General features: G+C 41.1%; 10 protein-coding genes across 14 annotated transcripts; 8 read left to right on the forward strand and 2 right to left on the reverse strand.

The window, feature by feature from the left end:
• Nucleotides 1-8,326: 8,326 nt before the first annotated feature.
• LOC125881895 (beta-1,4-galactosyltransferase 2-like) lies at nt 8,327-16,300 on the forward strand. Its single transcript, XM_049565323.1, has 2 exons — nt 8,327-8,814; nt 13,345-16,300. Exons 1-2 carry the CDS (start codon nt 8,401-8,403, stop codon nt 14,011-14,013), a joined length of 1,083 nt encoding a protein of 360 aa, XP_049421280.1. The 5' UTR covers nt 8,327-8,400; the 3' UTR covers nt 14,014-16,300.
• Nucleotides 16,292-20,706, forward strand: LOC125881893 (beta-1,4-galactosyltransferase 2-like). The gene is made up of 2 exons (XM_049565322.1): nt 16,292-17,599; nt 18,374-20,706. The coding sequence occupies exons 1-2, from the start codon at nt 17,174-17,176 to the stop codon at nt 19,040-19,042; spliced, it is 1,095 nt and encodes a 364-aa protein (XP_049421279.1). The 5' UTR covers nt 16,292-17,173; the 3' UTR covers nt 19,043-20,706.
• Nucleotides 20,707-23,183: 2,477 nt separating this feature from the next.
• LOC125881896 (beta-1,4-galactosyltransferase 1-like) lies at nt 23,184-26,452 on the forward strand. The gene is made up of 2 exons (XM_049565324.1): nt 23,184-23,608; nt 24,166-26,452. The coding sequence occupies exons 1-2, from the start codon at nt 23,228-23,230 to the stop codon at nt 24,832-24,834; spliced, it is 1,050 nt and encodes a 349-aa protein (XP_049421281.1). The 5' UTR covers nt 23,184-23,227; the 3' UTR covers nt 24,835-26,452.
• A 1,499-nt stretch (nt 26,453-27,951) lies between these two features.
• On the forward strand, nt 27,952-35,045 carry LOC125881898 (beta-1,4-galactosyltransferase 2-like). The gene is made up of 3 exons (XM_049565328.1): nt 27,952-27,960; nt 31,991-32,303; nt 33,665-35,045. Exons 2-3 carry the CDS (start codon nt 32,031-32,033, stop codon nt 34,331-34,333), a joined length of 942 nt encoding a protein of 313 aa, XP_049421285.1. The 5' UTR covers nt 27,952-27,960; nt 31,991-32,030; the 3' UTR covers nt 34,334-35,045.
• Nucleotides 34,341-37,552, forward strand: LOC125881897 (beta-1,4-galactosyltransferase 2-like). Of its 2 annotated transcripts, XM_049565327.1 has the most exons (3): nt 34,341-34,376; nt 35,723-35,978; nt 36,452-37,552. In XM_049565327.1, the coding sequence occupies exons 2-3, from the start codon at nt 35,763-35,765 to the stop codon at nt 37,118-37,120; spliced, it is 885 nt and encodes a 294-aa protein (XP_049421284.1). In that variant the 5' UTR covers nt 34,341-34,376; nt 35,723-35,762; the 3' UTR covers nt 37,121-37,552. The 2 variants fall into 2 exon arrangements, with proteins under 2 accessions (XP_049421284.1, XP_049421282.1); XM_049565325.1 differs by lacking the exon at nt 34,341-34,376 and having other exon boundaries at nt 35,272-35,978.
• A 6,708-nt stretch (nt 37,553-44,260) lies between these two features.
• LOC125882295 (beta-1,4-galactosyltransferase 1-like) lies at nt 44,261-48,681 on the forward strand. Its single transcript, XM_049566084.1, has 3 exons — nt 44,261-44,440; nt 48,010-48,324; nt 48,448-48,681. Exons 1-3 carry the CDS (start codon nt 44,261-44,263, stop codon nt 48,679-48,681), a joined length of 729 nt encoding a protein of 242 aa, XP_049422041.1.
• A 6,566-nt stretch (nt 48,682-55,247) lies between these two features.
• Nucleotides 55,248-60,491, reverse strand: amer2 (APC membrane recruitment protein 2). Its single transcript, XM_049565869.1, has one exon. It carries the CDS (start codon nt 60,308-60,310, stop codon nt 58,220-58,222), a length of 2,091 nt encoding a protein of 696 aa, XP_049421826.1. The 5' UTR covers nt 60,311-60,491; the 3' UTR covers nt 55,248-58,219.
• An 11,525-nt stretch (nt 60,492-72,016) lies between these two features.
• On the reverse strand, nt 72,017-85,983 carry mtmr6 (myotubularin related protein 6). The gene is made up of 15 exons (XM_049565337.1): nt 85,757-85,983; nt 83,501-83,632; nt 81,480-81,642; nt 81,224-81,381; nt 80,479-80,607; nt 77,922-78,056; nt 77,660-77,792; nt 76,477-76,586; nt 76,105-76,230; nt 75,904-75,953; nt 75,691-75,784; nt 75,285-75,391; nt 74,440-74,574; nt 72,945-73,071; nt 72,017-72,679 (listed from the first exon to the last, which is right to left on the reverse strand). The coding sequence occupies exons 1-15, from the start codon at nt 85,778-85,780 to the stop codon at nt 72,326-72,328; spliced, it is 1,977 nt and encodes a 658-aa protein (XP_049421294.1). The 5' UTR covers nt 85,781-85,983; the 3' UTR covers nt 72,017-72,325.
• Nucleotides 85,984-88,024: 2,041 nt separating this feature from the next.
• nup58 (nucleoporin 58) lies at nt 88,025-103,589 on the forward strand. 4 transcript variants are annotated; one of them, XM_049564954.1, is made up of 14 exons: nt 88,025-88,443; nt 88,958-89,127; nt 89,225-89,257; nt 89,347-89,619; nt 89,960-90,128; nt 90,259-90,324; nt 90,721-90,895; nt 91,328-91,407; nt 91,609-91,727; nt 91,833-91,915; nt 92,255-92,456; nt 98,780-98,863; nt 101,439-101,537; nt 101,913-103,589. In XM_049564954.1, exons 1-14 carry the CDS (start codon nt 88,364-88,366, stop codon nt 102,077-102,079), a joined length of 1,800 nt encoding a protein of 599 aa, XP_049420911.1. In that variant the 5' UTR covers nt 88,025-88,363; the 3' UTR covers nt 102,080-103,589. The 4 variants fall into 4 exon arrangements, with proteins under 4 accessions (XP_049420911.1, XP_049420912.1, XP_049420913.1 ...); XM_049564955.1 differs by having other exon boundaries at nt 88,958-89,082; XM_049564956.1 differs by lacking the exon at nt 98,780-98,863.
• A 1,690-nt stretch (nt 103,590-105,279) lies between these two features.
• ropn1l (rhophilin associated tail protein 1-like) lies at nt 105,280-121,333 on the forward strand. Its single transcript, XM_049565015.1, has 6 exons — nt 105,280-105,401; nt 107,603-107,735; nt 108,554-108,677; nt 109,486-109,647; nt 110,346-110,521; nt 120,557-121,333. Exons 2-6 carry the CDS (start codon nt 107,605-107,607, stop codon nt 120,666-120,668), a joined length of 705 nt encoding a protein of 234 aa, XP_049420972.1. The 5' UTR covers nt 105,280-105,401; nt 107,603-107,604; the 3' UTR covers nt 120,669-121,333.
• The last annotated feature ends 563 nt before the right edge of the window (nt 121,334-121,896 follow it).

A 121,896-nucleotide genomic window follows, 5' to 3' on the forward strand; every position in this document is an offset into this window, starting at 1 on the left:
ACCCAACAGTAGTATGAAAAATAACTGTATTCTAAACACTGCAGGTGTGGTGGCCTTTGAATAGAACTACATGCTGTGATACCAACTTTCCTTGTTTTCAGAACAGTGAAGAAAAATGATGGGAGGAGGAAATTTGGAGTCGGAGGTGTCTCATCTCTTTCATTCAGTCAAGAATTAGTCTGCACATGGCAGGGAGAAACAGCATTAAAGGTAGCTGATCACCAAGGGGGAAAATGTCACATTTAAACTGATACTGGGAAACTATGTGTTGTATACACGAGATGGAGGCTTAACAAGCAGCAAGTGTTCTCTAGAAAGAGACAAAAAAGCATTTAAATTAATGTATTTGATTATTTTCAATTCAAATAACTTTCATACATTTCCATCGTTTTGCGGCTGGGGAATAAAAGCTTCGGAGCACAACTGCTGAATATATCATAAAACAGATTTTGTCAGACCATTTGAGCAATGAGAAGCAGGTGGAGTGCAGAGTAAGGTTGAGAGGTGTGTGCACATACACACACTCACACACTCACACACACACACACACACACACACACACACACACAAACTGCTTTGTTCCCCCGGGTAGACCATGGAGCCGTCAAAACCACTCTGATTCTGAATTAGCTCTGATTGGCTGTCATTGCAGTGTGTCCCACACAGCTGAGACCACTCAAAACTACACACACACACTCACACACACACACACACATGCACACACACAAACACACTTTTATGGTCTGGGCATCATGTTTCACTAAACTGCTGAGTTCTCTAGGCTGTAACTAGGGCTGTTTTAAGAGCTGTGGTTGAGTATAAATGCGTGTGTGTGTGTGTGTGTGTGTGTGTGTGTGTGTGTGTGTGTGTGTGTGTGTGTGTGAGTGTGTGTGTGTCTGTGTGTGTTCACATCATATGACTGCAGTAAATGCATCTATGCAGTGTATTCAAATTTTCAAATGGTGGGGGTTTGTTGTCCAGCTCTTTGCAAGCTATGGGTATTTTCTGAAGATCTATACTAAGCCAGAAAGGACTTTGACATTTTACACAACAAAAACATGTTACACACACATTGTTAAATAATGCCTTGTGTCTTTTCCACCACAGATCTGCTATTGTTGTTCTATTCTTGGCACTCTTGTGGAAAGACCAGAGCTATTTCCAATAATTTCAGTATCAAATAGATTGAGTGTGACCCATGTGAAAGTCCACTGAGTGTGAGAAAGTCCATGTATCTGCAGAAAGGAGCAGTATCTGCATGCATGTGGTGTGCTGTGCTATTAAGGTAATTATCACACGATTCCATACCAATTCACTAAATCCCACTCATGAGGCACTAAAGAACTACTGTTTGACAAAAGCCTGGGAAAATAACTCTGTTTCACCACCGCAGAGCTCATACAAATCTTGGATCCGTCGTCTGAACTTCTCAACAGAGCGTAAAGAAAAGCACTTGTTTCAACATCCTGCTCATCTATTTAATTAAGAAATTATACAGGTCTTCCATAAATGTCGCTCTGACACCACAAGCATGCATGCTAAGTAAAATGTGGGTCCAAAAAAAGCAGTCCCGCCCACCTCCAAAGGGATGCCACAGTGCCAGCAGAGGCTTGTGTGGCTAAATCAGCAGGGGTTTACCGGTCTTGTTAGCTCAGTTTGGGTTGGATGTCCATCCAACACGCTCACTGCTCTGGTCACAAATGTGTCTCGGTAAGCATCGCTTTTTTTTTGTTCTGAAACTCGAGTTGGTGGGAGCAGCAAAAATAAGCAAAAGGGAAAGCGGGAGGGGGTGTGTGTGTGTAAAAAAAAAAAAAAAAAAGAAAAGAAAGAAAAAAAGAATTCTATTAAAATTTTGAAACCAATGCTGGATTCCATCTATAGAGGCCTCAGGATCAGATTTCTCTACAAACAGCAGCACAGTTATCCAAATGTGTGCGGTTAAGAACAGAAAGCAGAAAGAGACACACATGTACAGTAACATGCATAAACACACTCATTAATGCACACAGGCAGACATGTAATATGTGCGTGTGTGTGTGTTTGTGTGTGCGTTGGGGGATGTACAGGATCCTACACAGTCATGCCGAGTCTGTAATCTCAGAAAAAAACTTTCCCCCTGATACAGTATGGCTTTTCTTTATTGGTGATACGCTTGTACCCTCTAGTGGTGATAAAGAAGATTGCACTCATCATACGTACAAGTACACTTGCTGTACAACTGCACATGGTCCTCTCAACAACTAACCTGTGGAGTCGTTCAATAAAAACCCTCACATTTAAAGTCTCTGAGGGGTGAACAGGGAGAACTTTTTGGACTTTGTTCTGGGCAACAACAATAAACCACCAATTCATCCGGTTTCTCTGAGTGTGGGGGCCCATCTCACGGTTTCCATAGTTTCTGAGTCAACTACAGGTTTGTGTCCATTCCATAGTTCAGTGTCCAAGTCTCCATTGATCAATTCCAGTTTCCATGCTCCAAAGTCCTCATGCTGTGAATCTTAACACGGTCAAAAGACTGTTTGCTTACGCTGTCACACACCTGCTGCTCATCACCTGCGCCTTACCTATATTACCTGTGTTTCCTGTTCTAGTGCGCCACCTTGTGTACAAACAACAAAACTACATCTGTTCTCACAAACATGAATCTAAACAAACACAAAGAATGTTACCGTGGCTCCAACATAGCCCAATGTGTGCCCACTGGTGGTTTGGTCACTGAAGTTCTCAATACATCTCTGTTTGCACCAACGTCTTACACCAATTTTTTTAAAGTCATTGCCTGTTTAATGTCTTGCTATTGTAAAACAGTTCCTCTTCACTATCCTGTCTTTCAAACATCGACCACAAACATGTCTCAAGCTGAAAAAGTACACATATATTATTCTCGTTTTTGTGGAGTTTAAAAGTTCAGCTTTTCTGGTTGCTATCAGAACACTTTTAGACAGACAATATGATTTAAGCAAACATTTAACATCTTGGTTGGCACTTCAGGCTATTTTTCACCCCTGAGAACTCAACCACAGCTGAGCGCCAACATCAACATATTAACCGTGTGTATCGCATAAGTGAAGCAATGAAAACAAAAAGGAGTCCCTGTGGAAACCAAGACGAACAGTACTAAATGGTTTGCACAGGCAAATAGGGGACAAAGGAACATCTCCATCAAAGTCCTGGGAAAACGTTTGGGAATGTGGGGTCATTTGCTTATTTTTTAACCCCGTCCTCCCACAACAGTGTCAGCAACACTGCTTAAAGCCACAGCTTATATAAATACAATAGCTGCTGGGTGTAATCTGTAGAGCATGGGAATACTAGCTGAGGAAAATACGAATTGGGAACGCATAATTTTTGTACAGTAGATACCTTCAATTAAGGGACTATTACAAAATGGAAATTGAATCAGATTCTTCCAAATCATAATTAAAGCATATCAGGAAAACATAAGAATAATTTCGGCATTATATCAAGGACTGAACACAAATGACAAACATTCAACCAAATATATCAGGGTGAAATGGGAGAAAGAACTCATTGTAGAAATTTCAGACGAAGGTTGGGATAATATGTAAAAAATCTCAACTGCTAATTTGAAAACCTGGGGGGAAATTCTCATGGAAGAATCTGATTTGTTCGATTTGAGAGTAAATAAATAAATAAATAAATAAAATAGGATAAAAATGTACAGGAGGAATGAAAGAAGGTAAAAACCAGTGGTTAAAACTTAAAAATCAAGACTGTAATGTTACTCATCATGTGCAAAGTCCGGGGCTGAGCCACCAAGAATTGTAAAAGATGTTATAGATGACACTGATGAACTGAGAGCACCACAGTGCAATCAAGCTCATTTGGGTATAATTAAAAAAATCTTCTATGGCTTCACAAAATTAGTCTCCCATTCATTCTCTATGAAGCAGCTCCAGACTTTATACCCTATGACATCACAAATTTGAGACTTACTTCTCTGGTTTGTGGCTTTGACAGAGAGTAGCTCATGTTCACAAATATCTATTGAACTTCCTTGGGTGATGGAAATAACATACTGGAGTTCTTAATTTAATTGGTCTTACCCTGTAAACCCAACTGTTGTGTATTGCTAAAATGACACAACTGCCACAAGGTGTCGCTTTTTGTCAGGTATAAAATTAACCTGCTGCACATTTGGTTGTATTGACTTCATAAGTGTAGTGTATGATAATTGCAGGATGAATCATGCAGTCCTTGGCATTCCTGAGTGAATCTTAAGTTGTAATGAACTGCAGCTTAATTGTATTCATTACATCTGTGGGTTATGTGGAACTGTACTTGTAACAGAACAATGAACTCAGCAAACGGCTGTGGATGTTTAACCCTTTCAAGCAACATGCCAAAATGACAAAGATAGACTATAACTAGATGAAAAACACATTTATGTATCACTTAAAGTACGTGGTCCAAAAATCTGCTGTTTGATTTTATGCCAAAGCTGTTGTTAAGATACTGATTTGTTTTCTGCTGCATAGCTTTCTAAAGATCCACTCTGCGAATCAAAAGCTAAAGCCCCTTTATCACTGCCTGCTCAAGGCACGAATATGGCGCTGCATGCTGCCTCAACATTCTATTACCTTTAAGCCGCCAAGGGAGGTGAAACGGTGTCTGTACAAACAGGACAGGTGGCGGGACAAGACCATGGACAGGATGGGTGTGATGTTTTGTGTGCATGTGAGATTAAAAAAAGCAGCTGTTAGCAGTTAGCGGCTAACTCAAAGAGGTAGTACTGAGGGTGAAAATGTCTGCAAACTGGGAAAACAATGAGGTCCGGGAGCTCTTTACCCGCAGAGCAAAGGTCAAGATCAGCTGCCGCACAACAGAGAAAGTGAATGACTATTAGTGTCATGTTATGCCTTTGTTGTTGCTTATAAAAAAAACGTTGCCTATATATATATGCTATATTATACACCGATCAGCCAAAACATTAAAACCAGTGACAGGTGAAGTGAATAACTTTGATTATTTTGTTCCAATGCATTGTTCTGCTGGGAAACCTTTGGTCCTGGCATTCATGTGGATACCACCTGACATGTTTCACCCACTCAAACACCATTGCAGACCAAGTACCCCCCCTCACGGCAACAGTACTCCACACTGCAAACATGGCTCAGGAATGGCCCAAGGAATGTGACAAAGACCTCAAAGTGTCAACCTGGCCTCCAAACTCCCCAGATCCCAATCTGAATGAGCATCTGTGGCACGTGCCATTAACCCACCTCACAACCCACTGGACTAAATGCATCTGCCCATGCCTCGACAGGTCAGAGCCAAGTCCGATCCAAGGAAGCCCCACCTTGGATTAGGGGTACATCTGGGGTACTGGCACATCACAAAAATCCTTGAGCAGATTGGGACCTGGTGTTTGAGTGGGTGGAACATGTCAGGTGGTATCCACATGAATGCCAGAACCAAAGGTTTCCCAGCAGAACAATTGGAACAAAATAATCAAAGTTATTCACTTCACCTGTCAGTGGTTTTAATGTTTTGGCTGATCAGTGTATGTCACACTAGAGGCAACTGCTATTCAGTATCACACACTGGAGCAGGATTATGCTGCCGTTGTTTGGTTCTGTGTGAAAATAGCAATTCATAGCGGCCTGATCTCTATGTAAAAAGGGCTTTAGAGGGTTCTACTGGAATGAAGCATACAATGGGGGATTGTGAGGCCCCCTTTCTCCGGGTCCTCCGGCTTCCAGTCCGGAGACATGCAGATCGGGTAAATTAGTGACTTTAAATTGCCCCAAGGTGTGAATGTGAGTGTGACTGGTTGTCTGTCTCTATGTGTCAACCCTATGATAGTCTGGAAACCTTTCTAGGGTGTACCCCGCCTCTCGCCTAATATCAGCTGAGATAGGCTCCTATCATCCCCATGAACTTTACCTAACATGCCTATTTAAGGCATACCCAAAGTAAATTTAAGTATACGCACAGACATGGCCACGTTGTGCCTTTGTTATTGTTTAAAAGCACTACTGACATGAATATTATAGGTCACATAGTGCAATAATATGTCAGACTTATTTGCTCCAAGTTGTTGCATACTTTTTTAACCAGTCAGTTATTTAAGGAATAAGACAACCATTTCCTCTCACTCATATGTCCTGTTCTGGACACACACATCCAGCCAGTTCCAGCAGCAGCACTGTATCTGATAATGTTTGATTTTCAGTTGAAATAGTTCTGCTTTCAGATGAATGTTATCTCTGTTTATCAGTTATGGGTGACATGGTCACATGACTTTTACACTGGCTGCTTTGTTTTCAGTGGGAAGTTTGCATAGTGACGTCACATGAACGCTATGTATTTCCATACTGCATGCTCTGTTTATTTCCTGACACTAAAACAGAGCAGCCTTTGTCTATTAGTCAGCTGAGTGCTTATAAAATGTAGACACCCAAACCAAATCCAAACTCAAACACATTAGGGATTCTTGGTCCTGGCATATTATTTTGTTGGTTTATAGAGTGTCTGGATGCCTCCTACAATTCAAGGTGTTGCACCGCCTTCATCTATCCAAAGAAAAGTCCACCAAGATTTATCCTGGGATAAAGAAGATAAGAACAGTAACAGGATGCCTCATTCATACATCCTGGACTTGTCCAAATCTTAATAATTATTGGACTATTGGATATTTAATACATTTTCTGAGGTTTTCAGAGTCAAATTTACCCCTTCCCCAGTAACTGCAATTTTCAGAGTAGTTCCAGAGAACATACCTCTTCCTAGACACTATTCTTCCTAGACACTATTCCAATGCTGTTACCTTTGCCTCTTTAATTGCTAGACAACTCATACTTATGAAGTGGAAGCATAAGGTGCCTCCCACACATGTCCAGTGGGCTGGTGATCTTATAATAATAAACTTTATTTATGAAGCGCTTTTCAAAGCAAAGTTACAAAGTGTTTTACACGGTTGATCCTGGATAAAAACAAGCAAGAATTCAAGCAAATAAAATGAGGCAATTTAAAGAAAATACAAAGAACAAAAAAATAGATTAAAGATAAAATGCTGTCACTGACTGGTAACTAATTGACCCATAAATTGTGCTGGGGTACAACAAATCAAACAATTTGAGTAATACAGAATCAAAGAGTACAATAACTGATGACAACCCAAGATAAAAACAATAGAAATAATCAAATGAGACATATATAAAATAAGCAGTGTGCTAAAACAGATACATTTTAAGAAGTGATTTGAAAGACGTCTCAGATCCTCTGGCAGGGAGTTCCAGAGCTGAGGGGCCTTGACTGCAAAAGCCTGGTCACCTTTAGTTTTGAGTTTTCTAGCTGCATTTTGCACAAGCAAAAGTCGTGAGATGGCTTTTTGGCTCAACCCTGAATACAGTGAGTTGCAGTCGTTTCACAGTGAGGAAATGAAAGCATGGATTACCTTCTCAAGATCTTCTGAGTTTACTAAAACTGGAGAAAATAAGGTGTATGCTGGGTGGTAAATTTTACAGGACATGGGAACCATTTCAAACATATATGAAAGCATTAAATTATACTTACTTACTTACAAATGGACAACATGCAAGTGTCTGTATTTTGGTATTCCACTGTGGATGTATTGCAGCTGTTATGTTGTTGTAGACACATTATCAGTACGCTCTCAGGAGCTAAATGTGGGAAACCTGTAAAAATGCATGTAAAAATGTAATTAATACATTGTGGTTTTCTATCAGTCTGTATAGTGGCTGCGACTTTCGTTTACCCATGTGAGCTTTGAAACATGTTAAAACTACCCGCTGTTATTTTACAGTGATATAGTGCAGCACTGGAATCATCTGTAAAGGCGTCGTGCCTGCTGCAAAAAAAGTAAAGATGGGTGTGATGATTATAATGAAAACACTGAACATCACCCTTCTGCATTTGATGCGTGGCACATGAATAGAAAATACGGTCTTATCTATACTGTAGTAATTATGCTGTATTTTTCAAAGACCTTTTAGCCAATATTTAAGTGATTCTCTCTGAGTGCATTACTGTGGTTTTTTTGTTTTGTTTCATGTAAATTAACATCGGTCTAAAAGTACTTAATAGATAATACACACATTAAAGGAACTATTATAATACATACATACACAGACACACACCAATGCACTTTCAACTGAATCAGTCATTAGATTCTGGGAAACATAAGAATAACTTTATTCATCCCCAAGGGGAAATTCAATAAGTAACAAACAAACAAACCACATAATAATTAATTATCAGTGGGTGTGACGCTCAACCTGTACAAGGAAGCTGCAACCAGTCAAATAAACCCTTTCTGGCTGCTCTTTTGTCTGGAGCACATTTGATTCAAATGCAGGTAGCAGAGCTACACGCAAGCCATTGAGTGGACAGTGCTTAGTGTCAGAGGCAGCAAACATGGTGAAAAATCTTTTTAAAATCCTGGCGCTTTTTGTTTTCCTCAGAGTGGCGTACGTTGTTTTGCTTCTTTTCCACAGCAAAGGCAGCACTGTAATTTATTCTACAGAGCCACAACTGATGAAAAATGAAAATGACACACTTTTCCAGTGGATAAATGATCTCATCCAGCTGAAGACAGAAGGTCCAAATGAAGTCCAAGAAGGGACACAGATGCCACCTACTACAAATACTACGAATACTACGACCACTACGACTTTGGGACCCTGCCCCGACACCCCTCCAAATCTTGTGGGTCCAATCCATGTGGAGTTTGATTCTACACGAACTTTGGATGAGGTGAGAAAGGAGGTCGGATCTCCTCTTCAGTTAGGAGGACGGCACAAACCAACAGACTGTATTGCCCAACAGAAGGTAGGTGAATAAATGGAGAAACAAATGAATAAATGAACATGACAATAATTGGAACCGTTTGGGAAAAACTTGTGTGAGGCAGGTGGGGACCTTCTGTGTAGAGGGTACATTCTGCGGCTTCCTCCCACAATCCAAAGACATACAGATTGGGTTAATTAGTGACCTTAAATTGCCCCAAGGTATGAATGTGAGTGTGAATGGTTGTCTGTCTCTATGTGTCAGCCCTGTGATAGTCTGGTGACATGTCCAGGGTGTACCCTGCCTCTTGCCCAGTGTCAGCTGGGATAGGCTCCTATCATTCCTAGGTACACGTATGGCTAAAGTAAATTTAAGGATTCTCTTGGAGTATATGTACATACATGGTCTTTTTTGAAAGGTAATACTCAGATTTTTTCCCGTTCAACAGTCAGAATCACTGTAAAAAAAAAAAAAAAAAAAACATGTCAGAGAAAAAGCCACTCAGTGAGTTTATTGCAAGAAGTCTCCACCTCTCCATACATAAGCCAGAAACTAAAATACCCAGCTATTCACTGGAAAGTGAAGAGGGAATGTCAGCTTTGGTTTTGCAGATATGTATCAACAATTCAGTTTTTATTTAATGCTATTTTGATGCTGTACTTTAGTTTTTTTCTTAGCCTCAGTAAGATTTTAAACGCAGCATTTTTACGTCCATCAGCAGCCCTGCCTTCTAGAAAGTAAATGCTAGGTGGGGGTATTGCACCAAGCAGGATCCCTCAGCCAGGGAACATCTTAAAAAGCAACTCCTCTGAACATGTGTAAACAAATAGTGACATTCAATACTCAGCGAAGTGACACCTGATATATTTAAGTTTAGCTTTTATAATTTCAGATCCAAAACATTTAAAACTATAACCAAATATTTTTCACAGGTGAGCTGACAGCTTCCTGGAGCAGCACTGAGAGGGCAAAAGGGGTTCAGTTACAGCAGAGAAACAATTGTAAAAATAAAGAAATAAAATAAAATAAAATAAAAATAGAAATAAAATAAAAAAAATACAATTTTAAATTAAAATAAAATAAAATAACACAAAATAATAAATTTCCTTTCATGGCCATTGATTGTAGTTTCAGTCATTACCTACAGAATTTTTTTTTTAAAGGAGCGTGTTTACTACTTGAATCACTATGCAAACGTGAGATGAACTGTCAGCAAGTTACTGTTAAATGTAGTTAAACTAGTTTATCTACATGTATCAAAACAAATAAAACAAAACCACACTGTACGTGCTGCAGTTGTCTACAAAATAAATAACCACTCAAACCAACAGATCTTTACACTGATCTCTGAATAAATAAAATATAAAACTACAAAGTAGGCCATGTTTACTTCCAACAATTGGGCTAAGTGCGCTCTCCTCTCCTCTCCTCTCCTCTTATTTCTCAGATCCACCCACAGCTGCTATGCAGTGGTGGAATGTCACCAAGTACATTAACTCAAGTACTGTACTTATGTGCTAATTACACACTTGAACTTCACCTGTTTCCATTTCCTGCTACTCCATGCATCTACTTCGCTGCATCTCAGAGGGAAATATTGAAGTTTTTACTCCAATACGTTCATTTAATCATTTATAGTTACTCAACAGATTGAGATAAAAAAAAAAGAATATTCAACAAATAAATCAAGGTGTAATATAGCTTAAAATACAACTGTACTGATCCCCAGGGGAAATTACAAGCTACCTAGCAGTATATAAAGTAAATAAAATTAGCCCGACGTGATGAACATATTAATGCATCATTTTAATCCAGTAATATAATCTATATTATTTTGAAACGGGCAATTCTGCATGGATACTTTTACATTACTTACTTTAAGTGTAGTGTGATGGTCATACTTTCATGCTTTCACTTTAAATGCAGGGTGCTCTTGCCACTTTTACGTCACCACATAGGATACTTCGTCCACCTCTGCTGCTATGGTGTCTCTCCTATTTGCCATACAAATAAAAACCCTCCTCAAATATACACAGAGTTAATAGTATGTATATTACATGCAGGACATGCACATACACACACACACACACACACACACACACACACACACACACACTACAAAAGCCCTTTCTCCAGGGTCCTGCCCTACAGGAGTATCCGCCTCACTGCCAGTAGGAGTTCACTCTTTTCTATTTATGATGCTACACCCGACAAACTTGTTCGTTGTTACTGTAAGCTATTCGGCTTAATGATGGGATGTTGCTGAAGTCAGGCTGGCTGTACTGAGATGATTTATTAGTGTACGTATCTGTGACTTAATCAAAACATGACACAACTTTTACCGTTGACCTCTATTTAAACTCAGTCACAGATATTCTAATTTTGATGAGGTTTTTTTTTTTTTTTTAGTTTATTTAAGAAGAGACAGTGCAGATTAATAAATACACATTGGAATAAAAATGCCAGTATAAACCAAAAGGCTATTTTTCATCTGTAGTCCCTTGGCCAAGATGGCTAGCTAAAATAAAACAAACAAACAAAAAATAAATCTGACACAAAAAATAAAAAGAAAACAGGACATACACTTTAAAAGACTTATTTGAACACATCAACAAGAAATGATTTTAACATGATTTTTTAGTCACAAGAATCTAATGATCATCAAAAGTGTGTTTCAGTGCTAAAACTTGACGCAAAGTTGGTGCAGTATAAAAGGACATACAATTTTTAAAAGCACTAGAGGCAGTAATGACATATTCATATGATAGTCGACATATCCATAATGTAATTTCGACAGGTTGCAAATTTCTCACTTGCTAAAAATTAATTATTAGTATCAACACTAAACCTTTACAAGTGTCAATGCTCATTTATTTAACATTACAGGTATCATAAATATAATTCTACATACCTAAAATTCAAGTCTGACTGGTCAAAGTTAAATTTTTGTTGCGTCAGCTTGGGATGAAACTACTAAGAATGTAATTTTGGACATCTAAAATTGCATTTAAGATATCTAGAATCACATTTCAAATATCTGAAATACAATTGTAACCATCCATCCTGTCACAGCTTGTCCTCTTGAGGGTCGCCGGGGGGCTGGAGCCTATCCCAGCTGACACTGGGCGAGAGGCGGGTTGCACCCTGGACAGGTCACCAGACTATCACAGGGCTGACACATAAAGACAGACAACCATTCACGCTCACATTCACACCTACGGACAATTTAGAGTTACCAATTAACCTGCATGTCTTTGGACTGTGGGAGGAAGCCGGAGTACTCAGAGAAAACCCACGCTGACACATGGAGAACATGCAAACTCCCTCCTGGGATTGAACCAGAAACCCTCTTGCTGTGAGGCGACAGTGCTAATTGAACTTTAGATATCAAAAAGGGAATGTCAAAATGTCATTATGGATTATACTTTAATTATATATGCACATATCCAACATGAATATGCTTGTTTGGGCTTGATATCTGCAATGATAATTCTAATTTAGGCTACACATCCAAACTCAATATGCTCATTTAAAAGCTGACCAATGTCTTTGTAGTGGGCTACTTCAATGATATGATGCCTGCATATCCAAAAATGTTTGTTGCAACAGATTCTCACGCCGACCTTGTCACGTATCGACGTTTGTTGCTATGTCAGACATATTGTAAATGCAATTTTTCATATCTGAAAAGGGTTCAAAATTACATTTCCACTTGTCCCAATACTTTTTCAACATGTGGTAATTCAATTGTAGATATCTGTAATCATTATTCTTACTACTAAAAAAGGAATTACTAAATTTCTATAATTAAAATATAGAAAAATGTAACTTTCAAGTGTAAAAATACATTTGTAACATATCTTAAATATCTTAAATTAACCTTTAAACTAGTCAAATGATAATTTGACCTGTCATTTCCACCAGCAGAAACTAAATAGCAATTAGTCAGCCCTAAATGTTTAAACAGCCTGACATAACTGCCATTTTGGTAGATGCCTTAGGAAAGACATTTACATGTAATGGGAGTTATTATCAGGATTAAGCGGAGCGATTCGAACATTTGAAAGTATGTAACGGTAGTCTGCGGCTACTATATTTAGAATATTGTCACCACTTTACCTTGCCACCAAAGTCACATAATAACTCCCATGTTCTGCCAGGTAAAATTACTGTTGTTGTCATATGAGTGTGGTGGCTGTAAAGAGAGCATAGATGGAGATAATGGCTTGAGTTCCCTGTTGGAAAGGGCTGTCTGACAGAAAGGTAAAGTGGTGAAAATATTCTAATGATACTGTACAATTAAACTGATATAGATTTTTTGGTGTGGGCTTTTCTTAAAGGTGGATAAAAACTGTTTTGCTGTCAGTCCCATTCACAGCAGTACATTGCCTTGCCTCCATGACAGTACTCCTGTCTGCTTCTCTAAAGTGGGGGTGTGCCAACCGACATCCACTGTAGATAATACACTGTCTATGGATAAGCACCTCATACAAACCCACATCAAAAAATCTGTCCTTTGAATGACATTCTACGTTTTATGTGAAAGTAAACTTTCTAATTTCACTCGTTCAGGTGGTGATCATCATCCCATTCAGAAATCGGCATGAGCACCTTAAGCACTGGCTGTATTACCTCCATCCTATTTTGATTCGACAGCAGTTGGACTACAGAGTGTATGTCATCAACCAGGATGGAGAGGAAATATTCAACAAGGCTAAACTGATGAACGCAGGCTTTGTCGAAGCACTGAAGGAATATGATTTTGAGTGCTTTGTCTTCTCTGACGTAGATCTGGTTCCTATGGATGACCGTAACCTCTACAGATGTTTTGACAGCCCCCGACACTTGGCTGTGGCTGTAGATAAATTCAACTTTGAGTTACCCTATTCAACCATCTTTGGTGGGGTTATTACATTGTCCAAGGAGCAGTTCTTGAAGGTTAACGGCTTCTCGAACTCTTACTGGGGCTGGGGTGGTGAGGACGACGATATGTATAAGCGAATTTACCACCATAGAATGTCCATTTCTCGACCTGACTTGGTGACAGGAAAGTACAGGATGATCAAACATGAGAGAGACCTGCACAACAAACCTAATCCAAGGAATCCTGACAAACTAAGCAGAACTCATGTGACCATGAATGAAGATGGGATTAATTCCTTAAAGTACACAGTCAAGGAGATTGTGAAGGATAAACTGTACACGTATATTACTGTGGATGTTGGGGTTCCACCAAGCTGAATGAGGACAGAACCTGTGGATCTGCTGGATTGATTCACTGGTGTCACAGTGTCAGACTGAAACAAAAGACGGTGGAACTGGTGTGATTTTATGTTTTTAAAATCTCTGAAAATCTACTTTGTTAAGACTAATGCAAACCTTTGTGTGTGTAAATGTCAACTAAAGTAAATGTAAACTATATGAATATGAAGTACAGAGTTTCTTTCAGTCCTTGAATGACAATTGTTACTTCCAAAATCGAGCATGAAATACTCTATACAGTGATCTCTCATTGCTTCACACATGATTCAATAAGCACAATTACCTTTAAATGAACACGTGATGCATCAAGCTACACTGATGGATTCAGACGTAACAACAGCTCATGAAGATGGAAAGATGTGGTTTGGACAGGAGGATATAAGAGACATCCTCAGGATTGTTAAATCCAGCTGATTTGCATGTATTGGAAGGACATTGATCACATGTGGAGTGGATGACACCAGACGACAGCGTTTGGCTGGCCAGTGAGGTGAAAAGGGGGTTTTATATTTTGTCTCTCATTTATACATGCCTCTATTGTCATCAAGACATTGTATTGACTGTATTGGTGTTTACTTTTCCTTTTTGAGGAAGGGTTTACTGCTTTAAGTTATTTATGGTAATTTTGAAGTTAGACAGTGTTCTGCAGAACTGATGTGATGATTGTACCTTTGCTTTGTGAGCTGTAACAGTGGGCTGCAAAAATCAGTTTAATTCTTTTGAGTTATTGATTTGATTTCTGCACTGAGTACTTTTACTTTCAATGCTTAAATGCATCTCCTGACTGTACTTACATTTACAGTGCAGTCTTGGTTCTGAATACTTCCTCCACGTCTGCTGCTGATATGGCAAACGTACCATTGCTGGGTTTTATTTTCTTGTACCACCTGTACTGACGTTTTGGAAACTCACATGTTCACTTTGTTTAACAGAATGTAGATATCACGACTGCAGAACTTCATCTTCTTCTTCCTTTTTTTGGTGGCACCTCTCCAATTCTTTGGCAGGTGCCAGAGTCTCTGCACACAGCACAACAACTGCCCTCATAAAATGTTTAGGGGGAGATACTGATGCTAATAGGTGACTTATGATAAGTAATCATCATTCAGTACACCTGAGTAAGAGCAATAAGGTCTGGTGCATCTGGAGTTGACAGTCTCTCTTTCTCTTTTCAGAGAAAATATAAGAGACACCTTAGAGAAAGTGTTTTAGAAAACTGAGAGGACCTGTAGTAGAATGTACAGCCTCTATGGTTCAGCCCATGACCAACAAAAATAAATTAGATTTATGGTGTAAACCCTGTGAATGAGTTAGGAATTACTTTAATTTGTGCATTTGCTCGTGAAATCACGATTGCAAATTGGAACATCACTAACAAACATTATTTACCATACCACCTCTTTATAGTTAGCAGATCTAGTTGCCTTCTTTACTGGTACAAAAACATTGGCAAACCAGAACTCCCAGAACTGTCGCCATCCTCCTGCCCTATTGTCGTGTTGCCGGCTCCATGCTCAACCCTCCATGTGTCCGACCTACAGCCAGGTAGTTTTTCACTGGCTGCCTTTCCTGACCTTCAGTCCCCAAACTGTCTTCATGGCTGTGTTTGAGAGGGCCCTTGTCTCTGGCCATGCTCCAGATTGGTCATTTCTCTGTTCCCATCCTCTTAAGGGGTCCTGATTACTTCGCCAACCTCTGGGCCATCTTCCAGAGGGGTCCGGTTGCCATTTTCCCTATCGTCCTCCAGAGAGGTCCTCCAAGGGGTTCACATCTCTGACTTCCAGAGCAGTCCTGCATATGTCGCAGACCTCCAGGTTGTCCTCCATAGTGGCTCTTGGTCACCCTCCAAATCTGCTCTGCCCTTCAGTCCTGTATCCTGCTCATACTCAAGTACTGCTCCACCTATCGACTCTGATCCAGTCACCCCCAGTCTTGTTCTCGTGGGGCAGCTGGGTGCATCCCTTCTGCAAGCTATATTCAGTGACAAGAAATCCTGTCTGACCAAAGATGGCGCCACACTCAGTTCTGGAGCCAGTACATCAATACTTCCTTCCTACCCTTCAGCCAAGGCAGACATGGTTCACAGCACCCCGAACTTTGCGATTTCCACCATCGTCATGGTAATTGACTCTCCGCTGCCAGGGTCCTTTGTGTCCTAGGAATGGTCATTTGTCTCCAACCGGGTCCAAATGATAAAGTTCTTGAAGCAGAGGTCAACATTACAGAGAGGCCCTATGACTGCCCTGTTTACAAACAGACTGCATTATCTGTCATGCCAGAGGAGAACTCTATGCCGCTGTCTGACACTCCTAACAGGAGTAAAATATGAAAATCATATTTGAAGGTCTGGAGGAGGAGTTCTCTGAGGAGGAGCAGGAAGGGAGATGAGCCTGGCTTAATGACAGCCTCTATAAATGGGACTGAGTTCAGGTGTGGGCCGATTTTGCACTACCTGCTGCAGAACCCTGGGCTCCAATGACAACAGTTAATAATAGTGATAATAATAATAAACTTTATTTATATAGCACCTTTCATACAGGGAGGTGTAGCTCAAAGTGCTTTACAACAAAATAAAAACAGACAAATACAATTAAAACAACAACAACAACAAGCGCAAATCCTGCACAATGAAACCAAGAACAATATAATATGTAAAAGATAAAAGTGAAACAGCGGAATGCATGGAAGCAGATAAAAAATGTGAAGGATGGGGATAAAAACCAGGGAATAGTGAAGCAGTGTTGAATAAATAAGTTTTCAACTGCCGTTTGAAAATGTTCACAGAGCTTGTATCTCTTATATCCTTGGGTCGTGACACTATTCCCGTGACTCCACCAGCTCCACACCACCGGCTTCTCCCCCTACCTCACCTGTGCACAACTGCCAATCCCAAAGGCCTTCCCCTTCTGTTCCTCTTTCTTCACCTGCTCCTCCTCCACCATGCTGATGTCACTTTGTATCCTGGAGAGGAACATTTGCAGACATTTTAAGAGACAGACCCACACACAACAGGCATTAGGCCCACCTAATACGTAAACAAGGAAGGTGCAGGCGAGTAAATAAAAACCTGTCCGCTCGCTCTTTAACTTGGAGCACAACTGCAGAGAGAGGTGCAGGTAGCAGAGGTGTAAGAGAGAAGATGAGTGGACAGTGTTCAATGTCAGGGGCAACAAAAATGGTGACGAAGCTCTTCAACATCCTGGTGCTTTTTACTTTTCTCAGTGTGGCATGTTTTGTTGTGCTTTCACTCTACAGCAAAGACAGCACTTTGTGTGTTTTTCAAAAGCCACAACGTATGGCAAATGGAAACGACACACTTTCCCAGTGGATAAATAAACTTGCTCAGCTGAAGAATAAAGCTCCAAATGCTGGCCAAGAAGAGACACAGATGCCACCCACTACAAATAAGACTCTGGGACCCTGCCCCGACACACCTCCAAATCTTGTGGGTGTAATCCATGTGGAGTTCAATTTTGCACGGACTTTTGATGAGGTCAGGAAGGAGGTCACTTCTCTTCAGGAAGGAGGACGGTACAAACCACCAGACTGTATTGCCCAGCAGAAGGTAGGTGAATGAATGGACAGACAAATGAATAAATGAACAGAATGATTGATCTTTGATTGCGGGAATCTGTTTTTAAAAAGAGGTGTAAAAACTGGTAAAGGTGCAAGGTCCCCTTAAAGGGATCGTTTGGAGTTGTACAAAGTACTTATCCATAGTCAGTGTATTACCTACAGCACATGGTGGTCGGCACACCACCAGTTTTGAGAAGCAAGCAGGAAGCTAAGCAATGTACTGCTGTGGACGGGGCCGGGCAGCAAAAACGTATTTTAGCTACCTAGGGAAAAAAATTACATAAAAAAACTTCACCTTGCCACCCAGGCAACCTTTTCCAATGGGGAACTGAAGCCACCAGACTTCTTTGACAAAAGCAGTAATTTTACTTCTTAGAACAAGGAACTGCTGCTCTACTGCTACCCCAATAAGTTAGTTAGTTTGTTTTTGTGTGCCAGCAACTTTCTTGTTCTCTGAGGTAAAACTGTGTTTTTGTTTGGTGTTGAAGAGAGCAAAAATAACACGTTATTTCCCAAAAAGGGCTGTCTGGTGGTGAAAATATTCCTTATGTCTTAACATGTTCTCAGGTGGCCCTTTTTTAAGGTGGCTAAATGTTGTTTTTGCTTAGCTGCCCATGGCATTACTTGACCAAACTGGGGTTGTGCCTACTGCTATGTGCTGTCAATAAGTACCTTGTACAATCCCACTTCACAGATTTGTACTATCTCTTTAATGGTGATCTACATTTATGTGAAAGTAAACTTTCTAATTTCACTCGTTCAGGTGGCGATCATCATCCCATTCAGAAATCGGCATGAGCACCTTAAGCACTGGCTGTATTACCTCCATCCTATTTTGATTCGACAGCAGTCGGACTACAGAGTGTATGTCATCAACCAGGATGGAGAGGGAGTGTTCAACAAGGCTAAACTGATGAATGCAGGCTTTGTCGAAGCGCTGAAGGAATATGATTTTGAGTGCTTTGTCTTCTCTGACGTAGATCTGATTCCTATGGATGACCGCAACCTCTACAGATGTTTTGACAAGCCCCGACACTTGTCTGTGGCTGTAGATAAATTTAACTTCGAGTTACCCTATAAAACCATCTTTGGTGGGGTTATTGCATTGTCCAAGGAGCACTTCTTTAAGATTAACGGCTTCTCGAACACTTACTGGGGCTGGGGTGGTGAGGACGACGATATGTATAAGCGAATTATCCACCGTGGAATGTCCATTTCCCGACCTGACATGGTGACAGGAAAGTACAGGATGGTCAAACATGACAGAGACTTGCACAATGAACTCAACCCACAGAATCTTGTCAAACTGAAGCAAACCCACTGGAGCATGAATACAGATGGAATTAATTCATTAAAGTACACAGTCAAGGAGATCGTGAAGGATAAACTGTTCACTTACATCAATGTGGATATTAATGCTCCACCGAGCTGAATGAGGATGGAACCTCTGGATCTGCTTTTGACTATTGATTCACCGGTGTCACAGTGTCAGACTGAAACAAAAGGAGGTGGAACTGGTGTGATTTTGTGTCCTTAAAATCTCTGGGAATCCAGTTTGTCTTGGTGTTGACCTGTGTGTGTCTGTCCAGGTGAACTAAAGTAAATGTGAACTTTATGTCAACCATTACTCTGTGTCTAAATAGTATTCCGTCATACCTTCACATGTGATGCATTGAGCTACTCTTGGTGATAGATTCAGACACAACAACAATCTGAAAATGACAAAGGGAAGATGTGGTTTGGACAGATGGACTCAAAAGACATTTTACATCCCACCTTAACTGTTATGTATTGTAAGGGCAAATACCACATATGGAATGGATGGCACTGAGGACAAACAACAGTGTTTGGTTGGCCAATGAGGTTGTGAAGGGGGGGTTGTATTTTGTTTTCCTTCTCTCAGTTATTCTGAATGTATTTACAGTACAATGCAATAACAACTGTCAGCGTCCACTGTAAATATGCAACATACTGGGATGTGTGATGAAATGAATCAGGGAAAATTAATTTAGGTATCACTCCACTGGTTGATGTTGAAGTCTTTTCTGAAGATGGGTTTACTACTTGAAGTTATTTATGGTTATCTTGGAATGAAATAGTGTTCAGCAAAACTGATGTAAAAACTGTTCCTTTGCTTTGTAAGTTGTAACGATGTTTTAGAAAATTGAGAAGAACTGAAATTAAAATGTATGGCCACTATGATCCAGCACCGAGCTTGCCTGTGAACATCAAAACAGAATGAAATTTAGGATGAGTGCACTATGAATGAGTGACAAACTACTTTAAGTTGTACGTTTGCTCAATGAAATTGTGGAGAAGCATCCACAGAAGAGATTCGTGTCAGATTTTAGAGCAGCACTGTCACTGTAACATAAAAAGTACTCTCAGAAATGCTAAGAAAATGTTATTTTTTATTTTCTCAGACTTTTATCTGACTTGTAAATTTAGTTTCTGTTGGTTTTCAGTGATACAGAGAGTTAAGCTGCTGAGCTGCAGCAGTCTCCTATGGTTGTGGTCAGAGCTGGACCCAGACATCTGGAGGCCCAAAAGCCCCGTTTCCACCAAAGACTTTGGTAAGGTACCCTTGGAACCAAAAGTAACCCTTCAGACAGGGTACCTAGACCCCCAACAGTACTCTTAAATGTGGGCGGGGTTGTTGTCACTCACTGCTCCGTCCAGCACTCACTGTATTTCCTCATTATCAGTGACACAGAGGGAAGTCTGCACCTAGTTTATCGTCCACAGAACGAGGCTGCACGCTGACATTTTCAGAACAAAATGGAACAGGCTGCAGTGAGAGTCTCTCTCCATGGGATATTTAAAGATAGCGGGTTTGTGCATTTAGTCCTTCTCAGGCAAGCTCAGGGGTTTAGTGTTGCCGGAGCCCACAGGAACGACGGTACTCAACGCTTTTTTTTTCTCCAAATAAGGATTGGGATATATGCTGTCCTGGTCGAAACTGATATATATAAATGCTTGAAGATCCACTCATTACTAAAAGTGTATGCTATAAAAAAAAAATAAAGTGATGGTCAGAGATGTCACAGTAAAATTTAAGGTGTGCTGACTGATTTGTGTCGTCAACTCATGCATTGAGTAACATAACAGGTTAACGTTCCACCTTAAAAGTCGCCGGCAGTGGGCCCAGCAAATTAAGAGCAGAGTGACCGTCCTCTATTGGCCAATCAACAGACGGCAGTGTTCACAGCTCCACCTTTTAGTGCCAGATCTGTGTGCTAGGTACCCCAGCAGAAGGGAGACCAAAAATGAGGACAGTACGGAACGGTTTCATTGGTACCTAACCGAACTGAACCGTACTGCTCGGTAGCAACGGGGCCATGGTTTAAGCACACAGAAAGTACAAGTAACGACTAGAGTGGGACCTAGTGGCAGCAACAATTTCTATAAACAGACTCTAGTATTTGTCTATTACCCACTAACAGCATAAAATGGTCCTTCTTGTCCGTTGCTTGATATGGATGGATGTTGTTGATATATGGCTTTTACTTTACATGGATATAGTCTTATCTTGCATTTGTAGATACAGCAACATACTGGGTTTACCAACAAAAGTTGTCCAAAGTGTTCCAATGCCTGCGAGGTGACATCCTTAATACAATCATGTTGGTTTTTAATGCAGTGCTGCCTGAGGGCTCAAAGGTCATAGACTTTCAATGTAGGTTTTCAGCCTTGCCCCTTATGTGTGCAGAGATTTCTCTGGATTCTCTGAATCATTTGATGATAATATGGATTGTAGATGGTGAATTCCACGCAGTTGTGCTTTGAGAAATGTTTGTCTTACACTGTAGGCCTATTTGCCTACAAGGCTATTCACTGAGTGAGGAAACTCATGCCTGAGCAGTTACGAGGCTCGTGGAGTACAGGTGTGTGAGCCTCATTCTCGATCTGTGCAACACATTCTCACTCCGGCCTCATCACATGTTGACATATCATGGACCTTCCACATCCAGATATGACATAAAAAGTACTCTGGGGGCATTGGTTGTTGACGTTCTGGGGCGTCGTGTCAAGGTCTGCCTGTTACATGCATTGTCTTCTTTCAAAATACCCTTCCATTCTAACAGGACGTTTCCTCCAACAACTAACACACACAGTTGGTTTAAGTAGGAAAAAAACAGCAGGATTTGGCTTTATAATCTTACGAGACGCGAACACAGCTCTCCTGGGTGATAGCTGTTGGTTGTTGGACCCATCCCTCAATCCCTCAGTCTGCCTAAGCGCCAGATTTCAATGACTTCGGAGGGCGCCCTGCCCTTCACAAAGAAAAGAGAACTCTCCCCTGGGCTCCCGCCAGCTTCTCCAAGATTGAGTCAGGCCGTCGGTGAACGTCTGTTGGCCTAGTTTTTGCGGTGTGTCCCACACCGTCAGCTCTTCGGCGTTGGCGTCGGCAGCTTTTCGGCCGATTGAGCATGTTGAATTGGCAGTGGAGCTTATCGGTGAAAGAGATCACTCTGATTGGCTGTTTAGGTTTTATACCCTCGCCCCTGTAGCGAGTGAATCTGCCTGTAGTGAAACCGGGGCTAACCGGTGCTTCCTCCTCAGGCTCCACTTCACTCAGCTGCCTGACAGATCCGCTGCTTCTTCCCACTTTAACCTGAATAACAAACCGGAGCTAGCTGGGAGTGGCTAGTGGAACGTTAGCCGCAGCATGACGGACGGACGCACAGCCAGTTATTAGCCTCAGCTAGTCTCTGAGCTAGCCCCGGCTCTCCGTTTGGATCCAACCGGAGCACCGAGCCCTGGTTTGTTATTCAGGTTAAAGTGGGAAGAAGCAGCGGGTTTATCGGGCAGCTGAGTGAAGTGGAGCCTGCGGAGGAAACACCGGCTCCGTCTGAATGTAATAGTCCATGGAGGTGCTGCGGTGCTTGGCTGCACAGATAGGTAACACCTCGGCTGTCAGGATGCACCACTCTGTTACTGTGATATAATTTAAGGCTTGGTGTCACTGGCTGTAGTTTGGGTGTTTTTCTGTTGGAAAAGGGGTTTATTTTGTGTGTAGTCTTGGTTACCCACAGAGAGCATACGTCCAGTACACTGGCCTATAGATTGGTGTGCCACACCCTCTGCAGCAAGACACTCTGATTTTTAATTGTTTTTTATAATATTGCTGTTAGGAACCCTGAATTTAATAAAAGCCTGTGATGGCATTTCGACCCACACTGACTGTTGGCTTTATTATTGAAGTTCACCTGTAGTTACACAATAGTGAACTTGGATGTTACATTTTGAACAGCTAAGCCTTTCAAGGATGCCCCTACCCAATCATGATACTTTCATCTCTTACCAGTTACCCAATTATACAATTAAGAAAATCAGCTTGAACTTTTAAAATCTGTATTGTACACTTTTAATTCAATCAATGATTAGAGTCTGGGAAACCTATGAGGAAGCAAATCTTAAACATTGTGATTAACACAACAGGTATGAGGCCCAACCTGAACAGCTTACAATACCAAGGAAGCTGCACCCAAAGAAAATAAAACTTGCCTGGTTGCTCTCTTGCTTGGGACATATTTAATTTGCCAAGAGAGGTTCAGGAAGAGGAGCTGTATGAGAGCGGCTGAGTGAGCAGTACTCAACGTCAAAGGAGGCAAAAATGCTGAAAAAACTCTTTAACATCCTGGCTTTTATTACTATTGTCAGTTTGCTATATTTTGTTGTGTTTCTATTCTTCAGCAAAAAAAACACTGTAATTTTTTTTGCAAAGCCACATCGTATACCAAATGGGGACGACACACTTTCCCAGTGGATAAATGAACACGTTAAACTGACGACTCAAGCTCCAAATGCAGGCCAAGAAGAGACACAGGTGCCACCGACTTTGGGAACCTGCCCTGACACCCCTCCAAATCTTGTAGGTCCACTCCGTGTGGACTTCAATTCAACTTGGACTTTGGATGAGGTGAGAAAGGAGGTCAGTGCCCCTCTTCAGGAAGGAGGACATAACAAACCACCAGACTGTATCGCCCAACAGAAGGTAGGTGAATGAATGGAGAGACAAATGAATAAATGTATATCATGACATTACATTAAACCACAGAAACCTTAAAGGGATAGTCTGGATTTTTTTGTAGTCGGGTTGTGCGAGGTACTTATCAATACTCAGTGTATTACTTAAAGTAGATGGTGGTCAGCATGCCCTTAGTTTGGAGAAGACAAGAGTACTGCCATGAACACTGAGAATGTACTGCTGTGAACAGGGCTGGCAGCAAAACATTTTTAGCCACCTAAAAAAGGCCAACCTGAATTAAACTCAATATCCGTTTAACTATATGCTACATTTAGAGTATTTTCAGTGGTGAAAATACTGTAAATATAACGTACACTTAAACTGATATAGATTTTTTTTTAGGTGGGTCTTTTTTAAGATGGCCAAAATTGGTGTTGCTGCTGCCCCTGCCAACAGCAGTGCATTGTTTAGCATCTGTGGTGGTACTCCTGCCTGCTTATGTCTACTGAAATCTACTGTAAATATGTACCTGATATAACCCCACTTAGAGAGTTACAAAATATCTCTTTAATGCATTTGTTCAGGTGGCGATCATCATCCCATTCAGAAATCGGCATGAGCACCTTAAGCACTGGCTGTATTACCTCCATCCTATTTTGATTCGCCAGCAGTCGGACTACAGAGTGTATGTCATCAACCAGGATGGAGAGGGAGTGTTTAACCGGGCCAAACTGATGAACGCAGGCTACGCTGAAGCACTGAAGGAATATGATTTTGACTGCTTTGTCTTCTCTGATGTAGATCTGGTTCCTATGGATGACCGTAACCTCTACAGATGTTTTGACAGTCCTCGACACTTGGCTGTGGCTATGGACAAATTCAACTTTCACTTACCCTATGACCACTACTTTGGTGGGGTTATTGCATTGTCCAAGGAGCAGTTCTTGAAGATTAATGGCTTCTCGAACACTTACTGGGGCTGGGGTGGTGAGGACGACGATATGTATAAGCGAATTATCTACAGTGGAATGTCCATTTCTCGACCTGACTTGGTGACAGGAAAGTACAGGATGGTCAAACATAAGAGAGACGTGCACAATGAAGCTAACCCAAAGAATCCTGGCAAACTGCTCATAACCCATTGGAAAATGAAAAAAGATGGGATTAATACATTAAAGTATACAGTCAAGGAGATTGTGAAGGATATACTGTACACTTATATCACTGTGGATATTAATGCTCCGCTAAGATAAGTGAGGATCGAACATGTGAGTTCACTGGTGTCACAGTGTCAGACTGAAACAAAAGGAGGTGGAACTGGTGTGATTTTATGTCCTTAAAATCTCTGGGAATCCAGTTTGTCAAGTCTGTCTTATTTAACCAAGGGCAGGTGTGTGTCTTTGTGTTGAGTTATGCAAAACCTTTGAACGTGTGTGTGTGTGTGTGTCTGTGTGTGTGTATGTATCTATGTGTCAATGTGAACTAAAGTAAATGTAAACTTTATGAATATGAAGTGCAGAGTTTCTTTCGATCCTTGAATGGCGAAGATTACTTTCAAAATAGAGCATGAAATAATCTATACAGTAATCTCTCACTGCTTTGCATGTAATTCATTCTACGCCCTAGCCTACGCACATGGCCCACGCCACTGTGAGCATTTTCACCTAGTCTGGGGCCATTTAGTGGCCGTTTTGGTAAGGAACCGGAACCAGGGTGAGAGAGACAGGATCTGGAATTCGATGGATGCGCCTTTCCGTCAAAATAAAAGCACCAAGCTAATAAAAATGCAGTGAAACTTTTTAATTTAAAGAATATAATTTACAAGAAAAGCCCCAAGCCATTAAGTTAACCTTTTTGTTTTATTGTAAATCAATGGTGCGCCAGAATTTAAAGTTTTACTTTGGTGAATTTGATGAATTCCGGATCCGCTCTTTAGACCGGAACCAGAATCCAGACAAAATTTAGAGTGAATGGAAACCAGGCTCTTCCCTGTACGTGAAGAGCCTGGTGAGGCGAGGCTAATTTTCACCTGTGCAGTGGTGTTTCTGTGTCACTCTGCAGTTACACCTCCAAAACAGCGGTCGGCAGCAGGGTTTCTGTGAAGTGCTGTAAAGTTTAGCTGATTCAAAACACACCCAAAACACACATTAAACACACATTAAACATGGCTTAATAGAGACAATCTCAAACACAAGTACACAAATCAGCTTCACTATAACTCACAGCATTCACAGACAAACACTTGACTTTATCTAGACACATTTTCCCAACATGCTAGCGTTATTAGCACAAGCCTATGGCATTTTACATTGTATAAATTAGCCTAGCAGCTGGCAAACTTTTCCTCTTCTCATATAAAACCAGGGACAACAGCAACATTTAACAAAGGTAGCATTATAAAATTTGGCCCCATTACAACTCACAAGGTTCACTGACAAAACAACTGTCTAATACTAAACATGTTTTCCAAACAAATATAACATGCTAACGTTATTTTACACTGTATAAATTAGCCTAGCCTAGTTTGTTTGGCCAATGAGATGAAAGCTGGTTTTATATTTTGTTCTCCTTTACACAGTATTTTCTAATTTCCATGTAGTCATTGTATTGATTTTGCATCAAGGCATTTGTTGTTACTGTACAGTGCAATAACAATGTATATTTATTTTGTACTTGACATTACAGTTACTGTTAATCCACACTGTAAATATGGGACATACTGGAAAGTGTGATGAAATCAATCAGGGAAAATTAATTTTGGTGGCAGTGATGCAGTGACTGATGTTTACTTTTCCTTTTTTGAAGATGAATTTCCTGCTTTAAGTTATTTATCATGTCATTTTGCAATTAAATAATGTTCTGCAAAACTGATGTGATGATTGTACCTTTGCTTTGTGAGCTGTAACAGTGGGCCTCATACGTATCCACCATGTGTTCTTATTTTGTTAATGCCCACTGATTTCTTCTCTTAGGTGAGAGAACATTTTTAAAGTGGCTGAGAGCAGCTCTGTGGGGGCGTGAACCCTTACAGAGTCGCTGAGGTCACATGTGAATCGTTGACCAACCCAGCCGTCATGTGTGTCATTTGAGGTTGGATGTGTCCAGGTGTGAATGGGTGCTCAGCTTGAAACTCAGAAGCTCACATGTGACCGAGAAGACAGAAGGGACTAACCACATAACAGGCAAATGACCAGTCACTTAGTTTAAGTGATTTACACACATTAAGGGTACAGTCCTTTCACACTGACTGCCTGAGAGACAGAGTGACAGTGTCTGCTGCAGGGCATGTGGTGCCTGGGCTGGGGTTGCTATGGTGATTAATTGGCTTGTTAACTAGCAGGCTGCCAGAGCCTTTTCTACATAAACAATGTTCAAAGTATTTCGGAATTTTTCAGTGTTATTTATTTTCCCGGAGTTTAAACGGCCTTATAAATGTAGTTCCAGGTAGTTTTCAGAGTCCCTGACTGCATGTTATTGTTTGGAATTAACATGAACTCCATCTAACCCCACCTGTTTCTCAACAGGAGATTGAAAATGCTCATTATCTCTGACAAACATATGGTTTCACTCACTTTAAGAAGTCAGGTGAGATTAGAGGAATATTTCACTCTCCTTTATTCTAATGTGGTGAGGGGCAAGAAGTGGAAAAAGTAGGAAGAGGAGCAACAACGCCATCTGGGGGAATTACACAGGAAATACTTTTTCAATTTTGAGTTGTAAATTAGGAATAGGGAACACAGACTCGTTACTGAAACAAGGACAAAGACATGAAGTCAAAATACACCAAATGTTTTATGGAATTTAAAGAAAAAAAGAGGATCTAAGAAGGGACTGGAGCTGCTGGGAGAAAAGAAGAAAAAGCATTCATAGTCAAATCAACACACATACCAACAAACAAAACTAGGGGCAGTGAGCAGAGGCCACTCGTGGAGAGGCAGACTACACCGAGGAGTGCCCAGGGGTGTCACCACCTATTCACCTCAAGTGCAACACAGCAATACTCACGGCTAAATAAAAAGACCAAAGAAAACTATCCAGCACCTCTGATATAGGGCATTAACACAGGATCACAACAACAACAGGGTTTCCACATGCACTGCGCTCAGACAATGAATCAGAGCAAAGCTACAAACAAAATGCAACTGAGTACACAGGGTTAAAAGCACTGACTTGTCAAAGGGAAATCTACAACATAAGGGAGACTGGGGATGGTTGTAACAAAGGGATAGTTGTAACACTCTCAGTTTGGCCAATTAGAAACGAGCTGTGGTGACATCATCAACATAGTCCATGCTCATTTACAATTGGAGCTCACTGGTGAAGCCGCATGTCTCTGAGTCCAAATTTGTCTGTTCTAGAGCCAAAAAACAGTTTTTCAGGTGAGAAACCAAACATTTTCATCACAGTTGTTTTTGTATAGCGTCCATTGTGTTGTATGTACAATTGTTTCACTTACATTGGTTCAAGTAGTAGTTTCTCTAGTTTAGTTTGATGTGTTTCATTAGTGCTAGCTTTGAAGCTAAATGCTAAAAACGGTTAGCTCTTTCATGGCTGCTAGGCATGGGGAGGGTTGTAACTCTTCGAAAGTGTTTATTGTTCAACTGTTAAAATGCTGTTCAAACGTCAACCTCATTCAGACTACAACGCGCGCGCGCGCACACACACAGACACACACACACACACACACACAGGTTAATACTTTATTATTCTTTATTTTATTTATTTTATGTTATATATTTTTATTTATTTTATTAGGGCCCGAGCACCTAGCGGTGCGAGGACCCTATTGAAATGCAAGGATTTTTTTATTATTATTATTATTATTATTATTATTATTCCTCCAAATGAATTGCCTTTTTGGGAGGCTTAACATACCCGAAAACTCATGAAACTTTTCACACATCTCAGAACTGGTGAAAAATTTGATATGTCAAGGATCTCGTGCGTGGGTTCCAAAAAATGGCTCAGTAGCGCCCCCTACAAAAGTTTGAGGAAACAGCCCCTGAAGCCAGTTTAACCTACGTGTATGAAACTCGGCAGGCTCATGTAACACTCCAGGACCTACAAAAAAGCCTCTTGGAGGCATGCTCTAAACCCAACAGGAAGTCGGCCATTTTGAATTTACTGTGCAATTTTGATGCATTTTTGGCCATTTCCAGGGGTCATAAATGAACGAACTAGTCCTAGAGATTTCATCCGATCGACTTCAAACCTTGGTCTGTCCCATCTCAAGACCTTGAAGATGAAAAGTTATCAAAAGCTTGAGTTTTTGTCAATACGTGTGACCGTGGAATGGCGTCAAAGTTAGGGGTCTCGCCACTAAACAGGAAGTAGTTTATAACTCCAGCATACATGGTCCAATCTTGCCCAAACTTCACAGAATTGATGACAGTCCCGCCCTGAACACATCTACATGTCAATAATTAGAGATAAACATAGCGCCCCCTACTGGCAACGGGAAATGTCATGTTTTAGACTTTAATGTACATCTCCTACAGACTTGACCAGATCCACTTCAAACTTGGTGAAAAAAGTCATAAGATGTTGATGACGCTTTATTGTGGAAACTGTGAGTTTTCGTTGAAGGGCGTGGCCACGGCCTGGCGGCGAACTTTGATGTTTCGCCATGATGATAAACGTTGCTGTAACTTGACTCCACCTGGGAATATCTTGCCAGAACTTCACACATATGATGACAGTCCAGCCCTGAACACATCTACAGAGGAATTTTGAATCACTGCCATAGCGCCACCTTCTGGCAACAGAAAGCTACTTTATACATTCTTTGATGTCCCGCTTCTAGCAGGTTAATCAGACCCATCTCAAACTTGCTGGTCTAAGTCCTTAGACCTTGATGATGCTTAAAAATGAAGCTTTTGAGTTTTCATCAAACGCTGTCACCGTGGCGTCACCTTGTTCGCCATCAAACACAATGTTGTTTTGAAGGGACAAAGGATGCTTGAAAACTCACCAAACGTGGCATACACATCACAGGTCACAAGTCCTGTTGTCTGATGTGATTTTTGTACTTTGATGCACCAAGCTCAACAGCGCCCCCTAGAATATTTAAATTAAGCAGCCCCCAAAGCTGGTTTGACCTGCATGTATGAAACTTGGTAGGCACCTGTAACATTCTATCATGTACAAAAAAGCCTCTTGGAGCCATGCTCCAAACCCAACAGGAAGTCCGCCATTTTGAATTTACTTGTGCAATTTTTGTGCATTTTTGCCCATTTCCAGGGCTTATAAATTAACGAACTTGTCCTACAGATTTAATCAGATTGGCTCCAAACTTGGTGTATGTAAGCACGACTATGTTGTGACCAAAAGTTATGACAGGATTTGCCCAATGTTGAATGGTGCGCCCGCTGCCGAGCGTTGAATCTTGAGGTCTCACCATAAAAAACGAAATTGCTGTAGCTTTGGCATAACTGGTCCTGTCTCCACCAAACTTCACATGATTCATATTAGTCCTGCCCTGAACACATTTTCATTACCATATTTCCTGATACTCATAGATCCACCTAGTGGCGACAGGAAGTAGGTCTCATCACATCATCATCAACACTTATCTGTTGATTTATCTGAAAGTTACATGCTGTGGTGTATATTTGATGTACAAAAACATGATGTATAATTAGTGCGCTCTCCAACTCCCTCTAGTGGAAAGAGGAAGTGATACAAAATGTGAAATGTGTAATTCCAGCACTGTATCAAGGATATGCAGAGTCACTCCTGCATGCGATATCTAACTTTGACAGAAATGACGCGTCAGAAGGCGTCCTGCCAGCCCCCCCGAGTCACGTGAAGGTGCGAGGGCCCGTTCATCGCTGCTTGCAGCTTTAATTGTACTTATTTTTTGTATGTTATACATTTCTATTTATTTTAATATTATAATTATTGTATTCTTACAAGTTTATTGTTCCTTCTTTATTATTCATTAAATTGCTTGAATACATTTAGCCTATTGTGAATCTTTTTTAAGCACAATAATTTAATTGTTACATCCACTCACCCCGGTACTGGGGTACGTTGTAACAATATAACTCTTTGTATTTGACATTAATTTCCATAATCTGTGATGGTGTAGTAGAGGTCAAAGTGTGTGTTATTTATAGCAGACAATTATGGGTAACGCGTATCAAAATTTAAGAGCTCTAACAAAAAAACCCCACTGAGTTACACTTGCTCAAACAAAAAGTGTTAAAATCATCCCCAGTCTCCCCTACCTGTTAACAACCAGCCAGGGAAGAGTAACTGCTGGATATAATCTGCAGAGCATGGGAATACATGCCTAGTGTCAGTGAAACTTAATTTGGACACAATGTGTGCTGATAAGAACAGCTAGGAATGAGGGCAAGCTAGTTTTGTCTTCATGGCAGTGAAGAAGAAAAATTCTCAGTGTTTCCTCTTTGTCTTATGATCTATATTGTATAGAAAGGCATATAAACTAAAACCTAACTGTATTTATTTTATTGCATTGCAGTTACTAAAGCAGAAAAAATCACAGTCTGAAAAGAAACACAGTCAGTAGGCACAGTGGTAGTAAGCTTGCACTGACGACACCAGACCGTCCTACACAGCAAGCTGACTAGCCACCAGCAGAGATTTATTATATATTTCTGATTTAATAAGACACATTTTGTATTGGTTCTGACAAATTCAACAGGCTCTTAAACCAGATTATTCTGTTCTCAGAAGCCATGGTTTACACTGAGGTGAGGTGAGGTGAGGTGAGGTTGCGTGAAGTACTTATCCATAGTTGGTGTATTATCTACATGAGATGTCAGGGGGCAAGCTCCTTGTTTGAAGTGGCAACCACCACAGAAGCTAAGCAATGCACTGTGATGGGGGTTACAAAAGGCCTACCTTAAAAACCATTAATATCAGTCTAAGTGGACGCTATACAGAAAATATTTTCACCGCTCGGATAACCCTTAGTAGAACTTCCGTATTCCTACACATCAGCTGATTAGGTCAAAAACAAAACCTCACTTTTCTAAAGATTTAAAAAAAAAATAAATCATACGTGCTTTTGTTTTTCTCGGAGAAGAAATGAAAACAGCTGCAAAAAAAGCGTTTGCAGTGAATATTCCTCTCACAAAGAAATGAGGCGGAGAGACAACTGGTGAAGGGCACTGCTGTACCTTATCAGCGTGAGCATCTCACCCAACCTGAACAGGTTACGTCAAAAAGGAAGCTGCCCACAAGTAGATAAAACGTGTCTGGTTGCTGTCTTGGTTGGCACAACTTTGTCAAGAAAAATGCAGGCAGCTGAGCTGTACAAGAGTCGCTGAGAGGACAGTACTTAACGTCAAAGGAGGCAAAAATGCTGAGCAAACTCTTTCACATCCTGGTCTTTTTTTCTCTTCTCAGTGTGGCATATTTTGTTGTGTTTCTATTCCACAGCAGAAACAGCACTTTATTTTTTTTTACAAAACCACAAAGTATGGAAAACGGAAACGACACACTTTCTCAGTGGATTAAGGAACTTTTTAACCTAACGACTAAAGCTCCAAATGAAGGCCAAGAAAAGACACATGTGCCACGCACTATGAGCAAGACTTTGGGACCCTGCCCTGACACCCCTCCAAATCTTGTGGGTCCACTCTATGTGGAGTTTGATTCCACACGGACTTTGGACAATGTGAGAAAGGAGGTCGGATCTCGTCTTCAGGAAGGCGGACAGCACAAACCACCAGACTGTATTGCTCAACAGAAGGTAGGTGAATAAAAGGAGAGATGAATAAATAAATGTGTAATTGGAGCAGTTTATCATGGTTGTGGATTCCTAACAACGGGATTCCTTAAAGGGATGGTTTGGATTTTTTAAAGTGGGGTTGTATGAAGTACCTACCCAAAGTCAGCGTATCGCCTGCAGTAGATGGCGGTCGGCGCACCACTAGTTTGGAGAAGCAGGCAGGAGTAGTGCCATGGAAGCTAAGCAATGTATTGCTGTGGATGGGGCCGGCAGCAAAAACGTATTTTAGCTACCAAGTAATTCAAAAAAAGCTGTGAAAAATGATTAATATGAGCTCAAGTGTACACTATATTTAGAATATTTTCACCACTTCACCTTGCCGCCACACAGCCCTTTCCAATAGGGAACTGAAGCTGTTATCTATCCTCTCCTCAGATCCACCAGGCTCCTTTGACAAAACCAGTAACCTCACAGAACACGGGAACCACTGATCTGCTGCTTCAATAGATTAATTTGTTTGTCTTAACGATTTAAACCAGCAAAGTCGAGGCAGTGGACCAGCAACTCACTTGTCCTGCAAGATTAAATTATGGTTTTGTCAAAGGAGTCTGGTGGCTTTGAAGAGAGCATACATGACAATCCCCAGTCAGAAAGGACCTTTGATAACAAAGTAAAGTGGTGAAAATATTCCAAACATACTGGAAACCTAATATGAGATTCATTTTTTTAAGTGGGCTTTTACTGAGGTGGCTAAATTTTATGTTGCTGCTGCCCCCGTCCAAAGCAGTGCATTGCTTAATGTCTGTGGTGCTACTCCTGCCCAACACATTCTCACTCTGACCTCGATAAATATTGGCGTTTTTGTCACAGACTTTCTACGACCACATACGACGTGCAAGGTACCCCGGGTGCGTTGGTTGTTGACGTTTTGGGACACTGTGCCAAATTCTGCCTGTTACATGCATTGTCTTCTTTCAAAATACCCTTCCATTTCAACACCCCGAATTGAGTTTTTTTTGGGGGGCATGAACCCCGCTCTCTTGGGTGAAATTCGATCAATCAATCAGACTTTCGCCATTTTAACTTTCGACCTTGTCCTGCTCGTTTCCCCCTGATGCTGATGGGCAGTGTTAAACTTTAACGGCAACCGGCGGCATATCATGCCGACATTAAGGGACAGCTTTTTTCTGATGTTGGAAGTCAGTGCCTAAGCGGAGGATTTCCATGACTTCGGAGTGAGACCTGGCTCTCGTGCCACCTCCTCTAATTACACGTACTGTAGATAAGTACTTCACACAGTCCCACTTCAAAAATCTTAATTATGTCTTTAATGATGATCTACATTCATGTAAAAGTAAACTTACTTTTTTAATTTATTTAAGGTGGTGATCATCATCCCATTCAGAAATCGGCATGAGCACCTTAAGCACTGGCTGTATTACCTCCATCCTATTTTGATTCGACAGCAGTCGGACTACAGAGTGTATGTCATCAACCAGGATGGAGAGGGAGTGTTCAACCGGGCCAAACTGATGAACGCAGGCTACGCTGAAGCACTGAAGGAATATGATTTTGACTGCTTTGTCTTCTCTGACGTAGATCTGGTTCCTATGGATGACCGTAACCTCTACAGATGTTTTGACAGTCCTCGACACTTGGCTGTGGCTATGGACAAATTCAACTTCCACTTACCCTATGACCACTACTTTGGTGGGGTTATTGCATTGTCCAAGGAGCAGTTCTTGAAGATTAATGGCTTCCCGAACACTTACTGGGGCTGGGGTGGTGAGGACGACGATATGTATAAGCGAATTATCTACAGTGGAATGTCCATTTCTCGACCTGACTTGGTGACAGGAAAGTACAGGATGGTCAAACATAAGAAAGACTTGCACAATGAAGCTAACCCAAAGAATCCTGAAAAACTGCACCAAACCCATTTGACCATGAATGAAGATGGGATTAATTCCTTAAAGTACACAGTCAAGGAGATTGTGAGGGATAAACTGTACACTTATATCACTGTGGATATTCATGCTCCACCAAGCTGAATGAGGATCGAACCTGTGGATCTGCTGTCTCAAACAAATGGAGGTGAAACTGACGTGCTTTTATGTCTTAACATCTCTGGGGATCAAGTTCCTTTGTCTATTATCGTTGATTTTTTTTTTTTTTTTAGAACACTGAATATCATATGACAAAAAACACTACTGTACACCCTAGTTTTTGTATATTGTTTCTCATTTACACAATTATTCTAAATGTCATGATTCTGTGTGAAGACATTGGTCCCAACTGTATAATGCAGTAACAACTTATTTGTTTTGTTCAGTGATGCAGTGGCTGATGTTTCCTTTTCTTATTTTAAGATATTTACTGCTTTAAGTTATTTGTGTTTTTTTTGTTTTGTTTTCTAACTGTGTTTCAGAAAATCAAGAAGGGCTGAAATAAAATGCATGGCCACTATGGTCCAACACTGAGGTTGAGGTAGATTTATGGTGAGCACACTGGGAATGAGTTACAAACTACCAACACATTCTCACTCCGACCTCGTCACATATTGCCGTTTTGGCCATGAACTTTCCACATCCAGATACGACGTGCAAAGTACCCTGGGTGTGTTGGTTGTTGACATTCTGCCTGTTACATGCATTGTCTACTTTCAAAATACACTTCCACTTTCACAGGAAGTTAACTATTTACATACAGTCTCTTTCAAAATAAATGTCCTACGTCAGTACAACACATGGATTGACCTTTCCCCCCCCCCCCCCTCTAACAACTAAGGCACGTGGTTAGGTTTAGAATTAAAGAATAGGATTTGGCTTTATAATCTTACAAGAGGCGTTCCCATCCCAACTTTTTTGGATCGTGTTGCAGGCATCTAATTGAGAATGAGTGAAAATGTACAAAAACAAAAAGTATATCAGTTTGAACTTTTAAATCTTGTCTTTCTACTGTAGTCAATTGAAAACAGGTAGAAAGGATCTGGAAAATCATTAAATTCTGTTTGTACTGTCTTACACAGTGTTTCAGCATTTTAGAATTTGGGTTTATACTATTACTATACTATACTCTTAAAAGAACTATAATGACAGTATTGTACACTTTTAATTCAATTTATTGATTAGATTCTGGCAAACCTACGAGGAAACAAATCTTAAACATCATGATAAACACAACAGGTATGAGGCCCAACCTGAACAGCTTACAATAACAAGGAGGCTGCACCCAAAGAAAGTAAAACTTGCCTGGTTGCTCTTTTGCTTGGAACATACTTGATTTGCCAAGAGAGGTTCAGGTAGAGGAGCTGTATGAGAGCGGCTGAGTGAGCAGTACTCAACATCAAAGGAGGCAAAAATGCTGAAAAAACTCTTTAACATCCTGGCCTTTTTTACTATCGTCAGTTTGGCATGTTTTATTGTGCTTCTATTCCACAGCCAAAACAACACTTTAATTTGTTTTACAAAGCCACAACATATGGCAAATGGAGACGACACACCTGAACATGTTCAACTGATGACTACTACAATCAAGACCCTGGGACCCTGCCCTGACACCCCTCCAAATCTTGTGGGTTCACTCCATGTAAAGCTTTATCCTAAACTGACTTTGGACGATGTGAGAAAGGAGGTCGGACCTCGTCTTCAAGAAGGAGGACAGCACAAACCACCAGACTGTATTGCCCAACAGAAGGTAGGTGAATGAATGGAGAGAAAATGAAATGAATAAATGAACAGAATAAAAACTAGAACAGTTTACCATGATTTTAGATACCTGAAATCAGTTTTCTGGCACACCTGTCTCGTTAGGTCTTGCCTGTTCCCTGAGTCTTCCTTTCACACCTGTTCTGTATTGGTCTTGTCTGCTCCATTCTTCTTGTCAGCCAATCCCTGTTTCATTCCTTTTGCCCATGTCTTCCTTCTCCAGCTGTGTCTCGTTCTTGTGTTTATATACCTGTGTGTTTCCCTTCGTCCTGGGTCAGTCCGTCTGCGTACCTCTGCTTATCTTCTGCATCCATCTGCGTACCTTCTGTGTTCATCAGTCCTGCCATCATGCATCCATCCCTGGTCTTCATGTCTTTTCCTGGTTGGTTTTAGTTTGGATTTTTGTTCTGCTCCCAGATGTTTTTTTGAGTTGCCTGTAACTTACTTATTTCATTTGTTTAGGTGGCGATCATCATCCCATTCAGAAATCGGCATGAGCACCTTAAGCACTGGCTGTATTACCTCCATCCTATTTTGATGCGACAGCAGTCGGACTACAGAGTGTATGTCATCAACCAGGATGGAGAGGGAGTGTTCAACAAGGCTAAACTGATGAATGCAGGCTACACTGAAACACTGAAGGATTACGATTTTGACTGCTTTGTCTTCTCTGACGTAGATATGATTCCTATGGACGACCGCAACCTCTACAGATGTTTTGATAATCCTCGACACTTGGCTGTGGCTATAGATAAATTTAGGTTCAAGTTACCCTATCAAAACATCTTTGGTGGGGTGTGGTCATTGTCCAAGGAGCAGTTCTTGAAGATAAATGGCTACCCAAACACTTACTGGGGCTGGGGTGGTGAGGACGATGATATTTATAGGCGGATAATCTACAGTGGAATGTCCATTTCTCGACCTGACCCGGAGGTGGGAAGGTACAAGATGCTCAGACATAAGAGAGACTTGCACAACGAACCTAACCCAAGGAATCCTAACAAGCTGCGCCACACCTATTTGACCATGAATGAAGATGGGATTAATTCCTTAAACTACACAGTCAAGGAGATTGTGAAGGATAAACTGTACACTTATATCACTGTGGATGTTGGGGTTCCACCAAGCTAAATGAGGACAGAACCTGTGGATCTGCTGGATTGATTCACTGGTGTCACAGTGTAAGGTGTGATTTTATGTTTTTAAAATCTTTGGGAATCCAGTTCATCCAGTCTGTCTCATTTAACCGAGGGCAGGTGTGTATCTTTGCATTGATTTACACAAACCTGTTCGCATGTATTGTATGTTTCTCTAATTCATTCTAATCAGATGTAAAAGCACAATTACCCTTTAAATGAACCTGTGATGCATAGAGCCGACACAGTCTTATACCAACATCGTCACTTTGTCAGTAGACTTTTATGTATATACATGATGTGCTATTTATTTTGTTATTTAGCCTGGGGCAGGTGTGTGTCTTGGGCCTCTAGTTTCGCAGACCGGGCGATGTGGAGGCGCAGCGCACCTGCTCTTCGCCAACTGGGTGTGGCCAGGCGGATTTTGCAAGTTACAGTACAGGCCAAAAGTTTGGACACACCTTCTCATTCAATGCGTTTTCTTTATTTTCATGACTATTTACATTGTAGATTCTCACTGAAGGCATCAAAACTATGAATGAACACATGTGGAGTTATGTACTTAACAAAAAAGGTGAAATAACTGAAAACATGTTTTATATTCTAGTTTCTTCAAAATAGCCACCCTTTGCTCTGATTACTGCTTTGCACACTCTTGGCATTCTCTCCATGAGCTTCAAGAGGTAGTCACCTGAAATGGTTTCCACTTCACAGGTGTGCCTTATCAGGGTTAATTAGTGGAATTTCTTGCTTTATCAATGGGGTTGGGACCATCAGTTGTGTTGTGCAGAAGTCAGGTTAATACACAGCCGACAGCCCTATTGGACAACTGTTAAAATTCATATTATGGCAAGAACCAATCAGCTAACTAAAGAAAAACGAGTGGCCATCATTACTTTAAGAAATGAAGGTCAGTCAGTCCGGACAATTGCAAAAACTTTAAATGTGTCCCCAAGTGGAGTCGCAAAAACCATCAAGCGCTACAACGAAACTGGCACACATGAGGACCGACCCAGGAAAGGAAGACCAAGAGTCACCTCTGCTTCTGAGGATAAGTTCATCCGAGTCACCAGCCTCAGAAATCGCAAGTTAACAGCAGCTCAGATCAGAGAGCAGATGAATGCCACACAGAGTTCTAGCAGCAGACCCATCTCTAGAACAACTGTTAAGAGGAGACTGCGCGAATCAGGCCTTCATGGTCAAATAGCTGCTAGGAAACCACTGCTAAGGAGAGGCAACAAGCAGAAGAGATTTGTTTGGGCCAAGAAACACAAGGAATGGACATCAGACCAGTGGAAATCTGTGCTTTGGTCTGATGAGTCCAAATTTGAGATCTTTGGTTCCAACCGCCGTGTCTTTGTGAGACGCAGAAAAGGTGAACGGATGGATTCCACATGCCTGGTTCCCACTGTGAAGCATGGAGGAGGTGTGATGGTGTGGGGGTGTTTTGCTGGTGACACTGTTGGGGATTTATTCAAAATTGAAGGCACACTGAACCAGCATGGCTACCACAGCATCCTGCAGCGACATGCCATCCCATCCGGTTTGCGTTTAGTTGGACGATCATTTATTTTTCAACAGGACAATGACCCCAAACACACCTCCAGGCTGTGTAAGGGCTATTTGACCAAGAAGGAGAGTGATGGAGTGCTGCGGCAGATGACCTGGCCTCCACAGTCACCGGACCTGAACCCAGTCGAGATGGTTTGGGGTGAGCTGGACCGCAGAGTGAAGGCAAAGGGGCCAACAAGTGCTAAACACCTCTGGGAACTCCTTCAAGACTGTTGGAAAACCATTTCAGGTGACTACCTCTTGAAGCTCATGGAGAGAATGCCAAGAGTGTGCAAAGCAGTAATCAGAGCAAAGGGTGGCTATTTTGAAGAAACTAGAATATAAAACATGTTTTCAGTTATTTCATCTTTTTTTGTTAAGTACATAACTCCACATGTGTTCATTCATAGTTTTGATGCCTTCAGTGAGAATCTACAATGTAAATAGTCATGAAAATAAAGAAAACGCATTGAATGAGAAGGTGTGTCCAAACTTTTGGCCTGTACTGTAGGTACACCATGCGCCTGGCGCAGCTACTCCTCTTTCCCACCTCCGTCCCTCCTACCGGCGCAAGTCAGAAAGAGGGAGGAGAGAAGGCATGGAGTGGGTTTTACACACAACACACCAATCAAATGAGCCCCTCTCCTCTCCCTTAAATGCGCCACGCAAAGGCGTAATGAGAGTTTACTCAATTCGCCATGGCAGAAGAGAGCAGCAGCGTCAGACAGCCAAACATCTCCCAGGAGGAAACTGATGTTTTGGTCCGGGAGGTCTAAGCTCGCAGTGTCCGAATATACGGAACTGTGAGCAGACCTCCACGGGCTGATGATGCAAAGGTAGCCTGGGAGGAGGTCACCACAATTGTAAATCAATGTTGCGTTTCTCTCGTGTGAGTGCGCTCTCTCTTACTCTCTCGCAGTCTGATGACAGATGCCGAATATATACTCCCTATCTGATGCTGTGGCTGTTTGTGGTTGGCTGACAGGGATGTGAACTCATTAGTTTGCAGCTGTGTTAATCAAATCAGGTTGGGTTTCCATTACGCGTGCCAAACGGTGCTAATCCCTTTTGATCTGACATCAGATGTGACGGGACAGTCGATATAGAGATACATTTATGTGCTGATTGCAGATAGTTGCATTGAATAGTGGTTTTTGTGGCTATTTATTGCATTGTTAATGTGCCTGACATTCTGGAAACCTGCCTGTGAGGTTTTGGTGACGTGTGCGCACTGTCCGCCGGTCAGCCAAACTTCCACTTACACCGGCTGCGCTCCGCCTGCGCTGACAGTAGACCTGGTTTCAGCTGGCAAGCTTTTAGCACAACTTCGGCGAAGCCTTTTGCCACGAAACTGTCACTGCGCCAAGCTGGATCTGTCGACACCTCCCCCTGCTACGCCACCACACCCATCTCAGCGCACCTCGGTCTGCCAAACTACCAAACTGAGCGCGCCTCGGGTTGCGCTGCTCGAAACTAGCTCTGCGCGGGGTTCGCCACCCTGCGTCACCCTGCGCCGCGCTGGGAAACTAGAGGCCTTGGTGTTGAGTTATGTTTGCAAACCTGTGTGAATTTGTTTGTGTGTCCATGTTAACTAAAGTGAATGTTTACTTCATTAATATAAAGTGCAGAATTTCTTTCAGTCCTTTATAGACTATCATTACTCTCAATATACAGCATGAAATGTTTTACATCAGTAATCTCTCATTGCCTTTACACATAATTCAGATGTAGAAACACAACTACCTTTTCCAGGCAGACTCAAGATACATCTTGGGGAATGTTACTTCCAGCGCTGATTATTATGTATGAAATGAAATATGTAAGGATGAAATGGATGACACAGAAGCCAGACAACAGTATTAAATTTGCTCTGTAAATATGGGACATATAGGAAAGTAATGAAAGATGAAATAAATTGTGGAAAATTCATTTTGATGGTTGATGTTTACTTTTCTTTTTTGAAGATAGGTGATGTAAATTTCTCACTCCTGTTAATCGTCATTTTGATGAACAACAGATTAAACTCATGAGCACTAATCGCAAGATATTCAAATAGAGATGCATGATATATATCAGACCGATAAATTATCGACGATAATGGGATATTTTTTATAATTATGCATTAATCTGATAATTGAAATCATAGCCGATGAATAGCTGCGAAAATACAAAGCTCAGAGGCCTTCACTGACTTAACAAGGGCAGCATCTACACAAACGACACAGTGGGTGGCAGCACATGTACCTTTAAACTTGGTTTGTGAGCTGCCAATGAACACAGAAGAAGAACAACAACAACTGCAGCACGCTGTCTAGAGGGCAAAACATGTCGCAGTGAGGACGTCAGATCCAGAGGAATGGTGTGTTCGTTTTGTACTCGGAGGTCGGAAATTCCCAGTTCGCAGTCAGACGTTTAAACTCAAACGCACCCTGAGATTGGATTTCCAACTCGGAAACTCAGAGCAACCGCATCAACCTTACGAATTCAAGATGGCTGCCGGTCACATACATAGTGAGTAAACATTTTGCTAAAGTACTGTTTATAACAATTTTATCTTATTTGTTTTACATTAGGTCAGCCATAGCCATAGTACTGTTCAATTTTTTTCTGTGGGCATGTTGCCACGCTGTCTGTATGTGCAAAATACCACAGAGAGCATTGTTATCAACTGATATTGCTAACAGTGGCTACGGCTAGCCCAACGGTAGAACGGTAACGTCCATGTTTTTATCCGACTTGTCCACCGTTGTCAACTAGAATGCAAAAACTGTTGTCAACTCAGAGGTGACGTCATTCCCACTTCCGACTTCCGACCTCTGAGTACAAAACGAACGCACCAGAAGACAACAGGATTGCGCCAAGGGGCTGATCCCCGACCACCTGTGCCTGTTTAGACACAGCACTAAAGGACCGTCTCCACAGTGTTAGCATGAGCTAATTAGCAAAAGCAGCTTACATCTGTTAACTATAAATTTGATACTGATTAGAAGTCATTTTACTCTCATATTTATTATGTTCATCTATAGTGTAGGGTTATATGGGGATGGGGTGTTGAGGGTATTTGACAACACCCCAGAAAACCTCCCTCTTTTCACAGCCAAATGTTGGCAGGTATGAAGAGTCAGAACTAGGGATGCACTGATCTGATATCTGGATTGAATATCGGCCCCGATATCATCAAAATAGATGCATCGGGTATCAGAAAATACAACCTATACCTGAGGCGATCCTTTCCCTTTAAATCTATTGCGACGCGAGCTACATCATACATCATGGAGCGAAGGAGAGAATCTGCTGTGTGGAGGTATTTCACACTATTTCAACTGCTGTTGCACAATTGTTTATTTTGGTTAAAAATAAATAGCTCGTCATAGCATTAATCTGTTTCATCTTGTTTCATTTTATCTTAGGAAAGAACTGTGTAGTCAGTCATCAATGCCTGATGCCTCTAGTCTTTTCTCTTCTACATGTAAAGGTATATAGGTTTTTAGGTCAACCATGATATCGGATCGGTATCGGGTATCGGCTCATACTCAAAGCCACGGCATCAGGATCGGTATCGAAACTGATAAAGCTGGATCGGTGCGTCTCTAGTCAGAACTGCTTTTCTTGTTTGTTGTGTTAACAATAGTTATGTCGGTTTGATTTGGTTAGGTCAGGGCTATGGAGTATTAAATCATCCATATTTTCTCACTACACCTTAGCCTTTCTTACCCTCAGGTGTACATAAACTACAGGTTACACACTTCTTTTTAAAATACGAAAATGTGAAATTATCGGTTATCATTTCGGTTATCGGCCATGAGGAGCAGGTAATTATCGGTTCTTGTTATCGGTTGAAAAAAAATCCACATTGTTAATGATTTTAATTCACCCAGGTCAATGTCATTACACACAAACTGTGCAGAGAAGATGGCTGCAAGCTGTCCTCCTTTCCTGTTTTGGGTGACTGGCTGATTAAGAATAGTTTGTAGTGCAAGCTTCTACACCAGTAGTGTTGCTCAGCTAGGTTTCAGCTGAAAACAATAAATGCAAAGTCTTTGCACTTATCAGATCTTTAATAGGTCTTAAGTAGGATTTGTTCATCAATGACCTGACATAAAGAAGAGCTCATTTCAGCTGTAGGGATTCTGTGACGCGAAATGAGATTGGTTGTGGTTACCTGCTGTTTAAAATCACTGGTATTCTCAAAGATGGGGCATGGGGTCTGTCTAGTTTCTGATGGACACCTTAGTGTTTATGTCTGCAGTATTTGCTGTATAACAGTTCATCAATTTGATTCGGCTTTAGTCTGGAAGCTTTAACTAAATCCTCCCTGGTGAGTGTGGTGGAGGAGACGCATCAACCACATGCTTTTGTTGCCTAAACCCAATCAGATGCTTTAGTTGTTGGAGGAAAAGAAACATCAATTCATGTTTGAAAGAGACTGTACATAAACGATAAATTTCCTGTAAAAACGGAAGTGAATTTTGAAAGAGTGCAATGCATGTAACTGGCAGAACTTGATACATCAACAACCAATACATCCAGGATACCTTTCACGTGGTATCTGACATGGAAAGTCCATGACCGAACGTCAGCATGTGACAAGTTGTGAGAATGTGCTGTTATTTCTTACCCTTCAGGGTGAAGATAAGAGGTTATCCAAGTCATCAGAGGAAGATCCAGGGTCCTGCAACAGTTGAGCATCTGTTGTCCAGTTGTACATTTGGTTGTTGCTGGGAGGGTCTGTTGCCAGTTCTTCCTTTTGCAGCTGTCCATGGCTGTTTGCTACCGAGTACAGGGGGTGAAGAGATGCTCTGCTCAGCACCAAGCCCATTCAGTACAACCTTTTTATTTTGCAAAGCAGTGTGCCTTGGTATGTTTCGGTTATGACTTTCTAATCCCAAAGCAAAGTACAAGTCTAACCTCTCCCCCTGTTTTAGTGTTCATCTTTGTTGTATGGTCTTGTATATGTGTGACAAGAGTAACATCAATTTTTCAGTGATTTCAAAAGTGTGCTTGTGTTTTTCTCCAAGTGTTTCAAACAAAGTAACTGAAATAGCCGTGGTTAGTTGCTGAACATAGACAACATTCCACAGGTGATACTAAGATGGCTCGACATTTCCACTGAGCATTTCTCTCAAGACAGTTATGTCAAACCACCTCCAAATAAGCAAGTGAGACATTTGCTGAAGAGCACTGCTTTACCCAACCAGGGGGAGCGACTGGCTTAACAGGTTATGTAAAAAAAGAAGCTACCCCCACGTCAATAAAACTTGTCTAGTTACTATTTTGGTTGAAACATACTTGACTTGCAAAGAGACACGCAGGTAGCAGAGCTGTAAGAGAGCTGTTGAGTGGACAGTAGTTATAATCAGAGGAAGCAAAAATGCTGAAAAAACTCTTTAACGTCCTGGTCTTTTTTTGTTTCCTCAGTATGGCATGTTTTGCTGTGCTTCTATTCCACAGCAGAAATGGTGCTTTTTTTCTTTTTACAAAACCACAAAGTATAGAAAATGGAAACGACACACTTTCCCAATGGATAAAAACACTTTTTAACCTGACAACTCAAGATCCAAATGCAGGCCGAGAAGGGACACAGATGTCACCGGTCACGATCAAGACTTTGGTACCCTGCCCTGACACCCCTCCAAATCTTCTGGGTCCAGTCCATGTGGAGTTTAATTCTACACGGACTCTGGATGAGGTGAGAGAGGAGGTTGGTTCTCCTCTTCGGTTAGGAGGATGGCACAAACCACCAGACTGTATCGCCCAACAGAAGGTAGGTGAATAAATGGAGAAACAAATGAATAAATGAACAGAATAATTGGATCCGTTTACCATGATTTCAGATTCCTGGAACAGGTGTCAAAACTTGAGTAAAAGAATTTCATATACAGTACGTGCTATTTGTATAATGTTTGGATCAAAATTAACAAAAAAATTATTTTAAAACTTTTTGAAAGAAATCGCACTTCAAAGCAAAAAAAGCCAGTAAAAATTAATTATGTGTTGCTTTTTTCCCCACCCATTCCAGTGGATGTCGAATCTTAACGCAGAAATCATCTAAATGGAAAAATGAGCATAAATGGTCTTTACAGATCTTTTTTCGATAAAAAACACGAGATGATTCATTTTTCATGGATGCTTAACTCATATCAATACATAAAATGATGCTTTAAAAGCCACTGTATGTATTTGATTTGTCATCACAACTCAAAATATCATTAATTGCTGAAGTATCTCCTATTCATTTCCTGCTGTCCATTTCAACTTTCAACATGTCAATTTTTAAAAGACTCCTGAATACATGCTATAAATCTCTGAAGCTGCTCTGCTGCTTTCTACTTTAGATGAAGTGGAACACTGTGATTGGCTAACAGATGTCCCATGAAATAAGTCTGTGCACTTGGGTAGAGTCAGATGACGGCAATCAAAGACCTAGACATCTTAGAAAATTTACGCCTATTGGAGTGGACGGGGGATCTAAAAGGGTTAAAACAAAGACCATATATCATAAGTACTATATGAACTCATTTAAAAAAGAAATTATCTTCACCAAATTCTACTTTCTACTGCTAATATACTTGCTATTATTAAAAGAGTTCTACAGATTTTACCACCAAAGCCTTAAAAGGATTGTTTGGATGTACGAGGTACTATCCATAGTTCAGACAGGCAGGGAGGAGTACCGCTATGGAAATCAAGCAATGTACTACTGTGGCCAGGGCCGACAGCAAAACTTATTTGAGCACCCTTGAAAAAGGCTGACCTGAATTAAAATCAATAATATTTTAAGTGTACACTATATTTAGAGTATTTTACAGTGATTTCTGATGGGAAACTGAATCCATCTATGCTCTCTTCAAAGAGCATCGCACTCCACACAACATGATTTTGCCAAGTAGGACATGCTCCTGGATCAACATCCCACATTGTGTTCCACCATAGACATATGTGGACGCCACATCGAGTGGGTTTGCCCGCTGCTGCGATACGTCAACGTCGCCGCCATATTGGATGTGGCAAGGCTGCTTTGTAAACCAATAGAAGTGAATGGACTTAATTTCATAAAGCACCTTTCTACAAAGAAATTTACGTTAATGCCTCCCGTTTATTCATTCACACACACACTAATATACTTGGGAAACAGTTAGGCACCAAAAACATATTTGATCTTCTCAGATGGCTAAGATAAGAACTTTATTGATCCCACACAGGAGTAATTCACGTTACATCAGCTATAAAAAACAAGGTAGTGCCGAAAAACAATACACAGTATATATATATATACTCTGTGTATTTTTTTCGGCACAACATATATCTATATCTATGTCTATATATATATATATATATATATATATATATGTACAGTAACCTGTACTAAAATAATAAAATAAACAGTGGCCGAATAACTGCGTCATCCTTTCCACATGTCCTGGCGGACGCTACAATAGGCCTTTATATATATATATATATATATATATATATATATACACATATATTTACAATAGGCCTTTATATATTGTAGCGTGTGGAAAGGATGACGCAGTTATTCGGCAAACCACCGTTTATTTTATTATTTTAGTACAGGTTACTGTTGGCCATAACTACGCCAAAACAACCAGCAAACAAGAACTTAGTTCTAACTGTGCACTCCTGCTCTCTCCTCCAACTCGTTCCTACACACACCAGCACCCTCACACATTGCCCTCATTCCCGTCACACTCGCACCCCGCCCCCCTGTCTATACTCATTCAATCCCAAACATGCCATTAACTCACAGAACACTGACATTATAACAGAACATTTAATGCAGGGTCGCTACAATATATATATATGTATATATACATATATGATGTGTATAGGCTACTGTGTATTGTTTTTGCCTAACTGTTTCCCATGTATATTAGTGTGTGTGTAAATGAATAAACGAGAGGCATTAACATAAATTTCCTTCTTTCTTTCTTCTAAATGAAATTAAGTCCATTCACTTGTATTAGTCTACAGCGCAGCCTTGCCACATCCAATATGGCGGCGACATTGACGTATGGCTCAGCGCTCGATGCGGCGTCTACGTATATGTCTATGGCGTTCCACGACCAATATTGCAGTCTACCAATCACAGCCCTCAGACATCATCAGTCTGCTGCGTCTGTGCTTCTTTCAAAATTGCTCTTCAGAGCTAAGCTACTTTTCCAAATTGAAGGTTGTCCAATTTAACAAAATCCTAAATAACATTAAACCTCATAAATGTGTTAATTGCAGGAATTCACAACTCAAAACATTTATTATCCTCACTCTTTGTTAATGAATGGCTTACTTGTTAGCTTAGCCTACCTACCCAGCAAGCTAACTTGCTTATATTCTAGCCTTATCTTGAAATGGTTCTTATTACAGGCTTGAGTTTTGTTTTGTCATACCTTGACTGTTTCAACGACTGCGTCTGTCGTCATCATCAGAAGCGTCATGTAGGCTAGCCTATATGAATTTGTTTGGACTATATTCCAGCCTATTGGCAAGTAGCTACCTTGCTATCTAGTTAGCAAGCTAACTCGCTAACCCTGCAGTAGCTGAAAAGGTTTTTGTTCAGTGTTACTGATGATTTTGTTTTAATTGTACTAACTTCAATTTGGACAACAAGGATTTTTGAAAGAAGCACAGGAGCAGCACAGTGATGATGTCAGAGGGCTGTGATTCATTGATTGCAATGTTGGCCCAGGCAGCAATGTGGGATGCTGATTCAGGAACATGTTCTACTTGGCAAAATCTCCTTTGTCTAATACAGTCATTTTACTTTGTAGAAGACAGGAACTGCTGATCTACTGCTGCCTCAGTTGGTTAGTTTGTTTTATTGTGTGACTTTGGTTAATCTTAACTAACCATTTAAAACACCAAGGTCACACATGACACAATCTGATAGATCGAGGCAGTGGAAGACCAGAAACTCACTTGTTTTGTGAAGAAAAATTATTGTTTTGTCAAAGGAGACCAGTGGCTTTGAAGAGAGCATGATAATGGATTCAGTTCCCAGTCAGAAAGGGCCATTTGACAGAAAAATAAAACGGTGAAAATATTCCAGACATAGCGTACACTTGAATCAATATTTACTTTTTCAGGTTGGCCTTTTTTTTTAGATGGATAAAGTTTGTGTTGCTGCTGCTCGCCCCGACAGCAGTGCATTGCTTAACATCCATGGTGGCACTCCTGCCTGGTTCTCCAAACTGGGGTCGTGCCTACTGACATGTACTGTAGATAAGTATTTTATACAATCCCACTTAAAAAAATCAGATTTCTACAATGATAATCTGCATTTATGTGAAAGCAAACTTACGTATTTCATTTGTTTAGGTGGCGATCATCATCCCATTCAGAAATCGGCATGAGCACCTTAAGCACTGGCTGTATTACCTCCATCCTATTTTGATACGACAGCAGTCGGACTACAGAGTGTATGTCATCAACCAGGATGGAGAGGGAGTGTTTAACCGGGCCAAATTGATGAACATAGGCCACGCTGAAGCACTGAAGGAATATGATTTTGACTGCTTTGTCTTCTCTGACATAGATCTGATTCCTATGGATGACCGCAACCTCTACAGATGTTTTGACAGTCCTCGACACTTGTCTGTGGCTGTAGATAAATTCAACTTCAGGTTACCCTATAAAACCATCTTTGGTGGAGTTAGTGCATTGTCCAAGAAACAATTCTCAAAGGTTAACGGGTTCTCGAACACTTACTGGGGCTGGGGTGGTGAGGATGATGATCTTTATACGCGAATTACCCAACGTGGAATGTCCATTTCCCGACCTGACATGGTGACAGGAAAGTACAGGATGATCAAACATAAGAGAGACCCGCACAATGAGAGTAACCCAAAGACTTACAGCAAACTGAGGCAAACCAGGCAGACCATGGATAAAGATGGGATTAATACCTTAAAGTACACAGTCAAGGAGATTGTGAAGGATAAACTGTACACGTATATTACTGTGGATATTGGAGCTCCGGCAAAGGTGTAGACTCAAACAAAAGTAGGTGCAACTGATGTGAATTATGTTTGCACACTTGTATGCATGTGTAGTATGCAAGTATATGTGTGTGTGTGAATAAAGAGAATGCAATCTTTATGAATATTAAGTACAGAGATACTTTAAATCCTTGAATGACAATCACTTCTCTCAGAGTAGAGCATGAAATATTCTACATCTATACTTTAATCTGTCATTGCCTTTACACATAATTCAAATGTAGAAGATGTGGCTGATTTGAGTGTATTATAAGGACAAACAATACACATGAAGTGGACAACACAGAGGACAGACCATAGTGTTTGGTTGGCCAATAATGTGGTGAAGAGGCCTTTATATTTCATTTCTCATTTACACAATATTTTCTAAATTTCAGCATTTTTATTGAGACATATGTCTCTGCTCATTGTAAATACAAGACAGCCTGGAGAATGTGATGAACTGAATAGGGACAATCCATTTTGGTGGCACTGGCTGATGTTTCCCTTTTCTTTTCCGAAGATGGGTTCACTGCAAGTTATTTATTGTCATTTGCAAAACTGATGTGATGGTTGTACCTTTGCTTTGAAAACTGTAAGAATGTTTTTAAAAACTAAGAACTGCAATAAAATGTATGGCCACAGCTAAATTAAATTTATGGTGAGCACACTGTGAATGAGTCACAAACTACTTAAAGTTGTCATTTTTTGAAAATTTGCTTGCAACTGTGAATATCATCAATACACATAATTTACCATACAATCTCTCTATACTCAGCAGATCTCATCTTATTGGTATCGTAAATAAACATTTCATTATCCCTCTAACAGTGGGACATTTTTGTGTCAATTACAGTTTTGATCTTTACTGGGGTTTATTCATTTTTGTACAGTTCATGTCAGGATTCTGTTTTAATTTTCCTGGATGATATCAGGTATCATTTGGTAGAACCAGTTGCTATAACCAAAGTGAACGCAGGAGCAGCAGTAAAAAATAATCCAAAAACGTCATATGTAATCGTAAAACAATGACAGAGAACATTTTAAAGCATGATAAGAACCTTGCTTTGTCTTACTTTAAGTGCATTTTGAAGATAACATACTATTACTCAATTAAGTTTTAAATGCAGAAATTTGATTTGTAATGGAGTATTTTCACAGTACGGTATTAATACTTTTACGTAAGTATAAAGGATCTGAATACTTCTTCCACCACTGAGCAAATAAATTATTTTTTTTTACCATTATTACACAGCTTTGCAGGAGGTGATGGGAGGCTCATCATGTCTCACTGTGAAAAAAATATACAAAACTTGTGTTGGCAGGACACAAGTTAATAAAAAAAAAAGAGAGACATGTTTTAGTTTGGTGAGATTAACCTTCATGCCACCAACATCCAAGGCACATCCAGTTACAGTTGAACAGAAGAGGCCCGAGACTGGAGCCTTGGGGAACTCCACGTCATTCTTGTCCACTCAGATGTATAAATACCCATTGACAGAAAGTGGTCCCTGTCCTGCAGATAGAACCAGTTTGGGGCTGTGTCAGAAAGTCTCAGACATTTTTCCAGACTGTCTGGTCTGTCAGGAGTGTCAGGTCTGTCAACATGTTGACAGACCTGTAATTCTCTTTCTATTGGTGTATAGAAGCAGTATGAACATATTTAAACAAAATCCGGAACCAGGTGAACACGAAGACCAGAAATACACTTCCGTTTTCACAGGAATATTACTGTTTACATACTGTGTCTTTCAAAATAAATGCACTACTTCAATACAACACTGCAAATCAACGTTTTTTTTCCTTCAACAACAAATGCATGTGGTTAGGTTTTGCCAACACACGCATGGTTGGGTTTCGAAAATAAGAAGTGTTTGGCTTTACAATCTTATGGGAAACGAACACTGCCCTCCCGGCAGAAGGTTGGTGGTTGTCGCCTCTGTAACTTTCGCTTTTGTCCTGTCAAGTTTCCCCCTGATATTAACTATAATGCCAATCAGCCATGTATCATGCAGACATGAAAGGACAGCCTATTTTTGTTGGTGTCTGACCCTGGAAGTCACCGCCCAAGTGCCAGATTTTGATTACTTTGGAGTGAGACTGGGTAGCAGGTATAGTTGGAGGCCTCAGGGGTTTAAGAAATATGACCTCACACACCAGTTGTGTCAAACGGAATAACTCCTCCCCCTTCTGCTGGAAGGACAGTTGAAACATTGGACACTGAGATAAATAATATTAACATCTTAATATCTCAATATCATGTGCAGTTACTTTCCAAATCACATGTAATATCACATTTTACTTTTTTAAAATTACTTAAACCACTGTCATACTGATACTAGGCACTTGTGTTAGTTTTTCTCCTTGTACACTTTACATTTATTACACTGCTGTTTTTGTTCTCATGGTGATGTAATTGTTGAGCAGTCTCTGGCACAATAATTTCTTTTGGGATTAATAAAGATTTGTCTTTGTATGACAGCATTAAAATATACTTTTCAAAAGTATCAAAAGTAAAATAAGTCATTTTGCAGTAATTCCCTGTCAGTGGTTTACTATCAAATGTAATGTTTTTGGATTAATATTACTGCTGCATTAAGTGTATGTTGCATTTTACTGCTGCAGATGCTTAAAGAATAACTTTGGTATTTCTCAGCTTTGTTCCCTGGTTTCCCCACATGTTTGTGTCTACATGATTTATGGGAACAACAACTTCTGAAACTAGTCCATTATTGAGCGAGAGAGCAGCAGTCCGCAACAGCGTAACAGGGTGCAATGTAATCACTTGGGGCAACTGCCCACCCTCAATGTATGTCTGGTAAAAGTGCTTGTTTTGCCACAGACAGGGTATTATTTATTATTGGAAGTGTCTAACAACATGATGGAATGGATTCTTACATAGACAGACATTTGTGTTAAAGAGAAGGATCCTTTTTGTGGAACCTGAAACATCCCCGAAATTGCTATCGCCAAAACCACCAGATTCTGGACTTTGAATGAAGTGTGTTTTACAATGATAAAATTATTGTTTATTAGTGGTGACTTCGAGGCTGTTTCTGGTTGAACAAAAAGGATCTTACTCTTTAACAAAAAGGTCCATCTCTGTGGTGATCCTTTTTATTTTGTCAGACACTCTGAATAACAATCTGAGCCTGTCAGTGGCAAAAGAAGCACTTTTGGAAGATGTGCACTGACGATGCACAATTGCCCCAAGTGCTTACATTGCAGCCTGTTTCACTGCTGCCAGCTGCAGTGGTCTCACTCAATACTGGACTGATATATACTGTTGGGTGGTTTAATCTACAAAGTGCATCATATTCTCTAAGATCTATATATATTTGTATCTATATGTTAGTAGCGTTGCTGTCCTGAGAGAACCATGCAACCATCAAATGTGTTACGCAACCACATTGACTTTTCATGAGCTCAAAAAACAGCCCTGTTTTCAGCTTTCTGGTGATGCGTTTTCCAGCTTTTCCAAGACGTTTTTTAAAAACAGTTTGTTCATCTTAGGGTGGCACGGTGTTTCAGTGGCTGGCACTGTCACCTTGGGTTTGCATCTTCTCCCCGTGTTGGTGTGTGTGTTCTCCAGGTTCTCCAGCTTTGTCCCACTTCTCCACACGACCAGTGCCTTATGGATAATAAATGAATGAATGAATGAATGAATGAATGAGTGGTTTATCTTAAAAGGAAGGAGAATTTTCTCAACAAATATCACCAATTTTGGAGATACATAGTTTTTACTAGAAAAGACAGGCATAAAAAATTGTAATCTGAAAAGTAGCTGTAAGATGAATATTTGCTCCTGAGGTGCAGTGAAGTAAAAGTATAAAGTTGCATAAAAATGTGTTGTACTTAGTTACATTCCAACACTGCTGGTATTTACATACAAGTGTTACATGGAAATAATTTAGGCAATCAGGACAAATACCTTGTGCATGTCACAAAAGTTTCAGCACAAATTTAGTTTAGTGAAAATTTAATTCATTATTGAAGGCTAAATTCAAGCCACTGTGCTGTGTATCAGGCCATTATCTCACTTCCCTGACCTTGTATCCGCAAAAGGGAACATCAGTTGCATTCATCTCATGATTCATAATTCAACTGATATTCTATTTTGCTGCTCACAATATCCAATTCAGTTTGGAACTTAATTAAACATCTTGTTTCCTGGTGTTTTGTTGTTTCAAAGTCAGAATTCTCCACTGTAGAGAAACACATGCCTGTTCATCCTTTATGGTTGTACCCCAGATTCACACTGTGCCGTCTTCACGGTGTGCCGAACAGATCCGCCCATTCACAGAGTCAAAAGCTTGTCCGTTGAATTATTGACAAGTGAAACGATTACACAACATTGCCCTGAGAGGAACTCTGGCATCCTACGGGAGAGAGCGAGAGAAGTGAGGGAAGATGACGAGGACAAAGAGAAAAGGTGGAGGTAGTGGAGGAGGTGGCGGGGGCAGGGGGGGGGGGGGGGGCGTCCCATGAGGTTGCAGAAGTGAAACATGGTGGTGCAGAATGACCCTTTATATGAGGAATTGATGTGTTTAGAGGATGTGTGTTAAAGGTCAGAGCACTTTTGTTGATGCTCCTGTTGTTGTTGTTTTTTTGGGGTTGAGTGTGTGTGTTCACAGGCAATTACAACACTGACAAAAATGTGTCTATGACAAAAATATATTTGCATTTCAACTTGTAGGTTAGTGTGTGTGTGTGTGTGTGTGTGTGTGTTTGTGTCTGTCAAACTGTTTTACTGCACCAGTTCAACTCCAATCACGTCTCTCACACACTGTGTAACACACCACCACCACCCCCCCAAACACTTGCCCATCCTCCTTCCTGCCCAGCCCCCTCTTTTCATTGGTTGACCTACTGGAGTTACTATGGGAACGGCTGTCGAGAGGCTGCCATGAGAAATGTGGGGTTTAGCTTTTGAATGGTGCTCAGGGCTCCATCACACACACACACACACACACACACACACACACACACACACACACACACACACACACACACACACACATTTATTGGGGCATGCAAACCCTACCTACCATCATGATATCATTTTTTAGAAGCAACAGTATGACCTTCACTCTACTCTCTCTGTGCTGGAGCTTTTCTCCACCAGCATCTGTTATTACACAGCTTCTTGAATTGGTCTTTGAGAGTGGCTGTAGCCTGTATGGGTTTGATCGTGGGTGGGAATCAGGTCACAGGACTTTTATTAACGGGTGTGGGTGGGTGCGGCTTTGACTTCGACATAATGACAGGTAACAGGTCGGTTCTGGTACTCAGTTTTACAGGTATGGGCGGGTTCAGGTTTTAAAAACGGACCCGTGCAGGACTCTGGCTGACGGCTAATGTTAGCAAACATTAAACAGGAATTGCTTTAATGAGTCTTCTCTTCTTGTGTTACTATGACGCTATATTTTAGCACACCATTACTGTTATTGCAACTTGTGGCTGCTGTTTATCAAAAGTTATTATCGGCTAGCTAAAAGCTTTTTTAAAGAGCACCAAAGCCAAACAAACCTTCATTCACATTTATAATAAATGCTGTTCTCCCACTTTTCTTCTGCATTTCTTCCTTCCCCCCGTCCTCTCCTCTCTCCTCAGTGGCTTGTATAAGAACTTTGTTGTTCAGCTCAAACTAAATCCTCCCTGTCATGCCCTTATACCAGATTTATGCACCAAAACAAACATGCACACAAACATGGCTCACAATGAGGTTGAGTGTCCACATCCAGCACCCAAACAGCAGCAGCAACAGCAGATTAATGATGAGATCAGCCGACACACGCGCGCAAGCACGGACCATTCTCACTGTCAGCATCACTAGCTTTGATCTGGTGGGCTGGGACAAGTGAGTGTTATGGTCTTACGTAAGGCTTTTACATAAACCTCAGCGTGCAGAAACGGAGAGAGGGAGCTGGATGGAGAGGGAGGGGGGTTTGCTGCACCATTACAAAGGGGATTCGCACTGCACCAAATCCTCCTCCCACTACACATGCATGCGCAACCACACCACAACAACATACAAGCTTTCTCTAGCAACATGTGTCCTCCTCGAAACAATGAGACCCTCCCTTTCATCTATATTCAGGACACACACATACACACACACACACAGGTTCCAAATCCACATGCATCAGCTGCCTGTCTTTGTCACCATATCGGCTGTCTGTCCCTGTCTCTATGTGTCTTTTCCCACGAGGGACCCACAGCAGACAATGACACATCCATCAGGCTTTCATCTCAGGGATCAATAAAATGTATTGATAACCTCTTACTCCCAAGCCAAGCAGCTCTCTCTCCAAGTGCGACACCACAACACAAACGCCACACGCTGCACATCAACAAAAGCATCTCTGTTTCTCACCCTCTCTCCCACCCAGCCTACTCCTTGGGGATTAAAGTCACCAGGATGTGTGGGGGGGGAGGAAAAACGGAGGAGGGTGAGCTGATGAGAGAGGGGCTCTATCTGGTGTTGCTCCAATTATACAAGCGCACAAAGCCTCTGACATTTCAGTGTATGGATTTTTGTCTGAATGTAGTTACAAAGAGTCGGGACTATCAGCGCAAACAGTTTTATTCATTAAATATGAAAAGTGGAAAGATTTCACACCGTGAGCAGACAAACGATAACAAAAAGAAAGGAAAACATGATGTGCTTTTCGTCACAGCGAATGACCACATGAAGGCCCAGATTTGTAAACAGAAAGAAAGGAGAGAAGTATCTGGGGAAAAAAGAAATACAAGGAACTGAGCCAGATGGCAATATGGTGGCCTCTGTGGTTGATGTCGTTACTGTTTGAAGGCCAATGCAGGAGATCAAGTTACCCAAAGGATTAACTTTAGTTTTCACTGTCATACTTGGAGGAAGTGGAGGGAAAAGCTCTATATACACACCAAACTGCAGCATGTGGGACATCAACCGAGGAGGACGCCATATTTAAACAAAACCCTTTTAAACATAAGATGCATAATCATCACTCCTGGTTGAGTTCATGGCTTCCTGCTCTCTCTTAATCTTAATATCAATACTATTTGATTACTGGCAGTGTCATAAAGTAAAACTATGATTTTGGGAGTCTTCAGGCAACTGTTTTGGTCAAATATCCACAAGCGTAACCTCTGCTGTCTTATTATTTTTCACCAGGAAATTTCAAGGCTTAGGTTGATGCGCATTTCAATCACCCTTAATTCAGCATCCCTTTCCTTGAATCACTCCTGGAGAATGACAGTGATTGCATACTTAATCAAAAGAGATAAAAAGCACAGTGTAGGCAGAGAAAACATTTCTCTGCTCCCCAAATGACCTTTAGCCTGTCCTTTTTATCGGGTGAGAAACACACTTACTGCAGACCTGGGATCAGGTTACCCCACGGCCTGTCCTTCACTACACCGTCAGGAGCCTGGAAAGATATCTGAACCTGGAGCAGCGTTGTGGATCAATCATCACATTCTAAATGAGATGGAAAGCTATCATGAACTACAGTGACCCTCACGTGTCATTTGGTACCCTTGCGGTTAGAGAAAACTCGCATCGTCTCAAATGTCTCTCCCTATGAAAACCCCTCTCTTTGACTAAAGGGTAGGGAACACTCCGCTCCCTGTAACTTGTCTCACTGAATCACTGACAAAGGCCTTTTAGGACTGCAATACACCCCCTCATTCTTTAAACAAGTGGTGCTTTGCAAGGCTCAACGCACTGTGTAGCAGTTTGTCTTCATTTTTCAGAGCATGGGGGACTTAGAAAACAGTAAGCTCCGCCATTTGTCTTGCCCCCACAAAAAAGGGACAAAGAGGAAATATATATGCTGACCAATAATCTACAATGATGTCAAGCTACATTCAGATTCACACACAGCTGCGGTGGTTCCCAGAATAAAGTTGTACAGTGTTTATTTGTACAACAGCCAGGAAGGGTGAAGGACTGATTTAGCATTAGTCCCCATGTTTTGCTTTGTATTTTCAGCTGTGATCCAGATAGGTATGACTCAAACCCTGACAGATTTTCCTTGTCTTTCTTTTTTTGGGTCACAGCCTATTAAAAAAAACCTGCAGGCATATTCTGGCTCTTTAAAACTGACAGCAAGGATGCCTCCCTGTCATCCACTCACATCAGCCCGTACAGTATGTTAGTAGAGAAGAACAGAAAGAACAGAGCGTTAAGAAGCTGGTGCGATCACAGTTTAAGATCCGAGCAGTATGACTTAGGAAGGAGGAGCCTATAAAAACAGTATGAAATCCAGTGAAGAAGAAAGTACTGACTAGAAAAAATCGGTTGTGCACGTGTCTTTAGAGAAGAGAGTCATCCAGTGTAGCTACAAAGACGAAGGTTGAACAGTGGAACTAAGGTCGTTCAGTATCAGATGATGTTCCCTGACCTTTGTGCCTGTATGTGTGGCACTGCATGCGGAGAGGGAGAGAACATGTGTGAGTGCATGTCTGGTTTTGTATGTGTGTGCGTATATGTGTGTGTTGATGCATCAGTGCAAGGGATCCCTCCAGGTCGAGTATTGCGATAGCTTTGCAGGGTTCCATTGGTAATTCAACAGTTGTAAATCCCAGAGATCGACATCCTATGATGCAGTCAGGTATAAGTGAGATCCAGATGCAACAGGCTGAAACTTAGTCCATCCACAATAATAATAATAATAATAATTATAATTATAATAATAACAACCAATTAAAACAGAGGAGATCTCCACCTCCAAAAAACACAATGTACCGTAATGTGTGGGCAGCTCTGCCACATTTGTAGCTGCAAAGTAGGTGAGTTATAAAACCAGATCTCAGTTTTAATTCGTACTCTTGCACATACAGTTTATTAATCAGTGTGCGGTCGGGAGAAGACCATCTTCAAAAAGCAAAAAACACATACGACAGCCAAACAAAAAAAAACATTGGGTTATTCCAGGCTGTGGATATCAGAGAGTCTGTTCAAGACTATCAGAGGCTGTGAAGTGAAGACTGTTTTCTTGTTTCACTTTGGCTCTAAATCAAAGGATTAGGAGGTAATTTGTTACAGATTAGACAAGAAGACAAACTCAAAATGATTAGATTAGGTCCGTATGAGCAAATTAAGTTATGCCATGTGGAGTTCCATAAGAAAAATGTCAAAGATAAAAGGTGCTCTGCTGTTTTTTCTTCTTCTTCTTCTTCTTCTTTTTGCAGTGTGCAGTCATGAGCTGTTGAACTCTCAGCAGGTCAGGAGCTTTTTCCAGAAAGTTACAAGGCAAATGTGTCTATTGCGAGTCCGTGGATTGTCAAGAGTCAACCTCCAAAGTTCCAGTGAGGGCGGTGAAGTGTTAACCCAGCTTTTTGGAGTCTCCTCGTGACTTTCTCAAGTGAACAAAAGCACTTATTCTATTCTAGCCTGCCGTAAGCCAAAACACCTAAAGAATGAGAGCTTTTAAGATTTGAGAGGAATTTATAGGCTGTTAACTCTGCAGCTCAACATTTTTCTTGGTCTGGGAAAACTTTTGGCTCTGCGTAAACAGCACTGAAGTCCGCATGTTAGTAGGCGAGAATGACCTGTTTGACGGGAGCTACTTCTTGTGGGCAGTTCCTCTGGTTGTGCTGCCAGGTTTGTTTCCAGAACGACGGACGGGCACCTTGGATACAGGGATTCTGGTGCGGGCCGGGGGAGGTGCCTGGGTCTTTGGCGGAGGGGATTCAGCCTCCAGAACAGACGAAAGGGCTGACTGGCTTACTGAGTGGGGAGGTGGGGTTTGTCTGCTGCTCACTGGGATCTTGGATTCCCGAGGAAGGCTGGTGCTGCCTTTCATAGATTGGAAGGAGGAAGAGGAGGAGGAGGACAGAGGAGTTGTATGGGAAGTGGGGCTCAGTTTGTATTCAGTGGATGGAGAGGGAGTGCTCTTTAAATCTTCATCATCCTCCTGCTGTTCATTCCCTCCTTCCTCCTCAGGGTCGTTGTAAAGGTCGTACAGGTGGTCTCCAGAGCAACTGTCGCGTGATAGGGCCATCTTCTGGTTACGCTGTAGCCCGGTCTCATCAGGTGTTGCAGTGGGTGTTGCTGAGGGTGTGTCCCAGTAACCCTCATCGCTAAGTGGCTCTTTTTCACCAGGTGACGTGGGATGACGGCCATGTGTGTGAGGGAGGGGGGGTTTAGCTGCCCGGCCTCCCGCTGCACCAACTACTGGAATCTTGCTAAGCCCCAGAGCCTTCACCTGGGGAACCTTTCGGTCTGCGCTCCTGCTGTGGGCCGAGGGCAGGTGGCTGCTGGCAGGGTTGGAGGTGGCACGAGGGGGATAAGTGGAAGTTGGTGTAGTGGAGGAAGGTTGGTGTGATCGCGGCAAAGCAGGGGAGTTGTCACCTGTGGAGGGCAGCATGTGCCAGAGCCCCTGCATGTCTGCATCGTCTACTCCTTCTGGACTTGCCATTTCTTCCCCTCCACCCATGTAGGCCACCACACCGCTACCGGGTGGGTGCTGCTGTGGTGGAGGCGGCGCCCGGGCCCGGGCTGGAAGGGAAGAAGGCACTGAGCTTGCGGAAACAGAGAACATGGGCTGGGTCAGCTGCGAAGGTAGAGAGGGTTTGGTTGGGGAGCCACGAGACGTGACACTGGTAATGCCAACAGCTCTCCCAACGCTTGCTCCCACACTCCCCCCTCCTCCCCCACTGCTGCTGCTGCTGGTGCCACTGCCCCCGTTACCCGCCGGCCCCTCCTCGTCTGCGTCAGCAATAATGTCCCCACAGCCTGTCAGTGAATCAAAGCTCTTGAGGGACGTGACGTCGGTGAAGAGGAGAGAGCAGAGGCGGTCCACTGAGGGTTCTGAGGGTGGGTCGCCCGTGCTGCAGCGATCCAAAGGGGGTGTAGCGAGGGAGGGGGTGAGGCTGGAAATTGAGGCTTTGGCTTTTTGGATTGGAGGGCGCAGTGGCGAGTCAGTGGGTGTGTAAGGAAAGGGGGAGTCTGACTCGCCAGATGGCCCTGGCATGGTAACACAGTGTGGGGGTGTCATGGTAACACTAGTGGTGGGAGTCTCTACGTTAGGTTCTGCTTCTGCATTCCCACAATCCACTTGGTGATGATGTGGAGGCGGTTCAAGGGTGAGAGTAATATCCTTTACCTTTTCAGAGTCGGCAGTATTCCCATCCTTCTCTGTCTTCCGCTCCACCTCTTCCCCATCTGCTTCGTTTGTTTTTTCCTTGCGTCTCCATCGCATGCTGCTAAAAAAGCCCTTTAGACCCCTCCCTCTTCTGACAAGCCCTGCCCCTCCATTTTCACTCGACCGAAAACTCCCACGTCGGAGTAAAGAAAAAAAACTCAACGATTTGCTGAGGGACCTGACCGGCCCCGCCTCCAGGCTAGCAAGCCCCTCCCCTCTCTGTCCATCAGCATCGTTGTTAGAGCTCGTTAGTCCATCGTGGGTTTTGCTCCTAACCAGCTCCACTGATGCCGCCGAGCTGTTTCCATTCAAAGAATTCCCATTGTCAGAATTCCCGTTGTTCCCGCTGTTTGTAGCCCCTTTGTTCCTGAAGGAGAAGAAGCTGGCCATCCCGGAGCCGGTGCGCCGCTTTCCGAAGAGTTTGAAGGCAGCTTTGTTGATCTTCCCCGTGGGCTGGGGGTCACACTGAGGGGCCACAGGAGGCTCCACGCACTCCGACTGCACCTCCATTATCTAGCACTCTATCGCTCCCACTCTATCGTCTCCCTCAAGCTCTCGAGCTGCCTCTCTGTCCGCTCTCTGGCCACACATACACTCACCCTCTCTATCTCTCACTCTCCACCCTGCAGTCTGATGCTCTTTCACTCCCACTCTGAGTTGCTCTAACGCCTGCCTGCTGGTTTTCTCTCTCTGCCTCCTCTCCCCTCCCCTCCTTGTCTCTCTCTCTCTCTCTCAGAGGCACACACACACACATGCTGGGAGCTGCTCCTTACTGTATCCATGGCAACTGGGTGGGCTAAGCAGCTTTCGTCAATGTTGGCGGGGCGCCAGTGTCTGTCCTCCACACCCTCCCCCATCCTCTTCCTCCTCTCTTCCTCTACCTTCCCTGTCACCAGTGCACTGTTTGCTCTTTTCTTTTAACTACTCATCAATTTATAAGCCCCACATTCACCGCTGCCATCCCCCTGTGTGTGTGTGCGTCTGTGTGTGTTTGTGCTGTGCGTGTTGGTAAGCAAAGTAAAGATACACACCAACTGATGAATTATAACGGATTAGACATGAGCTTAATATGTGTGAGCTTTCTCAGTGGATCATGAGACAGAGTGGAATGGCTAATTATAAAGACTGCTCGCATACTTGCTTGGATTTGATGTTGTTTGTACATGTCTGTGGAACATGGGCCATGAAGGTGGGAAACATCTAACAAGTGGAAGCAGACTACTTAATAGCACAAGTTTTACATGTGAATATTTTGAATTATTTCCTTGCAGATGTGTCTTGTATCATCCTGTGAGGTGAGTCATGTCAAAGCGTCTTGTAAACAGTGGTAATTACAAATGTCTTAGTACGACTTACCTCGCCCAACCCCGCCTGTGTGGCTGTGTGTGTTTGGGTTTGCATGAGCATGGAAAAGCTCAAAGGAAACAAAAATAAGTGTGTGAGAAGCCTGAATTAAAGGACTCAAATACAAAACCTGCTGATCAACGGCTTAAGCCAGGATATGGATTTAGAAAATAATATTCCAGTGCTGCTGCGTGCACACACTCACACACTCACACACACACACACACACACACACACACACACACACACACACACACAAACAGCTCAGACATGCCTCCAATGCCGTCTAGGCGGGACATGCAGTATAGGCCATATGGCCTCGAGCCCTCTTCCATATGGACACACAAGACCAGGTGTCTGAGAGCTATGACAACACATCTAACTGTCATCCTATCATCCTAAGTGTGTGTGTGTGTGTGTGTTTGTGTGTGTGTGTGTAAAACCACTCATGCGGTCAACATTACAATCTTCCTTTTTACAAAAGCTATACTGTTGGCACCTTCCTTGGCAACCAGAAGAGTTTCTGTGGGCATTTGGAGCAATTAACTGTTCACTAACTGGAGGGAAAAGCAGTGTTAACTTGTTGCCTTGCTGTTATTGTCCTTTCCTATTCTCTTGATACAAATTATTCTGCAAATGTGCAAATATAAACTCTCACTGAGGACAGGATAGGATAGGATACTGAAAACAATGAAGAGATGTATAATGTGCGCTCCCCATCTCTCCTGTTGAGCCACTGTTTTTGGAGGTATCTCCCCCAAAATATGTGTCATCCTCGCCTGCAGTGGATTCACCCAGTGTTCCCCCATTTTTCGTGCTGTGGGTGCTCTTTTTACTGCCTATTCTATCCTCCCAACCCCCCATGAATCTCCCTGATACCCCGACCCACTTACAAACCTCCTCTCCCCTCCTTCCTTCCCTCCCCTGCTCCTTTTCTCTCCCTTTTCTCTCCTCCTCCTCCTCCTCAGTTGCTCTGGGCACCGGTTCTCCTCTTCCAGCCCACTGCTATCAAACAATGTCTGCATTCATCCGCCCAAGGCAACACACACACACACCCCCACAGATCCACAGACATGCTCACACCCACAAACACATTTCGAGGGCTTCCCCAGAGTGAAGCGCTGAAGCACATCTTCCCCATGCTCTCCCCGACAAAGAAAGATAATCTGTCCGCTCAGCCCACAAGTCAGTCACCCAGCCTGTCTGCTCTGCCAGTCAGTCAGTCGCCCGGTGTGCAGGTTTTCAGGTACATCAGTTACTCGAGCAGAATGCCCTACAGCCATGCTAGCAGGTCAGCTGGCTATTGGGTGGACTTGAAGCTGACTCCGAGCAGCAGATGGCTGGCAAAGAGTGGAGACCGATGAGTGGGCTCAGTTATCATATGATGAGACAAAGGATTTTGAGTTCTTAGAAATGCATGTTGTCATGCTGCTTAAAGGTACAGTGTGCAGGATTTAGGGGGATATATTGACAGAAATGGATTATAATATAATATGTATGTTTTCCTTAGTGTATAATCACCTGCAATTAAGAATCATTGTGTTTTGGTTACTGTCGAATGAGCTGTTTCTACATAGAGAGCGGGTCCTCCTCCATAGAGTCCGCCATGTTGCACCACCATGTTTCTACAGCAGACCAGACTGGACAAACTAAACACTGGTTCTAGACAGGACCATTTGCATTTTTGCGTCAACCAGTATAGTTTACAGCCCCTCTGTGACGAGCAGCGTAAAGAAAAACACTGACTTTTCGAAGTTAAGCTGCTTTATTCAGTGTTTTTAACTGTTTAAATCACCAGGTTTGTTAGTTCAGAAGAGGAAGAGACCTCTACAGATAATTTGGCTCTCGATAAAAACCTCTTGAACATCTGGATCTTAAGTTATCAGAGACAAAAGGTTAGCACACATTTGCAAGTGCTTTGCTAGTGGCCTGTCTGTGAAGAGCCGAACAACATCAAAGAAACATTGATTTAACATGTGAAACTGCTTTATTCTGTGTTTTCAGAGGTTTAAATCACCGGGTTTGTTAGTTTTAGAGAGGAAGAGACCTCTGTGGATAATTCGGCTCCTGGTAAAAACTTCCTGAACAATGAGCACTGAAGGAATCCTAACCAGGGCTGCATCCCAAGTCTCTTAAAATTACTGCTAACCACCTTACCTAACTGTTTAGTCCCTCCCACTTAGAAAAACATGCAAGGAGTCAGGAGTTAGAGGAGCGAGGATTGCTGATTAAGAGACATGAGACGGCCTTACTCTGAAGCGTCACGTAAAGCGACGTCCTATTCTGGTGACGGCGCGACAGCTGGATCTGCTGCATAACGGAACCAGCGTTTGGCGTACATCCCAAGTCCCATTATATTCGCTGATCAAAGCCGTAACCGCCCCCCACCGTCATGACTTTGGTCACACACTTTAGCATGTATTACCATTGTTATTGAGTCATTTGCTGAAGTTTATCGCAATTAAAGAACGATCTGTAGCCCTGCCACTGTCACTGTGATGAGCATTATTATCATCATCATCATTATCACTATTATTAAATCCACTCGCCATCATTCAACAAGTCAGCTGCTGAGTGAATAAGACATATCAGACCTGTCAGTCTGCCTCAATCAATCAGTTTTATTTATAAAGCCCAATATCACAAATCACAATTTGCCTCACAGGGCTTTACAGCATACAACATCCCTCTGTCCTTTGGACCCTCACAGCGGATAAGGAAAAGCTCCCCCAAAAAAAATCTTTAACGGGGGAAAAACGGTAGAAACCTCAGGAAGAGCAACTGAGGAGGGATCCCTCTTCCAGGACGGACAGACGTGCAATAGATGTCGTACAGAACAGATCAGCATAATAAATTAACAGTAATCCGTATGACACAATGAGACAGAAAGAGAGACAGACACAGAGACAGCAATGACAGTAGCTTGCAACAACATTAATGACAGTAATAATATTAATTAATATTAATATTAATAATTAATATTACCTACAGGCAATTAAACATTATTCCACTCACGTGACATGCAGGACAATTAATGATGGGCAAATGTGTTTGTGTGTGTGTGCGTGTGTGTGTGTGTGTGTGTGTGTGTGCACACGTGGTGTTATATCAGCACGTGTGGTTCTAGACATGAGCAGCTGCACATTTAACAGCCACACATTACCGACAGTCCGCTGAACAACGCAACGGGTTGTGAATGAAATAAACTTAATTACAACATGACAGTCTTGCACGAAATATCATTAACGTTACTCTTTGTAGTCACGTAGGCATGTGAATTACAGCGTTTCATTGCAAAGAATGCATGTAACGGGTACACTTGCGCTGTTTCTCCGACATCTCGTTCAAATGAGCCAGATGTAGGGGGCGGGTATTTATATGTCAGGGCCTCAAGCTGAAAAAGACTTCCTGTTAGGAACCTCTCGTGTCAGCGCACCTAACAGATCCCTCCTAACTCCTAACGCTAACTCCTTACTGGCAGGAATAAGAGACGGCCTTAAAGATGGCGGACCTTGAACGACTTCCGGTTCAAGTCAGGAGTTAGGAGTTAGCAGTATACAATTAAGAGACTTGGGATGCAGCCCAGGAGTTCACGCTTGGCACATGGGAGAAGTTTCAGCTGGTTGCAATATGCAATCCTCACCACCAGATGCCACGAAATCGTACACACTGCTCCTTTAAATCATTCTAACGTCACTATGAGTATGCAATATTTATATTTTCGTAATTAAGGCCATCAGTCTGGCAGCCTGTGCAACCTTCACTTTGTATTTTAAGCCACTGAACCAGGTCGGATTTGATTAGAAGGCAACAGGGTTTAGTTCATAATACCTATTTACAACAAACAGTTAATGAAGACAGCATGCTCTGACATTAATCTTCACGCTTTGAGTTAGATAAATGAAGCTGGAACAAAAACTGTGGTCCACAAGCTCTTTATGGTCATTTCTAAAAAAAAAATGCAACATGTGCTTTCTTCACAACCTAACGATTAATGTCTCAGCTGTGAACAAGAAGACAGGCACATGCACACCAGCAACAGACGAAGTACACACTCTATTATCTTTACACACACACACACACACACACCATCTGTCTAAATAGGGTTCCCATTTCAGCCCCTCGAGTGAAGCTCAGCGCTAAATGGGACAGTTAGAGGACATTTTCTCTCTTTGCCTCTCTTTCTCTCCAACTGTGTTTTCCAACAATATGGTTTGTCAGAGCTTGTGTGCACAGTGTGCGTATCCTCTGCATGCGGCTGCTGAAAGTGCTTTTAAACTCTCCATGCTCTGTTAGCAAAGAGCCTCAGGATGTAAATATCGATGTGATTTTAAAAGCGTGTGGGCGTGTATGTGTGCATGGCAGAGGGAATGCACGACAGGATGGACTGATGGATGGATGAATACGTTATGATGAGTGTACAAAATCTGAATATCGGAGTTCTTCCTGATGTGGGGATTGAGTGGACGTACGTTGCCTTACAGTTGAAACATACCTTTGTTTGTGATTATATGACGGCCTTTGTGTGTAGACTAAAGTTTACAGCCTAGGAAAGAATGTTCCAGTGATGCAAATCTCGGTTAAAGAAATGGGTTTGTCTATTTTTCTTCACCGCAGCTAGTGGCCGTATCGTAGCTGCTTATCTTTTAAAGTCTATATGTAATCTACCTAAGCTTGTGTCCTTATCATCCTACTTTATCTCACTATCACAAGATCATGCCATTGTTGAATGTGATATCGTCTCAACAGTCATGATCTCTTTGTTCAGTCCACTTTGCAGTGGCCGTTTCAATGTACCAAAGTTCCTCAGCCACTTAGTTTGTAAGAGACAAAACAGCAGGCCAAGTCCTTCCAAAATAACATCTCACGTGGTCCACTACCAATTCAATGTCCTATGTCTATATATTCTCACATAGTACCCGTTCTTATACGTCAACACTGCATAACACGGTCAAAAACCTACTACGGCCCAGGTTGAATTACTGTCTGAAGCGAAGGAGTTCAAGTATCTTGGGGTCTTGTTCACAAGTGAGGGTAGAATGGAGTGTGAGATGGATCGGCGGTTTGGTGCAGCGTCTGCAGTGATGTGAGTACTGCCTCGAACCATCGTGGTGAAGAGGGAGCTGAGCCAGAAGGTGAAGCTTTTGATTTACTGGTCCATCTTCATCCCAACCCTCACCTATGGTCATGAACCCTGGGTAGCGACCGCAAGAATGAGATCGCAGATGCAAGTAGCAGAAACGAGTTTCCTCCGTGGGGTGGCTGGGCTCTCCTTAGAGATGGGGTAAGGAGCTCGGACATTCAGAGGGAGCTCAGAGTAGAGCCACTGCTTCATCCCGTCGAAAGGGGTCAGTTGAGGTTGTTCGGGCATCTGATCAGGATCCTCCTGGGCGCCTCCTGTTAGAGGTGCTCCGGGCACGTCCCACTGGTAGGAGGCCCGGGGCAGACCCAGAACACGCTAGAGGGATTATATATGTCATCTGGCCTGGGAACGCCTTGGGGTCCCCCAGGAGGAGCTGGAAAATGTTGCTGCAGAGAGGGACACCTGGGGTGCTTTGCTTGGCAACACACCCCAACAACAACACAAAACTTTATGTCATTTTTTTTACACACAACGTTGTCCCCAATCTCGCAGAACTAGCAGTCATATCAACACACACATTTCTACCAAATATTAGTATGTGCTCAAGTGGCTCTTACACAACCTTTCCAACCCTGGCAAAACCATAACATCATTATTTTGACATAAGTGCAACCTCAACACATCAAGATAAAAACTGAAACCAGCCACTACAAACACGATCCAGACTCCAGCTCCCCACCACCTTGTTTACTCTGTAATTACAACCAACAGGTTACTGCGTCACCAACACTCACAGGGTTAAAACACGTCAAATAAAATTACAGTGTTGTATATGCACAGTTAAAACAATTGAGCAATGGTCTACTGTGTGGTGTTCCACTGATTGTGCCCTCGCTCTTACAAAGGTGATAAGACGATAGTGTACGTTCAATATCCCGAGGGCTAAATCACATACCCTAATCAGTCGTGTCAGCGGCTGGTTTAGCCTTGGCAAATGATGTAAAACACCTAATATTTTAGTACATATATAACAGATCTGTAAAAGATTACTAATGCAAACAGGGCACAGGCGTAGCTGCCTGTCCAGTATTGGTCAGTTATACTGAGCAAACAAGGCCCACCTGTTCAAATCAAACACAAAGTCCTTATCATCATCATCCTCACTGGGGGTCCTGTTTGTCAGGTTGTTTCAGGACTGAGAGTCTTCCAGCTCTGGATTAAACTAAGCTACAGTGTGTGTGTGTGTGTGTGTGTGTGTGTTGGCCAATGTTTGTGTATGAGTGTGTGAAGTATTAAACCCCCCAGGATTACCCCGCTGTGCTCTTTTGTTACTTTAGCAGTCAACAGGGAGTGGTGCGAACTGTTATTAGGCTGCGTAAGCACAGACTCCCCAAACACTTTTACATTTCAAAGGTTGTAAACAGTGTCTCTGTGAGCATGTTTAACCTTTTTCCTACTGGCCAAAGGCCCCCACCCAATCAAATACACCCATATTTGGGTGCAGGGCGTGGCTGTGAGAAAATAAAATATGGGCTGCTGTTTAAAGGACAAAAACTCAAACTGTTAAATGTGAGTCTGCGGTAAGTATACTGTTGCTGATGTGTGTTCTGTGCTGTTTACATATGATTGACGCATATTGATATTCCTTGTCTCCTAACGTCACATTGCGAGACAAGAAACTTGATGTTAAACAATTCTGCCAAAGCCTTAAACACGGTGAATTACATTTTTTAGCCACATTAGCTGCTTGGCTCTGTAGCAATGTCAGTAGGTCTAACTACTTTTTAGATTATCATGGTCATCAACCAATCGGAAGATCTGGGAATCGATACCCGGCTCCTCCAGTTCTCATGTCAAAGAATCCTTGGGAAAGATACGGGACCCCAAATTGCTCCTGATGGCTGCATGAATGGTTACTGAGCAGCAGGTGGCACCATGTACAGTAGCCTCGGCCCACAGTGTGTGAATGGGTGAATGTGACATGTAATGTAAACAGCACTTTGAGTGGTTGGCAGACTAAAAAAGCTCCATACAAGTACAGTCCATTTAAAACAAAGTAAAATAAGTGTCATGATCCTGGGTTTCCTGGGTTCGTTATCTTATGGACTTTGTTTTGGAGTTTTCTGTTTGTGTTCCTTGTTTCATGTTATTCATTCATGTTTAATCTGCTTCCTGTTTTATTTTGTAGATTCTCTCCTCACGTGTCGTGTCTGGTTTTACTTCCTGTCTTTGCGTGTTTTCCCGCCTGTTTTCTGGCACACCTGTCTCGTTAGTCCTTCCCTGTTCCCAGAGTCTTCCCTTCACACCTGTTCTGTATTAGGGCCTGTTTATACGCTTCCGTATATATTTCTGAAAACGGGTATTTATCTTTGCGTTTGCACCTATCATTTATGCATGGTTTTTTTTGGACGAAAACGGAGATTTTCAAAAACGGTTTCCAAAGTGAAAGTTTTTAAAAATATCCGTTTCTGTCGAGACGTGCAAACAGGATAGATGGAGATTTTGGAAAACGATGACATTGCAACCCAGTTCACGCATGCCCATTAGGTGCCTGGGAACCACAACAACAATGGCGGATATTGTTTCCGTTTTGTTAGCACTTCTGGGACTACTTACTTGCATCAACATCACCGCTACATCGGCGAACAAAGACGTCTGCTGTGCCCGATATTAGCTAGTGCATAGCAGCTAACTATGCTACACAAATGTATTTTATCATTGTTTTTATCACTAGCGCCAAGAGGAAAACAAATCACTGTGCATGCGCAGAATGTTCTTCTATGGTGTTTGACATATGACGTGTCGCCAGCTACTGGCCCGGCATGCTAATTGCAGCAAAAAGCTGCCGTTTTTGCATTTTTGTGTAAACAGCATATTGTTTTCACAACTGATCCTGTAAACCTGGAATTGTTTTTATACAGGATGAATAAAAAAATCCATTTTTATTTGTATCGGTATCTGTGTAAACAAGGCCTTAGTCTTGTGTGCTCCACCCTCGTCCTTAGCCAGTGTCCATTTCCCTCCTTTGCCCATGTCTTCCTACTCCAGCTGTGTCTCATTCTTGTGTTTTGTTTTCTGTGTACCTGTGGGTTTCTTTTTGTCCTTCGTAAGTTTGTCTGTGTTGATCCTGTGTTCCTCCTTGGTGCATTCTGTGGTCGTTCCTGTGCTCATCCCTGTTCATGGTATTTTTCCCGGTTGATTTTCAGTTTGGTTTTTAGCTCTGCTTTCGTTTGGACTTTGAGTTGCCTCCCCGTACTGGTTATTTTCCATCGGCCTCATTAAAGCTTGCTTTTTGTTAGAAACTCAAACTGTCTGATGGTCTGCATTTGGGTCCTCGTGACAATAAGAATAAAAATATTATCTAGTCCTGCATTATTCATTCAATTATCTTTTTTCAGAGTCAACTTTTTCTACACATTACTGACTTTTTTGCAGCGGAAAATGTGGCTCATCATCGCATGAAAAGCACATGTGAAATTCATAATATTAACGATTGCTCTGTACCAGTTCAGTTCCATAGTCCTGGTTTTATATATGCTGGCTCATCAGCATGGCACACTTAGACACATAACTGGAGCACAACCATCATTAATGTTATTGGAAACGCCTGCGCTTTTCCGGCTGTAACAAGTCAACAAATGTAAAAGGTCAATACTTTCCTCACACAATCCTGTGTGTATAAGAGAAGCAAACCCAAACCCATTTTACACTACAGACACAACCTGCATGTGCACCATCTACGTACAGTGTGTGCATGTATACGGTATGCATATCCATGTGTGTGTACAGTATATAGACATTTTGCGTGAGTACTGCAGCGCTTATGCTGAGTGAAAGTACATTATTCCCTCCTTGTCGTCAGGAGTGTTCTCCCAGCATGGCGTGCTGTGCTCCTCTGAATGATTCAGAGCCCTGGGAGAGCCCCCAGCAGCTTGTCTCTGGAAGAGACTCCTCAATGTTTAATGCGAGGTAACATGCACAAGTAGGCTACAGGAAGGCCTCTCGGACAGAGAGTGGTGACACAGTGTTGGAGGTGCATTAACCTGACATTGTCAACATTGAAAATACAGAGCATGTGCCATATACTGTATAAGCTGCAATGCCTCAAAGAATAAGACTGCTGCTCTTATTTATGTTGCAACTTAGATTAACTCTTTAATATTAGGCTATACAGATGAACAAATGAGTGATCACCTTCACCCTAAACACCCTAGTCTCCATTCGTCTTCATGTGTACCCCCTTTTCTCTGACTGTAAAGAGAATAGAGCTTTGTAGACAGCTGACACTGGGATATACACATCACTCTGCACTGCCAGTCGATCTTTATTGCGAGTTGCTGTAGCTGCCCAAAGACATCTATTTGTCTGAGGCCAATGGTCACTTTGTCTGATTGCTGTGTTGAATGTGCGTATATGTGTGTGTGTGTAAGCACAAACCTCCATTTATTTCTGCAGTGTGTGAGGACAGTGGAGAGAGTGGTGTTGCAGGAGGAGCTAGTTCACGGCCAGCGCTGCTCGCACAAATTCCATAAAGTATTTAGAAGCTGGAGTCTCTGCTGATGTGAAGTTATGCTTTGTTTCCCTGAGTGCCCACGCAAAGCACTGCACAAATAAAATATATGTCGATTGTGTGTAGAATTTGCAGAGAGACACACACACAGCACACATTCGCTCTGCATATGCTGACATTCTCCAGGGTTTACATGTCGTCTCTCTGCAGCAGTCTGATTGAGGATGTTTGCTTGTACAGTAAATCCAGTGACCATCAAATCCTTTCTGAGCTCCAATAAAAAGCAGAGTTACAACCTCGGTTTTATGATCCAAAACACACAATCTGGCTTGAAAATAAATGTGAACTTTGAGCCTACATTAACATGCAACATCCTCAGGGCAGTCAACCTAACCTAGTTACAGTAAGGGTGTATAAAAATGCCCTGTCCTATTACCATAATCCTATATATCCTGTTTTACTGTTTTCAATTTTCTTTATAAAGCCCAATATCATGGATCACAATTTGCCTCAGAGGGCTTTGCAGCATAAGTAAAACTCCCCCAAAAAACCCTTTAACAGGGAAAAAATGGTAGAAACCTCAGGATGTTACCCAAGGGAAGCATATATTTTCTACAATAACATTTTTACAGATAGGAATATTACAATAATAATTTCAAAATAAAGTATCAGCACCTACAAGGACTTCTTTTCAGTAGCTGTAAGTGTTTGGACTCACTGACCTTACACCTTGTCCGGTGTATCTGTGACAGTGACCCGTGATCGGGGTCAGCTGTCATAAATAATCAGTCATTGGCATGGCAGCCTGAGACGACCAATAGGATTTTGGGATCAATGCACATCAGTAAGTCAGATTATCTAATCAATGCGAGATGTAAAATAGGATTAAATAATCAATGAGGGTGACAGTTAACAGCTGAACCTTCTCAGGGTCTGAACATTAGTCCGTTTGTCACAGCAATAGTTAAATAAGTTAAATGACCAGAGACTACTTTAGTCAGATAGGTAGTGGTGCAGCCAAATTTAGGTACCGCGTAATGTCCAGATTATCTTTACTGATGCAGGATTTTTCAGTCACATTGGAGCAAAATCAGGTCATGAACAACATTCAGATTAGGCTGGACTCGAGCCTTTGGATGAGATGAAATATTTCTGGTGCCAAACGAGTGAATTTCTGTGGATTTGCGTGTGAGAAATACGACTATTTGTTGAGAATATCAAGGCCATGTGTTTTAAAAAAAGTGGATTATATAAAAAGCTGAACAAACTAGAAGAGACACTCATTTCTGGATGAATTTATTCTCGTATTCTATTCATTAATTCTCCATAGTGCTTTTCAACATTCATAAAAAAAAAACAAGCTTTTCTCTATAGGTGCAGTATATGACATAATAATGACGCTTTCCATTGAGATTTAGACTATACAGACATACACTTTCATTCACTCGGCCCATTCAGGACCATTGCGTAATCAGCACGTTATCACATACAGAATGACGGCCTCCCCTTGACACGCACACGCTCTCAGTAAGCCCTCTTCACTCGCTCGCGCCTGTCCCTCAGTATCCCACAATCCCCCTGTTTGGTCTCAGCAGGTCATGCGTGCCACTCCAAACTCCAGGCTGACAACAGCTGGCTCCTCTTTTGCCAGCTCGGTGTTGTATGTCCCTTCCAGCTCTCCGTAGCTCTGCTTCCTGCTCTCGGTGCCGCTGCTGCCCTCTACTGTCCGCTCCATGTCGGTGCTCTCTGTGGCCTCCTCGCCCACCTCCTCCTGCTCGTCGTCCTCCTCCTGTCGCTGCACTTCTTTGTGGTTGATGGGAGCCCCCAGGATGAGGGAAGCGGGACGTGGCGGGAGGGCGTTGGAGTTGATCTGATCTCTGGTGGGAGGAGGTGCAGGGGGGTCAGAGGTCACGACGGGGGTCACACCGAGCTGGTGGAGCCGCTGGACAGAGAAAGAGGATTGAGACAAGACAGAGAAATGTGAATTACGTAGAGCAGATTGTTTATGAATCACAGGGCTGGTGGTTCAATCCCAAGCTCCTCCTGTCCACGTGATAGCTCGCTGCTATGTGTCAGTGTGTGTGTGTGTATGAATGGGTGAATGAGAAGCAAATTGTAAAGTGCATTGGATAATGACAAAAGCACATAACCACCCTTCAGTGCCCCAACTTTAACTCTACAGAGAGCATCTGTGTGTGTCGACTCACGTTCTCCAGTGCTTGCAATGTGCTCTCTGCCTTGCGGCTGTTCTCTCTCAGAGTCAGAATGGTTTTGAGGATGGACTGACGTGGGTGCATAGACCGATCAAACTGGTGGTACATGTTCCTCCAGAACCTTGGAAACATAAACACAAGATTCCTTAAACAGATTCCTGAGAAAAACAGACGTAATCTTATTTGGCAGCAAAGATGAGAGGCTCAGAGTCGCAGCTCACGTCAAGGACAAGGCATTGAAAACAAAGGAGCAGCTGCTGGTCCAACCTAAGTTATAACACTCACATAGAAGTAATAACAAAACACATGACTGACACGCTCGAGCATTTTAACCCTGCAAGACCTGCTGGATCACTGGGGAGTGGATTGCAAATGATGCCCGGGGCAAAATGTAAACAAGGGGAACCGGCCATTATGCAACACAGTGATGGAAACAACTGCCTAATGGTCCAACCACTGCAGTTTTAAATCCAGACTGAGAACCTTATTGATCTCAAGCACTTAGATGTTTTAAACCCCACTTATTCTCATTATACTGTATTATTGTTACAATTTTAAATGTTAAATCTTGACCTCCAGCATGCACTGGGGCGGTTTGCAGCCGAGTGTGAAGCGGGCAGGATGAGAGTCAGCACCTCCAAGTCTGAGGCCGTGGTTCTCTGCCAGAAACCGGTAGAGTTCCTACCCCAAGTGCGGGAGTCTCGGGGTCTTGTTCACGAGTGAGCGTGAGATGGATCTGAGGTTTGATGCACCTTCTGCAGCGATGCGGGTGTTGCGCCACACCATCGTGGTGAAGAGGGAGCTGAGCCAGAGGGCTAAGCTTTCGATTTACTGGTCCATCTACGTCCCAACCCTCACCTATGGTCATGAGCTCTGGGTAGTGACCGAAAGAATGAGATCACAGATACACGTGGACATAATAAGTTTCCTCCGTGGGGTGGCTGGGCTCAGCCTTAGAGATAGGGTAAGGAGCTCGGACACTCAGAGGGAGCTCGGAGTAGAGCTGCTGCTCCTTCACGTCGAAAGGGCTCAGTTGAGGTGGTTCGGGCATGGATGTCACCTGGGCGCCTCCCGCTGGAGGTGTTTCGGGCACGTCCCACTAGTAGGAGGCCCGCAGACCCAGAACACGCTGGAGGGTTTACATATCTGATCTGGCCTGGGAACACCTCGGGGTCCCCCAGGGGGAGCTGGAAAGAGTTGCTGAGGAGAAGGACGTCTAGGGTGCATTGCTTGGCCTGCTGCACCCGTGACCCGACCCCGGATAAGCAGATGAAAACAGATGGATGGAATCTTTTTACTCCATTATCTTTTTTTTGCTCTTTTATCTTGTATTGAATTGGGTTGTTTTAACTTCTCTGTACAACACATCAAACCTACATCTGTGTATGAAAAGTGCTTTATAAATAAAACCACCTTGCCTTGCCTTACAGGACAACTGCACTTAAAGTATGTAACAACAGCAAGGAGGTCAGGAGGGCTGTATACTGACTTGAAATGGTAGGGCAGAGTGGAAGGCTCCAGCACAGGGTGCGCTTCGGAGTACGCAGGGCTGTAGAACGGATTCAAGTAGTTCTGTTTTTCGCTCATTAGATATGCCCACAGTGAGTGGGTCCGCTCTCTCAGCCTGGAAGACACGACAGCAGTTAGAGACACATGAAACATACATTTAAGCACAGTCTGATGGGGTGATTGTTTATGTCCTTAAAAACCAAGGCCGATCTTGCTTTGACACACAAAAGTGAGTGTAAGGCTGCAACACATTCTTAATTGATAGAATATAAAAACATATATCTGACTGAACTTCGATTTTTGCAATCAAAACTGCCGTATATGGATGTGAAACTATCAATCATTAACCTTCTCACGTACTATAAACACAGCCTGGTAGGTGATGTGGTTAGATAGTGTGGCGTGGAAAAAAGGTGTGCTTTCCCACACTGGACAATGAGTGTTTACACATGTGTAATGTGGACGTGTAGCAAAAGAAAATTATATGTATCTGCAATCATTATCAACGTAGGTTTCGTGTCAAATCATAACTACAAGGTTTATTTTAGAGGTGGTACTTCTTGGCTGACGGTTACAGGTGCAACCACAGAGCTTTATTTAATTATGTCTTGCTACATATGTTTGTTCACAGCTGTTGACCTGTTTGCACAATGAGGAGGTCACCTTTTAAATAAAGATTTTATGATGAAACAGAGTCAATGGATGTGTGTTCACTTTTACGTGACAGTGTGCAATAGAAGCAAGGAGGCACAGAAAACAATACTCTACACAAATGTTTGCGAACGTGTGTGTGTGTGTGTGTGTGTGTGTGTGTGTTGTACTCACTGCAATTCCTCTCTCTGTCTCTGATTGTTGCCAAGGAAGTTCCCATACTGACAGGAGTGGACGTGTTCATGGATCTGCAGCAGGAACCACTCGCTGAACTCAAAAGCCTACAGAGAGGGTTATCATTAAATAAATACAATAACCACACCACTGATTGGAAGATCGGCATTTCGATCCCAGGCCCCTGCAGTCTGCGTGTCGAGGTATCCTTGGGCAAGATACTGAACCCAAAATTTAAATGGCTGTTCCGTCGGTGTGTGAGTGCGTGTGAATGGTTATTGAGCAGCAGATGGCAGAATGAGTGAATGTGACATGTAGTGTAAAAGTGCAGTCAATTCCTTCACCCATAAGTCTGTGTAGTGTAGGTACAATACACATGTCATGCAGCTCACACACTCCTATGTACCTGTGGGAACTGCTCTGTCAGCTGCCAGACACACTCCAGGAACTGAGTGAAGATAGGAGACACTTCCTTTGGATCCCCGTCCAGCTGGTCACACCTGAGGGTACACAATTCAATCACACAACGACAGTCATATAATGATATTACTAGAAAATAAAAGGCACAACCTAACACAGACTAAATCTCTCTGCTTATTTGATCCGGTTGAAACTTCACCTGTCTGCAAACTTGTGGCCAAACGAGATCCAGTCTTTCTCTATCAGTACCTAGAAGACAAGTGTGAGGAAAGAACAAGTTTAAAGCAAAGACACTAACTTGCAGAGGAGCAAGTTCATGTTGTTATCGGCTCTTTTGTTTGTCTTTTTCACTTGTGCCAAACTGTGCATGTGTACATGTGTGTGTCTTTGTGGTTTATACCATGAAGCCCTTGATGGTGCGGTAGTACGGATCCATAAGCAGCGAACCCAGTGAGCACACCTGGGCTGTTCTGTCCCATCCGTCTGAACAATGAACCAACACACTGGCTCCTTCGACTGTCACAGCCTGGGGCGATGAGTGAAGACAGACAGCGGAGGATTGTGGCATTAAACAGAAAGAAGGAATTTAAGCAGTGACGTGACAGTCACAGTCTGCGATGGACTAGTGGGAATGAGCCAGTGTTGAGCAGTGAGGTTTAGATTCATGTTGGACAGCCAAGATTTAGAGAAGGAGAGGATATTTCTCTCGTGCATTTAAATGCTTCTTAGGAAAAACCAAAATCAAAGTGCAGGAAAGAGAAAAAACCGTTACCTTGGTGAGAAAGATAGCTGCGTCTACAACAGCTTTGATATGCCGCAACCAGCCGCTACTCTCCAGGCCAACCAGGTGATCGCTCATGGAAAGAGACCGAGTCCCGATCACTGAGACACATACATGGACACAAAGTGATTTAGATCAACCATTTTTTGAGTAGTGACAGTAGACTTTTTTGTGCCAGTGTGTGTTAGTGTTGCATGGTATACTGGTACCAACGGTAGACTGCGGTACTAAAACACCACAGTACATATGATACCATCATGTTGGAGTACCGTAGTACCACGGTACCTCAGGTACCACTACTGTGGGATCAACATCCAGTCGCAAGAGGGTGAGTGTCCATGCACCGTCCAATAACCACGCGCGCTGGCCACCTGGCACTCAACATGCTGCTGCAGTGGTTTGTATCCACTGACATTTCAGGTATTAGCTGAGCTATTGACTATCTTTAAGCAGTGGAAGTTATTATTTCTTTCTTTTTACTTGTAGGCTAGATTTGTTTATATATGCTGCAGTGATTTGTTTTCTACTGTATTTAAGTGTCAAATAAAGTGTTAAATAAGTTAACAGAGCTCTACGGTGCGAGCATTTTACTCGCATTTGCGACTAAAAATAGTTTTGTGCGAGCAAAAGAAATCATTCAGGAGGAGGAGCCAGTGGACTAAAGACATCCTTTGTGACCAATAGTAGAGCAGTAGGCCCACTGTAGCCCTGTGTGTGTACTGGGCCCTTACCACACACATGATGGAGGAGAGGGTGGTTCCAGAGGAGCCTTTGTATTTTGTTGTTTTCCTATTAAATGTGTTATTTAAAATTTTCACTGTGCTCCTAAATTTTTCGTGAGGAGCACGTTAGCGTAGAGTCCTGGTTAACAGAAAAGACCAGTGTGGGGTCTCCTCATTTTTACTGCAAGTAGTCAGAATCACATGTTAATCACTTATTGATGCTGTTTTTGAAGTATGAATAAGTCAATAAGTAATTTATTCCATTGAAATATCATTGATGTATTATAGAAAAGTGATTTATCTTTTTATAAATGGCAAAAGGCACATCTGCCTCATTTTTGCTGTGGTATCGTGATACTACTCAGAACCGTGATACTTTCACTGGTATCGTACCGTGGGTCCCAATTTTGGTACCGTGACAACACCAGTGTGTGTAGCAACATGTGTTCAACCTTCTAGCAGTTTCTGCAGGCTGGCCCTCATGACATGGATGTTTTCAATTCCAACAAACTGGAAGCGGATGTTGGAGTAGTTGTCCTCGTTCTCGTAGCCTTTACCTGCCGCTCGATTGGCCAGCGCATTCAACTGCAGGACAGAAAACACACATGAAAACAAAACAAATGCAAATCTGCTACTCTGTTTCTAACAGTTTCAAACTCTAGTGTTGAATCCTGTTATACAAACAGCACGTTAAGGTGTCTGTCTGGCCGTTACCTTTGGCCTAGTATCCATGACGTAGACAAATCGGCTGTTGTGATTGGCCTTGCTGATGGCCTGTAGCATGCTCTCGTCTTCTAAGCATCGCGCGCTGAATCCAGAGAGAGGCTGACTGCAACGACACACTGCCGCCTGTTGATCAGAACAAGTGGATTTATAAAAATTCATAATACTGCTGCTAAATTATCAACTTAACATGTGACCACATTACACCTCTCATTACCTCCCTCTATTCATCACTTATAATTTAAGTACAGCTCCCATGCGTCTGCCAATGCCTCACAAAATGCTTGAAAAAACTGTCAATGAGGTCAAATTTCAACAGCAATTCAGCTTTCCAATCCTGAAACTGATACTGACTAAGCCATTTTGTGGCACAGTATAGAGGCTGTGCTTGTACTCATTCAGTAAAGAGCCTCGATGATTTCACTGTGCCAAAAATGCATCGACTGAAAGCAGAGTGCAGACAGTTCATTTTGTCAAATCACTGCTGAGAGTCAGGTTTGTCCACATCGACACTTAAACAAGTCCCACATGATGTGTGACAGAGAGGAGGAGGAACCTGTGCTCTCTAACAAGACTTGTTTTACTGGAAAATCAAGAATCAAGAATCTGAAATCTTTGCAAATGTGTGTGTGTGTTTGCACAAGGAAGTGAATTCCTATCAGTCCAATGACAAAACGCATTTGTGTTATTAGTAGGGGTGGGAAAAAAAAATCAATGACACAGTAATATCAGTAATATAATATAATCGTGATATTTTTGTGTGGCAATATCGTACCATCACACACATAAATTATAATTACTACAAATAAAAATTAAACTAAACAATTGCTTTTTCAGTCCACCAGACAAATATTGCTGCAGGTAAAATGAAACTTTATCTTATTAGATAAAACAGACGTTGACAAATGCCCCTTTTTGACAGTCATGGGCTGCCTTAGCCTGGTGTGGCTTGCTTTGGCTTGGCTTGGCTCATCAGACACAACGTATTTCAGTGAAATGTGTTGACCACATACATGTACACAGCACACCCTTTCCATGTGGACAACCAGTGAGATTTCAGGCCTTTCCCAAACCACCCCCTACACCCTCTCCCTATCCACTTCCACTCCATTTCCGTGTTCACACAGTTGAGTGCCAACTAGTCAGGAGTGGAAGTGAGTTATAAAACCCTCCGCCAGCGAGCGTGCACTGATAACGACTTAATGACCATGTGCGATGTTGTATTGTGTTCGTCATGAGAGACACTCCTTACAATTGAAGTTCCTCGACTACCTTTACAAACATAACCTGCTCATAATAAGACAGACATTTATCGGCCTATTGTCAGACAGATGTTAACATCTTAAAGGTTACATTGTGTAACATAAAACAGGACAAAGTTTTATTTTTCTCTATTGTGAAAAAAAATATTATTGGATCAAGCTTTATTTTTCTCCATGGTTACTAAAAGTTACGACAGTTCCTCTTCAGTCACAGAGAGGGAAGTTTGTCCCAAAGCTTGCTGCTGTGTTCATCCCCTACACCTGTCCCCTCAGCTGTGAAGGTGACTACAAGACGGGGGCCCTTCCTTTACAGCCACTCTCACTACGTAATTCCATAGTTGCATTCCATACAACCCAGGGAATACATCGCTTCGACTACATGAATCCTATGGCCTTTCCTCTAGCACCACCTTGTGGAGAATCTTACACACTTTTACTCTATTACTAGGAAGACTTTTAGAACATTATTAGTGGTATTTGTCCCTTAAAAGAATTTAATATTGTGGGTGTAATTTCAGCTCCACTGCAGCACCCACCCGCAAAAGACTGCTAAGTCAGCTTTATATTTTTACTGAACAATTTGTAGAAACAATTTAAGAATGAGGTGAAGGAAGAATACTTTCTTATGAAATCCTCTACTACACCTCTAACAGTGGCCTTTCTTACTTTTCATTATGATTTTCATTCCTTTTACATTTACTCTACGAACTACTACACCATATAAAAATACAAACTTAACAAAATAAATGTATAGAAATCATCTTTGTCTCGCCTGCAGCTGAGGCAGAAGCATTACATCATTGCTGGCATCCCTGCACTGGCTACTTATTAAATACAGGATTGATTTTAAGGTTCTTTTATTTGTTTTTAAAGCCATACAAGGGCTGGCACCCCAGGACATTGCTGAACTGCTGCTTTTCAGAACAGTTTCTCTTAACTGTCCCACAGTCGAGGCTGGTGGGTAAGGGAGATCGTGTCTTTGCGGTAGCTGCTACAAAGCTTCAAATGCTCCACCTCGTACATGTTTTCAGTGGCCTCTGGTTGCTCGTAGTGATTTAGTATTTTATTATTTGATAATCTTTACACATATGTAATTTTTCTTACCGGTGTTACTCTGTTTTATATTTGTGTACGTGTTATATTGATAGATATTTGTGTGTCATTCTTTTAATTTGTGCAGCACTTTGGTCATCTGTGGTTGTTTTTAAATGTTCTATAGCAATAAACCTGATTTAAAGCAGTCTGAAATGGCGGGTACTCATACTGCGAGCGAGTTATTACTTTACCTTCTTTTCTTGGTAGAAGTATGTGAGTACAGGAAAGCGTCCTTTGCTTCTGAATTTGGAACTCCCCACAATGATAGGCTTACTGGCTGTGATGGGAACGTACAGGTCCCGTGGATATGTCTCACACACCTGGGAAACCAAGCACAAAACATACACCCATCACACACACACACACACACACACACCCAAACCCAGACAGGAAAGATATTGGTGTTAAAGCTAGTGAAGCTGCAGCACCCTCTTCTGGATATATGCATTATGTTTTCATAGCGTGAGGTAATGTCTAACTGGTTTCACCAATATATTAACCGCGTCCCTCATTTACCACCACACCCTGAGTCACTGCCAGCTTATTACAACATAGGGCTCCCTCGCCTCAAGTTGGATCAGGCAAGCTTGGACAACGTTTGCACAAACACAATGAAGTAATACTGGATATCAGAAAATATCACTATACCATACGGGTGACTTTATGGCTCAGTACTCATGTGACATCAACAGATTTTTTTCCCCGTCTTTGTAGCAGATGGTGTTTATGGTGCAGTGAGAGTGCCAAGGTTCAACAACCGTCAGCAAGTCCAGCTCTAACTAGCTAGAGTGCTCGCTAACCACCACTTTGAAGCATTCTTTTACCCTTTAACTTGGTTTTATTTCAAAGAAGTACAAGAAATGGCCAAATTATCCTCCTCTTAATTTGGCACTTCAGATGAAGAGCACTTACAGTTTATAAAATAGATCCAGCTACCTTATAGTCTCTGTTGACGTCGGTGAGTTGCCATTGATCACAAGGGACGCCCATCCTCTCAAACTCCGCCCCGAGGTCGATGAGTTGCCATCCTTCCTCTCTCTGCTGGTCGTTCTGTTTGGGGTTGTAGGAAAATGCATACAGCTCCTCATAGGATACTGCACGAAGGAGGAAGGAACCAGAGAAAGAGCTTTAACAAAACATTGATACAGACAGATAGAAACACAGATATCATCACAGACACGCTGAAACCCACCAGGCCGTAGAAGACGCAGCAGCGAGCTGTAAATGTCGTGGCAGTCTCGTTCTCTCTGTACCACAAAGTGAACCACCCTGAAGTTGCGACACTGGATGACCAGAGGACAGCCCGTGGTGGTCAGGGAGAGCTTCTCCACGGATGCTATGTGGTGATGCAAAATCTGCAGAGGAGGGGGGAAATAAAGAAGCAAAAGAGTGTTGATTTTCTGTCCCTGGATACATCTAGATAACAGATTCCTCCTTATTTATTATCAGCTTGGAATACAATCATGAATAACCACTATATAAGACAAGAAGATATGCTCAGAATAAGGCTCGGTTTCAATGAGGAACCAAGAACATTTGTGGTTCTCTTTACCTTTTCCCCCTTCGATAATGTATATACACTAAAAATACTATGTACCAAGATTAATGGGAGTGAAACTGTTTATAGCTAAACCATCTAATAATTCAAGTTTTTTCTAAGATGAAAAATCACTGGGTTACAAAGCAAAGCCAGAGAAAGAATTTTAAGTACCATATTTCAAAAGGCAAATTTACATTGGCACTGATTCACCTGCTGCACGCCTACATCTGTCATTAAGACGTATGAAGAGAGTCTGACAGCGTGTTCTTTTAAAAATGGGCCCACTAGACTAGAGGAAGCATTTAAAATTCCTAATAAAGATCCATAAAGTAAAATAAAATGAAGAATAAATACGATTTGGAATACTGGAAGATGTGCAAGGATTTCAAGAACAGAGGAGTGCTTTTAATAGGTTTTAATATCATTGAGTGTGGAGGGCAAAGAGGGCAAACGAGGCACATCACCATATTCAATGAGGGCCGTGTGAATTCCACAGGGATTTCCAACCATGGGATATCATTAAGATGCACATTTATCAGCATTGGTAATGACCAGCGAATCACATGCACTCACACTGACACAAGGTATATGCTGATCTCACCAGCTGTTGCGACAGACAGTAACTCAGCTGTTTAATATTTTATAAGGCACAATAACATTCTGACAAACTCTCTTTGTCTCTGACCAGCAGACTGATTCACGATTGCCTCCTCAACAAATAACACGTATAGTACAGGGCGATGGCACCTTGATGGACACACAAACATAAACTGTACAGTAGGAGACTACTCTAAGTGCTGCACCAAAACAGAACGGAGTAGAAAATGTTCCCTTTTCTGAGGAGGAAGGATGGTGGGGAGGAGGTCACGGCCCAGGATCTGCTGCTCAAAGCATTTTAAACCTTGCTAACCTTTCCACAATGCACACCAGCAAATGTGGCTACGTCTAAATGCCGAGTGATATCTTCTCTCAGACACACAACAGGATACAAAAAGTATAGTATCAACATATCAGGATGCCCAGCCCACTATTGCAGCCAATAACCCACTTCACAAAGTGCTACAACAGTAATCCTCTTTCAAGTGGAGGCAGAAAACACACACACACACACACACACACACTTTTCACAATTATGCTCAGAAATGTAACCGGATACCTTGCTGATACATAATGAGCCTTTTGAACCTCTACCCTATTTCCTCTTACCACATACAAGCTTGCATGTTGTCTTCCTTTGCCCAACACACCACTAACACACGCACACACTCAATCAGGTTGCAGACTTCCTTGTGGTGGTCACGCAAATGTCTCTTGTAAAAAGTGGCCGCAAATTTAGAGAAAAACACGCAAGTTTCTAGCAGCAGCAGCAGCAGCACTGATTTTGCGAGAAGCTACTGGCAACATCATAATCAGGTCCTTCCACTGTGGAAGTGCACGTCTGTAGCATCTCAAATATGACTTCTGACATATTGGCACCAGCAGTTCAAAATATTGTGGCACATGAGAGCCACAGGAGAAACTGTCTCCACTGTAGGAGTCCTCTCATCCTGCACCTTACCCTGCACTTGTGTGGTTAGCCTGATTGTAATAAACAATGGCGCGTTTATCGTGGTTACATCCATGAGTAACGTTAAAAACTGTGAATGAATACAGTCACCCACAAAACTACTCACCCAGATCTCCTGTGCGGCAGACGCTGAGTTGTTGGAGCTGCTCTCCACGAAGATGAGATGTGTCGCTGTGAGGTACAGTGTGCCATGTGTGGATTTGTTGCTGAAGCGATCCAGCAGTCGCACCTGCTCCACCTGCGAAAACACACGAACCAGTAATAACACCATTAATCAGCAGCTCGTGGTTCTTGTGAGCTACTTCAGCTGGGCAGGGAGTTATGCACAGGGTATAATGAAAATAAGAAGGCTGGGATCTTGCTAACAGGAATGACACCTGTCAGAGAATGAGTGTAAGTGGCACTCTGCACCGGCTCCAGCTGGCAAACCACCTAATCCTGGCCATCTGGACCTACCTTTCTGCTGCCAGCTCCATTGTAATGAGAGTCACAGATAATTTCGGGATAAAGCAAGAAAGCGTAGCCTTGAAGTGTCCACAACTCTTCATGCACATACTGTAGATGCTCACAGTAGAACATTTACTCAAGTCACACATTTTCATACAGGACAAGGTTATAGTCCACTCCAGTCCTGCTTAAATGCACTTCAGTGTATGCATGTTTAGTATCACTAAGACAGTCTTAGAAACTGTCTGAAAATACTGTGGTGGTTTGAAATACATCTCAAATCCCTAACTTGCAGTCAAATCCATTAGAGTAAGACAAAAAGCATGCTGATTGTCACTAGTGACTACCGCTCTGTGGCTTAATGGCTGTTAGACAGTTAGCAGCGACAGCAGCAAACAGCCCAAAATCCATGATTCATCATATTAGCAGTCCTCTGGTTGACTCAGACATCCTCTCCTTTGTTTCCTTTTTCCTGTCAGTGGTAGATATGATGAAATAATTGAGCCTATCTCTGCTTCCCTGCAGTTACTGGGACGCAGCTTTGACAAGCTTGGTGGTCAGGGGTGTGTGTTGGTCTCTTAATAAAGTTGCTGATGAATGTGTATATTTGCTGCAAACTAACTGTGCAATCTAAGCGTTCAAAGTGTATTTTAAAAGCAATACTTTTTCACAGTGAATCTTTTTAAAGTGGCATCAACTTATTTCTGAAGCATTTTGACCGCGGAGTTAGTACGACTTAAAAATCTTTGACATACAACATAGATTTCTTTACACTAAGTGAAAACATATGTCTGCTTAAACCCTCCTCAGCTGTTAAATTAAAGCAAACAAAGCGAGAAAACTTTAAACAGTAGAGCCACACCCTGTCTGCACACAACCACACACACCCACCTGATCCCAGCGTTCCCTTATTCAATTATGATCCCAAAGAATCGTGGTGCACTTTGCTGTAATGTCTGACTATCCCGGAGCCTCGCACATGAGGTCACGTTCAAGAACTCTCACCTTTCAACACACACACACCCTTGCAATTATAGACACTAAAATAGATTAGGTGTGGGCCTGAAGCATGTTCCAAAGGATAGATTTGAGTGGTCGAAACCATACATGGTGCAGTCTATCGCCTTAGTAGTCCAGCATACTGGATTTAACTAAACTTTTAGGGGGTAAAGTGTTGTCTGACTCACAGCTAGCCCTTTTAATACACAATCCCTCAACGTTATGGGACATTACATAGTCATATCTGGTTGTAATGAAGTATATAACCCAGACACCAGAAGCAACTTGGTGTCTTTCAGCTCTGCAGGGCCTGCTCTGTGTTGATCTTCACCTCTTGGTTGTTTGAGGGCTTTTGCCTTGAGTCTGGTCTTCAATGAGTGGTATGAGAGTTAAGCAATAGTCAAAATTGGTATATCCCAATCCTGCATGTTTAGGGTGGTTGCCCAGATAATAAAACTATGAGTGAGACATATAAAAAGAACAGCAAGTCCTGCAATGATCAGCCTGGGTGTGATCACACTGACATGCAGTCAGCCCCGTGTGGCTGTTACGTCCATTATTATGCAGTTATGCTTAAGTATGGCTTTGTGTTTTGTCACACTGGATGCACTGCCCGGCTTGATAGTGTAACGCTAGCTCAATCAATAACAGGGCGTGCAGGTAGTAACGTTATTAAGGAGGAAGCCCAGCCATCTGCCGTACGGGCAAAACAAACATCTCACTGATGCTCGTCACGTCTGACACTTGAAGCTGCTCGCGACACCTGCTAGCCACAATGCTACTAGCTGCACAAACACTTAGTCTAAACACTGGTAGACGTAGCCACACTCGAGCAGTACTGCAGAAGTCCCCAGCAGACAGGCCGAGCCGCTGAATGTGTCCCATCCATTTGCAATTAGCTAGAAATGTTAGCTACCTTCGGCGTTCGGATATGCTCCATTTCTCCAGGTCCCAACAGCTGTCAGCGGCGGCGGAAGCTTCACACGACGCCTTCCGGAGATAACTGTATCATGGATAATTTTGTTGGCTCAAAGTGCTCCGCAAACCGCCTGGACTTTGTCGGAGGCATACGATATATGTTTATTGTCAATTATTTTACTCCTCCATCCGCGTAAAGGTCCTGGCAATCACGTCAACAGTTCACGTCGCACGCTTTTCAAAATAAAAGTACGGGTTTCCGGAGATGAGATTGGTGACGAATTTATTCCACTCTTAAAATTGTGTATGTATTAGTAATTAGTTTAGTTTAATTTAGTATACGAAATAACTCACACGTAACATTTAAAAAATAACAGGACTAGACTAAAAATATTGACATAGCTCAATCATTAAGATATATACTTTTCATGATTTCTTTTGGTAAGTTTGTGGCTAAATTTTGTTCTGATTACTTGACGATGCTCCATTATTGTAATATTAGACCAAGTTTTTTACATAATACTATACATTAAAATGTATATGTTTCTATGCACACATTACATGTGCATAAAAAGGAACAGTTTCCAGGAAAAACAATATTTTTTTTTACCATGCATGAAGTTCATTACAGTGTATGAATCATTTTATGAGTCACCTTTTATTGTAGTCTCAATTGGAAAACAAAACTATGATTAGCATACTAACAATGAACCATCACTGCACCACAAACAAAATCCTGAGACACTTCACAGTCAGACTTACCTTTGATATTAATTAATTAGGCTTTGACTACTATACTTTTGTCTGTTTTATGGATGAACTAAGTCTTAATCAGAAGGTGCTGCTTTAACAGAATTTTAAATCCAGCTTTATTGTTTACCTGTGTGATATGTCAAGGGAGTGAATTCCCTTCATGCACACTTCTGTATGTTACTGTACATTTGACTGAGTTTGTTCTAACTGTTGGTAACACAAAGTTTCCTCTTGTAGCATGTCTTGTAGGGTAGTCATGTCTATCTGAACTATATGATTTTTTTAAAAAATAAAACTATATATATTTACCAGATATTTCTGATGAGTACTAGAGATGATACTAGTGATACTAGTCATGAGTAGGGTAATCTATTCTTGAAATGTAATCAAGTCAGATTATTATGCATTGCAACCACATTTGATCTGTGTCCTCAGTGGAGTAGTTTGTTCTTGATTATGCAGAACTTTACTGAAGTGCACCATATATGCACAATATTTACTGAGATAATAAAAGCCTTTAAATGAGATCTTTATTTAGGTCTAAATGGGGTCTCAAGATAGATGTTGCCACAAGGTCCCCTATTATTTCATTTCATAATATTCTGTTAATGCAGGCCCACGTGGCCTGTTGGTAATCCAGCCTTGACTAAGGTAATATTTTTTATGTATTTAATTTATTGTACAAAATTCAAATACAAACATTTATGGTATGTTATTATTATTATTATTATTAATAAAAGTTATTTATATAGCACCTTTTATACAAGAAATGCAGCACAAAGTGCTTTACAATAAGGGCATTATTAGCCCTGAGTGCTTCACATGAAAATAGACAGAATAAACATTATATAGAACTGATTCTGAAAATTATACTGTAAAACTATAAATCATAAAATCAAGAGGGATTTTTAAAGACACGAGCACGAGGCATAAATAGAAAGTAAAAGCATAAAAATTATATGTATATATATGATTGTATTAATATATTAATAATCAGACAAATGCCCAACAAATTGCATGGGGGTACATATAGCAAGAAACAGTCATAAGAGAATGAAATTGGCCAGTGTCATAAATTTATTGTAATGGCATTAAGATACAGCAATGTAAATCATGATATATTTATGCAGTATTATTTTGTATGTAGCTTTAAACACAACAGAGAGAGAAATGACAAAGAAAGGTAAAACCAATGAAATAAAAATATAGAAATCATTCCAAAAAATGAAATGGAGCAATGATGGATATAATGCAAAAGGTTATATGAGGCAAAAAACAAAAAAGAGTGTGTAAATGAAACACCATTGTGTAGACAGTGTTTGAACACTCTGCAAATACATGAATGTTGCCTGACCCATGCGTCGTTATCTTGCATTCTGTAAGTGGCGTCTTTTATTTTGAAAGCGAGGCCGGAGTAAACGTCCGCCAGCAGTACAGCTGGCACCTTGCGAATGCGTGAGGCGTCACGCGATGCAAAAAACAGCGATAGGGACGACGGGAAACATAGTTCATACAGCAATTACCCGAAATGCAATCGCAGTCGGGAAATACCAGGCGGGGAATAAGAAAACTAGCACCATGCGAGAATTCACCGTGTGATATTTGTCAGCTTTAACAATATCTAAAAGTAAGGGGTGCTAAAACTAAACAAAACGGACTTATCCTTAACCGTTATTCGGAAAAAAACGTTTTTTCTTTGCTTTTGAGTAACGCAAAGACCGCGGACGTGGCCCTCACGCGGGCATCTTTCAAAGCTAACTAGCGTGTTAGCTAGGATGCTGGGCTGACTGTCTTCATGAGTGGCTTGAGTCCAGTCGCCAGTTGGTATTAAATGTGTGCCTCTTGAGACAAAATGTCCGGCTTTAACTTTGGATCAGGGACTCTTGGAGCCTCCAGCACCGGTGGGGGATTCTCATTTGGGGGCGCAGCCAGGTAACGTTAACAATATATTTCAAATAGCAAACCTTGCTAACGTTAGCATAGCCAGACGTTAGCAGGTAACTTGCATGACTTTTGTAGCAACGTCTGAGATTTGCACGTTATTGTTAAAGGCACATACTTTTGTGAAAAGCAAAAAATCATATGAAATGGGGAATTGTTATATGGTGTAACGTTACGTTAGCAAAGTTCAAAGTTCTGTTGTGTCCGCTGAGTGCTTGTGGCTTGCTCTGATAAGCAAAGGGAAACTAGAAACTGACGTATCACAGCGTTCACTTTGATCACCAGGTTTGCAGACTGCAGGTTTTCCTGATAATCTATAGTCCTTGGTGTACATGTTAAAAGTAAGATGTGTTAGGTAAAAGTGGGAGTGCATGTCCTTTGAAACAGTTTGCATTTCTGTGACAATGACAGATTATCCCTCACTTCCCATCTTGCTACTTGGCTCTGGTATCATGGAGGAACTGTGATTACATGTGACTGAATTTACTGCTTCTTGTCCCATCAGTGCGCCTGCAGCCAACACTGGTGGCTTCTCTATCGGGACTGCTCTAGGCACAGCAGCTGCAACCCCTGCTGCCGCCGCCGCCACCAGCACCACCCCGTCTCTCGGTTTAGGAGGCAGTCTTTTTGGTCAGAAACCTACTACAGGATTCTCTTTTAACACACCTGCCTCAAGTAATATGTCACACAGTTACAGAAACAATTGTAATTAACATGTCTACCAGCTGCAGCTATACACCTTGTCTCATGTTGTGATGTTGTTCTCCCTCAGGCGCTGCTGCACCCACTACAGGCCTTACATTAGGTATGTTTGTGTTTCTGGTATATTTTCAAAGTAAACTGTTGGAAGGTTAATGACAACAGCTTATAAGTTTGATTTCTGTTTTCGCCTAGGTGCCCCAGCTTCTACAGCTGCGTCCACTGGATTCAGCTTGGCCTTCAATAAGCCCACCGCCTCAGCGACACCCTTTTCCCTCACCACGGCTTCCACCTCCTCATCAGCCCCTGCAGGGTTATCATTTGGCTCTGTCCTGACGTCCACAGCTCCACAGCAGCCTGCAGCAGCAGGCTTCACCCTCGGTCTTGGTGGCTCAACAACCACCACAGCAGCTGCCTCAACAGGCCCATCACTGGGTGCAAGTTGCTTCTCCAACACTTTGTCTACAGGTGAGATGCAAACATACAACCTGAGCTTGTGTGCATGTGCTGACACTGTACTGAGAGCTCAGTATTACAGCAAAATGTTGCTATATTATTTATATAAAGCAAGATTTGTGTGTAAAGGCAATAAAAAGTCACGTTGGCATAGATAAACTGATGATAACGTCGGGGTTTTGTAGTTTTTGGCCAGTGGGTAAGCAATGTAGTGGTGACCTTTGCATAGTTGTTACTTCTGATTTCAGTGAGAACATAAATGTTTTAAATTGTTACACTACAGTGGAGTTCTCTATCTGCATATTGCTGCACAATCTAATATTCTAACTTCTATGTTTACTTGGTGTTGCAGGTTTGGGTCAGACCACTCTTGGAGGCGGAGGCGGGTTAACGTTGGGTTCTCTTTTAGCTACCTCCACAGCAACATCAGCGGCACCTGCCCCCAGTATCGGCCTGGGCGGTGTCGACTTCAGCACTTCCTCTGAGAGCAAGAGCGACACATCATCTGGAGCCAATGCACAGTAAGTCCCATTGAACAACACATATTATGTTTTTTTTTTTTTTTTTTTACTATTTTGAAATGCTAGAATGGTCCAGAAATGCCATATTCATTTTGCTGTAATGATGAAAAACAATCTTTCTCTCCCTCAGGGACAGTAAAGCTTTGAAAGATGAGAACCTGCCCCCAGTTATTTGTCAGGATGTCGAGAATTTCCAGTAAGTGCTGTTGTGTGTGCATATATTGTCACAGGATTAGATCCAGTGACTATTGGGTCATAATCCTGTGCACATTGCTCAGTAGAATTGTGTTATTTGTTTAAAGATGCAAATGCTAACCAGTTTCATCAGTGGCCTTATTGTTCCAAAGGGGAAGTCACTTAATTGGGCTGTGTGTTGTGAACATGGCCAGATAGATCATGGGGTCATAAAGCTATAAATTGAGGTCAAAGGTGGCTGTGTACTCCAAAAGCAATCAAATTTGGTGTAAAATTATAATATGTAAAATTCAGAATTCAACACTCATCCTGGTACTAGTGCACTCATGATTTATTGCTGGAAAGTATTTTCTTTCGTTGAATTATTTACAACTTCATTTCTGTCTCTGTTTCATAGAAAATTTGTTAAAGACCAGAAACAGGTTCAAGAGGACATCAGTAGGATGTCATCAAAGGCCATTTCTAAAGTCCAGGATGACATCAAGAGCCTCAAACAGCTTCTCTCGGTCAGTGCCAGCGGGCTGCAGCGCCAAGCTCTCGCCATCGACAAGCTAAAGCTGGAGACAGCACAGGTACATCTGCACACACAAGCCTTAGAGTGAGAAGTTATATGTTAATGCACGTCTATTTAGTCTTGATGCACAAATCTTATACAGTGATAGATTCATTGTCAATGTGAGCATACATCAGAATAAACACGACTTTCTCAAATCCAGTGAGGAAGTACACGACAATTGGTCTTTTCAGTGGAGACACTACTTTTAATCTCATTCTGTATTAAGATGAGATGGATAAGTGGTATTTTTTTTTTTTTTAATGTAAAGCTATAGATCAGTCTGGTTCTAGCAAATGGGACTTGAAACGACAGGAACTTAATTGTCAAGGTTGTTGACTGTATCTGCTACTCACACCTCGTGAGCTGAGAAAGTGGAAAATGCTCGCCAAGAAAGAGATGGCATCCTCTGATGTGTGTTTTTACTCTCCTCTTTTCCTCTGTTCTCAAGGAGCTGAAAAATGCTGATATAGCACTGCGTACACAAAAGACTCCCCCTGGACTTCAGCATGAGAACACAGCTCCATCAGAGTAAGTGAGCTACGGGATAGCAGCCCTGAAGTAAATCAAAAGGGGATGTGCGGATGTTCAGACTGCAGTAGTGGCAGCTTCCTGACCTGTTGAGCCAATGTAGCCGTTGTCGCTAGTCTCTGAGTTGTTTTCTACATATCAGCTTTTATCACTTCATGAATCTGACAAAGGTAAAAATATGTGTAATTTTTCTGTGTGTAGTTATTTCCGTAGCCTGGTAGAGCAGTTTGAGGTGCAGCTGCAGCAGTACCGACAGCAGATAGAAGAACTGGAGAACCACCTGACAACGCAGAGCAGTGGCTCCCACATCACTCCTCAGGGTAAGAGGAAGAAGAAATGTCTGACTTTTAACACAACCCGTCATCTTTTCATTAACTCACCTTAAATGTGCGCTAGGATTATGATGTTTATGTTCTTGTTTCCAGACCTGACCATGGCCATGCAGAAGTTGTACCAGACGTTTGTTGCGCAGGCTGCCCAGCTCCAGTCTGTCCATGAGAATGTCAAGGTCAGTTCTTTTCCTCCCGCTTTGCTGAAAATTAATATCAACTTTGATTGTTTTGAAAATGTGTTTAATGATGTCTAAGGGTGCTTTCAGACTTAGAGTTCATTTGCTTTGGTCTGAATCAGGGACTAATTGTGTTACAAAGTTGTATAATTGCCTAGAGATGGTTCGAGTTCTCACAGCAGCATGTACAAGCAGACCAAATAAAATGCCTCAGAATTATGTTAAACACATTGTCAAGATACAAAGTAAATTGTAATTAAAATGTGCGAATAACATGTAAATTCCTTTTCTTTCTGTCCTATTTTGTTTTATCCCTTTTGTTAATGTCTGACATCACAGATTTTGAAGCACCAGTACCTCTCCTACCGCCGGGCCTTCCTGGAAGACTCTACAGACGTCTTTGAGTCCAAACGGGCGTCGAACAGGAAGTGGCAGAATACGCCGCGAGTCACGACCGGACCCGCTCCGTTTTCCAGTGTGCCCAACGCTGCAGCGGTTGCCATGGCAGCCACGTTGACCCAGCAACAGCAGCCAACTCCAGGTCTGACTGCCTACAAGTTCTAGAAAGTTCTCCTTTTTCTCACCATGTAATAAAGGAGGGAGAGGAGAGACACATGTTTTTGGAGAGGACAGGATAATTGTGTTTTTAAAGTGAGGCAATTGTGGGAGTGGAAAGGTCAAAAGGGGGGACAGAGAGAATTATAGGAAATAATAAAAACAAAAGAAAAGCCTTAGCTGGTGCCAAGCTATTGTGTCTGTACTTTGACTAAAGAACGAGGGAGACAGGCAGAGATAAGAGAAATCTGTTGCTAAGCTCCGACAGGAAACCTTTGTGCTGCCTTACCATCTCATACAAACACTTTCAGTAATACCAAGGATATAATAACTCACGTCACCTAATTCTCTCTGTGTCCTCTCTAATTGGGTGGGATGTTAGAACAGGTACATGAGGCAGACATTATTGAAGACATGATATAATGCGAGAGAAAGTCCATCAATTTTACTCACTTGAATTTTGAAGTTACAATTAGCTTCTAAATTTTGAGTCAGGACTTGTTCAGTGGGTTCTTGGAAGTGAGCTCACTCGATGAAGGTTGTTTCGTGATGGGGTTAGACGCATTAGACACTTGCTGTGTGATTTATATATACTTAGCATATTCTCCGAACGAGTAGGCATTCAGACGTCTGTCGTTTTGTTTTTTAAGGTTGTGTCTGAGTGACAGGTTGGTGTTTAATTTATTATAATGTAGCTCCTGCTCTTTTCAGTTTGACTGTCTTCGATGTAGGGAAGCTCCAATTGATCAGACGCCAAATGGCATTAGCTAACATTTATAAGAACAGAATTTATAGGAAGATTGTATTACTGTCGTTCAGTGAAGCATGCAGCTTCTCTTGTTCAGGGTCTTACCAGTTTAGGCCAAGGCCCACATTTTGTAGTAACTATACTCAACATAATCTAAAGGCTGATATCATGTTGTATTTGAAAAAAAGGTCCAAATTTATTGATAAAAGAAGTAAGATATATTCCTTAAGTGTTTACTGTCACACCACAATGAATTCTTTCCATATTCTGCCAGTAAAAACAAATATATTTGTAACATTTATTCTACACAGTATTAATATCCAGCATAAGCAGACAGGTGAAGACTGATCTTTTTATTACACGTACTGCTAACTCACAGTTTGGCGTCAGAGGTGTTGGTGAATTTCAAACTTTTTAGGGCTGGGTGACATGTATCCCAAAATTTACGCCCGTAAACCCGTACACTAAAGCTATAAAACCTAATCAAGCAGGTCATATAGTTTCACTCATGCCAGCACTCAATATGTGGCACACAAATTCACTTTTATCAAACATTTTACAACTATGTTAAGAGTAGTGTCCATCATGGTTGTTGTCACATCTCAGAGGTGTTAAACAAATGTTCAGCCTTTTTTGTAGGCTTTGGTTTGTAGGCCATTTTACTGGCATATCAGGGCACTCACTTACTATGAACAAACTAAGCTACTGTTTATATTAGCATGCTCCTGCTGTCCTTTTTTTCCTCATGGTAAAGATGTAATTCAAACGTTTAAAAGCAATATTTTAATTGGATAGGATTGCGAAGGCAGCATGGTTTTAAAAATATCTCACATGGCGAGTAACGGAAACTTCAGCTCGAGTTTCATTTGCGAATTTCTGCTGCCTCCTTTTTACAAAAAAACAAATCTGCTCAGACTGTATCAGATCCACGAATCGTTAATTGTTACCCAGACAGTGAATGTGTCTCATATTTCAGTGTGCTAATATTTGGACTTTTACATACCTTTGAGCTCTTAATATTCGCAGAAGCTACTATGAATAAGCGTCAAGTAGGGATGGGAATATTTTACCGATCCGTTACTTACCCCACTTAAAAGGCCTTCACAAACAAGCCCCATTACAACAGTAGGCAAAATCCACTTGTGTGGTAGACATGCGCACTCGCTCGGTGCCTGCTTAAGATTTTTTGTGTGTTTTGCTCCATTTTTTTATTTCATATACAGTCAAATCTTTCCGATCATTTTTGTTTGATCATTTGTTTATTGTAATCCTGTGTGATGTGGGTGTGCTAGCAGTCTAAAAAAGCTGCATTGAGCTGTAACTAACTCATCGCTTTGCTAGTGTGTAAACCCCAGAGTTGGGTACTAGGTTACAAGATTGCGTTTTTTTTTTGTTTTGTTTTTTTTGGGGGGTGCGTGTTTTTTTTTTTTTTTTAATGCTAGTGATAATATTTAGCAAATTTCCCATCCCTATTGCCAAATAGTGATTATTCACAAGCCTAATTACAAGTGTTTTTTGGTCTCGTCAGTATTTATTTACCTATTTATTTTAATTTTATTTTTTGTTTATGTGTGTAACTAAGTCTGAAATTGGAATGGCATAGTGGCAGTTGGCCAGTATCACAGCACTTCCAACACTAACAAACAGCTGGTGGCGCTTACTTTCAGGCAGGTTCTTCTTTGACCCGTGTATTTGTCGGTGCGGTGATTTATTGTGTAGGCCAAAAGCTTGTTCAGATTTGTGCCTCGGTGGGTGTAAGGTGAAAGGTGCCAAAAGACTCAGGACTGAAACTATAAACTATTTAATTACCTGAACTGTAATTTAAACTAAGATATTGTCTTTCCATTACCGCACTCGCTCTGTCTTAAAGTGGAGGATAAGCTGGTGACCTTCTGAAATAGCCGCGGTCTTTGTCACTTATTTCTGGCCTATATGAACGAATCGGTGTGCTCAGTGTGTTTGTATACAATCAAGTGTTGGGGAAAAACCGGTCACTTGTGTCAAAGGTTCATTTAGAATATGGCAAAAATAGTCTGCATTAATTCACTGTTAAACACTGCATTTGATTGGTTTGGTTGTATGCAGCCATACCACTGTTACTTGATTTCAGCTCTTTCACCTAAGGGCTACTGTCAGCGTTACAGGGCTGGATCATTTTCACTTTCACTTTAATTCAATGTAAATGTAGAGAAAAAGTGCTGTTAACAAGTTGTAATTTCAGGTATTTTATTCAAGGTTAGTGGTTCGATGTCGAATCGATGTTTGCCAAAACTTGTGTGGAAAGTCGACTTTCCCGTTCGGAAGTTCAGAGGAGAATAAAGTTTTTGCTGCTCACGCTGGTCCTTCAGTACCAGTAAGACACATGGGTGCCAAACGAAACAGACAGATCAGTGTGGTCAGACGTCTCTTTATTGAGTGATAAAAGGACAGTCTTGCTTGATATTGAGTCATATTGATTGAGATACCTGTGAGAGCATAGCATTTTTTGGCACTTGAGTGAGGAAAGTGACACTATGTGATGTGTTCTGATATAAACCGGTCAGTTCACTCTCCAGCACTCTCCTGTATATTGCTGCTAGTCACAGTGGTGCTCGGTGAACCTAATTGATTCTTGATGGAGCTGCTGCATGTTAGGAAAGAAACCGCTGCTTTGGACATTCCAGTCCTCTACTACACAACTAAATTTTTTTGAAGGATTGAGATGCAGTTTTAGGAAGAGCTGGACATCTTTGCCTTTTATCCAAATTTCCAAGCTGTCCAGAATTTTTGTGTAATTTAGCTTACACTTCAAAATATTGTCTTCCACATCTCTACAGGCAAAATAATGGCTATTAAATTATGTCATAATTATTGGTCTGTCAAAGCTGTTTGGACCTAGAAGGTGAGAATGGATATTTAGCCACCTTATTCCTATATGTTGGGTGTCTCCTCAATATCTGTCAGTGATATGTATGCAAATGCTGACTGCTGTATTTTCTTGAATGCCAACAGCAGGGGTGATCCCACTTGCCTCTTTTTTTATTTTTGAGTGAAGGAATTAAAATGTGAATTTTTATTTTTTGGGGTGGCTGGCACATTATTGCTCCACACCACAACATGCCGACAGTGCTCAACTTAACGTGAGTTACTCTGAAACTCATTAATGATTCAGAATTGTGTATATGGTATCTTACTTTTTCTGTGATGTTCATCTTCAGCACAGCAGTTCCCTCACTTGGGCCCGATTAGTCAAAAATCAGAGAGTCTGGTGTTTTGAGTTGTTGGCTGTCACAGACTGTTTTGAATGTTGTCTTCATCATTTCCCTTTTCCTTCTCACATTATGCTTTTTTTTTGTAGTGGCTTTTTTCTGTGTGTGGCTTCTAGGAGGTACTACTATTAAGCGGGATTTATAATTGCGCGGCAGACCCTACGCCGTAGCCTACGTGCATCACCGTTGTGAAAATTTATACTTGTGCGGTGGTGTGTCTGTGTCACCCTGCAGTTACACTTCCAACACACTAGTTGGCAGCAGGGTTTCTGTGAAGTGCTGTGAAGTTTAGTTGATAAACATACCAAAAACACATTAAACATGGCTTAATAGCGACAGTTTCAAACACAAGTACACAAATTGGCTTCACTATAACTTGCAGCATTCACAGACAAACACTTAATGTTTTAAGTGTTAATCTGGACACATTTTCCCCACACATACAACATGCTAATGTCATTAGCATAAGCCTATGGCATTTTACATTGTATAAATTAGCCTAGCAGCTAGCGATTGTTTCCTCTTCTCATATAAAACCATTTTACAAAGGTAAAGGTACATGATTTGGCTCGACCACAACTCACAAGGTTCATCGACAAAATAACTGTCTCATAGTAAACACGTTTTCCAAACAGATGTAACATGCTAACGTTATTAGCACAAGCCTATGGCATTTTACACTGTATATATTAGCCTAACGACAAGTGGAGATTTCCTCTGCTCTTATGAAGTATGAATCCCTGAAGGATAGATTACACAAGAGACTTAAAATGCTATTTTTGTGGAGGCTTTATTGTCTTCACAATTTATTGTCTCTTATCTGTGAAATAAAAGTGAATAAAAACTTTGTTCCCACTGAGGGAAATGGTTTCAGCTTACAGAAATAGACAGGAGGTCTGCATCGCTGCAACACGTAGTTAACATTTCTAGGGAGGTGCACGTCAGGCTGCGGCGTAGGTCATGGTGTAGGCTACATGTCGAGGCAAAAGTATAAATTCCGTATTACAGGTTGTGTTTTAGGGGGTGTTTGTGATCTTTGAGAAGCTATACATTTGATAACAAGACTGAATCTCTTACAGTATGTTAACCTGCCGCCTCACCTAAGTCAGACTTTATCCAAACGAGAAAAGTGTTTGTAGCCTGTAATCATATGTAAATTAATCCAAGGTGCAGCTTTTGTGTTTAGAATCTGGCTGTTACTATGTCCAAGAACACACTGGTGAAAAGTGTTCAAACACAAATTGCGAAGGTCGTTCAATCCCTGTAGGACGAATGGCCCGAAACTTGACCACACTGACTTCCACAGGCAAACTGTAACATATCACTGAGTTTCCTTTACTTTGACCAGTTTACACTGGGAGGCAGCCGTAGATGCCAAATTCACATTTTCTTATCTAAAATCTCGAGTGCTTTTACTTGTAGATGAATGTGTTCAAACTTATATAACCAATGCCTGTTGATACAGTATATTTAATATATAATATGGTGTGCCTTTTAAGCTATATTCAATAATTGTGTTTTTTTTCCTTTTTGGCGTATGCTAGTTCATTCACTCTCAGAAATCTTGAAAATTTGGAAACTTGTCAAATGCAGTAGCAGTTAGCAATTAACAATCAATTCTGTTCGAAACTGTTTGTTTGTGTTTTATGTAAGTGGAATTGCATATTAAATTGAAAATAAATCCATTTCTAAACAAAGAAACGTTTGTCCTTGTTTCTTTTTCGACTGAAGATGTTGTAGCCGTGCAGACTAATTGGACACCTTACAAAATTTGAATACATAAAAAAATGCATAGAGGAAAAAAAGGACAAGTTTCTGAGTGAAAGAACTAGCAGCATTTTTTGCCACAGTTTGTCAACAACAAGAACTCCAAACCTTCTCTAAGAATATTTATAAAGTACAATAGCACATATATTAGTGTGTTGCAGTTGTAAAAACACGGTGCATCTTCTGATCCTGCAGTTAAACTGTAGTGTTGTATCTTTAAAGCACTATGTGAGGGTTGTATAGAGAAGTTACAGAACTGCTGCAATGTTGTGATGTCCCTACAAACACACCACAGTGTTACACAATCTGTTGCATACACTCTGTTTTTATGGATGCATTCAAAAACTGTAAAAACAAGGTTATTAAAAGCCTGCATATTTAAGCTTTTTGATGAGAGACAGTCTGTTTTATGTGGCAGTAGTGCAGGTCACAACATATATAATGTGTCCCTGTCAGAGTGAATGCACATGTACAATGAACGTAATTTACCTCACACACATTAAATGCATTCAGAGGAGTAAAGCGTATGCTCTCTCTCTGCCATAGGGACCCAGGCACCCTTGGGGGCAGGGTTTGGAAACCCCTTTGCCTCGGCAGTGGGCACTAGCTTGGGCTCTTCTACCCTTGGAGGTATTACCTCTGCCTTTTTTTAAAAATTGAATATTCCCTTTAGTTTTGCCCTTCTCTTACTGTTTTCCCTTATGCCTCCTAGCTTTTGCTCAGCAGCCTTTTTCTTTGAGGTTTTTGTGTTCCCCTGTATGAAAGCAGCAGTAGGCCGTGTGTATGTGTCTGAGAGAGAGTGGCGCAGTTTAAGCTTGGCAGTGATTTTTATTTTCTGTTCTTCCCTGCGCAAGAGGTCAAGTGCGTTCACACCACGAGAAAACTGAGCAACACTTGCCACAGGTCTCTGTACCTTTACAGTTTTTGGTCCTTAATGAGGAGAAGTGTGGCCAAAGGAATTCACCAGTCATGTTCTACCTTTGGATGTAAACTGGCAAATCCACTTGGCCACAACAGCCAGTTAAAAGCCACTCGGCAGTGTGGGATTAAGTGGTCTGAACGCACACCAGGTTGGTGTGTTCTCCTTAGTTGGTGTGTTTGGTAAACTCTTCTCGTGTTGTTTTTTTCCTCCCCTTGGCCTTTGCTTTGCCGTGCAGTGCACTGTGACTTCTTACTTGTTCTGCAGCCTCAGTCAGAAGTTCAGCTCTGTGTAGTGCCCTCTATTGATTAGGTTATGGCATTAGTTTTACATATGGGTCATTCCATGTCAAGTCAGAGGCTTTGTGTACATTCTAGATATTTACTCAGACTTTATGGATGTGCTATTTGATAGAAAAAAAAAGAATTCTGTAATATATTTTTCCCCCCTCTAGGAATTTTGCCATTCCAACACCCTTAAAAATTGTCTTCTGTAGGAATGAAGTTTTTCAATGTCTTGAGAAATATTACCCAGACGGCCTTGACATTTGGTAGGAGCACAGACAAAACAATATACAACAAATCCAAATGATTGAAAGGCATAAGCAGATGTCATTTTTTTTCATTACTGGCCCTTGAAAATGTAAAAAAGAGAGAGTCCTCCAAGCTATGCACATATCGATGTTTCCACACTTTAGCAAAAACACAGTATTTGATTGATGTTGCCCCAAATTTCAGGGGCTCTCACATAAACAGAATCTGATATATGGCAAGTACCACAAACCAGGGTTGCAATTCGATGCCTTTTTGAAATGCCAAAATGGCGATGTGGACCTGCCGCTTCTCTTCTCTTCATTCACAGTGAAATGAAATGAAAAAGAGGCGCATATTTGCCGATTTTGATTTCGTACTTTTAGTAGTGTAAATCACCAGTTACATCAAGATACGATATTATATTGATTTTTTGGACAACAATATGTTATTTGTCAATATTACAAAGTCTGCCACGATACAATTTTGATGTGATTTGGGGCGTGCGGTCAATATGAGACGATATCATCTGCCCATTTACTACATTTAACTTTAGAAGAAGCTGCCATCCCTTTCTTTTTGCTTTTGGCTATAAAAGATAAAAACAACACATGAATAATGAAATAACTGTAACCGCTTATGTGCAGTGAAGTTTACTTTAAACTGACTCCAATAAGACACATTACACAGCACATGGGATAAGTTAGTAGGGGTGTAACGATCCATCGATCCGATTAAGATATCGATTCAATGATCAACATTCCTGTATCATCGATGCAAAGTGAAAACATCGATCTATATTGTCATCTTGAGGATACGCTTTTATTTTGAAAGTCTGCGTCACCATCAAACAGCAGCAGGCAGGTGGTAGGCAGTCAAGAAGAAGACCATGAGAACTGTTTTTTACTTGGGAATAAATCAACAGTGTGGATATAATTTGGATTTCAGAGAAAAAAGAGGGTCAACAGATGCCGTTCATAAACAATGCCGTCACGAGATAAAACAGGACATAACCTTACCTGCCTGGACCGGCATCTTAGTTTGCTAACTTCCCACTAAAGCAAGATTAGGTGCTCTGATTCAACAAGGTTGAGCTGAAAAAATGTGCATGTAGGCTGAAGTTTAACTGAGCTGTTCTGTCAGGAGATACAGTGACTTAAACCAACGGTGAGTAAGAAGAAGTGTAAATAAAACATCTAATTAATTAAGTTATGAATGGAGGAAAGTCTGCTAGCCGCTAAGCTAACTTATGCAATGTAAAAATGCTTGGGCTGATAATGGGTGACTAGCAAGAAAGAATTGACCTATCAGTGAACCTTAACATTTATTACTGAGCTGAAAAAAGCGTATCCTAAAGATGACGATATAGGTCAATGTTTTCACTTTGTATCGATGATACTGGATGGTTGATCATTGAATCAATGTGTTGATCCAGATCGATGGATCATTACTCACCTAGTGACCATGCCCAAAGACTTTTTTTAAATGGGGGTGAAAATGACAACACTCCCAGTGGCAAAACGATTATACAATTCTCAAAATTCATCCAAATATATTTTACAGAACTTGTTTTTTGGTCTCAAATAGCATATACATAAGGTTATACTGTAGGTCTATCTTATTTGACACAGAGTGACCTATATATGTTTGCCAGTGTCTGCCTGTGTGTATTCCTGAGCCTCTGCTCCATGTGTTACTTCCTAGTGTAGGCTGTGTGCTGAGCCCAAACTGACTTCCATGTCACTCTCTCCCACAGGTTTTGGTGGTGGGCCAGGATTTGGTGGGGTGGGAACTGGGGGGTCTTCTTTTGCCTTCTCCTCCGCCAGTAAGCCCACAGGAGGCAGTCTGAGTGCAGGTACATCCATACATACTGAGCATATGTCATCAGAGGCAGCTGGACAAGCCTCCTGTATACATATTGTCAAGCTCCTCAGAGCAATGTGCAGATAGTTTCCTCTCTGCTGTAAGAAGGCTTTGTTGACAACATTATCCTTGTATAGTCTTGTAAGCCTTTTTACGCAAGCGTGCTGGCAGTTTGGCCAGCACATTTTGGGATGTGGGGTTTTACACCAGGTGGACAAAATCTCCTCACAACATAGCAAATGCTGGAATCTGTGTTTCATATGGACATCTTTTATTTTTATCCTTTATTTGCTCCATTACTTTTGTTTTTTCTAACATTTCCTCTTCCTTTCTCTTGTCCTGCGTCCCCTGTCTCTTGCTTTTCCAGGTTTCGGTAGCAGCAGCAGCTCAGGCTTTAACTTCAGTAACCCCGGCCTCAACCCCTCAGCCGGCCTGACATTTGGCGTGTCTAACCCAACTGCGGCAGGCTTCGGCACGGCGCCCCTTCTCCAGCTCAAGAAGCCCCCTGCTGGTAATAAAAGGGGCAAGAGATAGAAGAGAGGAGAAACAGAGCCCTGTGACTGACCAGCAGACCGGCTTGGGGTTTGTAGCGGGTAAGGCCTGGTCTCCCAAAAGCATATAAGTGCTATGATAATCATTATTGAACTACGTAACGAACTCATTGGGGCTTGGATTGAGCCCACTGTAGCACAGCAACACAGGATCATCCATTTAAAATCACATGGAGGCATATACAACATTGGCAGACAAGCATTATCTTTCTATCATACATTGGTCTGTATTCTATCGTACACTGATTTGATTGAATTAATTGATTCCAAATTACCTCCTGTATTTCCACTAATATTGCCCGTCAGCTTAAAATAACACTTAACATCATTTTGGCCTTATTAATACTCGGGAGCTCTTAATCAATGCAGTAGACACGGGAGTGTATGGGAAGGTTAAAAGTGATGTTTGGATAATGTTAAACATGAGTTTGCTTGCTTGCATTGACTCAAAATGCTGCCTGCACACTATAATCCGTAGCGCTACAATGCTTTTGGGAATGCCAGCCACGGACAGAGCTGGGTCAATAACAAATCGTTCACTTATCTGTGAGGAATTGCTTTCGTCTGAATATTGTACACGATCGATGTGTTTTTGTGCTCTGAGGTGGAGAGTGCAGTCGGCACCATTGTGGCACACAGTCGCCCAGCTGCACTCGAACGCCTCTCAAATGATGACTTGGCTCAAGTCTCGTCCAGGGAGCGGTGAGATAAGGGAAAGGGAAAGGAGCTTAGGAGGCGACAGTTGGTCTGAACAGTGTAGTCCCTGCCTGGAGGTGTCAGCGGGGAGTGTTATCTGATCCTAGATAGTTTTATAGGCACATGAGAGTGTCCAGGGTGGGTTTTTGGGGGAAGCACAGTTTTATTTTTATATCAAGCAGAGAGGAAGATGAAACTCGGGAGGGGTAAAAATGGGGCTAGCACCATGGGATAGTCCATTATCTAGTCCACATAACCTGTGTTGTTTTTGCTAGAGTCCATCCTTATCATTGTTTAATAATTACTTTTTAGACTTACTTAGTTTGCCCCATTGTAAGAACTCGGGAGCAGAAACACTGTGCTGTTTGTTTCACATTGCTCCCGTTAAATGTAAGTGGAATCTGAAAGGGACTTCACGAGCAGATTCTACCTACGCAACTTATACATGTGCTATAATAAATTTGCACTTGCCAGTGTATCTGACCTGACAGTGATTGTGTGAATGTGCATGTGTGCTTATTGCACAAGTATGAATTTGTCTCTCTTGTCCATCATAGTCGCTGACTTATTTTGAGTGTCAGGTGTGGATGGGGCGATATTCTGCTTTTTTTTTTCTTCTTCTTTTTTTTTTTTTTAAAAAAATGTCCATGTCAGTGCTGTTACCAAATACTGGTAACTGTACCATTATTTTCTAATCACAGTGTATGTGTAAACCTGTATTTTCAAGAAGCTGTTTAATAATAAAATCTCCAACATGATGTATGCCTGTCTGTGGCATCACTTCAATAAATGTGTGTGCTGACACAGAATGACGTCTCTCCTCATGTGTTTGTCCGTATGTGCATCATTTGATTTGGGAGTGTTCTAACTTTAGTCTGAAAATTAAGACACATTCATGGCTGCACTAGTTTTTACCACTTTCATGCTACTGTTCACAACAGACTTATCATTGTCCTAGCCTGGGCATGTCTAAAGTCTGGCCTGCGGCTTTTTTAAAATACACTGCATGAGGTCCACAGCACAGTATGGGTTAATTGAGTAAGAACACTGCATTTTCTTTCAGTTCACCTCACAACGGACCATCATACAGTTTGTAGACATGTACCAAGTAGGAACTGTGGAGACCAAATTAAAACAGTTTTCATAAACAGACGGCAAACTTTTTTTTTTTTTTTTTTTAAATAACCTGTATAATTCAAGAAGTAGCAGGCCCACGGTTATTTTAACATCTAATCTGGCTCCCATTTGAAACAGTTTGGACACCCCTGTCATAGCCTGTTTAAATTACATGTTTCTGGGCATTCTACAGGCAAGTTATCCTTTTGAGATGCTGTGTGGACTAGGTTTCAAAAATTTAGTGTAGTATAGTTCTTATGGAAAAATTGCACGGTATCTGCTCAGCAATTTTTAGGTATGCATTGTAAGGCGTACCAGTTGAAGATAATTGTCACCACATCTTCCACAAAGGTGTCAAACTATCCTCAGTTTTATCTTTCTTTAATCAGTAACACAGTCACAGTAATAGATGCAGATGTTCCACCAGTCAGTTGTCACCAGCATTCTGTTCTATGTTGTGGTGGCAGCACGATGCACAGAGCTGGACTCCCTTAGGTCAGTTAAAGAGAATAGGACCCTAAACAAACTGCTGTCCATCTTTGACAATTCCTGACACTCAGTAAGCAGAGGAGTGTGTTCAGTGGCAGACCTCTCTCCCAGTCCTGCTCAACAGACTTTAGTCCCCCAGGCAAGAAGGCTATTCAACTCCTTCCAGCGACGGGAGGTTGGAACAGACTGAATACTCACCTGCCCACCTGTCTTTAGGCTGCTGGACTGATGTTAACATTGCACAATTTGCATTTACATTTCCTTTAAATATGCACCCTGTTTGCATTTATTTAGATACTTGCCCTCTGGTGACATTTCATATTTAACCTTATGTACTTTTTATATTTTATATTTTTCACCATTCCTCATTTAACACAGTCTTTAATTTTTTCTTTTAAGCAACCTCTACAAAAAAAATCAGCACTGGTATTTGAACATATATTTATTTTTTTTATTTATTTATTCATATCACCCATAGCAAAGTATTAATTACTTCTGCTCTGCCCTTCGACTTGAATTTAATCACCTCACTTTGCACTGTCACACACCTAAATTTGCACTACCATCATGAGCATATCTACTGTAGTAATAGCTCTCTGTATTAGACATTGCATTTTTATTCTTTTTACCTATTTTTCTAACTTTATGCCGATCTGTGTCTTTGTATGCGTTGTGTTGTGTAAAAAGCTACTGGGTGCGTTAACGTCCCTCGAGATTAATAAAGTATCTATCTATCTATCTATCTATCTATCTATCTATCTATCTATCTATCTATCTCGAAATTAATTCATCATTGTTATCAGAAGGGGCGCTATGGCACTTCACGCAGCAGTCCAGCTGCTCTAAAAAAACAAACGAAGAAGAACGCTGTTGCTATGCGACGGTGCGGCAATACACTAATCGTTGAGTATCTGTTAGTGCTGAACATTAATAACGTTATTTGAGCTAACCGAGCCACCGGAGTTTAAACATTGTTCGTCCACATTCATTGTTCAACGGTTCAGGTAACGTAACATTTTAAAATGCACAAAATCTTCTTATAGTTAGAGTTAGTCAGAAAAAATGTCTTTTGGCTCTTTGCTAACATTTGTCAACTTAGTTTGTGGCAGCTAACAATAGCCTATGACGATAGCTAACCTAACTTAGTTAACCTAGCTAACTTTATTCGTGTCTCACATCATGGTTTGAACTTTGTGTTTTATTATCCGTTTATATAATATTCAGCGTATGTCTACTACTACTACTACTACTACTACTACTACTAATAATAATTAATAATATATTATTAATTAACAATTATAAACTTAATTTCTCTAGCGCTTTTTTAAACCAGACTTACAAGGTGCTTCAAAGTACAATACCATACAATGTGAAATACAAAGAACATCATTCACAGAAAATGCGATTTATGCATTATACATATATATATATAGATAAAATATATACATATACACGCGTCCATACAAACACATGTATACACTTACATACACATACAGGCCTCTCATGTACATACACGTAAGTATACATAGGTAGCTACATGCAAAACTGTATGTACATACATTCACCAGCCACTTTATTAGGTACACCTCGCTAGTACCAGGTTGGACCCATTTTGCCTTCAGAACTGCCTTAATTCTGGATAGTATAGATTCAACAAGGTGCTGGAAACATTCCTCAGAGATCTGGGTCCATATTGACATGATAGCATCACACAGTTGCTGCACATCCATGATGTGAATCTCCCGTTCCACCACATCCCAAAGGTGCTCTATTGGATTGAGATGTGGTGACTGTGGAGGCCATTGGAGTACAGTGAACTCATTGTCATGTTCAAGAAACCAGTTTGAGATGATGTGAGCTTTGTGACATGGTGCGTTATCCTGCTGGAAGTAGCCATCAGAAGATGGGTACACTGTGGTCATAAAGGGATGGACCCGGTCAGCAACAATACTCAGGTAGGCGGTGGTGTTTAAACCATGCTCAGTTAGTACTAAGGGGCCCAAAGTGTGCCAAGAAAATCTCCTCCACACCATTACACCACCACCACCAGCCTGAACTGTTGATACAAGGCAGGATGGATCCATGCTTTCATGTTGTTTACACCAAATTCTGACCCTAAATTGAGACTCATCAGACCAGGCAACGTTTTTCCAATCTTCTATTGTCCAGTTTTGGTGAGCCTGTGCGAATTGTAGTCTCAGTCTCCTGTTGTTAGCTGACAGGAGTGGCACCTGGTGTGGTCTTCTGCTGCTGTAGCCCATCTGCTTCAAGGTTGGACGTGTTGTTGGTTCAGAGATGGTCTTCTGCAGACCTTGGTTGTGACCAGTGGTTATTTGACTTCCTGTTGCCTTTCTATCATCTTGAACCAGTCTGGCCATTCTCCTCTGACCTCTGGCATCAACAAGACAATTTCACCCAGAGAACTGCTGCTCACTGGATATTTTCTCTTTTTGGGACCATCCTCTGTAAACTCTAGAGATGGTTGTGTGTGAAAATCTCAGTAGATCAGCAGTTTCTGCAGATCAGCCCATCTGACACCAACAACCATGCCACATTCAAAGTCACTTAAATCACCTTTCTTCCCCATTCTAATGCTCGGCTTGAATTTCAGCAGGTCGTCTTGACCACGTCTACATGCCTAAATGCATTGAGTTGCTGTCACAGGATTGGCTAATTAACTATTTATGTTAACAAGCAGTTGAACAGGTGTAACTAATAAAGTGGCCTGTGAGTGCATACATACATACAAAATCACAACAAGGTTATATAAATGCCAGTCTGTACAAGTGGGATTTTAACAGCTTTTTACACTGAGGAACTGACTCAACTGATTAGATGTTAAGGGAGAGTTTGGTCTCTAACTGTGATGACAAATGTATCCACTGTGGTATGGGCGGGATATTTTCCAACATGGCTCCTTATATCATACAGTTCTATTTTTTATCAAAGGAGAACATGTCTTTAGGTTTTTGAGCTTGTATCTTTTTGAAACATGTTGCCTTCATTGTCTTCACCTCCATATTACTCTTTCTTAGTGTAACAGCGACAACCAGAATTTAATTTAATGGTCGTAATGGTGTGGTTATTCTCACTATGGAAGGTTTTAAGTGGCCAGCGAGATGCCATTTTTCATTTCTCTCAGATCTGCTATCTGCAAGACATCTCATCTGCTAATTGGACTATATTGCAACATTTTATATTGCAGCCATGCCTCCTCCAGACACAATGTACTGTGCCCAGCAAATCAACATCCCTCCCCAGCTGCCAGACATCCTCAAAAACTTCACTAAGGCAGCCATCCGTACACAGCCCAAGGACTTGCTGCTGTGGTCTGCGGCGTAAGTCTTAATCTCTGTCAGTGGTGCTTTGGTAGGGGGTAAGGATACATGTGATTATGTTTTATTTCAATCGGGATCTCTTTAACAATACCATAAACAGTGTCTCCAGGCAGCATCACTGAGTGATATGGCAGGCCCTATTCACCTGTGCATCTCTTGTCTTTGCATCGACTGGCTGTAATTGGATCCCAGGGGCTTCCATGTTACCGCAGTGGTTAAACTATCTGACTTTCTCCAGCAAAGAAAAAGCCCTTTGAAAGTACTGGATGAAATTTAAATATATGAAGGTTTTTTTTTTATACCCCCAAGGACTGTCATATCATCTGTTATTTTATTGGCCAATGTAGCTCGGCAGTGTTTACAGCAAAAGACAATAAAGTGAGCCATATGGCGAAACAAAAACAATTCAAATGTCTCCTGGGTTACAAGATGTTTATATGCTATTAAAGTAACACCAGGCTCTGGTGCCTCTCAGAGATGCTGAAAGCCACACTGCCACTAAATTCACAACAAAACATTATTTAAACTGTGAAGTAAGATAAGCCACAGTATGCCCTTTAGCACAAAAACAATATCAGTAAACTTCAGACAAAGAAAACTACAACACATTATGATTTCTTCAACCGATGGTCCTCGTGGGAACTCATTCAGCTGGCCTAATGCCAAATCCTGCCTCATTTTTATATAGTCTGCTTTTATCACTTTACTTGATTGGCATGCTTATAAAGCAGGGAAGATGAGTGACAAGCAGGGTTAAGCTAAGCTCAGTGCGAGTGTCTTAATAATGTGTGTGTGTGTGTGTGTGTGTCCTCTCACAGATACTTCACTGCGCTGTTTAAAGGAGAGCATCTGCCTGTCAAGGACAGGCTGGAGATGAATGTTGCCACACAGAAGACAGACACCGGGCTGACTCCAGGTCTACTTAAGACTCTCCATAAGCAGGTACTTCCTTTGCAGCAGGGCCACACCTCATACAACAGACCCCATAATCCCTTGCTTCATATTTTTGCTTCTAGTAGAAACAATATTGCATATTTTTTCAGTGTGCTTAACTGTAAATGATTACCATACCTTGTGTTTATTAGTTGCATCAAGTTTAATATCCATATTTGCTTGCACTTTTATTCTTTGTTTGTGTTTATCTGCTTATTGCAGTGATACCGTTCCCCCATATGAATCATTAAAGTTTCATGTTATTGTAAACCTATATAATCTCACCTGGGGCATCTAATGCCATCTTGGTGGGGTGGATTCATTAAAAGAACTGAATAATTAATATTTCCTTAAAGGCCAATGCTTAAGCAACAGTCTTAACCTTATCATGAAACTGCTCTCTTTCTGTCTTAATGCCAGTGATATTAATATGATAGTATGAGTTATTAATTTTTAAACTGTTTGTTTTGAAATTTGAAAAAGAAAAGAAAAATCTGCTCACTTTATGGCCACAAATTATTGATGTTGGACATTAACACACAGACATGTAACTTACTTATCAATCTACCAGCTTGGAGCAGGAATAAACTCCTTGCTGTGTCTTCCCATACACCAGAAGTAAAGGAAGTCTTGCTAATGAACAGATCATTAGTATGCACAACCACCCGATTCCCCAGATCCAATATTGCTCTTTATTTCAACAAATGATTCTGAAAAATTACTTGTGATTTCTCACAGTCATCTGGTAAACTAGATAAACTCCTTTTTTTTTCTCCTCATTTCCTCTAACCCCTTCACTTCATCCACCCAATCTCAGCTGTCCCCCAGGCAAACATGCAGCAAGGAGGAACTGCAGAAGAAATGGAGGGGTCTGTGTCTACCCATGGATCAGCTGGAGACCCTGCTGTCGCTGGGCAGCTTCGGCTTAGACATCAACTGGATGGATTTTTTCGCCCTGGGCTGCAGTGCTCTGGGAGGGGTGAGATGTTACATAAGGCCAGATATAAATGCTAATTCCACTTTATACCACTTCCTTTGAGCGGTAAAACCCACTGCGAGGCCGAGCACAGCTGGAGATCCTAAAGGAGTCTTTTTTTTTTTTTTGTTCATCTCACATATAGTTGTCTAGTGTTTACACTAGATCCAGACGTGCGTGATCCAGACTTCACCATCTAGGTCCCCAGGCCCCAAAAATAAATCTTCCTCTGACTACTTGAATCTTTTCGATGCTTTTAAGCCAATGATTTTGCTTCAAAGTTGCAGATAGAGCAGCACAGACAGATTAAAGAGAGTTTCTCTGAGCATTGAGAACTTTGCAGATGATGACTTAGAGTCTGCAAATGCAGCTAAGCATTATCAACATTATGTGCTCAGTGTCAGGAGTTTGGAAAGATTGCTGCTGTTTATGATGCTGTTAAACACTTGAGCCACATGAGGGCAGTCATGTTCTACACTGTTGAGGCTTTGTTTTTTTTAATTGTCCATGAGCTAGTGTGTGTGCATGGAAGTGTATTTTGCAGCTTCTGGTTGTGATGCTCAAACGGAATGTGATCATCCTTGAATGCTAAAGGCATGTTTTTGTATTTATGTGTCTGTTGTTTTTTTTTTTGTTTGTTTGTTTTTTCATGACAAAATCCTACTCACCGCTTCTCCTTGTCTCTGCGTACACTTTCTCAGACCCTGATGAGTTCTCTGAAGTTTGCCTGTGAGATCCTGACAGAGGATGAGGAGGGCGGCGCTGCGAGGATTCCATTCTGCACCTTTGTCCAACTCTACACCTACCTGGCTCAGCTGGATGGGGACATGCCACAGGACCGCATCAGCAGTTTCCTCAGCAGTCTGCAGGCACAAGTGTAGGTGTCGTCTGTGTGTGTGCAGTGGTGTAGCAGTTGTTATTGAGGTGGGTGTACAGCTAGGTAGGTGGGTAGGTTGCCAAGGAGGAAGTGGGTATACACTTCTATATCTTCTAATGGCTTTTTGGCTGAAAAAAGAGGTGGTTATACCTCGTATACCTGCGTATACCCTCCACAGCACTACTCTGTGTGTTTGTGATTCTCCTCAGCTTCATAGTATAGCATATACTATAGACAGGAAGCGTAACTCACTACTTCCACTTGCAATAAGCAGAGTGGATGTAGGCGGTGGGAAATTAGACTGTTTCATATGCATCACCAGTGGAGATGGTACCCGCTTCTCTTTTTCTCAAACAACCTAATTATTTTTTTCTCATTTGAATCAGTTCCCCTTGGATTCAGCTCCAGTCAAGTCTCATGAAAAAGTCCTTAATTCACAATTTTTTTTTCTCATGAAGATTGTCAGTAATCAAGGTCATATGATATCTTCAAGTATTAACTCAAAGGCGACTCTCATGTGGCACATAGCAGCAAGCAGCATTGGGGTCTTTGCTAAGAAAAAGTAATGTATCACACAGCACTCTGTATTTTAACCCAGAGTAATGCGTTACTTTGGCGTTACTCTGCAACACTGACTGAGATGCACTGTCGCAGAATTGCAAGTTAATAATGATATAACCTTAAATCTTACACATACTCACATTTTAGCACAATACAAGGTTCAGGAGAATCAAGATGGCAGTAGGCTGTAACTGCCTCTCAGTGAAACTTACATATTAATTGCCTTACATCAATAGACCTAATGAAAATAATTTAAGAGACGAGCCTTTCTAACACCACAAGGTGATGACAGACTTAGGCTCTGATCACACAGAAAGCCTTTTAGCAATTGGAGGCTGCTTTTTTGTAATTGTTTTGTTGTCTAGGCACCTAGTGTTTCTGCCGGAGCTCTCTAAACTCGAGTTGAAAAAACTTCAACTCAAAGCAGAAAAGTGCCCCACGTCATCTCTTTTTTTGTTGTCTTTTTCCATTGCCCAATCAGATGATTTGAGAGGCGGGCGTTCTGTGGTGGTCACAACAATAAGTTTAGAGTTGGTAAACAATGGAGGAGAAACTGGTGGTGGCGGTTGCTGGATACCCAGAGCTATACGGCCTGACAATAGACAGCAGGTTGTCAAACTGCCCCTGAGTCATCCTAAAATATGCCTGGAAACAGCCATCATTGAGGCAAAGCTCCTGGACCAACTGGTGGTGCTTCTTGTGATCCACCCTCATTTTTAGGGTCTCATGTACCCACACAGATCTCCGTTTCTCTGTGACCAACAAACTATTTGCTGACAGCCTCTCACCCTCAACCAGAGCTACAGCAAGTACCCTCTGTCTATTTTAGGAACTAGATACTAATTACTATCTAATAACTAAAATAAGTAAATAAATGGTAGATTGATTACACAGGAAGGTTAGAGTAAGGAGGCGATGGAGTGGTTGCCTGGTAACAATGAAAAGGCACAGCAAGTATGGTATTTAATGGGCCAAACACACTCAAAAAAACTCACTGAGTTGCTCGCTCATGAAACCATGGCTTTGTAGTAGACTAGACCAGCTTTTTTGAGATATTAAATGATTGATTGTTGAGTGAGTGAGTGATTGATTGAGGAGGATATCCTTAGATTGTTGGTCTCACAACCTGTTCCTCCACTGAGTCAGCACAAGACTGGAGTCAGAATAAGACTGCCCAGGCTGAGGAGCCTCTCCATGAACGCAGGGGATGATGTCGCTGTTGTCGGCATGTTTGATAATTTTATTTTGTTCACCTATTATGCAGATGATTGAAGAACTTAGGTAACACAAGTTATTATATAATTGTTTGATTAGTAACTGTAATGTATTACTAATTTTAAAACAATAACATATTGTCTTGCTAACAAAAGTGAGGTGATTGCAGTAACGTGACTTTGTAATGCTTTACTTTGCAACACGTTACACCCAACACTGCCGACTTCTAGATATTTTTATCCTTTTCCCTTAGTTTTCCTAATTTATGTATTACTTCAGATAGCTAAGTCACCTCGAGTTTATAGGTCTAAATTTCATCACATATATAACCAATATGCAGCCTTTAAATTTCAACACTCCATACATGTACACTTACTATAACTGCATTTCAAAACTAACAAGTGTTCTAAAAAGGCATATATTTGATACAAAAAGTTCAGGAAATAGACTCCAGGCTACTTTAAGTTGAAGATATGCTGACAATATGGTTTCTACAGTGATGACTCTGGATGTGCTCAACACTGCTTTAGCTCTGTTTGGCCCAACATTCCTGCCAGTCAGTGTCAACAGGCTAAGAAGCACAGACAGTTTAAGAGCTAAGCCAGGTCCCCTGGCCTCAGATGATGTTGTGAGATAGTGATATTCACTGTTGTGAAAATCCTTATGCTGCTGAGTAGAGCTGTTGCACTTGGTTTCTCTGCCCAACAGCAACAAGCAGGACGGCATGATTCAGGTTTCCAACTTCTACATCAGCAGGAAGTGAGGGAAGGAGAGACGGAGAGCAACGGAAGACAGGAAGGAAGGGACAGAAGTAACAAAATGACAGTGTTCAATTAATAAATGGGAGTGCTAATGCTCCTTCAAGCACAGCTGTTGTTTCATTACCTAGAAATGGGCCCCATTAATTGTTAGCATCATGCACAGTGGGTTATTATTCATCATTGTCCAGCTGAACGAGGCTGCTGTTTTGAGTCAGGATGGAATCTTTTAATGAGCAGCAGGAGAGGCACAAAGCTGCCTTATACAAACTGTCAGGTGGAGTGTGTGTATGCTTTTTACTGCCTGTTCCCTTATGTCTGGGTTAGCCAAAGTTAATTTATCATACACACTACCTATCAGCTTGCAGCCTCACTGCATTTGGCCTCTCTGCTGGTGTATTCATTTCACCCAGCAGATGGAAAAGAGGAGAGGTAAGGAGATAAGCTCTGAGGGCACAAGAGCGTGATTTTTAGCTCGTGTTAAAGAGCTAAAACCCCCCTGTGTTTTGTTCACTCCTCCGTGCAATATGGGAAAATGGGCAAGTACAAACGCACACTCAGACAGGTTTATTACACCAGTCAGAAAGCACACAAAATCACATGCAGGGCCAAGAAATCTCTGAGGCGCACATACGCATGCATAAATCTCACACCCAGTCTCTCTAAGCATCAGCACATAATTTTATTTTCATGTGTCAGTGTGAGAGCACAATCCATGGTCACAGAGGCCCAACATGACACTGAACATGTTTTTCTCTTCTCCAACACACACAAGCACATGGATGTAGTTGTGTCATTTTGTGGGTATTTCATCAGGCAGGGCAGGAAACAGGATCAGTGGGAATTCACAGTTCAGGCACAGTTGGCAGTAGGCTGAAGAGGTGGAGGATACACACACACACACACACACACACACACACACACACACACGCACACACACTTAAGCTTACCCCTTGCAGGATTGTGGAGCTGTGGCCGAGTCAAAGGGGATTGGAGGACAGATAGAATCCTTGATAACCTGATAACTGCAGACTCTTCACCCGTATGACACAGCAAGAAAGGAATTTTGTCAGGGCTTAAAACAGAGACCTTTCTGTGAGCCACATGGTAACCTTTACATATTATGTTGATAATAACTCAACATCTGCTCAGAGTACTTTTCCAATACAAATGCTATAGACATATTGTTTCTATTCAGGTTGAGTCTGAAACTAAAATATTGGGTAGCAAAGACCAGTCATCAAAACTGTTATCTGATATCGCTGTAAACATCAGTTTTTATTAATGAACACCACACAGCTAAAGTATGAGGATGTGCATGACCCAGCTTTTAAGCTTCACTCATATCACTGATTTTTCACAAAGGATTAAACACTAATTTGTAAATACAGGGTGGTCTTAAAGGGGTATTAAAGGTTGATCAATTATTGACAATTAAGGCCTTGGCTTTTAATGGCATATTACACTTTCACTTTTTTGTTGCATATTATACTATAACATTTTTATGACATACTATACTACAACATTTAATTATTTTCTTATGGCATTTATACTATGACATTTTAATTACATGTTTATGGCTCCATGACTTTTTACAGCATTTTTATGACACAATATACTAGGACTTTTTCATGATGTTGAACGACACACCCTACTATGTTTTTTCATGATTTTGAACGACACACTATACTATGACTTTTTTTTATTATTTTGGATGACATACTATACTATGACCTTTTTTCATGATTTTGGACGACATGCTATACTATGACTTTTTTTCATGATTTTGGACGACATGCTATACTATGACTTTTTTTCATGATTTTGGACAACATGCTATACTATGACTTTTTTTTATGATTTTGGACAACATGCTATACTATGACTTTTTTTCATGATTTTGGACGACATACTATACTATGACTTTTTTTCATGATTTTGGACGACATACTATACTATGACTTTTTTTCATGATTTTGGACAACATGCTATACTATGACTTTTTTTCATGATTTTGGACGACATACTATACTATGACTTTTTTTCATGATTTTGGACAACATGCTATACTGTGACTTTTTTTCATGATTTTGGACGACATGCTACACTATGACTTTTTTTCATGATTTTTGACAACATACTATACTATGACCTTTTTTTATGATTTTGGACGACATACTATACTATGACTTTTTTATGATTTTGGACAACATACTATACTACGACCTTTTTTTATGATTTTGGACGACATACTATACTATGACTTTTTTTCCACAATTTTGAACGACATACTATACTATGACTTTTTTTTATGATTTTGAACGACATACTATACTATGACTTTTTTCACAATTTTGGACAACATGCTATACTATGAGTATTTTTTTATGATTTTGGACGACATACTATACTAGGACTTTTTTCATGATTTTGAATGACACGCCCTACTATGATTTTTCATGATTTTGGACGTCACACTATACTATGACTTTTTTTTTTTTTAAACAATTTTGGATGACATACTATACTATGAGTATTTTTTATGATTTTGGACGACACACTATACTTTGACCTTTTTTTATGATTTTGGACGACATACTATACTATGACCTTTTTTATGATTTTGGACGACATACTATACTATGACCTTTTTTAATGATTTTGGACGACATACTATACTATGACCTTTTTTATGATTTTGGACGACATACTATACTATGACCTTTTTTAATGATTTTGGACGACATACTATACTATGACCTTTTTTAATGATTTTGGACGACATACTATACTATGACCTTTTTTAATGATTTTGGACGACATACTATACTATGACCTTTTTTAATGATTTTGGACGACATACTATACTATGACCTTTTTTATGATTTTTTAGGACATACTATACTATGACCTTTTTTAATGATTTTGGACGACATACTATACTATGACCTTTTTTATGATTTTGGACGACATACTATACTATGACCTTTTTTAATGATTTTGGACGACATACTATACTATGACCTTTTTTTCACAATTTTGGACGACATACTATACTATGAGTATTTTTTATGATTTTGGACAACATACTATGCTATGACTTTTTTCATGATTTTGAATGACATACTATACTATGACTTTTTTATGATTTTGGACAACATACTATACTATGACTTTTTTCACAATTTTGGACAACATGCTATACTAAGTATTTTTTATGATTTTGGACGACATACTATACTATGACTTTTTTTCATGATTTTGAACGACACGCCCTACTATGATTTTTCATGATTTTGGACGTCACGCTATACTATGACCTTTTTTTTTTATGATTTTGGACGACATACTATACTATGACTTTTTTTCACAATTTTGGACAACATGCTATAGTATGAGTATTTTTTATGATTTTGGACGACATACTATACTATAACTTTTTTTTAATTTTTTTTTTTACAATTTTGGACGATATACCATACTGATGTTTTTTTTTTATGATTTTGAACGACATATGACTTTTTTATAATTTTGGACAACATACCATACTATGACTTTTTTTCACAATTTTGGACAACATACTATACTATGACTTTTTTTTTCATGATTTTGGACGACACACTAGGAGTTTATCCCATAATTTTTTGACGACATATTATACTATGACTTTTTATTCATGATTTTGAACAACATACTATACTATGACTTTTTTATGATTTTGGACGACATACTATACTATGGCTTTTTTTCACAATTTTGGACGACATACTATACCATGACTTGTTTTCATGATTTTGAACGACACGCCCTACTATGATTTTTCATGATTTTGGACGACACACCATACTATGACTTTCTTTTTTATGATTTTGGATGACGTACTATACTATGACTTTTTTTTTTTTTTTTTTTTTTACAATTTTGGATGACATACTATACTATGAGTATTTTTTATGATTTCGGACAACATATTATACTATGACTTTTTTTTTTTTTACAATTTTGGATGACATACTATACTATGAGTATATTTTATGATTTCGGACAACATATTATGTTATGACTTTTTTTCACAATTTTGGACAACATGCTATAGTATGAGTATTTTTTATGATTTTGGACGACATACTATACTATAACTTTTTTTTTTTTTTTTACAATTTTGGACGATATACCATACTGATGTTTTTTTTTTATGATTTTGAACGACATGACTTTTTTATAATTTTGGACAACATACCATACTATGACTTTTTTTCACAATTTTGGACAACATACTATACTATGACTTTTTTTTTCATGATTTTGGACGACACACTAGGAGTTTATCCCATAATTTTTTGACGACATATTATACTATGACTTTTTATTCATGATTTTGAACGACATACTATACTATGACTTTTTTATGATTTTGGACGACATACTATACTATGGCTTTTTTTCACAATTTTGGACGACATACTATACCATGACTTGTTTTCATGATTTTGAACAACACGCCCTACTATGATTTTTCATGATTTTGGACGACACACCATACTATGACTTTCTTTTTTATGATTTTGGACGACGTACTATACTATGACTTTTTTTTTTTTTTTTTTTTACAATTTTGGATGACATACTATACTATGAGTATTTTTTATGATTTCGGACAACATATTATACTATGACTTTTTTTTTTTTTTTACAATTTTGGATGACATACTATACTATGAGTATATTTTATGATTTCGGACAACATATTATACTATGACTTTTTTTTCACAATTTTGGACAACATGCTATAGTATGAGTATTTTTTTATGATTTTGGATGACATATTATACTATGACTTTTTTTTTATGATTTTGAACGACATACTATACTATGACTTTTTTATAATTTTGGACAACATACCATACTATGACCTTTTTCCACAATTTTGGACGACATACTATACTATGACTTTTTTTCATGATTTTGGATGACACACTACACTAGGAGTTTATCCCATAATTTTTTGACGACATACTATGACTTTTTGTCATGATTTTGAACAACATACAAAACTATGACTTTTTTTCATGATTTTGAACGACATACTATAGTATGACTTTTTTCATAATTTTGGAGGACATACTATACTATGACTTTTTTTATGATTTTGAACAACATACTATACTATGACTTTTTATTCATGATTTTGGACAACATACTATACTATGACTTTTTATCCATGGTTTTGGACAACGTACTATTCTATGACTTTCTGTCACAATTTTGGTCAACATGCTATACTATTACTTTTTTTCATGATTTCGGACAACATAGTATACTATGACTTTTTATCCATGGTTTTGGACAACGTACTATTTTTTCAGGATTTTGGACGACAAACGTAACTATGGCTTTTTTTTTCATGATGTTGAACAACATACAAAACTGACTTTTTTTATGATTTTGAACAACATACTATACTGTGACTTTTTCCATGATTTTGAACAACATACTATACTATGACTTTTTATTCATGGTCCAGGACAACGTACTATTCTATGACTTTTTTTCATGATTTTGGACGACATGCTATACTATGACTTATTTCCATAATTTTGAAAGACATACTATACTATGACTTTTTTTCATAATTTTGGTTAACATGCTATACTATGACTTTTTTTCATGATTTTGGACGACATACTATACTATGACTTTTTCCCATAATTTTGGACGACATGCTATAGTATGACTTCTTTTCATGATTTTGGACGACATGCTATAGTATGACTTTTTTTCATAATTTTGGACGACATGCTATACTATGACTTATTTCCATAATTTTGAAAGACATACTATACTATGACTTTTTTTCATAATTTTGGTCAACATGCTATACTATGATGTTTTTCCATAATTTTGGACAACATAATATACTATGACTTTTTTCCATTATTTTGGACGACATACTATACTGCTACTTTGTTCATGATTTTGGACAATATGATATATACTATGACTTTTTTCCAAGAATGAGGGCAACATACTATGACTTCTTTTTCGTATTTTTGGATGACATACTATACTAGACTTTTTCTAACAATTTTAGACAACATACTATACTATGTCTTTGTTTTCATGAGTTTCGATGACATACTACACTATTAATTTGTTTTTATGAGTTTCGACGACATGCTACACAATGATGTTTTTTTGGATTTTGGAAGACATGGTAAACCATGACTTTTTTCACAATTTTGGACGACATTCTATAATATGACTTTTTTCCCTGATTTTGGATGGAATAATTCAGCACTGTACTTTCAGTTTTCATTGTGGTTTTTTATTACAGTAGAAAAATATCAGAATAAAATTGTAGTTCCTAATGCCTTTTAGAGTTACCTTTTTTGTCTTCTACAATATCCTCCCTCTCCTCTGCACATCTTCCTTCAAACATAAAAATGACACTCTCACAATAGCACATTACAAAGAGCAACACTGTCAATTCAATCCAAACTACCTAGTTTTAGTAATCTGTCTAAAACTGAAACCACTAAAACTGATGATCAGAGATGTGATGTGATCAGAGACACTACTTGCACTTGCTTACAACTGAGAGTGATTTTCTTCTCCTGTCATAAATGGCCTTGAGTGACAGTTCTATTTGAGCAAATAGTCATAAAGATAAGGTTGAAACACAGAAATGTGCCTGTATTTACTGACTTTCTGAGATAACCATTGTTTCTCTGTTCCAGTATTTTTTATCGTACAGTGTAAAGTACTGACATGTTCTTCACAAAGCATATGTAGGCCCATCCTCAATTTTCTGTACAACTAAGACCTATTTTTAGGTGCATCCTCTGGCACAATGGTCATACAGTACAGCTTCAGGACTGTATGCTCCATTGTTTTGGGATGCTGGAACTTGGGAGAAACATGATGTCATTGCAAAGATGTCAGTGGCTTAGGAATCTCTGCTCCAGGGTGGACCTCGTTGCACAACCCTTACTCTTTCTTCAAGCTTTGCTCATAACATCACATCTCCAGGGACACGATGAATGTAGCGAAGCAGTGCGAAAAGAGACAGGAGAAGAGAGACTGGACACAAAGGCTCCATTTTAGCGTTCTTCTCTGTAGCTGTTGTGTAACAGAAATCAGGGTAAGGAAAAGGGAAAACATGATTCGTGCTGTATTCCGAAGTTGCAGAACATGGATATTTTATCAGTCAGCACAGCTGCACTCAGTACAACTATACTCTACTTTATTTGTTAAGAAATCAGGTTGTTTATGATTTATTCAGTCTAGAATTCATTGTTAGCTTGGCTGTTTTCATTGGTATCCATGAGTTTGTATTAGTTATCTATAATAATGATCTTTATATAGTCAAACAAACATCAGGATCATTCAGCAGTGACACACAGAAAGTAGGACATTTGTGCTCCATTGTGTGTGTATTGCTTACAGATTGCACTGTATAAATGTGTGTCATAGATGTCTAACACCATACTTTACATTTCAGGGAACTCCAAGGTGGGATGATAAAACCTCTGGACTTTATCCATCGGGTTGATATGGACTCAGCTCCTCCTGATTCATTAAACTTTTCCAGAGCAACCTCCAGAGCTGAATAGGAGCTTTGAAGGACAGACATGTCAAAATTAAATCAGAACCGAATCCTAAAAGATACTATATTGGTGTGACTAAAAGAGAGATTCAGCTGTAAACGTCTGCCACTCTCATGTGACTAATGTGCTAGAAACACAGACATTATGCCACTGACATCACCCATACTTTCCTCAGGGGACATTTTAAAGTGGGTATTTAGGTTTACAGCTCACCATTATTCTGAAGCTGAGGTGGGATGAACAAGCAGAACCCTTCAGGGCTGCCTGTGACAGGCGCCTGTCAATCAAGCAAACACACCCTGTAAGCCTCATTATCTTATTAACGGAACAATGATCTCACAATCCCCACCATGACACACACATTGACAGATGTAAAATTAATTACTGAGACCTGAACTTGTGAGAAAATATATGATGTGTATTTCAAGAGGGAGTTTCACAGATTTCTTGGAGCCAGTATCCTGCAGTCATTAGAGGAGCTGCACCCCTACATTGGCTTCATTACTCTGCCTCACCATTACAGTGAGGTAAGAGGGTGTAAGAGGGGCCTCGTTCACTTAACAGTATAAATTGTTTAATGTAATGTTTTTGTCTGTTGATTATTATACTGATTTTGTCTGCGGTCTGAAAGCATTTGTGGAATATGCTAACAATATATAAATTTGATTTGTCCAGGCTGTGTTTGAGAGTTGTTTTTACACACATCAACACGCATCACAAAAGGAACTTAATTAAGGGCCATTGCTGGCTGATTACAATTAGTTAATTACTACTTGTGGACTATTGAATTTCTCCTATTCAACTGGCAGCTAAAGCTTTCTCTGTCCCTGGATTTAAGTGTTGTCCTCTGTTTTTAAATAGATGGCGTTGTCTGTCCCAGCCTCATTAACTGATTAATCAGGCTTTTAATAATCCCTACATTCGGCCTTCGCTATGAAGTGGAAAAAACAACCTTTTCAGGCAAATCTTTGACACAAGCATCCTCGCTAAAACCCTGTCGTAAACACACAATTTCAGTTCCCTTCATCATCACACACATACACACAAACCTGAACAGTTCAGCGCTTGTGTAAAGAGGAGACTCATAGGAGATCTTTGTACGGCACTCCTGCTGCAGGTATACCATAGAAGAGACCGTGGTGTGTTGGGTTGTTTTGGCTGTTTGTGGTCTTAGAGGGAATAAATGGACGACTGACTGGAAGGAGGACTGCGGGAGCTTGTCTAAACCCACCAG

This window comes from Epinephelus fuscoguttatus, linkage group LG21 (assembly GCF_011397635.1).
Source record: "Epinephelus fuscoguttatus linkage group LG21, E.fuscoguttatus.final_Chr_v1".
Taxonomy (NCBI): Eukaryota; Metazoa; Chordata; class Actinopteri; order Perciformes; family Serranidae; genus Epinephelus; species Epinephelus fuscoguttatus.

What these genes read in the sequence shown, in the direction of transcription:
- LOC125881895 (XM_049565323.1), top strand. Translation starts at nt 8,401, where the DNA reads ATGGTGAAAAATCTTTTTAAAATCCTGGCGCTTTTTGTTTTCCTCAGA. An exon ending in ACTGTATTGCCCAACAGAAG is followed by an intron (nt 8,815 to 13,344) that starts GTAGGTGAATAA and finishes TCACTCGTTCAG; the next exon opens with GTGGTGATCATCATCCCATT.
- LOC125881893 (XM_049565322.1), top strand. Translation starts at nt 17,174, where the DNA reads ATGAGTGGACAGTGTTCAATGTCAGGGGCAACAAAAATGGTGACGAAG. An exon ending in ACTGTATTGCCCAGCAGAAG is followed by an intron (nt 17,600 to 18,373) that starts GTAGGTGAATGA and finishes TCACTCGTTCAG; the next exon opens with GTGGCGATCATCATCCCATT.
- LOC125881898 (XM_049565328.1), top strand. Translation starts at nt 32,031, where the DNA reads ATGGAAAACGGAAACGACACACTTTCTCAGTGGATTAAGGAACTTTTT. An exon ending in ACTGTATTGCTCAACAGAAG is followed by an intron (nt 32,304 to 33,664) that starts GTAGGTGAATAA and finishes AATTTATTTAAG; the next exon opens with GTGGTGATCATCATCCCATT.
- mtmr6 (XM_049565337.1), bottom strand. Translation starts at nt 85,780, where the DNA reads ATGGAGCATATCCGAACGCCGAAG. An exon ending in TGACAGAGCAGTTCCCACAG is followed by an intron (nt 75,392 to 75,690) that starts GTACATAGGAGT and finishes CCCTCTCTGTAG; the next exon opens with GCTTTTGAGTTCAGCGAGTG. An exon ending in CATTGCAAGCACTGGAGAAC is followed by an intron (nt 72,680 to 72,944) that starts GTGAGTCGACAC and finishes TTCTCTGTCCAG; the next exon opens with CGGCTCCACCAGCTCGGTGT.
- LOC125881897 (XM_049565325.1), top strand. Translation starts at nt 35,643, where the DNA reads ATGCTGAAAAAACTCTTTAACATCCTGGCCTTTTTTACTATCGTCAGT. An exon ending in ACTGTATTGCCCAACAGAAG is followed by an intron (nt 35,979 to 36,451) that starts GTAGGTGAATGA and finishes TCATTTGTTTAG; the next exon opens with GTGGCGATCATCATCCCATT.
- nup58 (XM_049564954.1), top strand. Translation starts at nt 88,364, where the DNA reads ATGTCCGGCTTTAACTTTGGATCAGGGACTCTTGGAGCCTCCAGCACC. An exon ending in CTCCCACATCACTCCTCAGG is followed by an intron (nt 91,728 to 91,832) that starts GTAAGAGGAAGA and finishes TCTTGTTTCCAG; the next exon opens with ACCTGACCATGGCCATGCAG. An exon ending in CTGTCCATGAGAATGTCAAG is followed by an intron (nt 91,916 to 92,254) that starts GTCAGTTCTTTT and finishes CTGACATCACAG; the next exon opens with ATTTTGAAGCACCAGTACCT.
- LOC125881896 (XM_049565324.1), top strand. Translation starts at nt 23,228, where the DNA reads ATGCTGAAAAAACTCTTTAACATCCTGGCTTTTATTACTATTGTCAGT. An exon ending in ACTGTATCGCCCAACAGAAG is followed by an intron (nt 23,609 to 24,165) that starts GTAGGTGAATGA and finishes GCATTTGTTCAG; the next exon opens with GTGGCGATCATCATCCCATT.
- LOC125882295 (XM_049566084.1), top strand. Translation starts at nt 44,261, where the DNA reads ATGTCACCGGTCACGATCAAGACTTTGGTACCCTGCCCTGACACCCCT. An exon ending in ACTGTATCGCCCAACAGAAG is followed by an intron (nt 44,441 to 48,009) that starts GTAGGTGAATAA and finishes TCATTTGTTTAG; the next exon opens with GTGGCGATCATCATCCCATT. An exon ending in TCAACTTCAGGTTACCCTAT is followed by an intron (nt 48,325 to 48,447) that starts AAAACCATCTTT and finishes CGAATTACCCAA; the next exon opens with CGTGGAATGTCCATTTCCCG.
- ropn1l (XM_049565015.1), top strand. Translation starts at nt 107,605, where the DNA reads ATGCCTCCTCCAGACACAATGTACTGTGCCCAGCAAATCAACATCCCT. An exon ending in TTGCTGCTGTGGTCTGCGGC is followed by an intron (nt 107,736 to 108,553) that starts GTAAGTCTTAAT and finishes GTCCTCTCACAG; the next exon opens with ATACTTCACTGCGCTGTTTA. An exon ending in AGCAGTCTGCAGGCACAAGT is followed by an intron (nt 110,522 to 120,556) that starts GTAGGTGTCGTC and finishes TTTACATTTCAG; the next exon opens with GGAACTCCAAGGTGGGATGA.
- amer2 (XM_049565869.1), bottom strand. Translation starts at nt 60,310, where the DNA reads ATGGAGGTGCAGTCGGAGTGCGTGGAGCCTCCTGTGGCCCCTCAGTGT.